Source organism: Phocoena phocoena, chromosome 6 (assembly GCF_963924675.1).
Source record: "Phocoena phocoena chromosome 6, mPhoPho1.1, whole genome shotgun sequence".
Taxonomy (NCBI): domain Eukaryota; kingdom Metazoa; phylum Chordata; class Mammalia; order Artiodactyla; family Phocoenidae; genus Phocoena; species Phocoena phocoena.
Genome location: NC_089224.1, coordinates 34,152,208 through 34,296,386, shown reverse-complemented (window position 1 = coordinate 34,296,386; position 144,179 = coordinate 34,152,208). Strand labels below are relative to the sequence as shown.

General features: G+C 42.4%; 2 protein-coding genes and 1 pseudogene across 2 annotated transcripts; all 3 read right to left on the bottom strand.

The window, feature by feature from the left end:
- Positions 1–2,981: 2,981 nt before the first annotated feature.
- Positions 2,982–4,239, bottom strand: LOC136125025 (small ribosomal subunit protein eS12 pseudogene; annotated as a pseudogene).
- A 25,641-nt stretch (positions 4,240–29,880) lies between these two features.
- On the bottom strand, positions 29,881–36,044 carry LOC136125024 (protein SPATA31F1-like). Its single transcript, XM_065879875.1, is given in 6 exon segments — positions 29,881–31,474; positions 31,476–32,806; positions 32,808–33,642; positions 34,670–34,730; positions 35,278–35,323; positions 35,901–36,044. Coding segments are annotated over 6 exon segments (4,011 nt in total).
- A 35,039-nt stretch (positions 36,045–71,083) lies between these two features.
- Positions 71,084–141,396, bottom strand: RASEF (RAS and EF-hand domain containing). The gene is made up of 17 exons (XM_065879406.1): positions 140,966–141,396; positions 111,691–111,837; positions 108,076–108,166; positions 104,249–104,344; positions 100,518–100,595; positions 98,059–98,174; positions 95,952–96,020; positions 94,296–94,380; positions 93,301–93,389; positions 86,508–86,742; positions 86,071–86,208; positions 85,808–85,955; positions 84,422–84,503; positions 83,107–83,221; positions 81,269–81,388; positions 78,780–78,856; positions 71,084–71,189 (listed from the first exon to the last, which is right to left on the bottom strand). The coding sequence occupies exons 1-17, from the start codon at positions 141,394–141,396 to the stop codon at positions 71,084–71,086; spliced, it is 2,223 nt and encodes a 740-aa protein (XP_065735478.1).
- Between the last annotated feature and the right edge of the window lie 2,783 nt (positions 141,397–144,179).

The window sequence follows — 144,179 nt, the reverse complement described above, 5'->3', positions numbered from 1 at the left end:
GTGTGGGCTGGGACTGGTGTGCCGCCTATTTATGCAGGCAGACACTTTCACTTCCCCCATCCCCAGCTACTCTGTCCAGGCAAGTATAGGGATCTCCCTCCTTTTCCTTCCTGAAAGACAGATCCTGTCCTGGCAACCAGCCTCACTGGTATGAGGAAATGAAAACTTCACACAGCCATTCAGTCCCCCAAGCCGCCTGAGTCTACCTCCTCAATATTAGTTGAATCTGAGAGGCTCTCCTTTTTTTAAAAAATTAAAATTTTTTTTTAATTTTAATTTTTTTTGGCTGTGCCAGGTGGCATACGGGATCTTAGTTTCCTGACCAGCGATCGAACCTGCGCCCCCTGCAGTGGAAGCGTGGATTCTTATTAACCACTGGACCACCAGGGAAGTCCCTGAAAGGCCCTCCTTCTATCCCCAGCCACTGTCTTGGTGCAGGCCTTACCACCTCTCCTCTGGAACACTGTGATTGCCTCCTTGTTTCACTCCAGGCTCCACACTCTCCTGTTCCTTCAAGCAGGCTGAGGACTGTTCCTAAAATACAAATCTGACTAATGAATTGTAAGAGTTCTTTGTACATTCTGGATAACAGACCCTTATCAAATATATGAGTTGCAAATATTTCCTCCCATTCTGTGGGTTGTCTTTTCACTCTCTTTTAAAATTTTCATTGGAGTACAGTTGCTTTACAATATTGTGTTATTTGCTACTGTACAGCAAAATGAATCAGCTATACATATACATATATCCCCTCTTTTTTGGATTTCCTTCCCATTTAGGTCACCACAGTGCATTAAGTAGAGTTCCCTGTGCTATATAGTACATTCTCATTAGTTGTCTATTTTGTACATAGTATCAATAGTGAGTATGTGTCAATCCCAATCTCCCAATTCCTCCCACCCACCTCCCTTTGCACCTTGGTATCCATACATTTGTTCTCTACGTTTCTGTCTCTATTTCTGCTTTGCAAGTGAGATCGTCTATACCATTTTTCTAGATTCCACATATATGTGTTAATATATGATATTTGTTTTTCTCTTTCTGACTTACTTTACTCCGTATGACACTCTCTGGGTACATCCACGTCTCTACAAATGACCCAATTTTGATCCTTTTTGGGGCTGAGTAATATTCCATTGTATATATGTACCACCTCTTCTTTATTCATTCCTCCGTTGATGGACATTTAGGTTGCTTCCATATCCTGGCTATTGTAAATAGTGCAATGAACATTTAGGTGCATGTGTCTTTTTGAATTACGGTTTTCTCAGGGTATATGCCCAGTAGTGGGATTGCTGGGTCATACGGTAGTTCTATTTTTAGTTTTTTAAGGAACCTCCATACTGTTTTCCATAGTGGTTGTATCAGTTTACATTCCCACCAACAGTACATGAGGATTCCCTTTCCTCCACACCCTCTCCAGCATTTATCGTTTGTAGATTTTTTGATGATGGCCATTCTGACTCGTGTGAGGTGATACCTCATTGTAGTTTTGATTTGCATTTCCCTAATAATTAGTGATGTTGAGCATCTTTTCATGTGTTTGTTGGCCATCTATGGCCATCTATGGTTTGTATGCCTTCTTTGGAGAAATGTCTGTTTAGGTCTTCTGCCCATTTTTGGATTGGGTTGCTTGTTCTTTTGATATTGAGCTGCATGAGCTGCTTGTATATTTTGGAGATTAATCCTTTGTCGGTTGCTTCATTTGCAAATATTTTCTCCCATTCTGAGGGTTGTCTTTTCGTCTTGTTTATGGTTCCCTTTGCTGTGCAAAAGCTTTTAAGTTTCATTAGATCCCATTTGTTTATTTTTGTTTTTATTTTCATTACTCTGGGAGGTGAGTCAAAAAAAATCTTGCTGTGATTTATGTCAGAGTGTTCTGCCTATGTTTTCCTCTAAGAGTTTTTTAGTGTCTGGCCTTACATTTAGGTCTTGAATCCATTTTGAGTTTATTTTTGTGTGTGGTGTTAGGGAGTGTTCTAATTTCATTCTTTTACATGTAGCTGTCCAATTTCCCCAGCACCACTTAATTGAAGAGTCTGTCTTTTCTACATTGTATATTTTTGCCTCCCTTGTCATAGACTAGGTGACTATAGGTGTGTGGGTTTATCTCTGGACTTTCTATCCTGTTCCATTGATCTGTATTTCTGATTTTGTGCCAGTACCATACTATCTTGATTACTATAGCTTTGTAGTATAGTCTGAAGTCAGGGAGCCTGATTCCTCCAGTTCCATCTTTTTACTCTCTTGATAGTGTCCTGTGATGCACAAAATTTTAAAATTCAGTTTATATATTTTTCTTCGGTTGCCTGTGTTTTTAGTGTCATATTTAAGAAACCATTGCCAAATCCAAGGCCATGAAGATTTCCCCTTATGTTTTTTCCCCAAGCTTTACTGAGGTATAATTGACAAAATTGTATATATTTAAAATATACAACGTGATGATTTGATATATGTATACATTGTGAAATAATTACCACAATCAAGTTAATTAACACCTCCATCACTTCACATAGCTATACCTTTTCCTTTTTTTTTGTAGTGAGAATGCTTGATATCTACTTTCTTAGCAAATTTCAAGTACACAATACAGTATTATTAACTACAATCACCATGCTGTACGTTCGATCCTCAGAACTTAATCATTTTATAACTGAAAGTTTGTACCCTTTGATAGACATCTCCCCATTTTCCCCACCCCCAGCCCCTGGCAACCACCATTCTATTCTCTATTTCTATGTGTTTGGACCTTTTTTTAAATTCCACATGTAAGTGATACCATACAGTATTTGTGTTTCTCTGACTTATTTCACTTAGCATAATGCCCTCCATGTTCATCCATGTTGTCACAAATGGCAGGGTTTCCTTCTTTTTCTTATGGCTGCATAATATTCTATTGTGTGTATATATATATATATATATATATATATATATATATCTCACATCTTCTTTATCCATTCATCTATTATATTAACAGACACCTAGGTTGTTTCCATATCTTGGCTCTTGTGAATAATGCTGCAAGGAACAAGGGAGTATAGATATCACTTTGAGGTAGTGATTTCATTTCCTTTGGATATATGCCCAGAAGTGGGATTGCTGGATCATATGGTATTTCTTTTTTAATTTTTTGAGGAACTTCCATACTGTTTTCCATTATGGCTGTACAAATATACATTCTCACCAACAATGCAAAAGTGTTCCCATTTTCTCCACACCTTTTCCAGCATTTCTTATCCCTTATCTTTTTGATAATAGCTATCCTAACAGGTGTGATGTGATATCTCTGTGGTATTGATTTGCATTTCCCTGATGATTATTGATGTTGAGCATCTTTTCATATACCCATTTGCTGTTTGAATGTCTTCTTTGGAAAACTATCTATTCAGGTCATTTTCCCAGTTTTTAGTCAGATTTTTTTGTTCGTTTTGCTATTGAGTTGTAGGAGTTCCTTATATATTTTAGGTATTAACCCCTTATCAGATATATGGTTTGTAAATATTTTCTCCTATTTCCTCTGTCCCTAGGTTGCCTTTTCTTTTTGTTGATTGTTTCTTTTGCTGTGTAGAAACTTGCTTATTTATTTATTTTAAAGAGCCAAGTCTTTAATTTGTTCATTTCTTGCATTTGAAGTACTTTTTTTTTTTTTTTTTTTTTTTTTTTACGGTATGCGGGCCTCTCACTGTTGTGACCTCTCCCGTTGCGGAGCACAGGCTCGGGACGCGCAGGCTCAGCGGCCATGGCTCACGGGCCCAGCCGCTCCGCGGCATGTGGGATCTTCCCGGACCGGGGCACGAACCCGCGTCCCCTGCATCCGCAGGCGGACTCTCAACCACTGCGCCACCAGGGAAGCCCTGAAGTACTTCTTGATGACATCCTTGACCTGAGAATCTTTGCCATAGTCCTTAACCACCACACAACTGCAACCAGCTGCTTTACAGGGTTTTCCCTCTCTGTCAGTTTTACAGAGTCCTACCCACTCCCCTAGTTCCTTGCTGTCATCAACCTTAATTAGGTTGATTTGATGTTTAGCATGGAGGGCCTCCACCAACTTGACTTATACAGGCTCATCACAGTTGGATGCAGGCACCCAAAGATGGGCTTGGCACTGGTCTAACACTTTGCAGCTTTGCAAATTCCATGTGCTAGGCCATTGCGGATGAGGGTGGTCTTCAGCACCTCTTGCAAAACAGTATTAACGTCCATTGCACCTCCAGCACCAGTGCCTTCCTCGGCCATGGTGGTGGGTAATGGGTGGAACTGAATCTTGAATGTACCCCAACCTCCACCTCTGAGTTACTCAGCGGAGGCAGGGAAAGAGTATACAGAAGCTTTTTAGTTTGATGTACTCCTACTTGTTTATTTCTGCCTTTGTTATATCCAAAAATATCATTGCCAAGACTGATGCCAAGGAAATTTTCTTCTGTGTTTTCTTCTAGGAGTTTTATGGTTTCAGGTCTTACATTTAAGTTTTTAATTTGAATTTTTGTGAGTGGTGTACAGTAGGGGTCCAGTATCATTCTTGTACATGTAGCTATCCATTTTTTTCAACACCATTTTTTTTCTTAATTTATTTTATTTTTGGCTGAGTTGGGTCTTCATTGCTGTGCATGGGCTTTGTCTAGTTGCAGTGAACGGGGGCTACTCTTTGTTGCAGTGCACAGGCTTCTCATTGCAGTGGCTTCTCTTGTTGCAGAGCATGGGCTCTAGGCATGTGGGCTTTAGTAGGTGTGGCACGCAGGCTCAGTAGTTGTGGCTCACGGGCTTAGTTGCTCCGCAGCATGTAGAATCTTCCTGGACCAGGGATTGAACCCGTGTCCCCTGCATTGGCAGGCGGATTCCTAACCACTGTGCCACCAGGGAAGCCCCAACACCATTTTTTGAAAAGACTATCCTTTCCCCATTTTGTGCTCTTGATCCCCTTTCAAAGATTGGTTGACCGTATATGCATGGGTTTATTTCTGGGCTCTGTAATCTATTCCACTGGTCTATGTGTCTGTTTTCATGCCAGTACCATACTGTTTTGATTACTGTAGCTTAGTAATATAGTTTGAAATCAGGAAGCATGATGCCTCCAGCTTGGTTGTTCTTTTTTTTTTTTTTTAACTAATTAATTAATTAATGTTTATTTTTGGCTGCATTGGGTCTTTGTTGCTGTGTTTGGGCTTTCTCTGGTTGTGGTGAGTGGGGGCTACTCTTTGTTGCAGTGTGTGGGCTTCTCATTGCAGTGGCTTCTCTTGTTGCAGAGCATGGGCTCTAGGCGTGTGGACTTCAGTAGTGTGGCATGTGGGCTCTGTAGTTGTGGCACGCGAGCTTTAGAGCACAGGCTCAGTAGTTGTGGCGCATGGGCTTGGTTGCTCCGCGGCATGTGGGATCTTCCTGGGCCAGGGCTTGAACCCATGTCCCCTGCATTGGCCGGCTGATTCTTAACCACTGCGCCACCAGGGAAGCCCCTTGGCTTTTCTTTCTCAAAATTACTCTGGCTATTTGGGGTCTTTTGTGGTTTTACATGAATTTTAGGATTTTTTCTGTTTCTGTGAAAAAATGCAATTGGAATTTTGATAGTGATTGCATTGAATTTGTAGATCACTTTGGGTAGTTATGGACATTTTAGCAATATTAATATGCCAATCCAAGAGCACAGGATATCCTTCCATTTATTTGTGTCTTCAATTTCTTTCATCAGTGTCTTATAGTTTTCAGTGTATAGGTCTTTCACCTCCTTGGTTAAATTTATTCCTAAGTATTTTACTGTTATTGATGCTGTTGTAAATGGGATTGTTTCTTAATTTTTTTCCAGATAGTTTGCTGTTAGTGTATAGAAATGCAACTGGTTTTTGTATGTTGATTTTGTATTCTGCAAATTTACTGAATTTGTTTTTTAGTTCTAACAGTTTTTTGGTGAAGTGTTTGGGATTTTATGTACATATATAAGTTTTCTTGCCTAATTGCTCTGGCTAAGACTTCTAGTCCTAAGTCGAATAGAAGTGGTGATAATAAACACTCGTGTTTTGTTCTTAATCATATGAGAAAAGCTTTCAGCTTTTCACATTTGAGTATGATGTTAGCTGAAGGCTTGTCATACATGGCTTTTATTATGTTGAAGTGCGTTCCTTCTATACCCACTTTATTGAGAGTTTTTATCATAAATGGGTGTTAAAACTTGTCAAATGCTTTTTCTTCATCTATTGAGATGATCATATGATTTTTATTCTTCAATTTGTTAATGTGGTGTATCACATTGATTGATTTGTGGATGTTGAACCATCCTCATATCCCTGGAATAAATCTCACTTGATCGCCATGTATGACTCTTTTAATCTGCTGTTGACTTTGGGTTTTTAGTATTTTGTTGAGACTGTTTACATCTATGTTCATCAGGGATATTGACCTGTACTTTTATTTTCTTGTAGTGTCCTTGTCTGGCTTTGGTATCAGGGTAATGCTGCCCTCATAAAATGAGTTAGGGAATGTTTCCTCCTCTTCAATTTTTTGGAAGAGTTTGAGAAGGATTGATGCTAATTCTTCTTTAAATGTTTGGAAGAAAAAAAATATTTGGTAGAATTCACTAGTGAAGTCATCTGGTCCTGGGTTTTTCTTTTTTGGGATGTTTTCATTACTGATTGAATCTCCTTACTTGTTATAGATCTATTTAGATTTTCTATTTATTCTTGAGTAAGTTTTGATAATTTTTGTGTTTCTGGACTTTATCCATTTCATCTAGATTACCCAATTTGTTGATGTACAATTGTTCATAGTATCCTCTCATAACACTTTTCATGTCTATGAATGTCTATGAATGCTCCCAGTTTCATTTCTGATTTTACTAATTTGAATCTTCTTTCTTTTTCCTTAGTCAGTCTAACCTCAATTGTGTCAGTTTTGTCGATCTTGTCAAAGAACCATCTTTTTGTTTTATTTTTCTCTATTTTTTGTATTCTCTATTTCATTTGTCTCTGCTTTAATCTGTATTAGTTCCTTCTTTCTGCTATTTTTGGGTTTGGTTTTATTGACTTTTTCTAATCTCTTAAAGTGTACAGTTAGGTTATTGATTTGAAATCTTTTTATTTATTTATTTATTTGGCTGCATTGGGTCTTAGTCGTGGCACACAGTGTCTTAGCTGAGGCGTGCGGGATCTATTTGTTGCGGCTTGGGCTCTTCATTGCAGTGCGCAGGCTTCTCTCTAGTTGTGGTGTGTGGGTTTTCTCTCTCTGGTTGTGGTGTGCAGGGCACGTGGGCTCTGTAGTTATGGCACTCGGGGTCCAGAGCATGTGGGCTCTGTGGTTTGTGGCACGTGGACTCTCTCATTGAGGTGCACAAGCTCAGTAGTTGTGGCGCATGGGCTTAGTTGCCCTGCGGCATGTGGGATCTTAGTTCCCTGACCAGGGAATTGAACCCACGTCCCCTGCACTGGAAGGTGGATTCTTTACCACTGGACCACCAGGGAAGTACCTGAAATCTTCTTTTTAAAGGTAGACATTTACAGCTATAAATTTTCCTCGTAGCACTGCTTCCACTGAATCTCAAAAGTTTCGGTATATTATGTTTTTGTTTTCATTTGTCTCAAAGTATTTTCTTTCTTTTTTAAAAAGATTTATTTATTATTTATTTATCCATTTTATTTATTTTTTGGCTGCATTGGGTCTTAGTTGTGGCATTCAGGATCTTAATTGTGGTACGGAGGCTTCTCTCTAATTGTGGTGTGTGGGTTTTTCTCTCTCTAGTTGTGGCTCACAGGCTCCACGGTGAGTGGGCTCTATAATTGTGGTGTGCGGGCTCTAGTTGAGGTGCGCAAGCTCAGTAGCCCTGTGGCATGTGGGATCTTAGTTCCCTGACCAGGGATTGAACCCGTGTCCCCTGCATTGTAAGGTGGATTCTTTACCACTGGACCACCAGGGAAGTCCCTGAAATCTTTTTAAAATGTAAACATTTACAGCTATAAATTTTCCTGTTAGCACTGCTTTCACTGGATCTCAAAAGTTTTGGTATATTATGTTTTTGTTTTCATTTGTCTCAGAGTATTTTCTAATTTGCCTTGTGATTTCTTCTTTGATGCATCGTTTGAGTGTGTTGTTCAATTTCCATATATTTCTGAATTTTTCACTTTTCCTTTTGTTACTGATATCTAGTTTTATTCTATTGTGATCAGAAAAGATACTCTGTATGATTTCAGTCTTAAAATTTTATTTAGACTTGTTTTGTGGCCTATCATATCGTCTATCCTAGAGAACGTTCCATGGGAACTTCAGAAGAATACGTATTCTCCTGTTGTTGGGCAGAGAGTTTTTGGTGTGTATATCTATTAGGTCTAATTCATTTATAGTGTTGCTCAAGTTCTCCTTTTCCTTCTTGATCTTCTGTCTGGTTATTCTATCCATTATTGAAAGTGAGATATTAAATTCTAAAACTATTATTGTAGAACTGTCAACTCTCCTCTTTGATTCTGTCAATTTTTGCTTTATATATTATGAGGCTTGGCTGTCAGTTGTTTATAATTTTTGTATCTTGCTGTATCAAACATTTTATCAATATATAATGTCCTTTTGGTCTCTTATAACCTGTTTTGACAAAAAGTGTGTTTTGTCTGACAGTAATATAGCTACCACAGCTCTCTTTTGATCACTAGTTGCATGGGATATTGTTTTCCATCCTTTTACTTTAAAGTTCTGTATTTGTATCTCAAGTTAGTCTCTTGTAGATAGCATATAGATGGATCATGCTTTATTTTTTTATCCATTCTGATAATCTCTGCCTTTTAATTAGAGAGTTGAACTCATTTACTTTATTTTTTCATGTTGTTTATTTTTTCTTCCAGTTTCATTGAGATATAATTGACATACAGCACTGTGTAACTTTAAGGTGTACAGCATAATGATTTGACTTACATACATCATGAAACGATTACCACAAATAGTTTACTGGATACCCATCATCTGATATAGATACAAAATTAAAGAAATAGAAAAAAATTTTTTTCTTTGTGATGAGAACTCTTAGGATTTACTCTTAACAACTTTCATATACAACATATAGTAGTGTTATGCAGTTATGTGATGTACAACATAATTAATATAACTGAAACTTTGTACCTTTTGAATACCCTCATCCAATCCCCCCTTCCCACACCCCTACCTCTGGTAACCACAAATCCAGTCTCTTTTTCTATGAGTTTGTTTTTGAATTACAACTGACCTACAACACTATGTTAGTTCCTGGTGCAGGAACTATTTCTATACATTTCAAAATGATCACCACAATAAGTCTAGTTACCATCTGTCACCATACAAAATATTACATAATTATTGATTATATTGACACTGTACATTTCATACTTGTGACTCTTTTATTTAAATCACTTATAAGGAAGGATTTATTTCTGTCAATTAGCTATTTGTTTTCTGTATGTCTTATATGATTTTGTTCCTCATTTCCTCCATTACTGCCTTTCTTTGTATTCAGTTGATTTTTTTTAGTGTACCATTTTGATTCCCTTCTTTTTCCTTTTCTGTATATTTTTAAGTTATTTTCTTAGTAGTTACTTTGGAGATTGAAATTAACATCTTAAACTTATAATAATCTAGTTTGAATAATACCAACTTTGTTCCAATAGTACAAACAAATAGTACTCTGCTCCTATACATCTTAGTTCTACCTCCTTTATATAGTTATTGTCACAGATTACATCTTTATATATTGTGTACCCATTAACATCAATTTATAATTATTATTTATGCCTTTTAATTCTCAAAGGAAAAAAAGAGAAGTTATAAACCGAAAATATAATATGCTATCTTTTATATTTACCTATGTGGTTATCTTTGCCAGAGGTCTTTATTTTTTGGTATTGCTTCAAGTTACCATTTATTGTCCTGTCCTTTCATCCTGAAGGATTCCCTTTAGCATTTCTCATAGGCAAGTCTACTGGTAATGAACTTCCTGTACTTTTGTTTATCTGGAAATGTCTTAATTTTTCCTTAATTCTTGAAGGATGGTTTTTCCAGATACAGAATTCTTGTTTGATAGTTTTTTCTTTCAAGATTTTAAATATATCATCCCACTGCTTTCTGGCCTCCATAGTTTCAGAGAAGAAATCAACTGTTAATATTACTGAGAATACCTTGTATGTAGTGAGTCACTTCTCTCCTCTGCTTTCAAAATTTCAAGATTATCTTTGGGTTTCAACAAATTGACTATAATGTGTTTTGGTATGGATCTCTTTGAGTTTATTCTGCTTAGAATTTTTTGAACTTCGTGGATATGAATATTCATGCCTTCATCAGATTTGGGATGTTTTCAGCCATTATTTCTTCAAAAACTTTTTTATGCTCTGTTCTCTCTCTCATGGGACTCCTGTGGTGAGTATGTTAGATGATATCCCATAGGTCTCTCAGACTTTGTTCGTTTTTCTTTATCTTTTTATCCTGCTCCTCAGACTCAATAACTTTAATTGCCTTATCTTCAAGTATGCTGATTCTTTCTTCTGCCTTCTCAAATTTGTTGTTGAACTCCCTCTGAATTTTTTCACTTTGGTTATTGTATTTTTGGCTCTAGAATTTAGTTGTTTGCCCATGGTTTCCTTCAGCTCTTTGAGCATATTTAAGACAGTTAATTTAAAGTCTTCAGCTAATATGTCCAATGTGTGGGCTTCCTTAGGGATGGTTTTTGTCAAATTCTTTTTTTTCCTGTGAATGGGTCATACTTCCCTGTTTCTTTGTATGCTTTGTTAATTTTTTGTTGAGAACTATACATTCTGAGTATTAAAATGTAGTGACTTTGGAAATCTGATTCTTCCACTCCTTAGGGGTTTCAGATATTTACTTGTTGAGGGCTGTAGCTGTCCATTTTGACTTTTCCAAATAAGTTTTGCCAAGTGTATTCTTTGTTGTGTGTGGTCCCTGAGGTTTCTGTTCTCTTACTTCTGTGGTCAGCCAATGACCGGATAAAGATTTCTCTCCCCCTCTCCCACAAAAGAGTTATGTCCCCTTAAATATTCTGATATATGCCACTGTGGAAGTTACTGCAGCCCAAAAGGGCTAAAACCAAGGCAAGCATCTGCAGCTATCTCTCCGGGAACCCCCAGACCAACCAAAATGTAAAACCCCCAATATTTGGAGGACAAGGTTCTCTGCCACCAGCCAGCCACTCCGGGAATGTGGGCTACCGTCCCTACAGCATTGACTAGTAGCTAGTTCATGCATGATGTTCTCTTATGAAAGATCAACATCCTCTGCCTTCATCAAGCACTCCCCTGATTGTTATGTGCCCAGTTAGGTTCCAGAATTCTGAAATAGGTGATTCCAATTGCTCTTTTCAGCTCAGTGGTTGCTTCGGTGGAGGGACTGACCCTAGAGCTTTGTAGTCTGACATTTTTCATGCTGTCATTCCTGTATTTAATTTCTAACATTTTAAATCTTTTATCCATTTGGAATTTTTAAACATTTATTTATTTATTTATTTTTGGCTTCATTGGGTCTTTGTTGCTGTGCAGGCTTTCTTTAGTTGCAGCGAGCGGGGGCTACTCTTTGTTGTGGTGCATGGGCTTCTCATTGTGGTGGCTTCTTTTGTTGCAGAGCATGGGCTCTAGGTACGCAGGCTTCAATAGTTGTGGCACGCAGGCTCAGTAGTTGTGGCTTGTGGGCTTTAGAGCGCAGGCTCAGTTGTTGTGGCGCACAGGCTTAGTTGCTCTGCAGCATGTGGGATCTTCCTGGACCAGGGCTTGAACCTGTGTCACCTGCATTAGCAGGCAGATTCTTAACCACTGTGCCGCCAGGAAAGCCCTCCATTTGGAATTTATGCTGGAGTGTAGTGTATGAGGATTATCAGGTCCTGACTTAGAATCTATGTTTAAAACCAGTGTAGAACCTCAGAGTTGTGATCACCAGGTTAGGACTGGAAAATCCATCTGGTTCCCAGAGTGCTAAACCCAGCGTGCCCCTCACCACCAGGCTCACCCCAGCTTTATGGAAATGTGAGACCATAGGGAGATATAGAGAGGACAGATTGGGAGGGATGCAGTCAGGACAGCATGGGCCATGTACAAGATAGTGATAGAAAGATTGTGCCCATAATAGGGGTGTTGCTGTTGGGGAAGGTTGGGATGCAGAGGGGATGGGGATTGGAGGTGGGGATATTGCTGGGATGGGGATGAGGATGTGGTATGGGCCTTCCCAAGGCCCACAGAACAAAGGGACTGGAACCTGAGTGAATTAGAAGAGAGATAATTGAGATCTTGAGTCTGTGGTTTTACAACAGGCTGAGACCTTAAGCAGGGCAGGGAGTGCCCCAGTTGGCAAGTTGGCTGGCATTCCTGGAAAAGGACCGGGAAAAAACAAGGAGATAAGATTTCTTGCTTCTTTTACATGGTCTTATGGCAAATCCTGGCATGAGAAAGCTTTTAATTCCCATCTCTAAAATCTCCCCTTCCACACCTGCCCTACCTTTTGTGGAAGTGGCTAAGTAAGTAGTGAGCAGCCTATCTCTGAAGAGTTCCCAGAGAGGTGGGATAGCATGGACTTGGGGGGACATGTATATGATTCCAGAGTCATATCATATTAGATTGTTTACACTGTTTCCAAACTTGGCTGCACTTCAGAATCACTCAAGGAGCTTATTAAAAATACAGAATTAGAGGCACCACCCCAGACCATCTTAAAAGAATCTCAGAATAGGGCCAAAGGATCTGTATTTTTATTTACCAAGTTGTATATATTTATCTGTATTTTTATCAAGCTGTCCAGGTACTTCCAAGAATTTGGTAGGGTGGGGCTGGGAGAGCCACCTGGGCCTATTTGGCTCCCCATCCCAAATTCCGGATGGGTTCAGAGCCAGTGGAAGGGAACAAAGGTGGTCTGGGGGAAGAGGAAGCTGGGATGATGTACCCGCAATCTTCCTGAGGGGAGGACTTTCTGCCCTGGCACAGCCTGTGGAATGAGCGAGAACATGACAGGGAAGAGCTGGGGACTATGAAGTTTCCTCTTTTAAAATCTTAGGTTCCCTCTCTCTCCCAGGACATACTGCCCCATTCCCCTTGTTTATGCCATCATGAGGGCCTCTTGTTAGTTAGATGGTATCCACAGCCGCTTTAGGTCCCATCCTCAACTACCTTTCCTCAATTTGGGAAGCTCTTCCTAGGATCTACCCTAAGTCCCTACCTCTGAACTTGACCCTGTAGTGGTAGACCGGCCTCAGGGAGATATTCCATACTGGAGGCATTGGGACCTCCTTACTTGCTCCTGGGGCTTAGAACCTAAGTTAGGGGCCCTAAAGGAAGGAAAGGAAAGGGGGGGGACTTTGCCGGAGGTAGATACCTGGCTGGACATGAAGTCAGGGCTGGAAATAGCTACTCTCAGAGCAGGAAGATGACAGGAAATCCCTGTCATACACTAGGGTGCAGGTGTCTGAGCCTATGGGGTGGAGGCGGGGGCATGAGAGGGAGGCACCAAGAGAACCTGGAAGGAAGTGGAGCTTAGATGTAGATGCAGTCCCCAGGAAAGGACCTGAGATGGTGAGAGGAGTTGTTATCCTTATCCTTCTCTGGGGCCCCAGGTCTGTCATCCAGCCATTCCTCTGCCCTCAGTTGCTGGCTTGGGCTCATCTCACCTCACAGTCCCACCCGAACCTTAAGTTTGCTGTAAGGGTCTGGAGCTTGCAGCCCTGAACCAAGCCCCTCTCTTGTCCTCAGGCCAGCCTGGATGTAGACGGTAAGGAAGGGGACGCAGAGACTCGGATGGCTACACATCTGACCTGTGAGTATCCACCTAAGTGTTCCAGTGTGTTGGGTGAAGGCTTTGGCTTGGTGTGAACTCTCGAGAGAGCCTAGGTAGTGTTTGACAGTACCTGCGGGGGCCGAGGTACAGAGGACTGCTACACCGGAGGTCCTGGTGCCGAGGGTGAGAGGTGAGGGAGGTGCACGTGGCTCACTTCAGCTTTACCTCTGCTGATGAGCGCAGAGTGAACACACCCTAACGCCAGATTGAGACCCTGGAGCCTGGGAGAGGAGGTGTGCTAATCCACCCCTACTCACCCCCAGTGTTGGCAGACCCACTACCTCTTTAGGACGGGCACCTGGGCCTGGCTCCGGGGTGGAGGTCCTAGGTGCGGGTGTTGCAGGAGTCTGGAATTGCCCACATTGGGAAGAGGCCACTTTCCCTTCAGCTCCAGGCCTCAGGCCCATTTGTGCCTGCCTGGTGGGGCTTTCAGGGCAACAGATGCTCCCAGGTTGGCAGGCAGGAGCCGGGGAGGGGTATGGCAGGAATTTCAGCTCGGAAGCTGGGCTAGAACAGGGCTTGGGGTGAGCTGGGCCCCTGTACGCTTGTATGTGTAACAAGGGTCAAAGGACCTGGGTGCCTTGGTGCTCCTGGGTTCCCAGCTGAGCACTGAGCCCACCAGGGACAAGCTGCCCTGATGACTGTGCAGCTGTTACTGAGGGAGCTACTGCTTCCTGGACTGCAGATGACCCATTACCTTCAGAAGTGTGTGATATTTGTGTGCCCAGCGTAGTTGCAGACATTACTCATTGTGTGGCTACCTAGGGACAGGGTTAGAGTTAGGACTATGCTTGGAACAGCACTGACATAGTGGTTACGGATTGGAGGTAGGTAGTGGTAAGCATAGGGCTGGAATCACGGTGATGTTAAAGTAGGATTTGGAATTGCGTTTATGGTTCCTGTTGAAAAGAACTTGTGCATCTTGTAGATCTCACCTATAGTAGCTGGAGAATCTGCGTATCTACATGGTGAGAATTGAAAGGGTCTATAAAAGTCTGCTTTCTTCTCCAGAACTCTGAAGTGTGGGTGGAGTAGGGGTGTCCTATCTGAGTTGATCTGGCACCATTTCCCTGTTAAAAAAGAAGTGACAGGCCCCAAACGGAGCCACTTATGCTAAAAGGAAGACTTAATACCTGACCTTATTGAAGTTACAGCCTTCTCCAAGAATGTAATCCAAACTGATCAGTGTGGAAATTTCTGCTCCGCACCAGTGAGGTAATCCTTTCCATCCCCAAAGGAAGATGAGGTAACCTGGCACATAGATCTCCTTCATCCCCTATAGATAGATTACCTAACCCTGAAATAATCTTTTTTTGTTTTTGACTTCCTTGTCATACTCTTAAAAACCTCTCTTTTTCTATAGCCTTTTAGAGCTCCCCTCTACTTGCTAAACGGGATGCTGCCCAATTCATGAACTGTTCAGTAAAGCTAACTCGATGTTTAAAAAAAAAAAGAGCTAGTGCATCTTAGATTAGGATTGTGTTAGGGTTGGAGTAGGGTACTGTTTGAGTTTAAAATTGGGATCAAAATGGGTCAAGGAGATAAATTTTGTGTTGGGGGTCAGTTTTAAGCTTCTGAGATGTCTGGAGAGGGACCTAACCTTATGCGTATTGTGTGATATTGATCTGGTTTAGATGAGAGCTTTTGGACATTTCCTGGCCTTCTGCACTTGAGAGTTATAAATGGCCATATGATCCCTGAAGCTGCGATCGACTAGAGGGAAGTAGGCATGGGGAGAGGGAATATCGCAGTTTTCTATCCTGAACTTACCTGGCCATGTAAACATCTTTTGGGTAATACCCAGCAGCATTACCTTTATGAGGTACAGTTATTCTGAGGGTCTCACTTGAAGGACTGGTTTTAGAGTTGTTTGTGAATGGGGCTGGAGTTGAGGTTAGGGTTAGGGTTGAAAGGCATGGACTGCAGTTGAAGTTTGGGGTAGAGCGACACATGTGGTCATGCCCTGTATCAAGGGCTCCTTCCTGACGAGTCAGGAGCTGGTTCTTCACAGTTTCCTGAGGGGGATTTTGACAGAGTAGGTCTGTCTGGTTTACTCTTCCTTTAGATTCTGTTTCTGCTGCATCGGAGACACTGAGAGTCAGGAGCCTGCGGTAAACTGGGGACGCTCCCGGGGGTAGGGATGGGAGTGTAGGTGAAGGACGGGGCTGCTGAAGAGGGCAGGGGACTGACTTGCTGACGGTGGCGTTCCTTTAAAAGCACGCAGCCAAGTTGTTGAGAGCAGGGGTGTGTGCGTGGATCCAAGACTGTCCTTATTAAAGGACAGGCAATGGGACAGAAATTACAAACCAGAGTTTAGAGGTGAATAAACAGACCTGGCCTGAGGTGGCCTAGAAGTTTTATCGGGGAGAAAGGCTGGGAAGGATGGATTGGGAATGCATTTGTGTTTGTGGGCCTGCAAGATGGGCTGTGTCTATCTGCATGTGTGTGGTGCCAGAGTCTGCTGGGGCATGTCTGACTCAGGGTATTCATGAGTCTATGTAGGTGTGTTTCCTGAACATGTCTCTGGGTACTCTGAGTTAGCTTCTGAGTGGCATTGTTGACTTTATGTCCTCCTGTGTATGTGTCTGCGTGGCTAGGTGTCTGTACGCATGTGTCTTTGACTGTGTGTGAGACTCTGCTCTGGCCTCTCACTTTCCCCTGACCCTCTCCCCTGATGCGCCCCAGCTGCCAGCCGTATTTACTGCAAGAGATTGGCTTTCTTTCCCTTCCCACTGTCTGGATTCCCATGTGTCCGGCTGCCTGCCCAGGGCCCTGCCCCTGAGGCCTCTGTGTGGGGCTTGACCTTGGGAATGTTACACTCTGGAAAGCCCCCGATATGCTCTTTGCCCGGCTGTGGACCCAGAGAAGTTACAGTGGAGGAGGGGGACAAGGCGGGAAAGGGGGGCAGTTGGCAGCATGCACCCCTCCTTCTGGAAACAGAGATCTCCTTCAGGCCCCCTCTTTCCTCCCCACGCTCTCATCCAGATCAAGTATTCAGGGTCCTGGCCTCACAGTCTGTGCGCATGGGAACGGACAGTCCTCCACAAGCCCCGTTAGCCATCTGGTCCTCTGCGTCCCCCAGCACCTTACAGGCCTGCCTTGTGCTCATTCCTCACATCCCCACCCACCCTCACGGCTGTCCTCCCTTATTTCCTGTCCCTGCCGTAGACACAGGAACCACTCTTGTCCTTCATTCTGTGACAGCCCAGGCCTGTGCCGTGGAGCAGGTGGAGCAGCAGGCTTTGGATGAATGGTGAGGAGCAGAGGCTCAGCCCCTCTCACAGGTGCAGGAAGCAGCAGCGCCTTGGGGTTTACTCCTGTGTGCATCCTGTGTTTGTTGCCTTCCCTGCGTGGGCTGCAGTGAGGAGGTACAGTAACAAAGCAGCCACGGTCCCTATTTGCTGGGACTTGGTGTTTAACAAGAGAAATGATTTTGTGGAGAAGCCATTCTTCTGCACTGCAGGTACTCGGTTGACTGAAATGCTCTCTGTAGAATTCTGAAATGCTCTCTGCCGAGCCCTGAAATGCTCTCTGCCGAGCCCAGGAGAAGGGCTCCAGAAGGTCAGAGCCATTCGCCACCACAGTATGGTATCTCAGAGGGCAGAGGCGAACTCCAAAGTTCCCAAGCAAGCATTGCTATATCCCTAGCATCTACCAGCAATTCTGGAGCAGTGAATACCTGATTTTGTGCCCTGCCGTGAGAGTTTTCATTCTGATTTTACTTCTTGAGCCGAGGGGGAGCTGGAAGGTGGGGCTTGTGCTAGGGTTATAGGATGGGATGAGCAAGGCTTCATCCTTCTACAACATCCTGCATGAATCATAGGCTCTGACCCTGTCTTCTCTCAGCTCTTGATTTTGCTGAGAACTGAGAATCCTGAAGGTCTTGGTTCCAGCTCATCTCTGTGCCCCTAGCCCTTTGTTGCAAAACTTGGTCAGCAGCATAAGCCAATGCTGGCACGCGGCAGGTGGGATACATGGGAAGGACCCGCTCCACCTAAGCCAGGATGTGTGCACATTAACCTCAGCTTCCCACGTGATGCTGCCGTGACCCTTCTGAGTCAATTCCCTTCATTCCGGGCCTCCCTCTCCTCTCCTTGCCCTGTGGCTCTCTGCCCAGCTCCCACCAGGCACGGAGGATGTGCCTGCCACAGGACCCCCTATGATCTTTGGGGATGCTTTAGGAAAACACTGGAGGGTGTGGCTCAGCAGGCCTGGGCCTTGTGCCTCCTCACCTTGGGGGGCCACAGCAGGGCCTGAACTCCCATCTGTTAGGCACAGAACCACCCTCCAGAGGAGGGACACAGTCATGCTTCTTCGCATCCTGGCTTTTCTGCATCCTGCTAGCAGGACACATTGTGCTAAGTGCTGGGTCCTATCAGAGGAAGAGTCCTGCCCCACCTCCTGGTTTGATGGTATGTTGAGCCATCCTGGATTTCCTTAGGAATCAGTGAGGCAGGGGCATCCCACAGTCCCCCATACCACACCACGAGGAAGCTACAGCACTTCCTGCCCTTCCTGCAGCTTTTGGCTCCTCTGTGGTAGGTCAGAAGGTGGAAATGCAGACGTGCCACCTTCTGAGAGAAATGAGGTGTCCAAAACAGAGGTCCCTTCCATCCACTCAGGGCAGCCTCTTTGTCTTTCTGCTTCCCAGTTCTCTCCTCCTACCCTCAGACATCCGCAGTCTCTGGATGGACACTAGGATGCCACACCTGTCCTTTTTCTCTGTCTCAAGCCCCATCCTCTTCATGCTCTGTGCATCTAGAGCTTTTTCTTTTTTTTTTTTTTTAACATCTTTATTGGGGTATAATTGCTTTACAATGGTGTGTTAGTTTCTGCTTTATAACAAAGTGAATCAGCTATACATATACATATACATATGCTCCCATGTGTCTTCCCTCTTGCGTCTCCCTCCCTCCCACTCTCCCCATCCCCCCCCCCCTCCAGGCTGTCCCAAAGCCCCGAGCTAAAATCCCTGTGCCTTGCGGCTGCTTCCCCCTAGCTATCTACCTTACTACGTTTGTTAGTGTGTATATGTCCATGACTCTCTCTCGCCCTGTCAAAACTCACCCTTCCCCCTCCCCATATCCTCAAGTCCGTTCTCCAGTAGGTCTGCGCCTCTATTCCTGTCTTATCCCTAGGTTCTTCATGACATTTTTTCCCCTTAAATTCCATATATATGTGTTAGCATACGGTATTTGTCTTTTTCTTTCTGACTTACTTCACTCTGTATGACAGACTCTAGGTCTATCCATCTCATTACAAATAACTCAATTTCATTTCTTTTTAAGGCTGAGTAATATTCCATTGTGTATATGTGCCACATCTTCTTTATCCATTCGTCCGATGATGGGCGCTTAGGTTCTTTCCATCTCCGGGCTATTGTAAATAGAGCTGCAATGAACATTTTGGTACATGACTCTTTTTGAATTTTGGTTTTCTCAGGGTATATGCCCAGTAGTGGGATTGCTGGGTCATATGGTAATTCTATTTGTAGTTTTTTAAGGAACCTCCATACTGTTCTCCATAGTGGCTGAACCAATGAACATTCCCACCAGCAGTGCAAGAGTGTCCCCTTTTCTCCACACCCTCTCCAGCATTTATTGTTTCTAGATTTTTTGATGATGGCCATTCTGACTGGTGTGAGATGATATCTCATTGTAGTTTTGATTTGCATTTCTCTAATGATTAATGATGTTGAGCATTCTTTCATGTGTTTGTTGGCATTCTTTATATCTTCTTTGGAGAAATGTCTGTTTAGGTCTTCTGCCCATTTTTGGATGGGGTTGTTTGTTTTTTTGTTATTGAGCTGCATGAGCTGCTTGTAAATTTTGGAGATTAATCCTTTGTCAGTTGCTTCATTTGCAAATGTTTTCTCCCATTCTGAGGGTTGTCTTTTGGTCTTGATTATGGTTTCCTTTGCTGTGCAAAAGCTTTGAAGTTTCATTAGGTCCCATTTGTTTATTTTTGTTTTTATTTCCATTACTCTAGGAGGTGGGTCAGAAAGGATCTTGCTGTGATTTATGTCATAGAGTGTTCTTCCTATGTTTTCCTCTAAGAGTTTGATAGTTTCTGGCCTTACATTTAGGTCTTTAATCCATTTTGAGCTTATTTTTGTGTATGGTGTTAGGGAGTGATCTAATCTCATACTTTTACATGTACCTGTCCAGTTTTCCCAGCACCATTTATTGAAGAGGCTGTCCTTTCTCCACTGTACATTCCTGCCTCCTTTATCAAAGATAAGGTGTCCATATGTGCGTGGGTTTATCTCTGGGCTTTCTATCCTGTTCCACTGATCTATCTTTCTGTTTTTGTGCCAGTACCATACTGTCTTGATTACTGTTGCTTTGTAGTATAGTCTGAAGTCAGGGAGCCTGATTCCTCCAGCTCCTTTTTTCGTTCTCAAGATTGCTTTGGCTATTCGGGGTCTTTTGTGTTTCCATACAAATTGTGAAATTTTTTGTTCTAGTTCTGTGAAAAATGCCAGTGGTAGTTTGATAGGGATTGCATTGAATCTGTAGATTGCTTTGGGTAGTAGAGTCATTTTCACAATGTTGATTCTTCCCATCCAAGAACATGGTATATCTCTCCATCTATTTGTATCATCTTTAATTTCTTTCATCAGTGTCTTATAATTTTCTGTATACAGGTCTTTCGTATCCTTAGGTAGGTTTATTCCTAGATATTTTATTCTTTTTGTTGCAATGGTAAATGGGAGTGTTTTCTTGATTTCACTTTCAGATTTTTCATCATTAGTATATAGGAATGCCAGAGATTTCTGTGCATTAATTTTGTATCCTGCTACTTTACCAAATTCATTGATTAGCTCTAGTAGTTTTCTGGTAGCATCTTTAGGATTCTCTATGTATAGTATCATGTCATCTGCAAACAGTGACAGCTTTACTTCTTCTTGTCCGATTTGGATTCCTTTTATTTCCTTTTCTTCTCTGATTGCTGTGGCTAAAACTTCCAAAACTATGTTGAATAAGAGTGGTGAGAGTGGGCAACCTTGTCTTGTTCCTGATCTTAGTGGAAATGCTTTCAGTTTTTCACCATTGAGGATGATGTTTGCTGTGGGCTTGTCATATATGGCTTTTATTATGTTGAGGAAAGTTCCCTCTATGCCTACTTTCTGGAGGGTTTTTATCATAAATGGGTGTTGAATTTTGTCGAAAGCTTTCTCTGCATCTATTGAGATGATCATATGGTTTTTCTCCTTCAATTTGTTAATATGGTTTATCACATTGATAGATTTGCGTATATTGAAGAATCCTTGCATTCCTGGAATAAACCCCACTTGATCATGGTGTATGATCCTTTTAATGTGCTGTTGGATTCTGTTTGCTAGTATTTTGTTGAGGATTTTTGCATCTATGTTCATCAGTGATATTGGCCTGTAGTTTTCTTTCTTTGTGACATCCTTGTCTGGTTTTGGTATCAAGGTGATGGTGGCCTCGTAGAAGGAATTTGGGAGTGTTCCTCCCTCTGCTATATTTTGGAAGAGTTCGAGAAGGATAGGTGTTAGCTCTTCTCTAAACGTTTGATAGAATTCACCTGTGAAGCCATCTGGTCCTGGGCTTTTGTTTGTTGGAAGATTTTTAATCACAGTTTCAATTTCAGTGCTTGTGATTGGTCTGTTCATATTTTCTATTTCTTCCTGATTAAGTCTTGGCAGGTTGTGCATTTCTAAGAATTTGTCCATTTCTTCCAGATTGTCCATTTTATTGGCATAGAGTTGCTTGTAGTAATCTCTCATTATTATTTTTATTTCTGCAGTGTCAGTTGTTATTTCTCCTTTCTCATTTCTAATTCTATTGATTTGAGTCTTCTCCCTTTTTTTCTTGATGAGTCTGGCTAGTGGTTTATCTATTTTGTTTATCTTCTCAAAGAACCAGCTTTTAGTTTTATTGATCTTTGCTATCGTTTCCTTCATTTCTTTTTCATTTATTTCTGATCTGATTTTTATGATTTCTTTCCTTCTGCTAGCTTTGGGGCTTTTTTGTTCTTCTTTCTCTAATTGCTTGAGGTGCAAGGTGAGGTTGTTTATTCGAGATGTTTCCTGCTTCTTTTTTTTTTTTTTTTTTTTTTAAACATCTTTATTGGGGTACAATTGCTTCACAATGGTGTGTCAGCCTCTGCTCCACAACAAAGTGAATCAGCCATACACATACATATGCTCCCATATGTCCTCCCTCCTGCGCCTCCCCTCCTCCCACTCTCCCCATCCCACCCTTCCAGGCTGTTCCAAAGCACCGAGCTAATATCCCTGTGCCTTGCGGCTGCTTCCCCCCAGCTATCTACCTTACTACGTTTGTTAGTGTGTATATGTCCATGACTCTCTCTCGCCCTGTCAAAACTCACCCTTCCCCCTCCCCATATCCTTAAGTCCGTTCTCCAGTAGGTCTGCGTCTTTATTCCTATCTTACCCCTAGGTTCTTCATGACATTTTTTTCCCTTAAATTCCATATATATGTGTTAGCATACGGTATTTGTCTTTTTCTTTCTGACTTACTTCACTCTGTATGACAGATTCTAGGTCTATCCATCTCATTACAAATAGCTCAATTTCATTTCTTTTTAAGGCTGAGTAATATTCCATTGTGTATATGTGCCACATCTTCTTTATCCATTCATCCGATGATGGGCGCTTAGGTTGTTTCCATGTCCTGGCTATTGTAAATAGAGCTGCAATGAACATTTTGGTACATGACTCTCTTTGAATTTTGGTTTTCTCAGGGTATATGCCCAGTAGTGGGATTGCTGGGTCATATGGTAATTCTATTTGTAGTTTTTTAAGGAACCTCCATACTGTTCTCCACAGTGGCTGAACCAATTCACATTCCCACCAGCAGTGCAAGAGTGTCCCCTTTTCTCCACACCCTCTCCAGCATTTATTGTTTCTAGATTTTTTGATGATGGCCATTCTGACTGGTGTGAGATGATATCTCATTGTAGTTTTGATTTGCATTTCTCTAATGATTAATGATGTTGAGCATTCTTTCATGTGTTTGTTGGCATTCTGTATATCTTCTTTGGAGAAATGTCTGTTTAGGTCTTCTGCCCATTTTTGGATGGGGTTGTTTGTTTTTTTGTTATTGAGCTGCATGAGCTGCTTGTAAATTTTGGAGATTAATCCTTTGTCAGTTGCTTCATTTGCAAATGTTTTCTCCCATTCTGAGGGTTGTCTTTTGGTCTTGGTTATCGTTTCCTTTGCTGTGCAAAAGCTTTGAAGTTTCATTAGGTCCCATTTGTTTATTTTTGTTTTTATTTCCATTACTCTAGGAGGTGGGTCAGAAAGGATCTTGCTGTGATTTATGTCATAGAGTGTTCTTCCTATGTTTTCTTCTAAGAGTTTGATAGTTTCTGGCCTTACATTTAGGTCTTTAATCCATTTTGAGCTTATTTTTGTGTATGGTGTTAGGGAGTGATCTAATCTCATACTTTTACATGTACCTGTCCAGTTTTCCCAGCACCATTTATTGAAGAGGCTGTCCTTTCTCCACTGTACATTCCTGCCTCCTTTATCAAAGATGAGGTGTCCATATGTGCGTGGGTTTATCTCTGGGCTTTCTATCCTGTTCCACTGATCTATCTTTCTGTTTTTGTGCCAGTACCATACTGTCTTGATTACTGTTGCTTTGTAATATAGTCGGAAGTCAGGGAGCCTTATTCCTCCAGCTCCTTTTTTCGTTCTAAAGATTGCTTTGGCTATTCGGGGTCTTTTGTGTTTCCATACAAATTGCGAAATTTTTTGTTCTAGTTCTGTGAAAAATGCCAGTGGTAGTTTGATAGGGATTGCATTGAATCTGTAGATTGCTTTGGGTAGTAGAGTCATTTTCACAATGTTGATTCTTCCCATCCAAGAACATGGTATATCTCTCCATCTATTTGTATCATCTTTAATTTCTTTCATCAGTGTCTTATAATTTTCTGCATACAGGTCTTTCGTATCCTTAGGTAGGTTTATTCCTAGATATTTTATTCTTTTTGTTGCAATGGTAAATGGGAGTGTTTTCTTGATTTCACTTTCAGATTTTTCATCATTAGTATATAGGAATGCCAGAGATTTCTGTGCATTAATTTTGTATCCTGCTACTTTACCAAATTCATTGATTAGCTCTAGTAGTTTTCTGGTAGCATCTTTAGGATTCTCTATGTATAGTATCATGTCATCTGCAAACAGTGACAGCTTTACTTCTTCTTGTCCGATTTGGATTCCTTTTATTTCCTTTACTTCTCTGATTGCTGTGGCTAAAACTTCCAAAACTATGTTGAATAAGAGTGGTGAGAGTGGGCAACCTTGTCTTGTTCCTGATCTTAGTGGAAATGCTTTCAGTTTTTCACCATTGAGGATGATGTTTGCTGTGGGCTTGTCATATATGGCTTTTATTATGTTGAGGAAAGTTCCCTCTATGCCTACTTTCTGGAGGGTTTTTATCATAAATGGGTGTTGAATTTTGTCGAAAGCTTTCTCTGCATCTATTGAGATGATCATATGGTTTTTCTCCTTCAATTTGTTAATATGGTTTATCACATTGATAGATTTGCGTATATTGAAGAATCCTTGCATTCCTGGAATAAACCCCACTTGATCATGGTGTATGATCCTTTTAATGTGCTGTTGGATTCTGTTTGCTAGTATTTTGTTGAGGATTTTTGCATCTATGTTCATCAGTGATATTGGCCTGTAGTTTTCTTTCTTTGTGACATCCTTGTCTGGTTTTGGTATCAAGGTGATGGTGGCTTCGTAGAAGGAATTTGGGAGTGTTCCTCCCTCTGCTATATTTTGGAAGAGTTTGAGAGGGATAGGTGTTAGCTCTTCTCTAAACGTTTGATAGAATTCACCTGTGAAGCTATCTGGTCCTGGGCTTTTGTTTGTTGGAAGGTTTTTAATCACAGTTTCAATTTCAGTGCTTGTGATTGGTCTGTTCATATTTTCTATTTCTTCCTGATTCAGTCTTGGCAGGTTGTGCATTTCTAAGAATTTGTCCATTTCTTCCAGATTGTCCATTTTATTGGCATAGAGTTGCTTGTAGTAATCTCTCATGATTTTTTTTATTTCTGCAGTGTCAGTTGTTACTTCTCCTTTTTCATTTCTAATTCTATTGATTTGAGTCTTCTCCCTTTTTTTCTTGATGAGTCTGGCTAGTGGTTTATCTATTTTGTTTATCTTCTCAAAGAACCAGCTTTTAGTTTTATTGATCTTTGCTATTGTTTCCTTCATTTCTTTTTCATTTATTTCTGATCTGATTTTTATGATTTCTTTCCTTCTGCTAGCTTTGGGGTTTTTTTGTTCTTCTTTCTCTAATTGCTTGAGGTGCAAGGTTAGGTTGTTTATTCGAGATGTTTCCTGCTTCTTAAGGTGGGCTTGTATTGCTATAAACTTCCCCCTTAGGACTGCTTTTGCTGCATCCCATAGGTTTTGGGTCGTTGTGTCTCCATTGTCATTTGTTTCTAGGTATTTTTTTATTTCCTCTTTGATTTCTTCAGTGATCACTTCATTATTAAGTAGTGTATTGTTTAGCCTCCATGTGTTTGTATATTTTACAGATCTTTTCCTGTAATTGATATCTAGTCTCATGGCGTTGTGGTCAGAAAAGATACTTGATACAATTTCAATTTTCTTAAATTTACCAAGGCTTGATTTGTGACCCAAGATATGATCTATCCTGGAGAATGTTCCATGAGCACTTGAGAAAAATGTGTATTCTGTTGTTTTTGGATGGAGTGTCCTATAAATATCAATTAAGTCCATCTTGTTTAATGTATCATTTAAAGCTTGTGTTTCCTTATTTATTTTCATTTTGGATGATCTGTCCATGGGTGAAAGTGGGGTGTTAAAGTCCCCTACTATGAATGTGTTACTGTCAATTTCCCCTTTTATGGCTGTTAGTATTTGCCTTATGTATTGAGGTGTAGAGCTTTTTCTGACATCTCTCCCCATATATTCCAAGACCACCCTCTTCACACATGTGATCACCAACTTCAACTATTTTTTTTTTTGCCCACCTGGGCTCACATGCTGCTACTGACTTCTTAGGCCCTAAAAAACCTCTTGCCATGGTAACTTCCAGCATTCCTCTTCATCTCTGGCTTTGGCTTTCTGTATCAGCCCTCCCCCCAGCCACGATCCTTCCCAGTTCCTCATTCACCCCTTTAGGTATTTGCCCTGTTCTCTTTTTTTTTGGCACTACACGGGCCTCTCACTGCTGTGGCCTCTCCCGTTGCAGAGCACAGGCTCTGGACGCGCAGGCTCAGTGGCCATGGCTCACAGGCCCAGCCGCTCCGCGGCATGTGGTATCCTCCTGGACCGGGACACAAACCCGTGTCCCCTGCGTCGGCAGGTGGACTCTCAACCACTGCGCCACCAGGGAAGCCCCTGCCCTGTTCTCTTAATTGTAGGGAAACCGTTCTTTTCATGATACACAAAGTCCCTCCTCATTACTGATTACTGATTTTAGCCAAGGCCAACCCCTGAACCTGGGGACTCACTCCTATTCTGTTACTTCTGCACCATGACATTGCTCTAGCAGTTCCCCCTTTCTCTCTTGCATCATCAGTTTATTCCTCTTGACTGGTTCTTTTCCATCAACATCCAACAAGCTATATCTCCTACCTTTAAAAAGCCCTCTTGGGGCTTCCCTGGTGGCACAGTGGTTGAGAGTCTGCCTGCCGATGCGGGGGACGCGGGTTCGTACCCTGGTCCGGGAGGATCCCGCATGCCGCGGAGCGGCTGGGCCCATGAGCCATGGCCGCTGGGCCTGCGCGTCCGGAGCCTGGGCTCCGCGACGGGGGAGGCCACAGCTGTGAGAGGCCTGCGTACCGCAAAAAAAAAAAAAAAAAAAAAAAAAAAAGCCATCTTGATGCTATCTCCTCATTTTTCTGCACCTCTGTGGAACAAAACTCCCTAAAGCAGTTGATTACACTTGCTATCACCAGTTGCTCTTCCTCTCTGACTTGGATCCACTCCAGTTATGCCTTTACCTCCATCTCTGACCTTAGTCTAGTCTTCTCAAGGCTATGAATGATCTCTGTGTCGTTAAATCTAATAATCAACTCTGAGTCCTCATCTTACTTGGCGGATTGGCAACTTTTCATGCAGTTGATCACTTTCTTCTTGAAACACCTTCCTCTCTTGGCTTCTAGTATGCCACACTCTCCTGGTTCTCCTCCTACCTCACTGGCTACTACTTCTCAGTCTCTGCTTATTGGTTCCCACTTTTTTCTCCAATTTCTTAATGTTGGGGTGTCCCAAAGCCTGGTCCTAGATCTGTTCTTCATTTGCAGTCATTGCCTTGGTGATCTTATCCAGTCTCATGGTTTTACATCTCCATTTATCTATCTATCTATCTATCTATTTATCTATCTATCTTACTCTTATTCTCCTAATTCTTCTCCTCCCCCTCCCCTCCCCCTCATTTTTCCCCTCCCCTCCCTCACCCCTTCCTCCATTTCTTCATCATCATTATCATCATCATGTAATCTATCTTTCTATCTAATCATCTACAGCCAGGACCTTCCCTGAGGACCATCAAGCTTCTTTGTTGAGAAAAGACTGTTGGAAGTAGGGTCTCAGGCAGAAGCTGGGAGATTAGTCATGATACTACTGCAGTAATCATGGCAGCAGAGAGAGTGAGAAGTGGTCATGTTCTGAATTCATTTCATAAGGTAGAGACAACAGGATGGATTGGATGTGGATGGTTAGAAAAAAAATGTGAAGGATGACACCAACTCCTGGAAAGATGGAGTTGCTATTAACTGATGTTGTGAATACTGTGACTGGAGCATGTATGTGTAATTAGATGATGGTTGGAATAGGGAATCAGGAGTTCACTGTTCTATAGAGGTGAATTTTGGACATTCAAGTATTTATGTTGATTAGACAATTTGGGCAGGTGAGACTGTCTATCACATCAAATCATGAGCTCTGTGGTGTAAGTCCTGTGTCTTTGTTGTGTTTACTGTAGTACCTTGCATATAGTAAGTAAGCAAATATTTTAATTGACTATAAGACACATCTCAAGTTTTTTTTTTTTTTTTTTGCGGTACGCGGGCCTCTCACTGTTGTGGCCTCTCCCGTTGCGGAGCACAGGCTCTGGATGCGCAGGCGCAGCGGCCATGGCTCACGGGCCCAGCCGCTCTGCGGCATGTGGGATCCTCCCGGACCGGGGCATGAACCCGCGTTCCCTGCATCGGCAGGCGGACTCTCAACCACTGCACCACCAGGGAAGCCCTCAAGGTTTTTTTTTTTTAAAGTTTTTTTCTTCCAGTTTTTTTTGGCCATGCCGAGCGGCTTGTGGGATCTTAGTTCCCTGACCAAGGATTGAACCTGTGCCCTCTGCAGTGCAAGTGTGGAGTCCTAACCCCTGGACCGCCAGGGAATTCCCCTTTCTTCCAGTTTTGAGATATAATTGACATTCGGCACTGTATAAGTTTAAGGTGTACAGCATAATCAAGGTTCTTTTTATTGTGACCCTTCTGGGGTCCTCATCAGCTGAGTACCCCAGTAATCCTGTGGCAGTATTCCCTATTCCATAGCACTCATCATACGAATGTAATGATTTGTCTGCCTCCCCAGCCCCGACTTTGGATTCAAGTACTATTAAGGTATTATTATGCACCAGCCACTATCCTAAGTCCTGGATATATAATACACTATTGTATTACTCAGGCAAGAATGAGATACCTTTGGATGAGAAACCTAACAAGCAGAGGCAGTAAACACAGGAGAAAGGGGGCAAAATTGAGATATATTGAGATTAGAACACAGTGACTGACTTCATGTTTGGGCTGAGCAAAAACATGGATTTATAGTTACACCAATCCCTGACATTGGGAAACTGATTTGTTGGGTGGAGGGTGAGTATTCAGAAATTTTGAATTAATTTGCATTTCCTTTGGACAATAAGGCTCAACTCACTGCTTTTCATCACATGATGGACAACAGACTAAAACTCAGTTTATTCCTCTCCATCCTCTAAAAGCGCTTGGGTATCGGGTGGCTTCCTGGCTCAACTTCTTTTGAGTACATAGCAAACCAGCCTTTTCTCTTATCATACCTTCTTCAGGAACATGTCAGCTTCTTTTTTAAAAAATATTTATTTATTTATTTTGGCTGTGCTGGATCTTAGCCGCGGCACACGGGATCTTCGTGGCAGCATGCGGGTTTCTTAGTTGTGGCATGCGGACGTCTTAGTTGCGGCATGCAGACTCTTACTTGCAGCATGCAGGATCTAATTCCCCGACCAGGGATTGAACCTGGGCCCCCTGCATTGGAAGTGCGGAGTCTTACCCACTGGACCACCAGGGAAGTCCCAGGAACATGTCAACTTCTATCTCAGGGACTCAGACCCCCATCTACATGGTCTTCCTCTCTGCTTCTGTCCCTGCCTACCCTTGGGTGTGGGGGACAAGCCCCTCTCCATGTCCTACTGTGATCTTCATTCCAGGTGTCATTCATTCCATGCAGCTGTTAGGCAGTGGAAGTGGGATATAGGCAAGAGAGCTACAGCAGCCTCCTAGGTGAGTTCTTCAGAAAGCTCTAACCAATAACCAAAAGGGAGCAGAAAGGGGAGATTCTACCATTTGCTTTTGATGTTAGTCATATTAGCTATATGCTGTTGGTAAACAAAGCGCCTCCTCAAGGTTGGAAAACTGGCACTCCCCTCCAGATTGTGGGCATATATAGAAGTCATCAGTGAATTTTGCCTGTGGGATTCCTGGCCTCTCCTTCTTGACAGTACTATCCTCATGTCCACATTGCTCCTCTGGGCCCAAGGACACCATAATAGAAGTCAAGCCTGACCTTTACCTTCAGTGTACCTTAGACAAGGGCCTTCCTTCTCTGCTCCAGTTCCTTTATCCACAGTCCGGGGAGGGGGTGTTGTTGTGTGGAGTGCGACCCAGCTTAAGTGTGAGTTAAAACTCCTTCCCTAGATAAGAAGGACATTTACCTCCCTTATGCCTTCCCTGAACACACCACAGTAGAGAGGAGGAGCAGACAGACACCTCTCTGCTTAGAGATATAGAATATATTTTGGGTGGCATTCTGCCCTCCTGTACATTAATGAAAATGGCAGTAGCAGTCCTCTTCAAGGGATGCAGACGTTGAGGAGACTACAGAGTCTTTCGAATGCGCTGGGTCTTCTTGAGCAGACCAATGTTTCCATCTGAGGTGAGAGGTGAGAGTGAGGGTGGGTCCCCTGGTTGGATGGCACAAGCCACTTGAGGACAGTGCCGAGGGCAGCGGCGGGGGATGCCCAGGACTGAGGCAGAGTGGAGTTGATGGGAGTGGGAGCGGTGCCGGAGCTTACTGTCTGGGGAATGGGGACCATCCAAGAAGGTCAGGCCCACCTGCTTCTCAGTAGGCAGAAATTGGGCCTTTGGGTCCCCTCTTGTCTTCTCTGTCTTAGTTCGCCCCTTGGGACTTTTGGCTGGAGCCAGGCTCTTTGTTACATTTTCTTTTCTTGTGTTAGCCACTTTCTCACATGTAGAGGACATGGATTCCTCATGCCCTTTGCCTTTGGTTTTGGGGTTAATACAGTGTAGAAAAGATTTCATCTTATTTCTCAAGCCAGATTCTGGAAGGCTGGGCCTCTTGCGAGTATAGCCTGGCATCACCTGCCCCTGCAAAACCTGACCTTGTAAAGTTTGGCCCTGCAATGGCTTACCCGGAGTGAGTTGGCCCAGGAAAGGCTGGCCCTATGATGCCTGGGGCACCACAGGCTGGACATTCTCAGGAACCCTTGCTGGTTTGAGGATGACATTGAGCTTGGCTTGACTGTCTTGCAGGTCATTCTTCTCAGAGTCTTTCCCCCCAGGGACTCCAGGAGGTATCTCTGGGAATTTAAGCTGAGGGTGATGCTGGGGACTGTGCTGACAGGGAGCACCAAGGTGATAGCGATGTCTCTGTTGCCAGGGGCTGCAGGGTGTCTTGTTCAGAAGCATCCCTTCTGGTCTCTGGGCTTCAGCAGAGTGGCTTTTTTCTCTTGTGGAGGAGACTGCAAACCCGGCATCTCCTTCTCCGTGGTCCCCTGCCATTTTGGGTTTGCCTGGCTCCTCTCTCTTTTCTGCCAGTGTGGGGTCTTGGGCTGAGTCCTTGCTCTTGTCAGGGCTTTGGGGCTCCTCTAGGCTGGGGTTGTTCACACTGGCCTCCAGCTGAACACAAAGCACCTGGGTCTCTGTCATGTCCCCACTGGGTTATGAGATCTTGGAGGCCCAGTTGTGTTGCTTCTGTTTCTGATGCACTGCCTTTAACTCAGTGGCCAGTTGTTGTTTGAGGTGGAGCCATTCTGGATCCAGGGCACGTGGCATATCTGGTGGGATGGGGAGTTCCTGGAGCAGTGTTTATCCGTGGTTGTTTAGACTCCCAAGAGACTCCTGTGTCCATATGTTCTCTGGCATTGCTACAGTTTGTTCCCTGGACTCCCTTGCCTTTAGGGGAATTCCCAATTGTGTCTCTAGGATCTTCTTTCTCAGATGGAAATTTAGTCTGGCCAAGATGGGTTCCCCGAGTGAGTAGGGCTTCGCAGGCTCTGTCTGGCTTTTTAGAGGCACCATCTTGATTATTCCTTCCATCTGCACTTCAGCCTGGAATTCACCTGCAATGTCTGCACAAGTCTCGTTGGCATCTTGAAAGCCTGGCCCAGGACTTAGACCCTGCTCTTCAGGTAAGGTCATCTGAGTCAGAGGTTCTACTGGAATTCGACAGGCCAGGCACCATCTCTGTTTTCATAGCTTGGGAAGTTATTGCTGGGGCCATGGCCATGGAGAGAGCCACATAATAAAGAACAGGCATCCCTGACAAGAAGGCCAGATACTTGTGCCGTAAAGTTGTCTCCAGTTTTTCAATGGCTCCCTCGGACAGGGCTTGGGGCAGCTTAGGATGTTCAGTGTTAGCATCTGGTGAGGCTTGCTGCTGCTGGTCAAGGGCTGTTGGCATCCAGGGTGTAATTTTCTGTTGTTCTAGGGGCTTGCTTTCTGGGGTGCAGGTAAAGGGAGCCAATTCCAGGACCCCAGGAATTCTGCACTCCCAGGAGACACATACACAGACAGGAACCTTGCCCTGGTGAATCTGCCCACATTTGGAGTCGATGTGGCTCTGCAATATTGCCTTGGCCTGGTCAGACAAGTGCGGCATAGGGACTGACACTGGGTCCTTGATGGCTGGGAATGGGTTGCCAACGCCAATGCCCTCTAGAGCTGTAGGGTGGGGGACGTTCACATTGTCTAGGGCTGTGCTGCTCCAGGAGAGAGTCTGCTCGTCAGCAGGGGACCGGAGCAAATGGATGGACTGCTGGATCTTCTGGGGCAGGCCCCAGCGATGGTGAATCAACTGTCACTGGAGGTGGAATTCCAGCAGCCTCCTGGCATGCTCTGGGAACAAGAGTAGTTCTCTTGTGAGGACTGAGATGGGCTGCCCTGGCCAGGAAGTTGTCACAGTCTCAGAAGATTGGGCTTTGTCACAGGGCTTATACTGCATGGGGCTCTGGGTGTGCTGATTTCTCTGGAAAACATCTGGCAAGCCCCACTGAAGCTGGAGCTGCCTCTGCAGCAGGTGCCACTCCAAGGCTTCACACTCATCCAGGGTCAGAAACGGGATATTGATCTGAGCTTGTTGGTGCTCAGGTGGAGCAATCCAATTTGGGGAAGATGGAGAAGAGGGTGGAGCTGACTGGAGTGGAGTTTTAGGCATCAGAGGGAGGAAGCAGAGCTCCTTGAAGAGAAAAGGATGCTTCAAGGGGGGCTTGGACATGCTCCCATTCATGGAGAGGCCTTGAGAACCCAAGAAAGTGTCAACCTGGGACTCACTGTGCAGAGAAGGGAGGCCACAGAATAGCTGGCTATATTTCGGCTGCATATGGCCCACTGAGTCGTTAGCCTGTTGCCCAGGCATTAGATAAAGGCCACTTAATTCTTTAAGGGCTGGAGAGGGCAAGGCTAGAGCCACATTGTCTGGGATTTGCTGGTAGTAGTGTCTTTGTTCTGGGTCCATAATGGACCACTTAGAAACCCAGAAGGCCTGGCTGGGCTGGCCGGCCGGCCATACGTGAACCCCAGTTCTGGTATGAAACGGTCCCAAATTTCTCAATAGAGAACTGAGAAGTATCATTCTGGATGAAAGAGACTGGTTGGTTATGTACAGGGTGGTAAAATAATGGCGGATCTGGTATAAGCTGCCTCAGGGACTCTTCCACACGTCTGGGGAGCCCCCACCTCTGGAAGTGCATCAGTCCTTTTACATGTACCTCAAGAAGCCTCCGGACTTCAGTACTGAGGAATAACAGGTGGGCAGAGAGGACAGTGACCATATGTAAGGCCATAGCATGTGTCAGGGCTGTGATTTCTCGGTTCAGGGTCCGCAGAGAGACTTGAGAATTCAAGGGCTGCTGGCCTTGGTTCCCATAGAGAAGGTTGGGGTTGCTTTGCATCATCTCCTGCAGGTTCACTGAAACCTTAGGTTCCTCAAACCTTGAAGAAAACATAGTCTCTGGGCCCCTGGGCACCTCTGGTACTTGAAATCCCTGCCTTAGCTTGAGGTGTTCAGCCCAGTAATCACGGATGCTAGCTGCGCCTGTTGACCGGGCAGATGACTGGGTTAAGGATTTCTCCGACACTGTGAGGATTGCAGATGGAAGTGAAAGGTCTTTGGAGTGTGGGGAACGATGCTCCAGACTCTGCTCAGAAGACACTTTAGACGCAGACAAAATCTCTAGGTAAGAGCAGCCCTGTGACGGCCTCCTTGAAGTGGGGGAGATCAGGGTGTTCTCACCCACCACCACCTGCTGAATCTCCAGAGCCATGACATCGCAGGTTTGGCAGCAGGAATCTGCACACAGGAGCTGCCGCATGCTCCCCTCCTGAGGAAGCCAGCCCCGGCTGGGAGGGAAACATTGCAACTGTTTGTTACTGATGGAGTGACATCTGCCTCTTCGCAAGTGTGTGGCCTGGAGATTGTGCCTGCCCTCCCCTAGTCCTGTAAACCCTGAGGCCTGCATCCGCTGGGTGTTTACTCATGTACTTTTTTTTTTTTTTTTTCCTAGGGAAATGCCATTTGGCAAGTTATGGTGGGCTGGGCTGAGGGCCTGGGGCTTATTGGCCGAGGTCTCAGACAACAGCTGGGAACACAGGGCCTTGAGAGACTGGGAGGTGGGTGAGTTCCCTGCTGACCTGTGTTGAGAAGCTGAACTAGGAGAAGGAACCAGGTAGATGGGGGAGCCAATGGTTAGCCGATGGGGCGGCACCAGGAACATCACCAGGTAGAACCTGGAGTCATTCTCTTTTGGGGCTTAGGCCGCAGCCTGACATTCAGTATTTCTAAACTGTAGAAAAGGAGATCCTTTTGGGAATTCTGTGTTCTGGGAATTAAAGGGTGTACACAACATCTCTTGAGAGTCCATCCCCATTCTCTAGAGATCTAGAGAAGAAGGGTATAATATATGACAAGCTCCTGTCTGAGGGCTGTCCCAGGAACTGGCCCCGCTGAAGACAGAACCAGAGGAGGTAATGTCAGCAGGGTCCAGGGGGCTGCCCTTGAAAGGGTGTAGTTGTAAAGAGAATATGAAAATGATGACAGTTATTCACTCAATTATCCATCCTCCTGACTGTAAAACTTGTCTTGTGGCTGAGTGCAAACCCATGTAGAGTCTTTTATGAACTATGCACTAGTGAAATTCTGAATTCCAGGGCCACTGTGAGCCTAGCACAGAGCAGAACTAGGAAACTCCTCTCTCCTGAAATATCTGATCCCCCTCTGCCCTGGCAACGCTCTCAACCAGTGCTCCAGGCTCCACTGTCTGGCTCCCTCTCAGCCACTATCCTTCTCCCCAACCCTGCCCCAGGCCAAGCAGAGAAATGATCACAGACCAGGCTGGGAGTTGGGAGACTGCAAAGAGCAGGAGATCACCTTCTTATGACAGAGAGCAGCTCCCACGGCTTTCCAGCTTCTTCCCGGGAAAGTCTCCTAGCTGAGAAACCAGGAGACAGTGTTACATGGAGCAGGAGTGGACCCAGGGACATCCTATAGGAAGCTGAAGGCCTCTGAATGAGAGGAGACCGCAAACCCCAACAGTTAGTGCTGTGAGGCACGTCTGTGTACCACTCAACCAGGTATGGTGTGCTCTCCTGGACCTGCTGTCATTTGATCTTCACAACTACACTGTGAGTGAGGCAGGATCATCAGATGCCCATTTCATGGTAACAAGACTGAAAGATGAAGTGACTTCCACAGGGAAGTGGAAACTAGTAAACATAAAACTAGTAAATGACACAATTAAGGACTTCTTCCCTGCTTCCTCACTCTTCATTCCCAGGGGTAAGGTAGAGAATTTTGGAACATTCCCAACTCTGATTTCCCACCCAAAACAGTTTTCTGGCAGATTTTGTCAACTTGGAGAACTGAAGCCTTCAGTGGTTAGAGCACCTGGCTCCTGGCACCGGGGGTCATCGAGGGACAGGGTTAATGGGAATCTCACCCACAGTGGAGGGGAGTCAGAGCAGAGACTGGGACTTTACCTCTTGATGCTGCATCTCTCGCCCTTTGTCAGACTTTTCGGTGACGCTTAAAGGTCAAAGAGAATGTGAAGCTGGGACACGATTTTCTTTTTCATGTCTAAAGTGAAACAAAGGAAATATACATTTCCCAGTCTGTTTCTGTGTATCTGTCTGTATGTTATACACTGTCCTATATTGCCTTCCTGTACTCCACCCTTTCACCTGAATATTTCATTTTTCTATTTATTGTGTGCTTACTTCAGGGCTCTCCACATTCCATACCTCCTGTCCCCTTTCCCAGGACAATATTTTCAGGGGATTTAGTGTGACACAGGAGGAATAATGGAACTGATTAAATGGTTAGTGGTTCTCAGCCAAGGGCTTTTGCTTACTAAGTCCACCAATCAGAAAAATCCCCCATTTTGGGAGGTCAGAAGAGATCCAGTGAGGTAGATTCCATTTTACCTAGGACTCAACCCAAGCCAGATAGAGAGGTTCTTGATTTTTCAATTAGAGTACACTGCAGGGATGGCCTGGCAAAGAATTATTTCTAGGCTCTGAGAAAGAGAATTACTATAAAGAGTAATTGAATGTATCTTATCTGAGGCTTGATTAGTTCAGCCATGGTCATAGTGTTTCCCTACCAGGCAGCAGCTCCTTTTAGGTTCCAGTGTTAATCCATGGTAACTCTTTTTCACTTGCCAGATAATTAGGATAATAACGAAGATGGAGCCATAGGTATATAAGGGATACCCCAAATCCCACAGAACAGAAGTCAGGCTCAGCATGGTCTAAACCTCATTAGCATAAGGAGACCAACCATCCCTATATGTAGGCATTCAGGGTCCTGGTGCCTGATGACTCCCAGTGCTATGCCTTGTGGCCTCCGCCTCACAGATGACAGAACCAGGCCACCAGACTGTATTACAAAGCCCTCCTGTTTCACAAGGCAGGTGTGGTGTCAAAGACCTTTACCTGTCTAGGGAAGCTCACTGGTGATTCAGCCTGTAGATGAGGGTGTCTGGTTGTCTGTAAGGACTGAAGGCGCTGCTCACAGGCAGTGTCTGTGCTCCCACTTTGTCTTCATTCTCCACACCCTCCACCAGCCTGACAGCTCGGCTCTTCCTTCGCAACAGTTGTCTGGTCACCCATCCCCCGAAAACTGAGGAAGAGTGGCTGGGACAGAGGAAGCTCTATAAACTCCTCCACCTGTACTGGAAATATATGTGCGAAGCACACATGAGTTTAGGGACAGCAGAGTCTGGTATGGCTCGGGAATGGAGAACTTTGATGTTACAGCAGTGGGTGATGGGAAACCAGAGGTGCATGAAGGGGACCATAGTTGATGTGGCAGGGAAAGGCCAAGGTGGCAGCATCTTTAAATTTAAATATGTGGCGGAAGGGAAGCCTCTATTCTGTGTGGTGGGAAGAGAATGTAAACACTGCCTTCAATGGAGGCACATGAATCTGGGTCACTTCTGGAGGACTATCCAAAGTTTTGTGTTCCAAAGCACCTCTACCCATGTGACAGCATTCCACTTGCTCAGGAAGATGACTTCCTACAGAGATAAGTGGCCACTTCCAACTAAGGATATATGCTCTGTATCTACTCTGGATATATGCTGTTTACCTGAGGAGTTTGTTTTTTTTTAAACCTGGATTTTGCTAACTTTTAGGAATGACAGGTGTTTTCCAACCAGCCCCAGGATCCATCACTCCTACACCTCGACTATTGATTTAGACATTATGTTACCTGCTTGGCTGTCTGTGGATATCGTGATATGACTCCAATATCTCAAAATTTCTGAATTTCCTTGAGAGTCTTTCCCTGGTAAAAGTGGTCTCCTAGCCAAAAAATTCTTGGCCTCAGTATCTCTGAAGTTACTACTTGGTCCTTCCTCCAGCATCCAGTCCTTCACCCATCTGGCATGGTGAGCCATCAATCTGTGCTTAGTCCTAAGCTGGGCAGTGTCAAGGGTACAAAGATATTTTAGTCATGTTGCCTTCCTACTTTCAAGAGGCTTCACTATCTGGTTTCCAAAAGAAGACTAATCCACACAAACTAAGAGCCAGCAATGGAATTATTTATTCAGTTGTGAGGCCCAGGTCACAAACATCCCATTCTTTTTTTTTTTGCGGTACGTGGGCCTCTCACTGTTGTGGCCTCTCCCATTGCGGAGCACAGGCTCCGGACGCGCAGGCTCAGCGGCCATGGCTCACGGGCCCAGCCGCTCTGCGGCATGTGGGATCTTCTGGGACCGGGACACGAACCCGTGTCCCCTGCATCGGCAGGCGGACTCTCAACCACTGCGCCACCAGGGAAGCCCAACATCCCATTCTTGAGGGGAAAAAGCATCGATGGATGGTCAGAGAAGGCTCCTGGGTGGAGAGACATTGGAGTTGAATGTCTAAGGGCAGGCTGTGGGTGAAAGGAGTGTGTGTAGGAGAGAAACTTACCAGTAGATGCATGGGCCATGGAGTTCATTTGTCAGTAAGAAATGCAATCTACCTCTAGCAGAGGTGCAGGTGGGTGGACTGGATTGGATTGAGGGGAAAGGTTGGAGGAGCAGGGATGAGGTCTTTTGATGGAGGCATTTATTTCAATAACTAAAAGTAATTGCTTTTTTTAAAAGTAGGCACACATATACATGGTACAAAATTCCAAAGGCAGAAGAAGGTATGTAGTATGTCTCTTTCTTACCCTTGTCTGCCGTTTTCCTTCCCTGTGTATCTTTCAGAATTGATTCGGCATAGGAGGCATAAATAAAGTGATATATTTTTCTTCACAAATGGAAACATATTACAGACACTTCTTATCCTGTTTTATTTAATAATATGAATATATCTTGTGTATATAATTTTCTTTGATGGCTGTACAGTCTTCTTTGATAGAGCTACAACACAATTTATCTTCAATGTCACATTCGGTTATTTAGTTATATGTAAATTTAGTTAATTACAGTTTTTTTTGCTGTGAATAATAATGCTGACACGAACCTCATATATATGTCATTGTACACAAGTATGAATATATATATGTAGGAGAAATTCCTAAGAGTTGAATTGATGGATAAAGAGGTTTGAGTATTTTAAATATTGATATTGCCTAATTGCCCCACCAGTTGTATGGATTTGTACCCTCACCAAAACTGCCTAAGGGTGCCTCTATTCCCATACATGTCACATTTTTTATCCTTGTCAACCTGAGAAGTGATAAATGTATCTTGTATATTTACAAATTTATTTTAAGGTAGGCTAGGCACCTTTTTTTTTTTTTTTTTTTGCGGTACGCGGGCCTCTCACTGTCGCGGCCCCTCCCGTTGCGGAGCACAGGCTCCGGACGCGCAGGCCCAGAGGCCACGGCTCACGGGCCCAGCCACTCCGCGGCATGTGGGATCTTCCCGGACCGGGGCATGAACCCGTGTCCCCTGCATCGGCAGGCGGACTCTCAACCACTGCGCCACCAGGGAATCCCTAGGCACCTTTTTGTATGTTTATTTCCTTTTTTGTTAATTATCTGTTACTATTTTTTGCCAATAGATTATTTATCTTTACTTATTGATTTACAACTACTTTTTAATATTATGAAAATTAGCTCTTTGCATATGCATTGCAAATATTTTTTTTATTTTTGAATTATTAAAATTTATTTTTTATACAGCAGGTTCTTATTAGTTATCTATTTTATACATATTAGTGTATATAGGTCAATCCCAATCTCCCAATTCATCTCACCACCACTGACCCCCGCCCTGCCCCGCCTTCCCTGCTTGGTGTCCATACATTTGTTCTCTACATCTGTGTCTCTATTTCTGCCTTGCAAACTGGTTCATCGGTACCATTTTTCTAGTGCACATATATGCATTAATATACAATATTTGTTTTTCTCTTTCTGACTTACTTCACTCTGTATGACAGTCTCTAGGTCCATCCACACCTCTACATATGACCCAATTTTCGTTCTTTTTTTATCTCTGAGTAATATTCCATTGTATATACGTACCACAACTTCTTTGTCCTTTCATCTGTCAATGGGCATTTAGGTTACTTCCATGACATAGCTACTGTGAATAGTGCTGCAATGAACATTGGGGTGCATGTGTCTTTTTGAATTATGGTTTTCTCTGGGTATATGCCCAGTAGTGGGATTGCTGGGTCATATGGTAATTCTATTTTTATTATTTAAGGAACCTCCAATACTGTTCTCCATAGTGGCTGTATCAGTTTACATTCCCACCAGCAGTGCAAGAGGGTTCCCTTTCCTCACACCCTCTCCAGCATTCGTTGTTTGTAGAGTTTCTGATGATGCCCATTCTAACCGGTGTGAGGTGATACCTAATTGTAGTTTTGTTTTGCATTTCTTTAATAATTAGTGATGTTGAGCAGCTTTTCATGTGCCTCTTGGCCATCTGTATGTCTTTTTTGGAGAAATGTCTATTTAGGTCTTCTGCCCATTTTTGGATTGGGTTGTTTGTTTTCTTAATATTGAGCTGCATGAGCTGTTAATATATTTTGGAGATTAATCCTTTGTCGGTTGCTTCATTTGCAAATATTTTCTCCCATTCTGAGGGTTGTCTTTTCGTCTTGTTTATGGTTTCCTTTGCTGTGCAAAAGCTTTGAAGTTTCATTAGGTCCCATTTGTTTATTTTTGTTTTTATTTCCATTACTCTAGGAAGTGGATCAAAAAAGATCTTGCTGTGATTTATGTCAAAGAGTGTTCTTCCTATGTTTTCCTCTAAGAGTTTTATAGTGTCCGATCTTACATTTAGGTCTCAAATCCATTTTGAGTTTATTTTTGTGTATGGTGTTAGAGAGTGTTCTAATTTCATTCTTTTACATGTAGCTGTCTGCTTTTCCCAGAACCACTTATTGAAGAGGCTATATTTTCTCTATTGTATATCCTTGCCTCCTTTGGCATAGATTAGTTGACCATAGGTGCGTGGGTTTATCTCTGGGCTTTCTATCTTGTTCCATTGATCTGTATTTCTGTTTTTGTGCCAGTACCATATTGTCTTGATTACTGTAGCTTTATAGTATAGTCTGAAGTCAGGTAGTCTGATTCCTCCAGCTCTGTTTTTTTCCATCAAGACTGCTTTAGCTATTTGGAGTCTTTTGTGTCTTCATACAAATTTTAAGATTTTTTGTTCTAGTTCCGTAAAAACTGCCATTGGTAATTTGATAGGGATTGCATTGAATCTGTAGATTGCTTTGGGTAGTATAGTCATTTTCACAGTATTGATTCTTCCAATCCAAGAACATGGTATATCTCTCCGTTGGTATCATCTTTAATTTCTTTCATCAGTGTCTTATAGTTTTCTGCATACAGGTCTTTTGTCTCCCTAGGTAGCTTTATTCCTAGGTATTTTATTTGTTTTGTTGCAGTGGTAAATGGGAGTGTTTCCTTAATTTCTCTTTCAGATTTTTCATCATTAGTGTATAGGAATGCAAGAGATTTCTGTGCATTAATTTTGTATCCTGCAACTTTACCAAATTCACTGATTAGCTCTAGTAGTTTTCTGGTGACATCTTTAGGATTCTCTATGTATAGTATCATGTCATCTGCAAACAGTGACAGTTTTACTTCTTCTTTTCCAATTTGTATTCCTTTTATTTCTTTTTCTTCTTTGATTGCCATGGCTAGGACTTCCAAAACTATGTTGAATAATAGTGGTGAGAGTGGACATCCTTGTCTTGTTCCTGATCTTAGAGGAAATGCTTTCAGTTTTTCACCATTGACAATGATGTTTGCTGTGGGTTTGTCGTATATGGGCTTTATTACGTTGAGGTAGGTTCCCTCTATGCCCACTTTCTGGAGAGTTTTTATCATAAATGGGTGTTGAATTTTGTCAAAAGCTTTTCATGCATCTATTGAGATGATCATATGGTTTTTTTTTTTTTTTTTTTGATCATATGGTTTTTATTCTTCAATTTGTTAATATGGTGTATCATATAGATTGATTTGCATATACTGAAGAATCCTTGCATCCCTGGGGTAAATCCCACTTGATCATGGTGTATGATCCTTTTAATGTGCTGTTGCATTTTGTTTGCTAGTATTTTGTTGAGGATTTCTTCAATGATCTCTTGGTTATTTAGTAACGTATTGTTTAGCCTCCATGTGTTTGTGTTTTTTACGTTTTTTTCCCTGTAATTGATTTCTAATCTCATAGCATTGTGGTCAGAAAAGATGCTTGATATGATTTCAATTTTCTGAAATTTACTGAGGCTTGATTTGTGACCCAAGATGTGATCTATCCTAGAGAATGTTCCATGTGCACTTGAGAAGAAAGTGTAATCTGCTGTTTTGGATGGAATGTCCTATAAATATTAATTAAATCTATCTGGTCTATTGTGTCATTTAAAGCTTCTGTTTCCTTATTTCTTTTCATTTTGGATGATCTGTCCATTGGCATAAGTGAGATGTTAAAGTCCCCCACGATTATTTTGTTACTGTCGATTTCCTCTTTTATGGCTGTTAGCAGTTGCCTTATGTATTGAGGTGCTCCTGTGTTAGGTGCATATATATTTATAATTGTTATATCTTCTTCTTGGATTGATCCCCTGATCATTATGTAGTGTCCTTCCTTGTCTCTTGTAACATTCTTTATTTTAAAGTCTATTTTATGTGATATGAGTATTGCTACTCCAGCTTTCTTTTACTTCCATTTGCATGGAATATCTTTTTCCATCCTCTCACTTTCAGTCTGAACGTGTCCCGAGGTCTGAAGTGGGTCTCTTGTAGACAGCATATATATGGGTTTTGTTTTTGTATCCATTCAGTGAGCCTGTGTCTTTTGGTTGGATCATTTAATCCATTCACATTTAAGGTAAGTATTGATATGTATGTTCCTATTACCATTTTTTAATTGTTTTGGGTTTTTTTTTTAAGGTCCTTTTCTTCTCTTGTGTTTCCCACTTAGAGAAGTTCCTTTAGCATTTGTTGTAGAGTTGGTTTGGTGGTGCTGAGTTCTCTTAGCTTTTGCTTGTCTGTAAAGCTTTTGATTTCTCCATCGAATCTGAATGAGATACTTGCTGGGTAGAGTAATCTTGTTGTAGGTTCTTCCCTTTCATCACTTTAAGTATATCATGCCACTCCCTTCTGGCTTGTAGAGTTTCTGCTGAGAAATCAGCTGTTAACCTTATGGGAGTTCCCTTGTATTTATTTGTCATTTTTCCCTTGCTGCTTTTAAAAATTTTTCTTTGTCTTTGATTTTTGCCAATTTGACTACTATGTGTCTCGGTGTGTGTTTCTCCTTGGGTTTATCCTGTATGGGACTCTCTGTGCTTCCTGGACTTGGGTAGCTATTTCCTTTCCCATGTTAGGGAAGTTTTCGACTATAATCTCTTCAGATATTTTCTCTGGTTCTTTCTCTCTCTCTTCTCCTTCTGGGACCCCTATAATGTGAATGTTGTTGTGTTTAATGTTGTCCCAGAGGTCTCTTAGGCTGTCTTCATTTCTTTTCATTCTTTTTTCTTTATTCTGTTCTGCAGCAGTGAATTCCACCATTCTGTCTTCCGGGTCACTTATCCGTTCTTCTGACTCAGTTATTCTGCTATTGATTTCTTCTAGTGTATTTTTCATTTCAGTTATTGTATTGTTCATCTGTTTCTTTGTTCTTTAATTCTTCTAGGTCTTTGTTAAACATGTCTGCATCTTCTCAATCTTTGCCTCCATTCTTTTTCCGAGGTCCTGGATCATCTTCACTATCGTTATTCTGAAGTCTTTTTCTGGAAAGTTGCCTATCTGCACTTCATTTAGTTGTTTATCTGGGGTTTTATCTTGTTCCTTCATCTGGTACATAGCCCTCTGCCTTTTCATCTTGTCTATCTTTCTGTGAATTTGGTTTTTGTTCCACAGGCTGCAGGATTGTAATTCTTGCTTCTGCTGCCTGCCGTCTGGTGGATGAGGCTATCTACGAGGCCTGTGCAAGTTTCCTGATGGGAGGGACTGGTGGTGGGTAGAGCTGACTGTTGCTCTGGTGCACTGGAGCTCAGTAAAACTTTAATCCGCTTGACTACTGATGGGTGGGGCTGGGTTCCCTCCCTGTTGGTTGTTTGGCCTGAGGCAACGCAACACTGGAGCCTACCTGGGCTCTTTGGTGGGGCTAATGGCGGACTCTGGGAGGGCTCATGCCAAGGAGTACTTCCCAGAACTTCTGCTGCCAGTGTCCTTGTCCCCACAGCGAGCCACAGCCACCCCCTGCCTCTGCAGGAGACCCTCCAACACTAGCAGGTAGGTCTGGTTCACTCTCCCCTGGGGTCACTGCTCCTTCCCCTGGGTCCCGATGTGCACACTACTTTGTGTGTGCCCTCCAAGAGTGGAGTCTCTGTTTCCCCCAGTTCTGTCAAAGTCCTGCAATCAAATCCCAGTAGCCTTCAAAGTCTGATTCTCTAGGAATTCCTCCTCCCGTTGCCGGACCCCCAGGTTGGGAAGCCTGACGTGGGGCTCAGAACTTTCACTCCAGTGGGTGGACTTCTGTGAGTCACCCACCCAGCAGTTTTGGGGTTTGATTTTACTGTGATTGCGCCCCTCCTACAGTCTCATTGTGGCTTCTCCTTTGTCTTTGGATGTGGGGTATCTTTTTTGGTGAGTTCCAGTGTCTACCTATTGATGATTGTCCAGCAGCTAGTTGTGATTCTGGTGTTCTCGCAAGAGGGAATGAGAGCACATTCTTCTACTCCACCATCTTGGTTCCAAAACTACCACATCTTCTTTATCCATTCATCTGTTGAAGGACATTTAGTTTGCTTCCATGTCTTGGCTATTGTAAACAGTACTGCTATGAACATTGGGGTGCATGCGTCTTTTTGAATAAGAGATTTCCGGATATATGCCCAGGAGTGGGATTGCTTGATCATATGGTATCTCTACTTTTAGTTTTTTAAGGAACCTCCATAATGTTCTCCATAGTGGCTGCACCAATTTACATTCCCACCAACAGTGTGGAAGGGTTCCCTCTTACACACCCTCTCCAGCATTTATTATTTGTAGACTTTTTGATGATGGCCAATTCTGACTGGTGTGAGATGATACCTTATTGTAGTTTTGATTTGTATTTCTCTAATAATTAGCGATGTTGAGCATATGCCTGCTGGCCATCTGTATGTCCTCTTTGGAGAAATGTCTATTTAGGTCTTCTGCCCATTTTTTGATAGGTTGTTTGTTTTTTGGTATTCAGCTGTATGGGCTATTTGTATATTTTGGAGATTAAGCCCTTGGCAGTCGCATTGTTAGCAAACATATCCTCCCAGTCTGTAGGTTGTCTTTTTGTTTTGTTTATGGTTTCCTTGCTGTGCAAAAGCTTATAAGTTTGCTTAGGTCCCATTTGTTTATTTTTGCTTTTATTTCTTTTGCCTTGGGAGACTGACTTAAGAAAACTTTGCTATATGTCAGAGAATGTTTTGCCTATGTTCTCTTCTAGAAGTTTTATGGTGTCATGTCTTATATTTAAGTTTTTAAGCCATTTTGAGTTTTTTTGTGTGTGTATTGTGTGAAGGAGTGTTCTAACTTCATTGATTTACATGCTGCTGTCCAGGTTTCCCAATACTACTTGCTGAAGAGACTATCTTTTCCCTATTGTATATTCTTGCCTCCTTTGTTGAAGATTAATTGACCATAGGTGTGTGGGTTCATTTCTGGGCTCTCTGTTCTGTTCCATTGATCCATATATGTTTTTGTGCCAATACCAAGCTGTTTTGATTACTCTAGCTTTGTAGTATTGTCTGAAGTCTGGGAGGGTTATATCTCCAGATTTGTTCTTTTTGCTCAGAATTGCTTTGGCAGTTCTGGGTCTTTTGTGGTTCCATATAAATTTTAGGATTATTTGTTCTAGTTCTGTGAAAAATGTCATGGGTAACTTGATAAGGATCACATTAAATCTGTAGATTGCTTTGGGTAGTATGGCCACTTTAACAATATTAATTCTTCCAATCCAAGAGCATGGGCTATCTTTCCATTTCTTTGAATCATCTTCAGTTTCCTTTATCAATGTTTTATAGTTCTCAGCATATAAGTCTTTCACGTCCTTTGTCAAGTTTATTCCTAAGTATTTTATTTTTTTGATGCAATTTTATTTTATTTTTATTTATTTATTTATTTGGCGGCTTGTGGGATCTCAGTTCTCTGACCAGGGATTGAACCTGGGCCATGGTAGTGCAAGCCTGGAATCCCAACCACTAGGCCATCAGGGAACTCCCTGATGTGATTTTAAAAAGGATTGTTTTTTATTTTCCCTTTCTGATATTTCATTGTTAGTGTAAAGAAATGCAGATTTCTGTATGTTAATCTTGTATCCTGCTACCTTGCTGAATTTATTTATCAGTTCTGGTAGTTTTCGTGTGGAGTCTTTAGGGTTTCCTATATATAGTATCATCGTTTTATTATTTATTTTTATTGGAGTATAGTTGCTTTCCAATATTGTGTTAGTTTATACTGTACAGCAAAGTGAATCAATACAAAGAAACAATTACTACATGTTATTTTAAAAACCTCTTCTTATTATCTATTCAAAACCAAAATAGATCCTTACGTTTAAGATAATTTAGGAATAGTCCCACCTGAACCTGGGATGGATTTTAACCTTCAACAACTTCCTTGAACTTGAAAATTCCATAATACAAGAACAAGAAGACTTTCTACCAAACAGCACTGAATGATTGGTTAATAAAAATCAAATAAGGTGAATATACAAGTAAAAAGCAGCTTGTATTAGCTTTTAAATAGCAGGTCAGGAAACCTACAAAATAGCTTTTTTTCCTTCCCTATGTGTATTGTAAGGCCTAAAGTTTCATGTGCTGCCTTGACATCTTTGAGCCTTACAGGGTCCCAGAGGCCTAACCATGAGTTCTACTCTCACCAGATATGCCCCTCGCCCAGTGGGAAAAGTCCCCTACTCACTAGTTTCCTTGTCAGCTGGACTAGCTGAACGTGACCCGTCCTCAACTTAATGGGCTTCACCTCCCCACAGCATGTGGATTATTCAAACAAACCAATCACATCCTCCCATGGGAACCAAGGGTCACCTCACCCTCTTGTTACTACAAAGCCTGCCTCTTGTAGCCCCTGTTTGTTCAGTCTATTTCTGAGAGCAGCGCAGTGTGGCACTACATGGTGTTTTGTGTCCTCCTCCCCTGGGCTGTGAATATATGCGATTAATAAATTGCTGTCAATCTCATAGGCCCAGTGTCAGGTGTTGTGTGTTTGGCCATTCCCAGAACCCTAGGGTGGGACTCTCCCACACCAGTGGGATGAAGAGAAGGTGAACAGAATACTTTATCTCCTACCCAATCAGCTCCTGCTTCCTGCAGCTACTGCCACCTTTTTGTTGCTGCAACATTTCTCAGTTTCCCATTAGCCTGACCTCTTGCCCCAGACAAAATCATCAGATCCAGCAAACTTGGCACCAGCTCCAACTGGTGCACTGTTTACCTTACAGATAACCCACAATCACTGTCATCCCACTAAGCCATTAAAACCATCTGCTGCAAACTCCTCTACGGCAACTTACCCAGCCCTTGCTCCTCTGTCTCAGAGCTGAGGAGTCAGAGCCAAAGCCAATCTTATGCCTTTTTGTAGACTAGGCATTTAGTACAGGTTTACTTATTGATTTGGTACCTACTGACAGAGGGTGCTTGTGTGGATAGGACAGTGGGATCAGTGTCTTTCTAAACAAGGGCAGACTCATGTAATGAACACACTGGCAGAGCACAGGCTCCGGACGCGCAGGCCCAGCAGCCATGGCTCACGGGCCTGGCCGCTCTGCGGCATGTGGAATCCTCCTGGATCGGGGCACGAACCTGTGTCCCCTGCATCGGCAGGTGGACTCTCAACCACTGCGCCACCAGGGAAGCCCCCAGCACCATTTATTGAAGAGACTGTTCTTCCTCATTGAATGGTCTTGGCACTCTTGTCAAAAATCAGTTGGCCATCAGTTGGCCATAGATAGTTTATCCCTGGACTCTTAATTCTATTTCATTGATGTATATGTCTCTCCTTGTGCCAGTAACACACTGACTTAGTTACTGTTGCTTTGTAATAAGTTTTGAAATTGGGAAATGTGAGTCCTCCTACTTTATTCTTTTTTAGAATTGTTTTGGTTATTCAAGGTCCCTTGAAGTTCCACGTGTGTTTTGGAATCAGCTTGTCAATTTTTACAAAGAAGTCACCTGAGATTCTGGTAGGTGTTGTGTTGAATCTGTAGATCAATCTAGGGAGTATTGCCATCTTGATAATGTTGTCTTCCAATCCATGAACCTGAGATTTAAAAAAAAATCTTTTTTCCTTAAATTTATTTAAAAATATAGTAGTTGATTTACAGTGCTGTTAGTTTTGGTATATAGTGAAGTGATTCATAAAAAAAATCCTTACTTAGATCTTTTTAAATTTCTTTCAATAATTTTTCAGTTTTCAGAGTGTACATTTCTCACTCCTTTTGTAAATTTATTCCTAAGTATCATTTTTTCCTGATGCTATTAAGAATGGAAGTTTTAAAATATTTCATTTTCAGGTTATTCATTAAAAGTATGTAAAAATACAACTGATGTTTGTATACTGAGCTTGTAATCTGCAACCTTGCTGAACTCATTTATTAATTCTAGTAGTTTTAAGTGCATTTCTTACGACTTTTCTATGTATAAGATCATGTGTTCTGTGAATAGATATAGTTTTACTTTTTCCTTTCCAATCTGGATGCCTTTTACTTCTTTTTCTTGCCTAATAGACCTGGCTAGAACCTCCAGTACAATGTGAATATAAGTAGTGAGAATGAACATTCTTTTCTTTTTCAAGATCTTAGGGGGGAAAGTATTCAGTCTTTTACCACTAAGTGATGTTAGTGGTGGTTTTTTTGTAGATGCTCTTTATCAGGCTGGGGAAATTCCCTTTTACTCCTAGTTTTTTGAGTGTGTTTATCACGAAGGGTTGTTCCCTGGTTGCTCTTATGTCATGCTGGAAGACAGATGCACACACTAAACATGGGATTGCTCTTCTTGACCAGCCAATGGCCTCTCACCTATTCTCCTTGCTGGTAGCAGTGTGAGTAAGCTAGGGGTTCAGTCAGCACTAAAAGATTATTCTAGGAATGTTGTGCTTACGGCCTAAAGAATTCAAGAAAAGACATGGTTGGAGGTACATTGTTCTACATTTACATCATAAAATTCCAAAGGGTAAATTTAACAATCTAGAAAACAAATTACCATTCAAACTTGACTATATACTCTGGGTAAGATTTGCATTTGTGCTCATCATTAATGAAACACTGTAGCAACCAATGAAAGAGTCTTTAGAAGCCTGTATTCACAGGTGGCAAGATGGATGATGTGGTGGCATAAGTAATGATGTAGCTAGCGTTAAATAAATGGTATTAGGAAACTAGAGAGGCAAGAAGATCTATATTGTTTCAAAACAAAAAGGTTCTGAACTTATGACCTTGTGAGTAATAATACCATCATTACCTTTTTCTCGTGTGTGAGATATGTAATTAGCTAGGAATGATGCATCTGAAATAAAGACAAAAAGAGATGGTTCTTAGTACCAAGAATTTTATGTGCACTGATATGACAGCAAGCAAATATGTAAGTCCCACTTCTTTACCCATTACCCCAAATCTTCATTAATAAAATATTATACTTCACATGGGGTCATGAATTTCATAATACATATTTTAATCAAATTGTTTACATAATCAGGGTCCTTGCAAAAACATTTACTTGGGATCCTGCATATTGTAAACATGGTCCTGGAGGCTGTACAGTAAAACCAACGGTTAGGAGTATGGGCTTTGGAGTCAGAATACCCAGATTCTACTTATTAGCTAGGTGACCTTGGACAGGTTGTTTAATCTCTCTGTGCCTCACTTTCTACATCTGTATAATGTAAACAATGAAAGTATGGTACTTCATGGTGATGTTGTGAAGTTTAAATTACTTAATATGTACACTGTTTAGTGTGTGGCATTTCACTTAAAAGTGAGAGCAATATATAGCACTGTACTTTAAGACCTTGTACTGTCTTCCCTACTGGTAAGTTTCATGGTAGTAAGGACAAAATGAGTTCCTCTTTGTATTCCCCACACGATGAAGTGAATTGTATTTGTGACATAGAAACTGAATTCATCTGGAAACTTGGGGTATATTAAAATGTAAATAAAATATTAAAAAAATTAAAAAATAATTTAAATAAAAAGAGCCTCAGCATATCGTTTGTATTTCTTTAGTTATTGCTTTATAATTAGTTGTTGGGGGGCTTCCTGACTTTTAACTTTTTTTGTTACCCCCACTTTCTTCAAAGTACCTAGTTCGGTAAAAATGCACATTACAGCCCTCAGAACGGCTAACTGGATAGTCTGAAGGACAAGGGTGCTGCAGCAAAAAGTGGGCCACATCAGGGTACAGCTTTGCTGATGGCGACAGAAGACCAATCATCTCAGAAAGCGGCGCACAGAAAGAGTTGGGCCAGTCAAGCACTTTGTGAGGCTCATTTGGACCCTCCGTTGTGCGGTACTGCTGAAGTCTATGCCCTGATGCCAGGGGTCGTGGGGCCGGAGGCCTGAGTGGGCAGCTGGCCTCGGTAGGAGAGGCTGGCTTCAGCCGAGGCCGCCGGGTGAGTCATTCTCACCTCCCCAGGCAGAAGCGGGCGGCCGGACGCTTCGCCCCGGCGCGGGCGGTACTGGGAGGTGCCGCAGCCCCCGAGGAGCCCCCTCCCGGGCCGCCTCCTCCGGGCGGGCACTAACCCTGCCGCGGCACTGGTGGGGAGCGCCCACTGGCACCTGGACCCACAGCTCTTCGGGGCGGGCCGCCGCTCCTCAGCCGTCCTCTAGCGCCTCATCCCGCTTGCTGCAGCCGACTGAAGCGCGCGAGAGGAGCGTGGAAGAGCAGGAGGGCGGGGCGGGGCGGAGCGCACGTCTCCAGGCCCGCGGATTTCGTCTAGCGCGTGCGCACGCGCCATACCCGCGTGGGGCGCGGAGGGTGGGTGTGTTCTAGACGCGCGGGCTGACGCCATCTCACCGTGCTGCTCCACGCGCGCCGCTTGCTCCCAGCGCTCGGGTAATTCGGGTAACCCGGGTAGGCCAGGGTCAGCCAGCGCCGGACCAGCGTCCAGCATCGTGGCCGTCCCGGTAAGCGGGGGCGGGGTCGGCGGGGACCTGGCAGGCACCGTGAGGGGCGGGTCTGCGGGCAGCGGACTCTGAGGTGTTGTATTGGAGCCGCCCCCGAGGGGGGTCCCTGTGCATATGAGCCACGGGTGTCCCTGCCTCTACCCCTTGGGAGCGTCCCGGAAGCGGTGTGCGGAGCCGCCCCCATGGAAGACCCACGTGCGAATGGAGACTCTCAGGGCTCTCTCTGCATTTGCTGCCACGGGGAGTCCCTGTGTGCAGGACACCACCCCAGAGAGACCAGCTGTGTACATACGGGACGGTAAGGGTGGTCTCTGGTGTTGTCTCAGTGGAAGAGCATTTGGGAACATGGGGAGCCTCGGGAGCCTGCACTCCCCACAGAGGACTGCTGTATATATACAGGAGGACCTGAGACTGTTCCTCAGAGCTGCCTGGAAGGAATCTCTAACTGGAAGGAGAGGTTCAGGGGTAACTTCCCTTATGCCCAAAGGTCTTTGGCCTTGACCTCCTTGAGGTTTCAGTGTGCCTTAAGTTGTGATCCCTCCAACGTGGTCGAGAGGCAGGAGCCCTGTAGGACTGCGCCTTTGTCCATTCCTCCCCGAACCCTGTTAGAATGTGTATTCTCCGTGGTAGCCCAGTTGGCTTCAAGCTGGATTTTAGTGGAGGCAGGAACTTACGTAGGAGAACAAGGTGTAAGAGAGGAGAGGACCAGAGAGACCTCTGAAGCAAAGAAAGGAGATTTGAGGCTCTGGGCTTGACTCTCAGGAAGAAAACAGTAAAATCGGGTAGAATAACTGACTCTGGCAGGTCCTGTAAAGAAAGTACTTTGAAGGAAAAAAGAAAGGATACGTAGGATTATTGAGCACCAGTGTGTGAGGCACTATACTAGCAATGTTTAATCGTATAACTCTTAAAATAACGTTGTGAAATTATCCCTTGAGGGATAATTAAACTGAGACTTAGATTAAGCAGCTTGATAAAGGTCATAAAGGTTGGAATCATGAAATCTGTTTTTCAGATTTTATTTGGGAAGAAATATTAAGAGGCAGAAGCAAGAGTATATGTTTGCCTAAATTTAAGAGCTAGAACTATAAAACTCTTAGAAGTAAGCAGGTGAAAATCTCCGTGACCTTGGATTTGGGAATGGTTTCTTAAGTATGACATTAAAAGCACAACAAAAGAAAAAAATAGATAAATTGGACTTCATCAAAATTTAAATCTTTTGCGTTTCAAAGGGCACTATCATTTGATAGTGAGAAGACAACCCATGGAATGGGAGGAAATATTTGCAAATCATATAGCTGATAAGGGATTAATAATCCAGTTAAAAAAAGAACTCCTACAACTCAACAACAGCAAAAAATCCAGCCCAATTCAAAAATGGGAAAAGGACATGAATAGACATTTCTTCAAACAAGATATACAAATGGCCAAGCAGCACATGAAAAGATGCTCAACATCATTAGTCATTAGGGAAATGCAAATGAAAACCACAGTGAGATATTACTTCGCATCCACAGCAGGCTATTCTCAAAAAGAAAAAGGAAAATAACATGTTTGCAAGGTTGTGGAAAAATTAGAATTCTGCTGCATTGCTGGTGGAAATGTAAAGGGTGCAGCTGCTGTAGAAAATGTTTCATGGTTCCTCAAAATGTTAAAAAGAACTTCCATATAACCTAGCAATTCTACTCTGGGGTAAATATACAAAAGAAATGTGATGTGTTATGGAAACTGACTAAATTCCAAAATTTAGTAGCTTTCTCCTGTGATTAGAGAAATCCCTACTTCCCTTTTCAAAGGTTTCTTTTGCTTCATTACTGCCTGGGGTTTACCCCTCCCGATGTTCTAAAGATCACAGTTAGTTACATTTTTGAGCCTTTTACAAATGTCTGCCAGTCCCACATCAAGAATCAAATGAAGGCACAAAAGGATAATTTACATTTAATATGCAGGATGAGATGGTTACAGCCTATTAGGAGGGCTGCAGGCTCTCCATAGCTACATGTCTTTATAGAATGAGCTGAAGGAGAGGAGTTCCCTAGATGCCTTCTCCTTCCCTATTTCTTCACTAGCTCATACTGTGGAATTAGGGTGTGCCTTGCATACACGCAAATTCCATGCTGCCCATGTATGCCTTACTGCCTTACAGATGCTTCTCTTACTCTCATGGTTACAGCAGTGTATTAGTTTTCTATTACTGTGTAACAAATTACCACAAATGTGGTTTAAAACAACCCACAGTTTATTATCTCATAGTCTCTGTGGGTCAGTTGTCCAGCTTGGTCCTCTGCTTATGGTCTTACAAGTCTGCAGTCAAGGTGTTAGCTGGGCTGTGTTCTCATCTGGAGGCTTGACTGGGGAAGAGTCTTCCAAGCTCACTCTGGTTGTTGGCAGAATTCATTTTTTTGCAGTTGTGGGACTGAGAGCCCTAGCTTCTTGCTGGCTGTCAGCTGGAGGCCACTGTCAACATCTAAAGGCCACCACAGTTCCTAGAGGCCACCTGCAGTTCTTTTCCATGTGGGGTTTCCCAACGTGGCCACTTCATCAAGCCAGAAAGTAGTCTCTAGAGTATGCTAGAAGACAGTCTTATATTATGTAATGTAATATAATCATATGTATGACATCCCATCACCTTTGCTGTGTGCTGTTGATTAGAATCAAATCACATGTCCACCCACACTCTCGAGGATGGGATTACACAAAGCATGAATACCAGGAGGTGGGAATCATGAGGGGAAGCCACCTTGGAGACTGTCTCTGCAAACAAGGAAAGGTTTAGGTTGTTATCTGCTCTCATTTCTTCCATTTCATTCAGCCACATGGGCCTATTCTACTTTCTTGTTTCACTGCTATTTACCACCACCTGCCCCTGACCTTTGAAGTTTTTTCCAAACCCTTCTCAGGTTACCACAAATTTTTCAGCATTCACATTGTCCCTATGATAATGTCTTCTCTCTTTTCTTCCTTGATAAGGACAAAGAAATCCCCAGTTCCACCTATCAGCTAAAGAAGTAATGAATAAGCATAATTTGTAGGGTCTTTGTTAATTGACTTCTTTTTTAACCAGAGTGTCTCTCCTGGGACTTCTTCCAGCATAGGGAAAGCTGTTTTGTTTTGTTTTGTTTTTGTTTCACGAACCATTTGTTCTTACCCATTGCTAATCACTGTTGAGAAAGGCAAACCATCATGGACCTTTAGTATTCCTGAATGTTTTTCTTACTGGGTATGCCAAGAATACAAGGCCCTGATTGTTTTCCATGCCATTTCTCAGGATTGTATTTGCAACAATCAACCTTGACAGATAAGGCAACATTTCCCCCTGGAAAAAGATCAGGCTTGTTTCTTACTATAAAATAAGCTGTGAATCACGGAACCTCAGTGCTGCACACATATGCCTTAATGCCTTACAGATGTTCCTCTCTTGTAACACAGCCCACTGTATGTGCAGGCATCTATCATAGATCCTGTGCCACCCCCGTGGCACTTGGTAGACATGGGAAACTGATGCAAAAAACCATGCTAAAGCTCTTGCTATGGCTGTGCTATGAGTAATAAAATCCTTTATATCTGATCTAGGAGTCTTCTGTCTTCTGCCAGCATTCATGGAACAGTAACAGGATAGCTAGTTAAGTTACAAATAGAGTAAAATCTCACACCCTGCACCCTTGACAGTCCTTATCACTTGTTTTTCTAGAAGTTAAAGCTGATTTTGTTAATTTATCAAGCACCTCATGTGCGTATCTTGGAGCTTGCAGCCCTGAACCAAGCCCCTCTCTTGTCCTCAGGCCAGCCTGGATGTAGACGGTAAGGAAGGGGACGCAGAGACTCGGATGGCTACACATCTGACCTGTGAGTATCCACCTAAGTGTTCCAGTGTGTTGGGTGAAGGCTTTGGCTTGGTGTGAACTCTCGAGAGAGCCTAGGTAGTGTTTGACAGTACCTGCGGTGGCCGAGGTACAGAGGACTGCTACACCGGAGGTCCTGGTGCCGAGGGTGAGAGGTAAGGGAGGTGCACGTGGCTCACTTCAGCTTTACCTCTGCTGATGAGCGCAGAGTGAACACACCCTAACGCCAGATTGAGACCCTGGAGCCTGGGAGAGGAGGTGTGCTAATCCACCCCTACTCACCCCCAGTGTTGGCAGACCCACTACCTCTTTAGGACGGGCACCTGGGCCTGGCTCCGGGGTGGAGGTCCTAGGTGCGGGTGTTGCAGGAGTCTGGAATTGCCCACATTGGGAAGAGGCCACTTTCCCTTCAGCTCCAGGCCTCAGGCCCATTTGTGCCTGCCTGGTGGGGCTTTCAGGGCAACAGATGCTCCCAGCTTGGCAGGCAGGAGCCGGGGAGGGGTATGGCAGGAATTTCAGCTCGGAAGCTGGGCTAGAACAGGGCTTGGGGTGAGCTGGGCCCCTGTACGCTTGTATGTGTAACAAGGGTCAAAGGACCTGGGTGCCTTGGTGCTCCTGGGTTCCCAGCTGAGCACTGAGCCCACCAGGGACAAGCTGCTCTGATGACTGTGCAGCTGTTACTGAGGGAGCTACTGCTTCCTGGACTGCAGATGACCCATTACCTTCAGAAGTGTGTGATATTTGTGTGCCCAGCGTAGTTGCAGACATTACTCATTGTGTGGCTACCTAGGGACAGGGTTAGAGTTAGGACTATGCTTGGAACAGCACTGACATAGTGGTTACGGATTGGAGGTAGGTAGTGGTAAGCATAGGGCTGGAATCACGGTGATGTTAAAGTAGGATTTGGAATTGCGTTTATGGTTCCTGTTGATAAGAGCTAGTGCATCTTGTAGATCTCACCTATAGTAGCTGGAGAATCTGCGTATCTACATGGTGAGAATTGAAAGGGTCTATAAAAGTCTGCTTTCTTCTCCAGAACTCTGAAGTGTGGGTGGAGTAGGGGTGTCCTATCTGAGTTGATCTGGCACCATTTCCCTGTTAAAAAAGAAGTGACAGGCCCCAAACGGAGCCACTTATGCTAAAAGGAAGACTTAATACCTGACCTTATTGAAGTTACAGCCTTCTCCAAGAATGTAATCCAAACTGATCAGTGTGGAAATTTCTGCTCCGCACCAGTGAGGTAATCCTTTCCATCCCCAAAGGAAGATGAGGTAACCTGGCACATAGATCTCCTTCATCCCCTATAGATAGATTACCTAACCCTGAAATAATCTTTTTTTGTTTTTGACTTCCTTGTCATACTCTTAAAAACCTCTCTTTTTCTATAGCCTTTTAGAGCTCCCCTCTACTTGCTAAACGGGATGCTGCCCAATTCATGAACTGTTCAGTAAAGCTAACTCGATGTTTAAAAAAAAAAAGAGCTAGTGCATCTTAGATTAGGATTGTGTTAGGGTTGGAGTAGGGTACTGTTTGAGTTTAAAATTGGGATCAAAATGGGTCAAGGAGATAAATTTTGTGTTGGGGGTCAGTTTTAAGCTTCTGAGATAGTCTGGAGAGGGACTTAACCTTATGTGTATTGTGTGATATTGATCTGGTTTAGATGAGAGCTTTTGGACATTTTCTGGCCTTCTGCACTTGAGAGTTATAAATGGCCATATGATCCCTGAAGCTGCGATCGACTAGAGGGAAGTAGGCATGGGGAGAGGGAATATCGCAGTTTTCTATCCTGAACTTACCTGGCCATGTAAACATCTTTTGGGTAATACCCAGCAGCATTACCTTTATGAGGTACAGTTATTCTGAGGGTCTCACTTGAAGGACTGGTTTTAGAGTTGTTTGTGAATGGGGCTGGAGTTGAGGTTAGGGTTAGGGTTGAAAGGCATGGACTGCAGTTGAAGTTTGGGGTAGAGCGATACATGTGGTCATGCCCTGTATCAAGGGCTCCTTCCTGACGAGTCAGGAGCTGGTTCTTCACAGTTTCCTGAGGGGGATTTTGACAGAGTAGGTCTGTCTGGTTTACTCTTCCTTTAGATTCTGTTTCTGCTGCATCGGAGAGACTGAGGGTCAGGAGCCTGCGGTAAACTGGGGACGCTCCCGGGGGTAGAGGTGGGAGTGTAGGTGAAGGACGGGGCTGCTGAAGAGGGCAGGGGACTGACTTGCTGACGGTGGCGTTCCTTTAAAAGCACACAGCCAAGTTGTTGAGAGCAGGGGTGTGTGCGTGGATCCAAGACTGTCCTTATTAAAGGACAGGCAATGGGACAGAAATTACAAACCAGAGTTTAGAGGTGAATAAACAGACCTGGCCTGAGGTGGCCTAGAAGTTTTATCGGGGAGAAAGGCTGGGAAGGATGGATTGGGAATGCATTTGTGTTTGTGGGCCTGCAAGATGGGCTGTGTCTGTCTGCATGTGTGTGGTGCCAGAGTCTGCTGGGGCATGTCTGACTCAGGGTATTCATGAGTCTATGTAGGTGTGTTTCCTGAACATGTCTCTGGGTACTCTGAGTTAGCTTCTGAGTGGCATTGTTGACTTTATGTCCTCCTGTGTATGTGTCTGCGTGGCTAGGTGTCTGTACGCATGTGTCTTTGACTGTGTGTGAGACTCTGCTCTGGCCTCTCACTTTCCCCTGACCCTCTCCCCTGATGCGCCCCAGCTGCCAGCCGTATTTACTGCAAGAGATTGGCTTTCTTTCCCTTCCCACTGTCTGGATTCCCATGTGTCCGGCTGCCTGCCCAGGGCCCTGCCCCTGAGGCCTCTGTGTGGGGCTTGACCTTGGGAATGATACACTCTGGAAAGCCCCCGATATGCTCTTTGCCCGGCTGTGGACCCAGAGAAGTTACAGTGGAGGAGGGGGACAAGGCGGGAAAGGGGGGCAGTTGGCAGCATGCACCCCTCCTTCTGGAAACAGAGATCTCCTTCAGGCCCCCTCTTTCCTCCCCACACTCTCATCCAGATCAAGTATTCAGGGTCCTGGCCTCACTGTCTGTGCGCGTGGGAATGGACAGTCCTCCACAAGCCCCGTTAGACATCTGGTCCTCTGCGTCCCCCAGCACCTTACAGGCCTGCCTTGTGCTCATTCCTCACATCCCCACCCACCCTCACGGCTGTCCTCCCTTATTTCCTGTCCCTGCCGTAGACACAGGAACCACTCTTGTCCTTCATTCTGTGACAGCCCAGGCCTGTGCCGTGGAGCAGGTGGAGCAGCAGGCTTTGGATGAATGGTGAGGAGCAGAGGCTCAGCCCCTCTCACAGGTGCAGGAAGCAGCAGCGCCTTGGGGTTTACTCCTGTGTGCATCCTGTGTTTGTTGCCTTCCCTGCGTGGGCTGCAGTGAGGAGGTACAGTAACAAAGCAGCCACGGTCCCTATTTGCTGGGACTTGGTGTTTAACAAGAGAAATGATTTTGTGGAGAAGCCATTCTTCTGCACTGCAGGTACTCGGTTGACTGAAATGCTCTCTGTAGAATTCTGAAATGCTCTCTGCCGAGCCCTGAAATGCTCTCTGCCGAGCCCAGGAGAAGGGCTCCAGAAGGTCAGAGCCATTCGCCACCACAGTATGGTATCTCAGAGGGCAGAGGCGAACTCCAAAGTTCCCAAGCAAGCATTGCTATATCCCTAGCATCTACCAGCAATTCTGGAGCAGTGAATACCTGATTTTGTGCCCTGCCGTGAGAGTTTTCATTCTGATTTTACTTCTTGAGCCGAGGGGGAGCTGGAAGGTGGGGCTTGTGCTAGGGTTATAGGATGGGATGAGCAAGGCTTCATCCTTCTACAACATCCTGCATGAATCATAGGCTCTGACCCTGTCTTCTCTCAGCTCTTGATTTTGCTGAGAACTGAGAATCCTGAAGGTCTTGGTTCCAGCTCATCTCTGTGCCCCTAGCCCTTTGTTGCAAAACTTGGTCAGCAGCATAAGCCAATGCTGGCACGCGGCAGGTGGGATACATGGGAAGGACCCGCTCCACCTAAGCCAGGATGTGTGCACATTAACCTCAGCTTCCCACGTGATGCTGCCGTGACCCTTCTGAGTCAATTCCCTTCATTCCGGGCCTCCCTCTCCTCTCCTTGCTCTGTGGCTCTCTGCCCAGCTCCCACCAGGCACGGAGGATGTGCCTGCCACAGGACCCCCTATGATCTTTGGGGATGCTTTAGGAAAACACTGGAGGGTGTGGCTCAGCAGGCCTGGGCCTTGTGCCTCCTCACCTTGGGGGGCCACAGCAGGGCCTGAACTCCCATCTGTTAGGCACAGAACCACCCTCCAGAGGAGGGACACAGTCATGCTTCTTCGCATCCTGGCTTTTCTGCATCCTGCTAGCAGGACACATTGTGCTAAGTGCTGGGTCCTATCAGAGGAAGAGTCCTGCCCCACCTCCTGGTTTGATGGTATGTTGAGCCATCCTGGATTTCCTTAGGAATCAGTGAGGCAGGGGCATCCCACAGTCCCCCATACCACACCACGAGGAAGCTACAGCACTTCCTGCCCTTCCTGCAGCTTTTGGCTCCTCTGTGGTAGGTCAGAAGGTGGAAATGCAGACGTGCCACCTTCTGAGAGAAATGAGGTGTCCAAAACAGAGGTCCCTTCCATCCACTCAGGGCAGCCTCTTTGTCTTTCTGCTTCCCAGTTCTCTCCTCCTACCCTCAGACATCCGCAGTCTCTGGATGGACACTAGGATGCCACACCTGCACTGTGCCTCTAGCCTCACGTGCAAGGCTGCCTGCATCTAGAACCTCTCTGCAATCTTTCTTGCTGCTTGTCTTCCAAGAGCACCTTCTTCACACACATGATCAGCAACTCAGCCACCTTGGACACCCACTGCGTACGCTGTAATAGTAGTTTGCCCTCGTAACTTCCAAAATCCGTCTCTACCTGTGGCTTTCAGCTTTGGTTCTTCATACCCCTCCATCCACCCCCAGTCATGGTCCCTTCCCAGCTCCTCACTTACCCTTTTGAGTTTTTGCCCACACTGTCGTACATGGGGGAGCAATCTTTCTTCTAATACTCAAAGTCTTACCTCATTAATGCTTCCTTCTCTCTATTAACCACCAGCAAAGTTTCTGTGCTTTTTCCAAGGCCATCTCCTGGACTTGGACATTTGCTCTCATCCCCTCACCTGTAACCACCACAGGGCTCCAGCATTCTCCCTTTGCTCTCCTGCATCATCAGTTTATCACTCCTCAAGTGCATCATTTATGTCAACATCAAATACTTTGTCTCTCACCTTCAAAAAAACCCCTCTCTGCGCCCTTCTTCCTCTTACAGCTGTATCCTTGTTTTTCTGCACCTCTGTGGAACAAACCTCCTTGAATTGATTACACTTGCTATCAGCAACTGTTCTTCTTTCATTCTCCCTTGAATCCACCCCAGTCATGCCTTCACCTCCATCACATGTGAGTCTGTTTTCAAAGCCATGAGTGAGCTCTGTGTTGCTAAATCTAGTGTTCAACTCTGGATTCTCATCTTACTTGGCCAATTCAGAATTTTTCATGCAGGTGATCACTTTCTCCTTGCCATATTTTCCCCTCTTGGCTTCCAGTATGTCACACTCTTCTGGATTTCCTCCTTCCTCCCTGCTACTGTTTCTCAGTCTCCTCTGCTTACTGGTTCCTCTTTTCCCTTCCAGTTTCTTTCTTTTTTCTGCTTTTTTGGCTGCACCTCACAGCATGTGGGATCTTAGTTCCCGGACCAGGGATAGAACCTGTGCTCCCTGCAGTAGAAAAGTGGAGTCTTAACCACTGGACTGGCAGGGAAGTCCCTCCCTTTCAATTTCTTAATGTTGGAATGTCCCAGAGCCCAGTCTTTAGATCTCTCCTTCATTTGTACTCATTCCTTTGGTGACCTTACCTGGTCTCTTGGTTTTATATACCTCTATCTATCCATCCATCCATCGTCTGTAGCCAGTACCCTCCCTGAGCACTATAAGGCTTCTATGTTGAGGATAGACATGGCCTATCCTCAACACAGACCACATTCTCATGGTCTCAGGAAGCAGCAGAGTGATTATAGTTATGAAACTACTGCAGTAATCATAGTAGCAGAGGAGGCAAGAAGAGGTTATATTCTGGATTCATTCTGAAGGTAGGGATAATAGGATTTACGGATGGATCAGAAGCAGATTGTTAGAAATAAAATCAAGGATGACACCAATATTTTTGGCCTGAAAAACTGGCAAGAGAAAGGTGCCATTAACTGATGTGGGAAATACTGTGATTGGAGCAGGTTTGGTATGTGTGATTGGGTGGTGGCAGTGGTGGCACAGGGAATTAGTTCACTTTTGAGATAAACTTTGGACATCCAAGTGTATATTTTGATTAGACAATCTGAGCATGTGCGACTTTCTACTACACAAGATAATGATCTCTGTGGAGGCAAGGCCTGTGTCTTGGTGACTGCTAATGTCTGGCATAGTTCCTGGCACATAGTAAGTACTCAGATATTTTAATTGTTAAATGCAAGATGCCTCTCAAGGTCATTTTCATTGTGACCCCTTTATGTGATCCTACAGTCCTCCTCATCAGCTGACTATTTCCTCCTGTGGCAGGACCTCACATACCATAGCACTCATCACACTGATGTAGTAATTTATCTGCCCCCTCAGTCCAGACTTTGGATCGATTCAAGTACTATTAAGGTATTGCTGTACACTAGCCACTATTCTAAGCCCTGGGGATATGAGACTCTATTGTAATTATTCAGGAAAGAAAGAGTGAGAAACTGAACTATAAGCAGAGGCAGTAAAACATAGAGGAAAAGGGGCAACCTGATACCAAAATTAGAACCCAGTGACTGACTCGGTGTATGGTCTGAGTAGGTGTATAGTGACATCCATTCCCTGACATTAGAAAACAGTTTGGTGGGGTGGTGGACGTTTGGAAAATTTGAATTAATTTGCATTGTCTTTGGAGCAAGATGGAGCTTCCCCTGCTTGTTGGCTGTACAATTGGAGCTCAGAGGAAAGGATAGTGCAGAGAAGTGGCTTTGGGAATTACCAGCACATTAAAGTGGCTTTGGGAATTACCAGCACATTAATAGTGAATGATGTTTTGGGTATGGATGTACAGTTATTCTCCCTTTCTCAGATGAAGAAACTGGGGCTCAGAAATGTTAAGTAACTTGTCAAATGTCAGAGTTAGGATTCTAACTCTGATGATTTTTTCCACATTCCATCCTTGTGACTTTGACCTTAAAATTTGCATCCTTTCCAAGGGTCACACATTTGGCCTGAAAATTGTAAAAACCACATGCTCAAGGATTTTGTAATGTTTTGCTTGTGTTGTAGTTTTGCTGCCCTTTGTTCATGTTTATCATCTTTCTCTGAAATCATTCTTTGGCCACTTCAGCCAGAAGTTTCCTTCCAAAGGGAAAGGGGTGAGCCGAATCTTTTACTTATACTTAACCTACATCGAGTGGAACAAGCACAGCCCTGAGCTATGCTGTTCTACCATGGCCTTCTGAAGGGTCTGGGGTTCCAGCCTTCCTTCCAGGGAGACAAGTTCCTGCTCCAACCCAGTTAACAGAAGAAGCTAGGACAGGGTCCGCTTATGCCTTCTCAGGAGGTCAAGGGAATATGACTGCCACCATTCAAAGATCCATTCTGCGGCCAGGCTGCCGGTGGTGGTGGATCACCCATCCGGTGGTGGTGCTGGGGGTGGGGGTGGGATGCAGGCTGACTGAACAGGAAGCAGGAAGGAGCTCTAGGAATGTCTCAGAATGACCTCCTAAAACAGTCTGTAGGAGGAACTTCATTCAGTCTGTGAGTGAGGGAGCGTGGAGACAACATGTAGTTTGGAGGGGCTTACATTTCTTAGTAGATGCTTACAGATCTCAGCTTGCCTCTCAGCCACCTCCCTCCCCAGCTTTCTCCATTTCAATCCAAGGGTTTTAGAGAATTTCACATATTTACATGAATGATAAACAGATATTTCTCTGAAATAGACAATTATCGGACATCTTCAGAAAGAGGTGCAGGGGCCACAGACCCTCTTCAGTTCTGAGCCTTTTATCTGATTGTTAAAGACTTACATGTGGCATTAAATTCTAGATTCCTGGCCACTTTCTGGTCTGGTTAATGGGACAGGACAGTTTCTAAAGCCTTAAAGTTTTCTTTTGACAGTCAAGGTGAGTAGTTCTGGTGCTTTCTGAAATGCAGTGGGACATAATGAAGAAATGGGGAAGGATGACAGGAATGAAGGGCTGGAGCTGGCAAGCTTATATGATGCAGTCTTTGGTTGGGGAAAGGACAGGAGTCATCCTCTAAGGGGAAGGCACCAGGCAAATCCTGGGAGGGGATACAGCTGACTGAGTTTAGCACCATATAATATACATGAAATACATATAAATATACATATATAAAAATAAGTATATATAAAAGGATACATGAATATTCAGGGAGGCAAGGCTGGTGGAAAGGAGGAAAGTGGTGACGGATCCCAGGTATAGGTGGTGTAGAAATGAGACACTGCTCAGGGCTGAGTACAGGCTGCTGGCAGGAACTCGACCAGCTCAGGTATTTTCCATAACATTTTATGGAAAAAACCCGAATGAACTTTTTGGCCAACCCATTATGTTTAGAAAACCTCTTGTGTTTGTGGTTCTTTTCCAGAAGCTTCAATGCTAAACCCACTGCTCTTTTATGGGCAAACAGATTGCAGCTGAGATTTACTCAGCTCCTTCCTCCAAAAGTATTGGACCTTGAGTTGGCTTCCTGGCTCTAAGCTCCTTTGAGTGCAAAGCAGATTGGCTTTTCTCCCTTACATGCCCTGGTTAGGAACATCCCAGCTTCTGTCCCAGGTACTCAGACCCCCATCTACATGGTCTTCCTCTCTGCTTCTGTCCCTGCCTACCCTTGGGGGTGGGGGACAAGCCCCTCTCCATGTCCTGCTGTGATCTTCATTCCAGGTGTCATTCATTCCATGCAGCTGTTAGGCAGTGAAGTGGGATATAGGCAAGAGAGCTACAGCAGCCTCCCAGGTGAGTTCTCCAGAAAGATCTAACGAATAACCAACAGGGAGCAGAGAGGGGAGATTCTATCAATTGCTTTTGACATTTGATTGTGTTATCCTGCTTTCTCTGTTGTCTCCTTCTGTAACAGCTATTTTTGGATATTGGACTTCCTTCCTCTCCTGGTTTCTCTTTCTTTGCACTTTTCTTTCTGTAAGACTCCTCAAATCTGTCTTTCAAACTCTATATTGTTTACTTTTTTGTAAACTTATGCTGTCATGTTTTGAATTTCTAAGATCTTATTTTTGATTTATGAATGTTCCTTATTGATAGTATCTTGTTCTTGTTTCATGGCTGCAGTAGTTTTGTCTATCTCTCTAAATATATTAATGATAGATTTTTTTCTCTGCATAAGCTCTGTTTCCCTAAGTTGATATTTTTTCTGTTTTATTTGGTCTCTGTTTTCCATGTTAGAACCTTTCCACAAAAATCCAGTGATCCTTCAGGTGTTCAGGGGAGCTAACATCCTGATTGAAAGTTCTGAATGATGGGAGCAACTTGCCAACTTTGAACTTTACTGTAGGGTGATGGAGGCAGGGTGCATTTCTTAGAAAAGATCTTTCGTCTTATCTGGTCAGTACTCCAGGGAAAAGTCTTTCAATCTCTGTAAGATAAAAGCATCAGTGTTCTGAAAGCTGAGTGGGTAGTATTAGCTTTTAGCACTGAGCTCTCAGATTACATATTGTCATTTAACTCCCCTGCTTTTCGAACAGTACCAACACACTCAACCGTGCCTTATATAGCTCCCAATCTAGCATCCCTCTGTTTTACTCCAGAAAATACATCTCCAGACTTTGGTCAGAGTAGTAGTGGCGTAGCATGAGAGAACAATATTTAAGGATAAAACTGCTTCTCAAACTACTTTCACCCCACCTTCCCTTATACTCCCAGTTCCAGAGGTGCGTGCTTCTGCCTTTGGGAAATTGGCAATGTAAACCTAGATTGCTCTCAGCTTTCCCCCATTAGCTTAGAATTCAGCTTTCTTAGGTTGTTAACTCGGTTCCAAGTTTTCCATCTACTCTCCAGCTTCATTATTTTGTTCCTATTGTCTTCTGCCTTTGTGGCTCTGTATCTTTAAAAGAAAAACCCATTTGATTCTAGTTTCAGTGGGGTTTTAGAGAGGAGAAAAATGCTATGCCATCTCACCCCAGAAAACATTCACTATTTCTGCTTCTTAACCCAATTATCCTCAATCTTTAACCTTTCTTACTTCCTCAGCCCATGTTCATGGCTATAAGAGGGATGATAAAATCAGACTAGTTTCAGAGCTGCAGTTATAAAGGCAGGAGGTGGATTACTACACATTCCTGCAAGGACCACATTTTATCCTTAAACTTCAGCACACTTGATGGTCAAGAACAACTGGCCACATGCATTCTTTTTCTTCTGTGAGATTTGGCTTGCTAACATATAAAACAGCATCTGTAATGTTAACATCATGCTCCCCTTGCTTGGAACCTGGAGGGGAGTGTATCACCAGTAAGTGGTAGTCAGGGATGTAGGACAGAGCAGGGGGACCAATCCCTGCTTCCCACAGCGAGCTTCCAGGCTGAAGCAGAACTGAACTGGATCAGGGAGAGGACTAATACCACTAAGTCAAGCTTGGAGTTTTGATTACTATGTGGGAATTCTCTTCTGAATATACTATGTTTGCAGCTTCTCACCCAGGGCAGGGGTTCTTACTTAGGGCCATGGACCCATTGGGTCTATGGGTAAAAATCTATATTTCTACCTTGAATGGGAAAAAATTACATGTTTATTTTTTACTAAACTCTGATTGGAATTTAGCATTTCATTTAATATAAAATGCTAGCAACAAACCCCAATAGGATTATTGGTATCTGTGACTGGGAACAGTCTTTCAGTATCATTGGTTTCCTTAATAATCCTGTGTATTTCATTTTATTCATTTAAAAACATTATTCCAAGGGGCTCCTCAGCTTCAGAGGAGTCTGTGACATTAAAAAAACCCTTGAGACCCTGATCTAGAGGAATCTTAAGTCATGAGGCTGCTGAAGTGTGCACTGAAAGTGGGGAAAGGTTACCCCCACTCAGTAAAGTCTAAAGGGCTGCAGGAGACAAATCATCCAGCATGCCAGGCACACAAGTAACCTCATCTTGGTGAGACATGCAGTCTCACCAAGTCTACGATGGGCACTGGGGGTAGAAATCATGGGGGAGAGGCTGTAGCTCAGACCCCAGGATTGGGTAGAGCTGCTGGGAGGAAGCAGTCTCTGAAATGAGATGTGCAGGACAGACAGGAGTTGGGCAAGCAGATGACGAGAGTAGACAGAGTGGTGTTCCAGGCAGAGAGTGGAGCTGAGTAAAGGGCTGGAGGTGGGAGAGAGCAAGGCTTGACGGAGGGACAGTTTCCTGTGCCCGACTGGGGACTTTGGGGTGGAGAAAGAGGGGGAGGAGGCAGAATGTGGATCTTCTTTATTTGTTTACAAGTTTGTTGTCAGCCTCCACCAGGACGCAGTCAGCTTCAGATCTGTCTTACTCACTCTGCATTCCCTGGGTCTAGAATTGCACCCATGACACAGTCAGGCTCAATAAACATAACTGAATTAGCGAAGGAACAGTTAGGAGTCAGATCACAGAGGGCCTGAGGGGTCATGTTAAGAAATTTTTGGATATTATCTAAGAGTAAATATATCTGTTTCTGAAATGACTGATCAAGAAAAGAAGATATTTGTGGCGAATTAAAGAGCATTAATTTTACTCCTAAAAGTACACTGGAACTCATAGAACTTCCTCTGAAGAGATCTTTATCCAGCTCTTGAGTTCTACCCTGCTGCACAGCAATGGGAAGATGTGCCAGAAAACCGGGATTGAGAAATTTTCAGAAAGCCCAAATCCTAAGGACAGTCAGGGACTCTATAACAGTGTATGTCAAATACCACGAAACATGGTTCCTGAACTGCCAGCCTGAGAGGTCACGAGTTAAAGGGCCTTACAACTAAATTCCCATTCTACAGAAATTTAAAGAAATATAAATTCACAAATAAACCTGATATGCAGAAAAAAAATTTAAAACTGGGTAATTATTCTTAGAATTTTGCACTTGAAAATTTATCTTAACCTGTAATTCACGTTGAAGCATTTGTGCCTATTTTCCATTTTCAGCTATGAAAACATCTTAATGTCTAGATCTGGAAAGAAAACATGTTATTTTTTATTTTAAGTCTTGCAAAACAATATGCTTTGCTGGAGATTCATTCCCATCCTGTGGACTTTTGGATATATACACAGGAAATCCTTGTCAACAGGCTATTGGTCATAGTATAAAGGTTAGTTTCCATTTAAATAACCCCAATACCCACCACCATTTTTACTGTCATTTAGATTTGAAAGCCCAGTCAGAGCTCTGTGTACATTCTTCGTCCTTTCAACTACTTCATCCAGTCACCCCTTAATAAATGGAGAGCATACACTTATAAGGACTCCATTCACAACTTTCCATTCTGTCAGGCCCTCGTTTTTCTCTCAATGATTTCCTTCTCTTTTAATCTACTCTTTACAGAATATTCTATCCTATATGATACCCCAACTTTGTGTCTAATGAAATACCAAGAATATATGTGGGAGGTAAATGAACTTATGTCCAAGTGAATCCTCTACAATGCCCCATTCCCCCAAGTAATCTGGTAAATTTCGGGAGTTCTGTCTTATTTATGGTAGTACCCAGGGCCCTGAGCAAGACCAATGTGATCAGTGGTGCTTCAAAAGTTTTTCTTTTTTCACTGAGGGTGATCAAAGTGCCAGGTACTATTCTAAGCCCTTTCCATACATACACTCATTTAGTCCTCACAACCACTCCATGGGAAAGGTACTGTTGTCACCCCTATTTTACCAATGAAGAAGCTGGGGTACACAAAGATTAAGCCCCTTATTCACAGTTACCGACTAGTAGGTACATGAGGCCAGGTTTAAACCCAGGCAGGCTGGCTGCAGAGCTCAGACCTGTGGCCACCAAAATATGTTGCCTCTTATTTATTACTGTCCTTGTGTATTGCGTATGTATGTCTCTGTGTATGTGTGTCTGCAGAAACTCTGCAAAGCCTGCCTTTAAACAGTTAATTCTTTGATTTCCCATTCAAGCACTGTGTATAGCAGAGGGGAGGCAGCAGGAGACAAGAGGGATAAAGCTCAGAGGATATGTCTAGTTAAACAAGTATGAGGGCAATAAGGATGCTGACCAGTTAGGAAGGGGGCTCTACAGGTGAAAGCAGGCAGCCTCATCCTGGTTTGGGGTTGAGAAGGGAAACTTCCTGAAGGAAGTAACGTTTAAACTAAAGCAGAAGGATGAGCGGAGTTAGCTAGGCAGGGTGGGGGGCCATGCAGGGGTGTCAGAGGAGGGGCCTAACCCCTGAGGTCATGAGAACTGCTAGAGCATGTCCTGAAATTTTTCTACAAAAGCCTTACTGTTGCTGGCTGTCATACCCCAAGCTGGTCGACCTGTAGCCCTGCTGGCCGAGATGACATGATGTGCCACAGTACCACACACCATGTGTTCATCCTTTTCTCTCCCACCCAGCTGCCCGGGCCAGTGTTTTAGAGGCAGGGTTTCACGTAGGCACATCGTAGGACTAAAATTACTTCAGCGATGCCTGCAGCAAAGCTGAAGGAAACACCAGAAGGCCAAAGCAAGCATGCTTTATTGAATTTATGATGTAGAACATATTTGTAGTTCCTCAGACATTTGCATTGCTATAAAAATTACACTTTATGGGATAATTATTAATGGTTTGAAGAGAAATAAACAGTATAAACGAAATATAGCTGATACCATGAAAATGTAAACCATGTAAATCAAAATCATAAAATAATTATTCAGTACTCAGAGGCCGCCTTAATATATACATATGAAATTTCTCATACACATATACAATAAAAGTCCACAAAAAACGTGACTCTGAAGCTGATCATTGTACAAATATGAAAATAAATATCTTTAAACTCAATTTTATCTTCAGCAAGAGGGTTGTACGGTTTGGCTTCATGCAAATCACATTTAGTATTAAATAATCAAATGTCACATATGTCATATAAAGCAGCAAGTGGAAAAAATAAATTATGAAAATGCATGAGGCTAAAAGTTAACAGTGAAAAATGTCTCCACAGCCAATGTTCTTTTCCATGACAAAATTAAAATATTATCCATTGTGTCAGGATACATAAAAAAGAGTGTAGTTTAATTGTGATTTTAAAAGCACTCCAAGGAAAAATTGAGACAAGTGAGTCACTTGCATAGAACTATGCAAGTGTAGCAAATTAAGTTCAAGTTAAAAACACTAGCTATTTTTGTTCTTACCAAATATATACTCTAAATTTGAGAACACCTTCATGAAGTCAAATGTTAGTAATCATCTTGGTTTCCTAGCAAGGCAACTGAAAGAGCTATAAGTAGCTTTTCTTTAAACAAGATTGCTAACCAGAGCTATAAGTCTCTAATGGAGCTATAAGTCTCTAATTTGGATTTTGTTGCAAAAATATCTATTCAGGTTCAATTAGTTAAAGATGATTGCTTTGTTTATCACAGGCACCTATGTAATCTAATCAATTTGGGTGCACTGGCTGTACAACCCAGAAGCAAAGACCAAGATAATACTTCTGTATCAAAGGTATACTATTATATACAGATTGTAAGACAAATATAGACACTTTGTGGGAAAATAAATAAAGACAACACAATAACATGTATACTAACACAGTTTTGTGCAATTGCACCAAACACCTAAACTTGAGTACCATATATCAACACATAGGTGTCAGGTCTATTCTAACCTAGGCTTCATAGATGCCACCTAGGCAAACAGCAGTGGCAAAACTTTCATCACACCATGGCACAAAAATAACCATCCCTCCCTGGTTCAGTTTGACAATTCCCCACCAGCAAGGCATTCTTTTTGGTAAAAAATGTAAACTTTTTTTTTCTCCTGGGACCAAAAAAACAGAAAACAGGAATCCATGGTAGAGTTGTTGAGGACAGAACCAACTTTCCAGTAAAAAAAAAACCAAAAAACAAACCCAACTAGATCTCACCAGTAGAGAGAAGGCACGCTTTGAAAAGCTAAACGGACGTTGTAGCTAATTATAATCTCTGTGTGCTAACATGATCATAAAAATCATAAATAGAATTGTTTTAATTCTACAAGAGGGATGTTTTTAGCTTATGTATTACAATAAATAAGAGCTATTATTTAAGTTTTTTCAGCAGGTTACTTGGGGCCTGGACCTATGAACAAAGGTAAGTTCAAGACTCTAGTTGGGAATAACTTAGCTGGTTCAGGCCACTGAAAACCAAAACCAAAAACCAAAAAGCATGCCTTGCTGACCCACCCTGGGGTCAGGTACTGACTCCTTTGGCTTTTGGAGACATTTCAGTGGGGAAGTCTGGGAGGCAGTACAGCTTCTAGGAGGGCAAAACCTATCAGGCTGTTGGTGAGGATGAGTCCCTAATCACCTGAAACCAAGGACTCTGAGTTACCTGTACCCTAACCACAATCCCTCTTCAAAAGAGGTGACTTTCCAAAACTACACATAACATTTCTTTCACTGTTCATTATTTAAGGAGGAGAATGCTGGCAACCAGGGAGTTAGGGGATTTGCGTTTTTCTGGAGATTATACTCTTAAACCATGGGTAAACCATGGGGAGGTTTGAGCATGCATATTTTCATTCGGCAAAATGTTAAATCAATACTAGTGTATTTTTTGAATGAGATATGATTCACATACCGTAAAATTCACCATTTAAAGTATACAGTTTAGTGGGGTTTAGTATATTCACCAAGTTGTGCAACATTATCACAATGTAATTCCAGAACATTCTCATCATCCCGCAGAGCAACCATATAGACCCATTAGTAGTCACTCTCAATTCCTCCCTTTTACCAGCCCCTGGCAGTCTCTTGCTGGTGTTTTTTTTTTTTTTAAGTGAAGTGTGACAACTTTCCTGGGCATTGTATTTTCAGTTGCATGTAGCTTTATATTTTTTCATTAGAATTTTTAACAGTGAACTCAAACCATTGACTTTATAAGTATTCTGAGATTAAAAACTACCCTCTTGTATATACAAACTATTTTTGTCCCCCAAAACAACTATTTTGTTTTCTTTCTTTATACATAAAAGAGTTTTCTGTCTCCACTGGAGCTTAAAACATTACCATTTTTTCTCAAATTCTGTTCTTGTACAAGAAGTGAGAAAAATTAATACCCCAATATTTAAAAAGTACAGACAAGCAGAGTCCTTATTAACTGTGGGCCATCATGCTCTCCTTCTCACTCCTTAAACAGCTACGAGTTGAGAGGGCTGAGGCCTGAAAGGCTAAGCTGCTTGTTTACAGATGAGGAAATGGATCTAATGTGGGTTGGCAGCATGTCTGAGACCACAAGGCTAGTTTACAGCAAAGCTAGGATGGTAACCCCCTATTATTAGTTTTCTAGTATTGAATATTGGAAGTAAATGTCATAGGTTATTTATACCACATGAACCTAATTACGTGAATTTCTTCTATAGCTTTGATCTGAGCATGTGCTTTTTTTTTAACCGCTTTAAAAACATTTACACATTATCTGTTAAGACTTTGTAAGGATAAGACAGGTATATTTAACCAGGGGGCCCAAATCACTCATTGAAACATAGCAAAAAAGAGCCGAGGTTCTGGAGGGACCTGAGAACACAGTTCAGATTTCCCACACTGTAACTCTCCATACGACAGGGCCTGTAGGACGTACCACTCCATGTAGGAAGCAGAGAAGTCACGTACATTCAGTACTCTGGGAATGAAGGCTTCGTGGGCCAAGGATCTTTTGGATTTAACCATTGCAACAATTCTTCATCTGGGTTGACTTTTTGGAACTGGTCCCACTCAGATTGGTAATGGATTTGCTGTCATCCTCATCAGTTCTTTTTTTCACTTCCCTGGAGGGAGAGAGAGAGAGACACAGAGAGAAAGGAGATTACTGAGGTATTAAACTGAACCATAAACAACTCTGTAGAAATAAAAGAGCACTGCTGAGCACTTGCTGTGTGCCATCCAGACAGTGTTCTAAGTGCTTTGTAGGTGTTGACCTATTTAATCCTCACAACAACTATATGATTTTGTTGTGCCCCATTTTATGTGAGGAAACAAAGGCAAAAAAAAAAGTTAAGAAATTTCCCTTAGGTTACACAGCTGGAGAAGTGGCCACGCAGGTGGGCTCCAGTGCTCACATTCTCAGTATCAGGCCACACACTCATGCATGCACACACACACACACACACACGCCCAGGTGCGTATACACATGTGCACACACTCACATGCACACACACAGACTACTCTTGCTCTCTCCTGTGGTTTTGCATGGCTTATAGTCTGCACACGCACAGGTCACTCCTTAGGACTCTGGAACCTGGCTCCCACCCCCAGCTAATGCTTAACATTAACAAAAGCAATGATGACTTTATAACCATTCTGTAATTATACAAGATCGTGGAGATAACAACAGATGGTTAAAATCCAGAAAAAATGTCTTCCTTTTGCCTCTTCCTAAATTTCTTTTAGAAATAACTGCTAGAGGCAACACTGGACCAAAGATCTCCATGATCTTATGAAAGCCCCCTAGGCAAGTCTCCTATCCCTGGGGATGCTTGTGAAATACACACATCCTGAAGTCCCACCTTAGACAAGCTGAATGGCAAACTCTGGGGGTAAGGAGAGTGTGACAGCTTGTCCCCAAGACAACCCCCAAGAGTTCTGCCTCCGCTGTCAGTGTCTGGTGCCCCCCATTAAGTGGTGAAGCTTGTGTCACTCCCCCATGGTCAGCACTGGCTCTGACTGCTCAGACCAATAGAATGGCGAGGAAATGGTGTGCTAAAACTTCCAAGCCAGGCATTAATAAGGCCTGACCATTTTGAGCTGCCATTTACGAAGCCCAGTGTTCCTCACTGGAGAGAGGGCAGCAGAGAGGTCCAGGGGGCTGAGATGCCACAGGGAGGAGCCCCCTGGCCGCAGACATCAGACCGAGCCACAGCGGTGTCCACGACCGCAAATGCATGAGACGCCCAAGGGAGAGCAGTCACGGACCCTCCAGTGAGATCCAGTCACTTCTGGTAATTTCAAAAAATAAAAAGTGGTCTTGTTCTAGGCGACTACATTTTGGGTGGCTTGTTACAAAGCAGTAGATCCTGGGAGTTGGCATATTCCCAGCACAGCAACGCTGTTCAATAGAAATAGAATGTAATTCACGTGTGTAATTTAAAATTCTTTAGCAGCCACAGTAAAAAATGTAAAGAGAAATAGGTGAAATAAATTTTATTAACATATATTGTTTAACTCAGTACTACAAAAATATCATTTTAGCATGTTACCAATAAAAAAATGAGATATTTTACAATTTTTTAAAACATCTTTATTGGAGTATAATTGCTTTACAATGGTGTGTTAGTTTCTGCTTTACAACAAAATGAATCAGTTATATATATACATATGTTCCCATATCTCTTCCCTCTTGCGTCTCCCTCCCTCCCACTCTCCCTATCCCACCCCTCCAGGCGGTCACAAAGCACCGAGCTGATCCCCCTGTGCCATGCGGCTGCTTCCCACTAGCTATCTACCTTACGTTTGGTAGTGTATATATATCCATGCCTCTCTCTCGCTTTGTCACAGCTCACCCTTCCCCCTCCCCATATCCTCAAGTCCATTCTCTAGTAGGTCTGTGTCTTTATTCCTGTCTTACCCCTAGGTTCTTCATGACATTTTTTTTCTTAAATTCCATATATATGTGTTAGCATATGGTATTTGTCTCTCTCTTTCTGACTTACTTCACTCTGTATGACAGACTCTAGGTCTATCCACCTCATTACAAATAGCTCAATTTCGTTTCTTTTTATGGCTGAGTAATATTCCATTGTATATATGTGCCACATCTTCGTTATCCATTCATCCGATGATGGACACTTAGGTCGTTTCCATCTCCGGGCTATTGTAAATAGAGCTGCAATGAACATTGTGACTCTTTTTGAGTTATGGTTTTCTCAGGGTATATGCCCAGTAGTGGGATTGCTGGGTCATATGGTAGTTCTATTTGTAGTTTTTTAAGGAACCTCCATACTGTTCTCCACAGTGGCTGTACCAATGAACATTCCCACCAACAGTGCAAGAGGGTTCCCTTTTCTCCACACCCTCTCCAGCGTTTATTGTTTATAGATTTTTTGATGATGGCCATTCTGACTGGTGTGAGATGATATCTAATTGTAGTTTTGATTTGCATTTCTCTAATGATTAGTGATGTTGAGCATTCTTTCATGTGTTTGTTGGCAGTCTGTATATCTTCTTTGGAGAAATGTCTATTTAGGTCTTCTGCCCATTTTTGGATTGGGTTGTTTGCTTTTTTGTTATTAAGCTGCATGAGCTGCTTATAAATTTTGGAGGTTAATCCTTTGTCAGTTGCTTTATTTGCAAATATTTTCTCCCATTCTGAGGGTTGTCTTTTGGTCTTGTTTATAGCTTCCTTTGCTGTGCAAAAGCTTTGAAGTTTCATTAGGTCCCATTTGTTTATTTTTGTTTTTATTTCCATTTCTCTAGGAGGTGGGTCAAAAAGGATCTTGCTGTGATTTATGTCATAGAGTGTCCTGCCTATGTTTTCCTCTAAGAGTTTGATAGTTTCTGGCCTTACATTTAGGTCTTTAATCCATTTTGAGCTTATTTTTGTGTATGGTGTTAGGGAGTGATCTAATCTCATAGTTTTAGATGTACCTGTCCAGTTTTCCCAGCACCACTTATTGAAGAGGCTGTCCTTTCTCCACTGTACACTCCTGCCTCCTTTATCAAAGATAAGGTGACCATATGTGCATGGGTTTATCTCTGAGCTTTCTATCCTGTTCCATTGATCTATATTTCTGTTTTTGTGCCAGTACCGTACTGTCTTGATTACTGTAGCTTTGTAGTATAGTCTGAATACAATTTTTATACTGTCTTCAAAACCCAGTATTTATTTAATACATCCAGCACATCTCAGCTTGGATTAGTCACACTTCAGGTGGCTAGTGGCTACTAAACTGGTCAGCACAGCCCCAAAAGGAGCTGATATGTGTTAACCTTTGAAAACCACTGCACTGTGAGTAGGAAACAAAAGGGAAACTGATTCTTGCTGGAGACCAGTTAATAAATGCTATGTTACATGTTTTCACATAGTCCTTATTTAATACACACACACATGCTGACAGGTAACAGGTGAGCATCAATGTCTTCCCTTCAAAGATAAGAAATAAAGACTCAGGAAAAGAAGGAGGGTACACAGTTCAACCCCATAACACCCTGTAAGACTTGGTTCAGACTTCTGACCTCCAGAACTATTATTTTTATTGCTTAAAGCACTAGGCTAGTAGGAATCTGTTACAGTGACAATAGAAAACTAATACAACTTCCAAATGCAAAATCTTGACCATTTGGTCATTCAACAAATGTCCAATTTATGTCAAACTCTGGGATCCTCAACTAGTGAGCTTTTTTTTTAATTGTAAATTTTTTTTTTAAATTAAATTTGGCTGTGCCGGGTCTTAGTTGTGGCACATGGGATCTTCCTTGTGGCGTAGGGTATCTTTAGTTGCAGCATGCGGGATGTTTTTAGTTGCAGCATGCAGGATCTTTAGTTGTGGCATGCGGGATCTAGTTCCCTGACCAGGGATCGAACCTGGGCCCCCTGCATTGGGAGTATGGAGCATTAACCACTGGACTACCAGGGAAGTCGCTCTCAACTAGTGACCTTTGAGAGAAAGCCAGATATCTTCTCAATAAATCATTACCAGGTCCCCGAGAGCCGCTAACACACAAGCACAGTGGAGCCGACCTCTTGGTGGGATAGGAATTCACTGTCATTTAATGAGGAAGAGAGATTCCAGGTGCAGGGAATAGCATGTATAGAGGCAAAGAGGCATAAAAGAACTTGGTTTTGACCGGAAGCAAAGTTTGCTGTGTCTATAGATTATCATTCATTTGGGAAGCAAGATAAGAGATGCAAATAGAAAGGTAGGTGAACTGGGCTCTGGGGGACCATTAGCCACTTCCTAAGGAGGCTGGACTCTATGCTGTAGGTAGGGCACCAATGTGGGGTGCAAGCAAGAAGGTCTTAATTGGATTTTTATTTACAGAGATTACCCTGATTACAGGGTGGAGGATGAACTGATGCTGGAGAAACTCTGAGGCAGAAACTTAGGTCCCTCCTGCACTAAACGGGGTAGGAAATTTTGAAGCCTGAAGCAGAACAGGGTGCGGCGGGGGAGGGATTGAAGGAAGATTGCAGAGAGGCCACTGAATCAGTAGGGCCCCAGAACCCACTAGAGGCAGATGATGAAGAAAGAGGAAGGAGTCAAGACTGACTCTAGGTTACTCTTTTTGAATTATAATAGTAGTTTCCTGAGAACCGGAGTATAGAATAAGGAACAATTTTAAAGAAAAATGAGCACATTAGGGTTTAGATATGTTGGATCAGTCATGCCTATGGAATTTTCATTTGTTGGTGGGTGGGAATATAGTTGTGGAATTTTAAAAAAAGATGGGAGTTAAAAATACAGAAATTAGAAGTCACCTTCTAGACATAGTTCTAGAAACCATGGTGGTGGAAGACATTAGACAGAGAGAGAAAGAGTAAGAGGAAGAGAGTGCAGAATAGAATCCTGAGATTACCAACATTTAAAAGGCAAGCCAGAGATTCAGAGTAAAGTCCCAATTTTGCCATTTAGTACTGTGTCACTTTGAGCAAGCTGATGAAGCATTCTAATTTTCAATTTTCTTATCTGTACAATGGGTTTAGTAAACATAGCATCTTCACAAGACAACTCACATCTCTCCCTTCTGGAAAGTCTAAAAGGCCTCTGTAAGTTACATATCATATGGCTGCCTGGTCATGTATTTTGTTTTCTTTTTTTTCTCTAATGTTAAATTGCACAGCCTATCTTACATAACCTGATATCTCTACAGGGCTTTCATACTGAGCAGAAATGATAATGCAGACATTACTGAACACTGAAAACAAATATTAAGGGAGAAAAAATAGGTACCCATATTGTTCACCTGGCCTTCAGTTTCTTTAATCTACCGAAGATGCAAGCATCTCCCACTTTAAGGAAATCAGGAAGGTATAATTCCAAACATCTAAAACAGGTTTAAGGCTGGGAAAATTAAATTACCTCACCCCAAACTGCCATATACTTAACAACTGCATTTTAAATGACTCAATCTTATGGACAGATTTATCCCCAATGGGCTCAGCAATGGCGCTGAACTGATACATCAGCCCGAGCTTTTCGTGTTTTTCTCAAATTTTAGGCCATTGACCAGTTTAATGCCTGTTGTACTTGAATCTATTGAAAAATGTTTAAAGCCTGTGGCTCTAGTGATGGCAGATTTACTTACCAGTGGACAATGGTTGGAATGAATGTCTATCAGCCCTACAGGGAAATTGCATTTCTAGGAGAAACTTTTCCTGGGATAGACAGGGTTTTCCAAGAAAAAGCAGAGGATTTCAGGTTGTTAACCAAACATTTATGGCCTTCCTTCAAAAACAAGTACTGTTTCAGACAGTGCAAACCCATAAACTGTTCTAGTTCAAGTTTTATGACATAACATGGTTTGAAGGGGAGTTACTATTACACATAACATTCTGAAAGCTGTAAAACTTTTTAAAGTGGTAATTTCACTTGTGGAAATGATACCATTTTCATTTAAGACTTGGGTATTTTGATAAGCAATCTGATGACACAGTATAAAGCAAATTAAAGTCTTTACATGTTTGGTTTATTTTTAATTTTCCTGTTTAACACACTGTTAACATAACTAACCTAGAGGCCTCAAACCAGCCCATAATGCAATAGCAACAATTTAAAAAGCTCCTTGATAAGTGATTCACAAGAAGTGACCTTGTTATCAGAATGCTCCTGCACACAGGTTTTTTTTTTTTTTTGCGGTACGCGGGCCTCTCACTGTTGTGGCCTCTCCCATTGCGGAGCACAGCCTCCAGAGGCGCAGGCTCAGCGGCCATGGCTCACGGGCCCAGCTGCTCCGCGGCATGTGGGATCTTCCCAGACCGGGGCACAAACCCGTGTCCCCTGCATCGGCAGGCATACTCTTAACCACTGCGCCACCAGGGAAGCCCCACACAGGTGTTTTAAGTAAAGAAGCTACACTGTAAACAGGGAGGCTGCTGGGCTGACCCAACATGCCAGCAGGAGCACCAGGGGAAAAGGCTGTCGTCGGCTCTCCTATCTTTATGATATAATAAAGAGGATCAATTCTGCACTCTGGGTGTGACCGGGGCAATTTGGAGTCATTTAACTGTAATATGACCCCACAAGACAATTCCGCGTTAAATAGTGATTATGTTATTCAGTAGAGTCCAGGCTATTATTATATATGGAATCATAGACTGTCAGAACTAGAAGGGGCCTTAGGGATCATTTTCTTTAGCCCCTTCCCTCATTGTACAGATTAGAGATGCCTAAAGGAAGACAGGGACTTAGTCAAGACTCCACAGCTGTTCGGGGTAGATTTAAGGTTGGACTTTGAGCCTCCTGACACTACAGTCCTCCAACGTGCTGGGCAGAAGCCAGCAGCCATGCAGAGGGCCTGGCCTGCAGCATCCTTTCCTGCTCAGCCCAGGCAGCAATTCAGCACTCCCTGCCTGAAGCTAAGGTAGCATGGAGCCCCTTACTGTACTAAAGTTAGGATTCTTATAAAATCAGAATCTCACAAATGATCTCACAAATCTCTACATGCCTAAAATTATGTTTTTGCTTTGTCAGCAATTAAGGATCATTGGCTGGATTTTGTTAATGTGCATTTTTATATTTTTTCTTTCTTTTTTGGGGGCGTATTGAATCCCTTTAGATCAGCAAAGAATCATTTTTTCATCTGTGGCAGAAAACTAGGCAGAAGAAGTAAATCCAGCAGAAAACATTGTTATTTCCTAAGAATACTGCAAGGATTAAAATACAGTTAAAACCAAGTTCCTCAATGATGCAATTTTCATTCTAATCCACATCCCAAAATGTTATTTATTATTAACACCATTGCCTTAGCTTAATAATTACCTGGGTAATAATGTAAACAAAGTGCTTCCAACTGGCATGATATACAATTTGTTTTGTTGAGTTCTTTTTCCTTTACCTTGGAAAATGTCATAATATAATAGATAGTTATATTCATAATAGTCTCTTGTGTTTAAAATCTGGTTCCTAGAAGTGATTCACACACGTCAACTATTAGCTTTGTGGGGACACTTTGCAGAAATATCAGTGACACCTCAGATGCACCTGCTTTGTTTGGCAGTAGAGGTATTTTGCCAATGTTCACAGTGAACAAGCAGCATACCAGTTTTTTATAAAAACTATGTTTGTTTCTCCAACCACTACTGAAAGACAAGACAGTGTTTTCCCATGTAGATTCACATTATGGTCAAGAAATTTGACACATACAACAGCTAAGTGAAAATTCAATCCTACATCCAGTTTTCCAAATATAAGGCAAAACTTTACCGAGTAAGGTGGAGAACAGCTTCCACTATATTGGAACCATCTTTGGCGCTTGTTTCACAAAATAATGCCCCATAGGTCTGTAAAAAACATATATATACCATTAAATGAAGGCTTTGATTAGGTTTCCTGGAATGTTTGCTTTTAAAACCAATAAAATAAAATAAAAATATTGCCCTGTTGAGTATGCTAAAACAAGTAGTTAAGAAATTGGATTGAGTTTCAAGACTTTAAAAAAAAAATAGGTTTGAGTCTACTTACTCCAGGAACAGTTCCTAGTCAGAGGATTTTTATTTTGCATCCAAAAAAAAAAAAAATCCCACAATACAAAATTTCATGGTTTAAGGCTCTTATATCCAAGTGTCACACATACTACCAAATGTTCTCTATCAAATAATTTGAGAGAGGGAAAAATGATAGCTTAAGGTAACCACTTAGGAATTAAATGTCCATCAAGTATATGTCTCCTTTTGGCTGGCAGCTAACACACATCCCGCCCCCCCTTCAATCTATCATCTTTTCCTATCAAGATTCAGCAGCCTCTGTGTTGCTAAAACCAATGGACATTTTCTAGTCTATTACTTAACCTCCCAGTGGTTATACATACAATCACTGATCATATCACTCTCCTGCTTCAGACCTTTCGATGCTTCCCATCCCTCTCAAGCAATGTTGGAATGCTTACCTGGCCGACAAGGCCTAGCGTGTACGTGGCCCCAGCCAACCTCCCAGTTTTACCTGCCACCACTCTCCCTCACTCACAGTGCTCATGTTACCCTGGCCATCCCTCTATTTCCCCAACACTCCAAATTCCCTCCCACCTCAGGACCTTTTCACCTGCTGTTACCACTACCTAGGTTATCCTATATCCCTAGTAACCCTTTCCCCAGGCTGACTTTTACCTACCTTCTAGATTTTTAGGTAATCCTCCCTTGAAGTTAAGATTGTTTTCTAACTCTGAAAAGTTGGTATTAGGTCTTCCTACTGTAAAACCTCTTGAGGCATGTTATTTTTCCAGCATAGCACTTGCCGCAGATGTAAATGATGAGGTTATTTTTGGGTGTCTTTGTCTAACAGCTGGAGACAGTTTCCTTTAGGAAAGGAGAATTATGTGCGCTGTGGGGCTGGGTGTGGGCAACACAGTCCTGTGTGGGATACGGGCAAGATGTGATGGGTGCTCCAGAGCAGGGAGAGAATGAAGAACCAAACAATGGGGAAAGACTACTGTGAAACCTTTACCCATGAGCCCCCAAATCCATAGAAAATCTAAAAAATACCCCAAATGAATGTATTTCTAGTAGAAATGGGTAGTGCTGCTGCTGAATTTCATAGCCAGGATGTTATAGGGTGAAATAGAGATGGCCTTTGAGGATGCAGGAGGGTGGAGGACATGAGATGCATAATAAGTAAGCAAACCTTGGGAGATCTGAGAAACTGTGGGGGAGGGAATAAAATTGGCATGTGGCCAGGAATTATGAGCTCTCTAGGGGAATATGTGGATTTCGTGGGTTTGACATCTGTCTCCCCCAGACAGTAAACTACCTGAGGACAAGGACGGTTTCCTTTGTTCTCTACCCTTTGCTCAGCTCACAATGAAGTGCTTTTTCACATGGTGGATACAATTAAATATGTGTTCAATGGATCTCTTCTGTATTTCACTGCCTAGTTTTGATGTTTATCGTATTTGGCTCACAGCTCTAAAATTTAAAAAAAGAAACAATTCCAACTTAGAATAGTGGAATGGAAACTTTAAAGTTCACATGTATATGTTATAGAGCAGTCCTTTCATGCTGATGACAGACAACAATGATAGCAATGTCAGATCGGACTGTTATGATAAGAACTTCATATTTGACCTAAGGAGCATCTGGTTCCTTATTTGGGTAAGACAAGTCATAAGAGGGCCACATAACATTCTGACACAATGATAATAATGAGAGAATAAACACTGCCCACAATAATAATCTGGACAGAAATGAGGTCCATCCTTTGTACAAATGCATAGCCAAAAATAATTTTATACTATTCCAACTGACTACAAATCTTAGAGGAAAGAATGAGTCTTCCAATTCTCTTCACCTCTTTACCCAGGTGACACACTGCACCATCTGCTGCCCCTTGGCACAGTGACCCTCTGGAACCAAACCCATCTTTTCAAAACAGGACACCCATTCTTCTTCCTCTACCTAGGTTCCAGGACTAGAGAAGGATTCCAGGAACTGGGGAAGAGTGAGGAGGAAGACACGATAATTTTGCATCCTCTTTGTCACTGGTACTCAGTGGGGGAAAATGATCATGTGATTGTTTTACCTCCACAAGGGATTTTAACTCTTGGTGTAATTATTTACATTCATGGGACGGATAGGGGCCACTGGGAGTTCTGCCTGTATAGGGACAGAAGACTTATCAAACAGAGTGGAGTTTGTCAAACAGCCTCTTCAGCAAATGTAGACAGAAGTGAAAGGTCCCTCCCAATTTGGACCCACTCTTACCATGGCCAGTTTTTCTCCAAAGTACCCTGGGACACATTTTTGTCCTTCCGCTTCAGCAGCATCACGAAGATCAGCCTTGTTTCCTACCAACATGATAGGAATGCTGTTATGGGCTGCGTCCTACCATGAAGAAAAGAAAGAAATTGTGCATATGTGTAACATTGGACAAGTTATGAGGTTGCTGATGACAACAGCTACCCTTTCTGAATGCCCCTTATATGCCACATGATGTACAGACAATATCTTTAAACCTCAAAATATCTCTAAAAGGAGCCAAACCTTCCCATTTCCAGATCAGAACACTGAAATTCAGAGAGGTTAAATAAGACGTTGTAAGGGCCAGGGGTGGTCCAAACTGACTCTATCACCCTTGCCACTATACAAACTAATACCAAACTCAAGAGGCGTGACCCCAGAATTACATTTGGCTGTAGTGCCCACATAATTTTCTATAATTTTCACTCCAAACAGTGGTGATTACAAGTCAACTTCATTATCACAGGTACAAAACACACAAATATTCCCTCAGCTATAATGGGACAAAAATGGAGTCTCAGAGTTCCACACTCGCTGCTATCTGGCTTACAACAAAAGCAAAATCAGAAGGCCCTAAATGTCAACATTTTTCCTGTGAAGAGTCAAGGAGCAGGCATTCAAATTAACAGATTCTCAGGATAATGCTCCCCAAATCAGCATATGCATACTGTTGCACTGTCTGTCCCGGCATTCACAGAGGAGCTGGCTGGCAGAATGTAAGATGTGAGAGGCAGAGTTAAGTTTGAGACTCTGTCCCTCCCACCAACTGGCCACTCGCCGGCTGCATGAAATCAGGCAGTCTCTTCCTGTTTCTGCCTCCATTTCCCTATCTGTAAAACGAAGGGGTCAGTAAGGACACATCCCCCTGAGCAGGCTATGAGAATAGAAGACAACCTGACTAGAAAAACAGGTTTATAGCTCCTAAACAAGCGAAGCAGCAGCCCTCACTGAGAAATGACTCTTTGTGGTGCCTAAAAACATCCAGGTGCTCATCCACTTTGGTACCACACCTGATACAGCATCAAGAAATGAGCCTCAAAACCAATGAAATGATGCCACTTCACTGCCTTTTGGACTCGTTTCTGATGTCATTATTGTATTGTGGTTCCTCTGTACACAATGAGTGATTTTTCTCTTGCTTTCAACATTTTCTCTTTGTTTTGACTTTTAGCAATTCAACCATGATATGTTTAGGTATGGATTCTTTTTTTTTTTTTAACATCTTTATTGGAGTATAATTGCTTTACAATGTTGTGTTAGTTTCTGCTGTATAACAAAGTCAGCAAATAATTATAGAGTCAGAAAAACCATCCTTTAAAAATGAAGACAGGGCTTCCCTGGTGGCGCAGTGGTTGAGAGTCCGCCTGCCAATGCAGGGGACACGGTCCGGTCTGGGAAGATCCCACGTGCCGCGGAGCGGCTGGGCCCGTGAGCCATGGCCGCTGAGCCTGCGCGTCCGGAGCCTGTGCTCCACAGCAGGAGAGGCCACAGCAGTGAGAGGCCCGCTTACCGCCAAAAAAAAAAAGAAAAAAAGAAAACCCAGGAGTTTCCCCCGCTTCCCCACCCCAGAAGCTCACTTTAGTAGTGTCCTTAGCTCTGTGGGAACTTGCCCAGCTACTGAGGAGGAGACCGGTACTGCCAAGTGCCATTGGGAACCCCACTTCTCACATCCAGTTCTTCCTGAGAGCCTGGATCAGTGGATTGTAATTGAGTTCGTTTTGACAAAGAAGAGAAACAGCATTTCCCGAGACAGCCTGTAGCTCTCCTATGTAATTTTTTGGTTCTCTGTTTTGAATTCTTACCTCAATCATATCTACCCATTCTCGTACATTAAGAAAGCTTTTCTCACACGTAACGTCATACAGCAGCAAAACACCATCTGCTCTTCTGAAATAAGACTTGGCAATACTTCTGAATCTGGAAAAGAGAATAGCACGTCATGGTTCTAATCAGCCAGTCAGTTTGGTGCTGCCTCATACTTCATCTCCTTTATGCTCACTTTTTCCCCTCACCTTTTAAAACAAGCCCCAATTGAGAAGAATCTAATGGCAACCTATTACTGTGAAACAGTCATCCCCGAGGCCTAGAATGACCTGGTGAAAGGTAACAGGATAAGAATCTGGGCTAGTGATTTAGAAAAGCCAATTACTTTCTCCACCAAATAATCCCAAGAAGTCTACATACCCCAGAGCATAGCCAGGACAAGGTTGAGATCATAATTTCTAAAAATTTCAGCCTCAGCAACACGCTACCAGAACCCAGCTGTGGGACATAGAAGGGTGTGTGTGAAGGATGGAAGGAGAGGCACGTCAGAGAAAAATTATTTTTTGGCTGGTGGGTAGGGAATATTGTGGGTGGGTGGTAGAAGAACTAACCATGTGGAACACCACAGGGCACACACAGGGTGTTGGGGGCTTACCAGGGGAAGGGCAACACCTCACCCTATCTGTCCTAAACCGAGTGCAGTATTTTACAGGATCTTAAATAGCTATGTTAACCACACATATTTTTCAAATGCTACTAGAAAATACCATGTGGGCAGGTGTCTGTGTTCACCGTTGAATCTGAACACCCTGAATGGTGCCTGGTTACAGAGGTCAGCAGGTACCCCCATGCTTGTTTGGTGCACAATCGGATACAGTCTGTTCCCTAAGAGTTAGATATGATTAAAACATATGCTTGATGCTCTGGCCATCAGCAGTGAAAGAAAGACAGGGTACTGTCTGTGGCCAGATGCGAGTCTGCTATTTATCAATGGTCTGTGTCCCTGCCCTTGAACCGGGGATCTGACAGGTCCTCCTCTCCATCTTATGTGGTGCCCCAGCTATGCAGCTCCTCACACTGTTGCCACATTCAGGAATGCCGCCTCACCGAAAATTTCTCCTTAGGATAGGGCATTCTCTTTTTATCAGTGGCTCACCAATCCAAAGGAAGCTTAAAGATCCTCTTCACACGACTGATGGATCAGCAAAGGAGGAAAGGATGTGGAAAAAAACAAGCATTCTTGAAATTCTAACGTGCTCTATCAGAATTACATGAGTACAAAACCCACCAAGTATCCTACAAAGCTTGTCTGTGCAACTCAGCAGAATCCAAAGTATTATGGAAAGCACTTGCCTCTCCTGGCCAGCGGTATCCCAGAGCTGCAGTACTGTTCGCTCTCCGTCTACAATGAGAGTTTTCATTTGAAAATCAACTCCTGAAAAGGAACATAAGAGAACATGGAGAACACGATGTAAATAATTCCATTGGTTTTTACTTTCAAGCCCTCTTTAGGATGAGACAAAAGCCAATAAGCCAAAGTTCAGCAAGACAGAGAGGAATGAACCTGGCCTTCAAGGACAGTGACCTTTACGTACTAATTATAAGTCAGACCACACAAGTGCGTGCAGATGCTTATTGCAGGTTGGCTGACTTGGGGAAGGATTTAATCTGTGGACAAAAGGAAAATCTCTGTTTTATGTGTCCACATAATTAGATGGACTCAGTTATATCTGTGTGTGTGCATGCACATAAATGTGCCTGTGTATATGTATATATACAGGTATGTACATGTGTGATGGATATATATATAAGTACATGTATACGATGTATATATATGCCAGGCTCTCTAGGAACCGAACCAAATATTGTAGGCTTTTCATGAGTCAAATTGAAGTGAACCTTCAGCTTTGTCGTCTTGAAAGGTGTAACAGAGAACCATAAATTTAGAAAGACATCCATTGTGAAGAAGGTAATCTGTTCTAAGGTTTCTGGTTATCAAAATAAGAACTCTTTAGATAAGGAAGAAAAGTAAATGATAATTTGCATATCTTCTTTCAATTCCTTTTACTGATTACTATGCAAATTTGGGAAATGAGGACACTATTTTTTCCTTGTTCTGAGAGGTATTACTCATGTTTTCCGTTGTGAAGGAGGGGAGGGAACATACACCCGGCTATGATTTTGACCTTAATGACAAACTGGCTATCGGTAAGCTCACTTTATCAACATCAAACGACACCTGATCAAAAAGGCTTTCCCTGGGCACCCTGTGTAAAAGTGTACCTCTCCCAAACCTCATTTTTTACAATGTGTTTTTCATCCATTTCCCTCATTGTGGGCTGGGATTTAGTCAACTTTGTTTATTGTGTATCTGTAGTGCCTACAACAGTATGTGGCTCACAGCAGGATGCAGGATATGCTTGCTGAATAAATGAATCTGTCATCTCTGGCTCTAAACTTTGTTTGGTTGATCTCACTGGGTAAGCAGATACCTCAGTCCTTTGCTAGTCTTCCTCTCCCAAATTTAGGCCTTAGCCAAAACAGAGGGCTAGTCTATAGAGAAGGACACGTGTGCGTGCAAGTGTGTGCGCACACACACACACACCTCTACCTATATACATATTACACAGAGAGAGAGAAAGAGAGAGATCTGTGTGTCTGTATATATAATCCCTAACGAAAATAGAATCAGCCTAAAGAAGGTCATTTTCCCATGATCCACTGAAAAAGGAACCGTACCCAGAGTGGCACTTGTGTTTCCTCGAAATTCATTCTTGCAAAGTCTCATGAGCAAACTTGACTTTCCTACTGCAGCGTCCCCAGCCAGCACAATCTTGTAAGCCTTCTCTGAGCTGGAAGATTTATGGTTATCATCCACCATGTCTGTCTAGGGGAAGGAAGCCACAGTGAGTGACAAAGGTAGCGCCAGCTTTCTCCTAGTAAGTTATATGGCATGAAGATGAACAGTGTTCGTGAATGAAAGTGTCTCTGAAACCGCCTACCTGTGGTGCAAGTGCTGAGATGGGCTTTCTCAAGGAGCTGATGACACTTCCTTCACTAGCAGACTCCTGCGGCTTCCAGTCCAGGATGGAAGCCACACCTTCTGAGCCATACGTCTCTTCATCCCTTATATCAGGAACCTGTTTTTTTTAAAGTCAGCCGTTAAAAACCAAAGTCTTTCATTACACATATACATCATGAAATAAAAAGAAGAAACATATGCTGCTGAATCAACAGTCAATGCTATTATGAAACAGAGTGGCTGCGAAAGGAAATCTGTGAGAGTTTTCCCTAACTTGATAGGGAGAAACATTCTCCCAACTATGTTTCACGTGTATAACCTTTAAAACAATGCCCATGACAGATAAAGGTCAAACAGGGTGAGATACGTATTTCTATGGAAGATCAGGCCTAGGAGAGCAATGACTTTGGGGCTTACGTCTGTGTCTGAAGCATCACCCCCAGAGCTCTCCTGTGTGCCGTGTGACCTCTGGAATCCCCTCTGGTGCTTGTACTCCACCTCCGAGTCATACTCATTGGAATCTCTCAGGGTAGACAAGCCGCTGTCGAAGCAGCTCTCAGGCAGGCTGTCAATGTCACAGTTTATCCTCTGCATGGGATCACAGAGGGCCAGAGAGTCACAGTCCTCATCCATGTAGGAAGAGCGGGATGACCTGGTGACAAAGGAGAGGACTGCTATACCTGAGGGCTGGCGATGCTCAAGATGACACAGCAATGGAATCAGACAGCAACAGAATCAAGAAGACCGATATTCTCATTCTTGCCAAGAGCCGCAGTGAATTCCATGATTAAGCAACAGGGGACATAAAATGCTCAGAGCAATAGTTCATTGTATGCAACAATCAATTAAGATAAAGACATTTAAATCAAACATTTAATAAAGAAAGCTATTTAAAAAAAAATCACCTTCTTTATTTCCTGATACAAAAAGAATTAGAATGCCCAGGATGTAAGTGCAATCTCAAGTTGTGTTAAGAAAAATGTACACAGAACATGTGAACCTTTTTATTCTAATGTGGTCAGACCATATTTTGAACAGCATGTCCATTTCTGGATAATACCTCTATTATGACCTGAGACTTTAAACCCTCCAGTCTGAGAAATGTTTCAGTGCACTTGGCTTAAGTTGTAATGGTTTCTCTCCTCAAATATTTGAAGAGCTGACACAGGAAGACTATATTCTCTCAGGGCCAACTGATAAACTTTTCTGGGAATCACGTCTCTAATCAACATGGTGAAAAATGCCAGGCAATCAGAAATGTGTGGCCCTGGAATGGTCATACGAGATGAATTTTCTGCCACTAAGTGTGGACATGTCTGGAAAGACTCCTATGGGAGAGGTTTCATAGGGAGATGCCCCATACAAAGGCTAGAACTCCTGACTTCTATGGATCTTTCCACTTGGGAAACTCCAACATTTTATAAATGTTAATTACCTCATTTACTTTTGCTTTTCCATTTGATTCCCGTAAGTATCTAAGTTTATACTGAAATAAAACAAGGGTTACAACTTACTTAGTTCCTACTACACATTGAACATCATCCTAGCCACTTGGCCTACATGATGTCATCAGAAAGAGGAAATGGGCAGGGTATATAGGTCTCCAGATATGAGAAATAATAAGAGATGAATGTTCTTAGAAAAGAGAGGATAATCTTTTTTTTTTTTTTTTAGCGGTACGCGGGCCTCTCACTGTTGTGGCCTCTCCCGTTGCGGAGCACAGGCTCCGGACGCGCAGGCTTAGCGGCCATGGCTCACGGGCCCAGCCGCTCCGCGGCACGTGGGATCTTCCCAGACCAGGGCACGAACCCGTGTCCCCTGCATCGGCAGGCAGACTCTCAACCACTGCGCCACCAGGGAAGCCCTAACCTATTCATATTTTTGATAAGGAATGAAGGAGAAAAAAATCCTGATTGAAAAATCACCTCCATGAAAATACAGATCTAAATGAAAAATATAGGTATAGATCAGACTTTCTCAAACTCAACTTATATACATACCCTTTTAAAAGTAAACTATTCTTATCTGCCTGAAGAATATTTTAATTACAATTAAATATGTAAAAATACAAAACAAGTTATATTTTTGTTAGAGTTCTTAGAAAAAACTCAAAACTAAAACAAATATACAACTTAAAATCCAATAAGTCCACAAAAGCAATAAAATTAAATTTACAAGATGCTTTTAATTAAAAAAAATTTTAAGTATAGTTGATGTACACTATTATATAAATTATAGGTATACAATATAGTGATTCACAATTTTTAAAGGTTATACTCCATTTACAGTTATTAAAAAATATTGGTTATATTCCCCACATTGTACAATATATCCTTGTAGCTTATTTTATACCTAATAGTTTGTACCTCTTACTGCTCTACCCCTATATTGCCCCTTCCTCCCTCCCCACTAGTAAATACTAGTTTGTTCTCTGTATCTGTGAGTCTGCTTCTTTTTTGTTATATTCACTAGTTTGTTGTATTTTTTAGAGTCCACATATAAGAGATATCATACAGTATTTGTCTTTCTCTGTCTCACTTATTTCATTTAGCCTAATGCCCTTCAAGTCCATCCATGTTGCTGCAAATGGCAAAATTTCATTATTTTTTATGGCTGAGTTGTATTTCATTGTATATATATACTACATCTTCTTTATCCATTCATCTGTTGATGGACTTAGGTTGCTTCCATATCTTGGCTGTTGTAATGCTGCTATGAACACTGGGCTGCATGCATCTTTTAGAATTAGTGTTTTTGTTTTTTTCAGATATATATCCAGAAGTGGAATTGCTGGGTCATATGGTAATTCCATTTTTAGTTTTTTGAGAAAACTTCATACTGTTTTCCACAGTGGCTGCACCAATTTACATTCCCACTAACAGTGTATGAGGGTTCCCTTTTTTCCACATCCTTGCCAACATTCGTTATTTGTGTTCTTTGTGATGATATCATCTTTTTGATATAGCACCTGACAGGTGTGAGGTGACATCTTACTGTGGTTTTGATTGGCATTTCCCTGATGATTAGCGATGTTGAGCATCTTCTCAAGTGCCTGTTGGCCATCAGCAACCTCTTTAGAGAAATGTCTATTCAGTTCTTCTGTCCATTTTTTAATTCGGCTGTTTGTTTTTTTGATGTTGGGTTATATAAGCTGTTTATATATATGTTGGATATTAACCCCTTGTTGGTCATACATTTCCAAATATTTTCTGCCATTCAGTGGGCTGTCTTTTTGATCTGTTGATAATTTCCTTTGCTGTGCAAAAGCTCATAGTTTAATTAGGTCCCATTTGTTAATTTTTGCTTTTATTTCCTTTGTTTTAGGAGATGGATCCAAGAAATATTCCTATGATTTATATTAAAGAGTGTTCGGCCTACATTTTCCTCTACGTGTTTTATGGTATCTGATCTTACACTTAGATTTTTAATCCATTTTGAGTTTATTTTTGCATACAGTGTTAGAGAATGTTCTAATTTCATTCTTTTACATGTAGCTGTCTAGTTTTCCCAGGACTGGCTACTGAAGAGATTGTCTTTTCTCCATTGTATATTCTTGCCTCCTTGTAATAGATTTATTGACCATAAGTGTGTGGGTTTATTTCTGGACTCTCTATCCTGTTCCAGTGATCTATGTGTCTGTTTTTGTGTCAGCACCACACTATTTTGATGACTGTAGCTTTGTAACATAGTCTGAAGTCAGGGAGCATGATTCCTCCAGCCCTGTTCTTTCTCAACATGATTTTGGCTATTTAGGGTCCTTTGTGTTTCCATACAAATTTTAAAATTATTTGTTCTAGAAAAATGCCTTTGGTATTTTGTTAGTGATTACATTGTTAGGGATTGCATTGACTCTGTAGATTGCCTTGGGCAGTATGGTCATTTTAACAATATTGATTCTTCCAATCCAAGAACACAGTATATCTTTCCATATGTTTGTGTCATATTCAGTTTCTTTCTTCAGCGTCTTATAGTTTTCTAAGAACAGGTCTTTTACCTCCTTAGGTAGGTTTATTCCTAGGTATTTTATTCTTTTTGATGAGGTGGTAAATGGGACTGTTTCCTTAATTTCTCTTTCTGGTAGTTCACTCTTAGTGTATAAAAATGCAACAGAATCTTGTATCCTGCAACTTTACCAAATTCATTGATGAGCTCTAGTAGTCTTCTGGTGGCATCTTTAGGATTTTCTATGTATAGTATCATGCCATCTGCAAATAGTGACAGTTTCACTTCTTCCTTTCCAATTTGGATTTTTTCTGTTTCTTTCTCTTCTCTGATTGCTGTGGCTAGGACTTCCAAAACTATGCTGAATAAAAGTGGCAAGAGTGGGCATCCTTGTCTCGTTCCTGATCTTAGAGGAAATGCTTTCAGTTTTTCACCTTTGAGTAAATGATGTTAGCTGTGGGTGTGTCATATATGGCCTTTATTATGTTGAGGTATGTTCCCTCTATGCCCACTTTCTGGAGAGTTTTTAAAATCATTAGTGGATGTTGAATTTTGTCAAAAGCTTTTTCTGCATCTACTGAGCTGATCATATGGTTTTTATTCTTCAGTTTGTTAATGTGGTGCATCACATTGATATTGAAAAATCCTTGCATCCCTGGGATAAATTCCACTTGATCATGACATATGATCCTTTTAATGTATTGCTGGATTTGGCTTGCTAATATTTTGTTGAGGATTTTTGCATCTATATTCATAAGTGATACATAGGTTTTTAAGGAACCTGTGGGGGTTCCTTAAAAAACTAAAAATAGAATTACCATATGATCCAGCAATCCCACTACTGGGCATATACCCTGAGAAAACCATAATTCAAAAAGACACATGCACCCCAATGTTCATTGCGGCACTATTTACAACAGCCAGGTCATGGAGGCAACTTAAATGCCCATCGACAGACGAATGGATAAAGAAGTTGTGGTACATATATACAATGGAATATTACTCAGCCATAAGAAGGAACGAAATTGAGTCATTTGTTGAGATGTGGATGGATCTAAAGACTGTCATACAGAGTGAAGTAAGTCAGAAAGAGAAAAACAAATATCGTATATTAACGCATGTATGTGGAACCTAGAAAAATGGTACAGGTGAACCGGTTTGCAGGGCAGAAGTTGAGACACAGATGTAGAGAACAAACGTATGGACACCATGGGGGGAAAACCACGGTGGGGTGGGGATGGTGGTGTGCTGAATTGGGCGATTGGGATTGACATGTATACACTGATGTGTATAAAATTGATGACTAATAAGAACCTGCAGTATAAAAAAACAAAAAAACAACTAATGCTAAACTCTCTTTGGGTTATTTGTATGGAAATATGTTAATATAAATGTTTCAGACATTACATGAAATTTCTAAAACTCTTATACGTTCTGGTATAATGTTATAAGTCATAATTCTAGTTATTACCTTAAAATGTATATCTCAGAAATAACTAAATTTCCTTGTCAATTGCATTATTATCAACTTTCATCAGATCTTGAACCGTGGTCATTTTTAAGTCTTTTGTCATTTACAGACAGTTCTGGGTGTACCCTGATGCTTTTGCAAAAATGTTCCTATAGAAGGGTTTCATCTTCAAGGAATTCACGGAAAAGACTCTGACAAGTACAGGTCTCTGGTAACTGACTATACTGCTGAACTGAATGAAGAAGCATTTTCAGAACTCTAATGGAAAACTGATGAATTCATAAAAGTGCTAACAAAAGGTCAAGATGAAAAAAAAAATTAATTACATGGGACTGAGTGAACTGATGAGGATGATTATAATTTTTGTGACTTTCTGTTTGAATTAAAAAAAAAATCCCACAAGGACCCAGAGGCAAAAAATATACAAATCAATTTTCATTGCTAAGTAAAGGAGCTGTTACAGTGGAGGATTACTGGACTGAATGTCAATATTATGACACAGTATGAGTGTGTTTCAGAAGTGCAATCATTGTTGCTTTTGTTGTGGTCATCCATGTACAATGCCTGGTATCAGTTTATTTATCTATTGTAAAAATAAAATACAGTGTGTGTGTGTGGAAAAAGAAAAGAAAAAAGAAAAACGTTCTGGAGGTGGGTGGTGGTGACGGTTGCAAAACAATGTGAATGTACTTAATGCCACTGAACTGTACACTTAAATATAGTGAAGATGGTAAGTTTTACGTTATGTATATTTTATCACAATTTTAAAAAATAAAGGATAATACTGTTTTAAACTTAAAAAAAGTAATATCTATTTCTCAAAAACAGAGAAGCCAGTTTCCTACAAATAGATAAACCATTCAAATTTTTTATTAAACATATCAGTGAATAATAAAAACATCTGATACTTGGATAGAATTTTATTAAAAGTGATTACCAGTAAGCCTTGGAAACAGACCTTCCTGAAAGGGGATATGGCCATTTTGCTAATGCCAAGATACTAAGTCCATTATTCTTTAGACCAAAAGTCCTCAAATGAAAAGGGAAGGAACATAAATTATGAAAGTGGCATCAGAAATGGAGAGCCAGAGACCTGCAGTTTATGCACTCACGTCTACCATCAAACTTTGACATACTCCAAGTTAGCCTTTTAAGTAGCAACACTGGACACGTATATGTATACACATGTGTACACAAATGTAATCTTTCAGTTTTTACTGCTAGATCTCAAGTTATAGCAGGGCTAATATTTCACTTCATTTGATTAAAAATAGAGCTAAATCCTCACTTCTGGGAAGCCTCTGTGACTCCTTTAATACATTAGCGCATAAACATCTACTTGCCACATTTCTGTTTGTTTTGAAAGTTTGCCTTTCCTTGAACATAGCTTGCATAGTATTATACTGAGCTATTAAACATTTACAGATTGTGCCAAGAGTCTCAACATCATATACTGCGTATATCACAACATCACATATGGTAGTTCCACTGGCTTCCCCGAAACACCTCTTACTGAGGGCACTTCTAAGAAACAAGACTTAATAGGCATGAGGTAAGGGTAAGCATACATAAAACCAAGTCACGATAACATCTTAAAGGAATCACTTTACTCTCTCTAAAACATCTTTACTTTAATCTTTACATGTTTCATGTTTCATAAATTTAAAGTAAGATAGTAGAAAACAGATATCAGTGCCCCAAATATATTCTGTTATTCTAATTTACCTGTAAGGAAATGTACTTTCCTTTTAACTCTGTTCCAGAATTTAAACAAAAAGTAAGTAGGTGTTAACATACCTGTCATAGCCCAGAGGTTGAGGAGAATGAGCATTAAATTTAGGACTGCTTCTGGAAATTGTATTCCCTGGCGATATATTATTTATGCGCTGTAATACATAAAATACATACGTAATATTTTGTTATTCAATGTAAAAATTTTATGTACATTTTTAAAAACTGTAGCACACTAGTTTACTAATGTAATGAAAAGTTTGGTATCCTACATGAGAAAACGAAAGCACAGAAATCAAGGGAAAAACTGCAACAACTGCCCACAGTACTCTCTCCTCATCATGTCTTAAGTCCAAACCCTACCATATAAGCCATAAAGGGGAATCCTGGTTCCCCAGATTTGCCAGGACCCTGCAATACTGACTGAGGATTTATCTCTTCTTAAACCATCATTTGGCTTAGTAGCTGACTCATCCATACCCAAAGCTGTGGCACTGGAACCCCAACCTTGAAGCTGACCCCCAAAAGTGGGGGAAGAGGCTTTCTGGCACATGTAGTCTAGGGAAAGGTCCTCAAAATTCCAAACGGGCCTTAGCTTGTTTCTGTAGGAGGATTTAAAGCCCAAGGCCTCCACTCTGATGATCTCACTACCAGAAAGAACAAACCAGTGGGTCTAAATAAACTCCTCAGCCAGAAGCACCCTCTCTCTCCTCTCAACTGGGCAATATATATTTTAACCTCCATGAGACATCATTTTCTTCTATTATTGCTATCTGTGCACATCTTAACTCCCTACTATACTATAAACTCTTCCAGGACCCAGGTCACACCTTATATATCTTTCTCTGGTTTTCTGGAACATTGAACAAAGAGTTGGCTGACACCTAGACATTTATTTATGCAGAGCAGTGGCATATTTTTTAAGTTGGGAAAATGTCTCCTTTTATTATATGAAATAGTTTCTCATTATTATAAGTTCTCTTCTAAGAAAATACATGATTTTTATCAAAATACTCTACCACGAGAAAGAATGAAATGCATTATAAAATTCTGTCACATACCAAGGATCTGTTGAACTTGCTGTAACTGTTTTCAAGGGCACTCCTTAGGCCATCGTTACTGTCATGCAGTTTCCTGTTAGCTGTTCTACAAAGTAAATAGATAGATAAGGAAAGTATTAGTGGGGGTGAAAGTCACCACTTCTTTTCAGGCTGTGATATTCAGAACGTGGCATTACCACCGCTTGTATCTTTCTACCACTTCCCTTCAAACCTCATAAACTGAGATCATAATTCACTACTAGAAGTGCAACTTAACAACGTGTCACCTCTCTTTAGAGGTCTCAAGGCATTTTAGGAGTGAGTCAGCTATGCTGTGGAACCCACTGCTCCTTCATGTAGCTCCATTATTTGGATAGGTTTGGTGCAGGTCTCTGTTCCCTAAAGGCCTGAAGCCAGCCGGCCCTACCTACTCTCTATCCCCCCTGCATGGATGTGCTGTGTCATGTCACACTTCTTTCTCCTGGCTACTCCTGCATCCTTCTTGTGGCATGGTGCTGTACCGCCAGGCACTGTTTTATACCAGTTAAAGGCTCCAATGTTGACTCAGGGTTCAAACCCCAACTCAGGTACTTACTTTCTATATGCCTTACAGCAGCCATTTAAGCTATCAGAGACTGAGCAACCTCTTCTATCAAATGAAGTCTCCGCCTTGGAGGCTGGCTACTATCTCCCTGCTTCAGGCTTATTCGTCCTTCAGAAGTCAGACGCTTCCTAGACCTTTCTGGTTAGGAGGATGCCCTTACGAGACACTCGGCTCCCCTTGGGCCCTGCCGCTCCTCTGGCGTCTAACATCTGTAAGTACTGATCAGGTTCCATCCTCTTCCCCTGGACTAGCCCCGTAAGGAGAGAGGCCTTTTTCTCCTACTTGCTACTGTATCCTCAGCTCCTGGCATACCTGAACCATGAAAGGTGCTGAGTGAAAACCGGCTGAATGAATGAATAAATGAATTAACAGGATTCTTGTAATATATCAACTCTGCCATTGCCACAGGTGAGACGTAATAAGCATTCATAATGATGAAAAAAAATTGTCAAATCTGACCTGACATCGTTTGGGGGGAACTAAAACCAGAAGCAAATACTGCCTAGGTGAAAAAGAGAGAAAGGGGCAGTGGGGAAGGGGGAGGTTTTGTGGGGAAGGTCTCAGAGGATGGAATTCCTAAAACTTAGCTGCGAATTTGACAAAGCAGGTGTAATATTTCCAAGAGGTTAAAAAAAAGAAGAAAAGAAAAATAAACTGCTAACCAGACACAATAAATTGCCAGAGAATGATCGTGTATGCCTAGTGATGTGACATGCACTATGTGAGACGCCTGACACCTCTTGGCATGCTGAGCTGCAGAGAAAGCTGATGAGGTCAGGGCCATTGTCCTTTACAGTAAAATAAAGGTATCACAAAGACGTGCCAGACATACCACCTGACTTGCGAGCACTTTTAGAGAATTATACTCTAGTCCCTGGATTTGAATAGTTTATGTAGGATTAGAAGCATCAGAAAGCCAAGCTGACGTGAACACACCGTGTTGAGAAGGGACACGCGTGGAGCCGCGAACCCAGCCTTTGATATATGGCAACTCGTGTTACATGTGGCACCTGTTTTACTAACAAAACATAAGTTAAATGTAAATGTGATGAGGACTTTATATGAGAACTTACTGGAGTATTTCAATTTGCCTCTCAAGACTATTTCGATCTTCTGTGTACTCTCGGATTATTTCCAGATCCCTGTAAAATTATATTTTATGTTTGAATGCGGATTAGGTGTTCAGTCCTGCCTTACCGACACCTACCCTCCCAGACCTCTTTCCGCCTTTTCCGAAGGCCGTGGTCTTCTGTCTCTCTGTGCTGCTGCCCAGTTCCTCTGAGACATCAGCAGCCTCCTCTCCTCCTGTGACCCACAAGCACATCCACACCTCTGCTTCCTCTCGCAAGGCTCTGCTCCCTCCGTCCCCCTCCCCGCACCCACCAGCTCCTCCACCCCAGCCCACTGACCTGGTTCTGTTCTTCACTGGGACTGAACCCCCTGATGTTCTGCTGAGTCCCCTCTCCCCAGCTACTCACATTACCAATCCCTTCCGCCCAATCCATTCTCTCACCTCTGACTCTTCTCTGCTCATTCCAAGCCGTATGCAACTTCAGCCCCAGCTGTACTCTCCCTTCTTGTGATTCCTTCTCGTCTCTGTGCTCCCAGCCCTGCCTGCCCTCCCCGCCTTACCCTAAGCCACAGTGGAATCCACAGGACCAGGCTTTCTCTGTTCACTGTAAACTCACGCTCAGCGATTCCTCTGTTGCTTTATTATGAAGAAGCCCTGGCCTCCTCCTTAAAATGTCCACTCAGAACATCAGCCACTTACCTCCAGCCCCTACCTCACACCTGCCCCATTTCTAAGCAGATAAAACCCCATCACTAGCTTCCAAAAACCCTCAGGCTGTCAAATTTTGTCTGTAATAAGCTGTCCATTTGCTCTCTTGATAAGGCTAAAAGTTTCCCAATTGTCTGTAGGAATTTAAGTTCCTTAGCCAAAAATTCTGGGGCCTTACATTATAGCCTTAAACTAGCTTTTAAACTTTTTAATCATTTTAAACATTTGCCTTTCCATTCCAAATATCTTTTTCTGTCCACCAGGCTGACCACTGTTCCCCAAACCAGTCTTATCCTTCCCCATGTCCTTGCCCCCGCTTTGGGTTCTGCCTCACCTGGAACATCTCTGAGACTCTTCTCCCATCTGTGAAATGGGGATAAGGAAAGTCCCTATCTCATAGGAAACCATGAATGCGTTAATGCTAGTAAAGTACTAAAGACAGTGCCGGGCAATTGTCAGTGTGACCTCTGTTGCTTGCTGACAAACTCATCTCAAGTATCTCTTCTTTAATAAAGTCTCCACCTTTCTGAACTAAAGGAACACTCTGTCTACCATCTCATGGCAATGAACCCAACCTGTGACACTGCAGTGGTATTGTTTCTGACATGGCTGAGTTCTTATGCTGTTTAACTCCATAACGCTTTTAACTTTTAATTTTTCCCAACTAAATGTGAAGTTCTCAAAGAGCAGAGGCCACGTCTTTTCTTTTTTTATATATTCCACACTCATAACTCCTTATCTAGCTCAGGGACCTGTATATAGTAAGTACTTAATAAATGTTTCACTGCTTTCCATTACAGGACCTTAATTCTGATTAAAGTCTGCAAACCAACAAAACACAAGATGTTTTTCTCAAGTATACATGTACTAGGGGATACACACATAATACTAATGCATATAGATGAATTTTATATTTAAATACCCTTATATAAATATACATGTGTATCTTCCTTATATATAATTACATGCCTCTGTGGGTACATGTGTGTTAGGTCATATGTTATTAACACCATACTGCAAAACTAAAGCAGAGCAAAATAAAATGACTTGCCTAAGATGTCTCATTTTCCATTATTTTATGTTGTAGGGCCAGGATTCCTACCTTCAAAGCACTTCAGTTAGCGCTGCCTCTTGACACTTTAGATATATTCTTCTGCTGCCAGTTAATTCAAACATTACTAAGACCTGCACTTTCCTGAGCAGCCGATAATTTAAAAAATTGAAAACACAAAAATCACTAGGAAATCTGACACCTAAAGTAAAATCTTTAGAAAGCAAAGAACACATTAGTAAAGTTAATAAAGAACCCTTTATTACTACATAGCTGAGCTTCATTGACATGGATGGTTACCTAAATAAACATTCCACTCAAACTGGAAAGTAAATGTGAAGTTTCATACCTTTCAGAATTCAGACTCTGATCAGCATAATCACTTTTCAAAGAATCTAATTCACTCTGAAGAAAGGCTATGTTTGTCTGTGCTTCTAAAAGATCTTTCTTAACTTTCTGATTTTCCTAGAGGAAAGGCACAGTGCAGGTCGTTAGACTCAGAGTTTCTACCCGGGAGAAGTGAAGTCAAGTGTAGTGTAACCTTCCCACACATCACTCTCACCCCTCCACAAGTCTTCAAGTCTTGGTGTTCAAAGAACTAATTATCAATTCAAGGTAATTTGATATTTTCATAAAGTATTAAAGAAAGTATCAAAAATTAAATCCTCAAAGCTCTTTTTTTTAAAATACTTGACATTTGGTGTGAAACTACAACAGTCAAGAGTTTACCATGATGTACTTTAACATGTTATTGGCAAATTAACGGAGACCAAACATTTAAACATCTGTTTTACTTAATGAGAGCTGTGGAACTACTGATAGATATTCTGTGGAATTAACAATACCTGTTACCAGGTAGACTGGCTACTTTTCACAATAAATCCTATCACCTAAAATTTTAAATTTTGCACTTGAAAATAAGCCAGTGTGGTTAGGAGATTTCTATATTTTTCTTAAAAACAGAAAAACAAACACAAAAACAAAAAAGAGAAAGAAGAAAAAAAATCATTGGAGGCTTCCAGTTCAATATGGTGGACTGGGCACATGAATTTGTCTTCTTTCCCTTTTGAGACCCCATTAACATGAAATGCCAAAGGAAATAAACCAATAAAAATTAAAAGAATGGAAGAGGGGCCCATCAGCAGTCAAGTGATTTAAACGTATTGCTGGAAAAAGGAAACTGGATGGCAATGTGCTGACAAAGGGAAGACAGTAGGGGAAAAGGAGGTCCAGAAGATGTGTGTTGAAGGTTCTGCTGTAGAACAAAGAAGAGACAACTGGTCAGGCAGAACCCCAGAGAGTGAGAAAGGGGGTCTGGAAATAGAGATTCAAACTGTACATTAAGACATGCTGCCTCTCAAGCCTTTACCTGCTCTTACCCTAGGAAAGAAGAGCAGATAAGCCAGAGTTGATTCCAAAGGCAACAAGACGGGGCTCTTCTTTTTAAAAATAACTGAATGATTCCCAAAAGGAAAGCTAAGGCTTCTCTCTGAACATCCAGGCCCCATGCATCTGGTAATTGGGTTCCTATGTCTGACAGCCAGCTTCACACACAGAGCTCTGAGGAAGGCCATCTTTCAGGGGAGAGGCCTTGAGCTAAATAGATGTTTGCCTAGCTGTACAGGAATCCTACCACAGCTACCTAAAATGATCAGAAATTCCAAGATGACATCTGGGTAGCAAGTTTAAAAAGCAGCCAGTCCGGGGCTTCCCTGGTGGCGCAGTGGTTGAGAGTCCGCCTGCTGATGCAGGGGACACGGGTTCGTGCCCCAGTCTGGGAGGATCCCACATGCCGCGGAGCGGCTGGGCCTGTGAGCCATGGCTGCTGAACCTGCGCGTCCGGAGCCTGTGCTCCACAACAGGAGAGGCCACAACAGTGAAAGGCCCGCGTACCACAAAAAAAAAAAAAAAAAAAAAGCAGCCAGTCCAATAAAAACTGAAATTTCCTGGACTCCAAAATTAATATTTTCAAGGAGAAAAAAACAAATTCCATGTACTGGAAAGAATAAATAAGAAGTTGCAAGGTATAGGTAATATCATGAAGATGGCAGGTTCTTTTTACAAGAAACCAAAAACTCCACCAGAGAATCCAAGAGAAGTAAGCAACTCTACGAGAACATTGTGATCCAAGCACAAAACCAACTAGGAGGTAGCAAAATCTGAAACTGGTAATGCATAAAGGGGATTTATCTGACCACAAAGCTGGGGGACCTTCTCTTTTGAGTGGCACAGGGATAATGACTGGAGAGAAAGAACTGCAATTTTAGCTCACTTCTTGGCTCTGCAGGGAGAATATTTAGAGTCACGATAAAGGAAATGTTCATTATTGGTTTTCAACTTTTAGAGTCAACCTGAAAACAAAATAAAGAAAATGACGATAATATAACGATGTAGATGTTATCATTTATGGCAACAGAAATACTAAAGATATGGTCAGCAGAAGATGGAAAAGGGACAGACAAAACTTGGAGGAAGGGCAGGGCAATAATACCTCATCTTACAAAGTCAGGGAAACAGATAAAAGTTGATGTTATAAGAATGCAGGGGTTAACTATTTAAAATTTAAAGGCCATGCCATTATTGCTTTGAATAAAAAAAAAAAGCATTTACAATAGGTATCACTGAGGGAAAAAGCCTGCATAAATATAATACCTTTAGTCAGAGGTATTTCAAAGACTTTCTCTAACTGTAGTATTAATTTCTCTTTAAGCTTTTATTCCTGGAATATTGAAATCATAGCATGATTTTATTTAGGAAACAGTAGTCTAACAGGAAATATATTACTGTAAGTGAAAAGTTAATTCTTACCATTGATAAGTCATAAATTTGTTTTTTTAATGCAGCTACATCTTCCTTTTGACTTATGTGTTTTGATTGTTCTTCTAGCTGAAAAAGCAAATAAAAGTTGGGAGTTTACAAACTCACTTTGAATTGATTTGGTTAAGTTTAGGAATATATGTGCATATAGATATGGGAATTCTAGAAGTCTCCAACTGTCAACATTATATGACCTTATAAATCATTAAACTACATATAATCCAGAAGGATTTGAAAATTTGCTTTAAATAATTTAAACATTTAAAAAAGGGGTTTTCTTATTTCATGAATTTTCTTTTTTTTGCCAAGGTACATTTTTTTTCTTTTTTTTTTAATTGAAATATAGTTGATTTACAGTGTGTTAGTTTCAGGTGTAAAGTACATATTATACATATGTACTTATGTACAATTACACACATATATATATATTCTTTTTTTACATTCTCTTCCATTATAGGTTATTATAAGATACTGAGTATAGTTTCCTGTGCTATACAGTAGGTCTGTGTTGGTTATCTATTTTATATATAGTAGTGTGTATATTTTTCTTTGAAACAATTGAAAAGCCGTTTTGGGGAAACCATTCAACTATCAAACAACTCAGTCCTCCCTTTTTCAGTTATGTTGCGTATGAGTCTGGACCTTTATATTCTCTTAAACTTTATCTGCATTTAACACTTGCTATTCTATATCATAATTACTTATGAGTGTTTTAACTCTCTTACTAGAGTCCAAGATTTTTAAGAGCAGAATTGGTGTCAAAAATCAACTATGTTTTCTTCATGGTGATGTCAAAAAATGCTTATTTAATGATTTAAGTCAATAAAATTTAAGTATGGTATGAAGTTAGAGACACACACACAAAATTATATAAATACACAAATGAGCTTTACTTCCTGGTTGATTACTGAATATTACCAGACTAAACTGGCTCAGAAGCATCCCTAACATGGACAACAAAAATGTCTTTCTTACACATAGCTTACATCCCTTGGGAAATGTGGGGATTTGTGGGTGTCCATTAATAGAATATGCATGCATTGATCAAAATGAATGCGATATTTCATCAGAATCTAAGTACTTTGATGATAGACTTTCTTCATCTTGCCAGATGGCATCAGTGGAAGGTTTTCAAGTGGCTGAAGCCGAAAGAGCCACTGATTTTAAGATCATGCCAATTTCAGAGAAAAAAATTGTGGGGAAAAAAATGAGTTTCTCAGAACCACTGGCATAAGGTAACGTCTGGCGATTATACTAAATCTGTAGACTTCTGTATATTCCTTTACAGCTTTTAACATGTTCTCCCATAAATTATCTCTTACTCTCTCGCAGAACAACCCTATCAGGCAGGCAGGAAGGCTGGTGTAAGTGAGAAAGCACCAACTGTGGAAAGACAGAAAGACAACCCATTGCTTATTAGCTGAGTGACTTTGTGCAAGTTATTTAACCTGGAACTCAGTGTTCTCGTCTGTAAAAGTGCGAAGTTTGCACTTTCCTCAGAGAAAGTTTAAGAATTTGATTTTTTTAAATTATGAAGAAGGGCTTAATAAGCTACAAAGTCAATAAAATGTCAGTCACTGTGGTTAGACAGGATAGTTTATTATTAATCCCATCTTACAGATGAGAAGCTGACGATCAGAATGATGAAGCCGGACTTCCCTGGTGGTGCAGTGGTTAAGAGTCTGCCTGCCAAGGCAGGGGATACGAGTTCGATCCCTGCTCCAGGAGGATCCCACATGCCACGGAGCAACCAAGCCCGTGAGCCACAACTGCTGAGCCCGTGTGCCACAACTACTGAAGCCTGTGCACCTAGAGCCCATGTTCTGCAACAAGAGAAGCCACCGCAGTGAGAAGCCTGTGCACCGCAATGAAGAGCCCCCGCTCGCCACAACTAGAGAAAGCCCCCCGCGTGCAGCAATGAAGACCCAACGCAGCCAAAAATAAATGAATAACTAACTAAATAAATTTATTAAAAAAAAAGAACAATGAAGCCAATTGTCCTGGGTGTTACAGAAGAAATTGGCACAGTCTTTTTTAAATTAAAATTTTTTTTAAATTTTTGGCTGCGTTGGGTCTTTGTTGCTACACATGGGCTTTCCCTCTAGTTGCGGCGAGCGGGGGCTACTCTTCGTTGAGGTGCGTGGGCTTCTCATTGCGGTGACTTCTCTTGTTGCGGAGCACAGGCTCTAGGTGCATGGGCTTCAGTAGTTGCGGCACGCGGGCTCAGTGGTTGTGGCTCGCTGGCTCTAGAGCGCAGGCTCAGTAGTTGTGGCGCATGGGTTTAGTTATTAGCTCTGCGGCATGTGGGATCTTCCTGGACCAGGGCTCAAACCCGTGTCCCCTGCCTTGTCAGGCAGATTCTTAACCACTGCACCACCAGGGGAGTCTGAAATTGGCACAGTCTTGATAAGGACTTGGGTCTCGTCGCTCCTGACTCTTACTGTTCAGGGCCTATTTGGTCTTCATCATATGCTATATGAAAAAACAACTCTGTGTCTCCTCTTGCAAACATTCTCTTAGTTTAAAGATTTGGATGACACAGAAATAATTGAGGACAGTGACTAGGAGAATCTGTGACTCTAGCATTAAGCAAAGGATTGGTCCATTCAATTTCTGTAATACAAGAAGAATATTATGGTCTAATGACCTTTGGAAATCAGATATAAGGTTGACGTTGATAATACTTTTCCAAGAAGGATACTGGGGAGAATTCTTAATAATTCCAGAGGTTTAAATTGCAGTAACCCACAAATGCAGTTAATTGTCACTTAACCTCGTTCAGTATAAACACTGGAAGGAGCATTAAAGGTTATCACATGAACAACCAGAGAAGCAGAGTGATGTGCCTCTATTCACAAGGCCACTTTCGGGGACAATTATTTTTTAAGTACCATTTTCATTTTAGCTAAGGTATTTCCATTAGTTATGGAGACCATCCACATGCAGGAAGTGAATCCAATATTATGCTGGAGCCAATGTGTACCAGCAGGCAAGAGCCTATTTATCTTAAGCATTTCTTCCCAAACTCTGCATTCAGTGATGTCAACTTGGTAGCTTGAAATCGGTAATGGTGGGAATATTTATACCATGAAGATCGGCAAATGCTACAAATGCCTCCTCCCTTCCTCCCCTCTCCAGAGCCTGTTGTTAAACATCTACCAGCATACCACTGAGTGAAATGGACCCTAATCATTAGAAACCAAATAGAGCAGAGGCCAGAACCAATCACACCTCTGCTTTCATGTCAACAGGTTCTCTCCCACTTCTTGCTGATCAGTGGTCCTCTAGATCTGGAACTTTCCACAGAGAAGAGAAGTATTCATTTCATTTAATAAATATTCACTGAATACATATACCTTGCAGTAAGCTGACTGTAGGGCTACATGACCAGGAAAGACAGTGTCCAGGCTGTCGTGAGCAGACAGTCCACTGGACACGTGGGACTTGAGGGCACTTGGTAAAGACCAAGGAAAGAAAACTGAGGTTTGATGGACAACTGTTCAAGGGACCAGAAATATTTATTAGATCTATGCAGAAGATAGGCTGCCCTTAGAAATAGAAATTACAGGCCTTTAAAAAATTCTTGCCAAGGAGTCCAATTTGATTCTGAAATCTGATCTATCCACTGCTTCAATATGATTCTGCAGGTTTTTAGTTGCTAAAAATGTAGACACATTGAGATACTGAAAGTATCCCTCAAAGTCCAGCTGCCACAAACCTACCTTTTTGAGTTTCTTTATTGTCACCTGTAGATCTCCGACTTCTGTTTCATACTGACGCCTGAGGTCACTGAGGGCTTCTTCAGCTTTGCGTTTTTCCTGAAAGAAAAAAAAAATGATTTTGTTGATTTAAATAGGTTCTTCAAAATCCTGTAGGTGAGAAACCTTTTGTGTCAAACTAAGGCTGACCCCAAGTCTCCTACACAGAGACAGTGAGAAGGTAAAACAGAAGTAACCAAACTTTAGATGCCCAGCACTTCTGGAATGGAAACGTACAAGACTGAAAGAACTGCGGAATCCCACAACCTACATACACACGTAACCTGGGGTGACACCTGAGTAGACCACTACTCAACTGTGATAGAGGGCTGCAGCACATCAATTAACTATCTAATTAAATACTGCTGTGTTTAATTAAAAGCTATGGCACAATCAAGGGCCCCAGTGCTTGCCTGAATCCTATCATGTCATCAGGACTCAGGAAGGCCTGATGGGTTTACTGTTTTTCCAAGAGTTTACACCTTATCTAAATTCAAACCATATCACCTGCAAATTTCTATGCAAAGTGCTGCCCCATAGGCTGGTACTTCTCATGTGTGTCACCCCTGGTACAGAAAATGGTAAAAGGGCACTCCAGGAGGTCAGGGGCTGCAGCTCCCATGAGCCCAAATATCTTTCAGTTTCCTTTTTCTCTTAACACATTATGGAATTTAATATCCTATGTTCTGTATTCAAATAAAGTTTTAAGTTTATAACCAGTGGAGTTGAGTGTAATAAGACCTAAATAAATGGAGAATATAACAGGTTTGTGGATTATTCATTATTAATAAGATGCCAAATCTCCCCCAGTTGATCTATAGATGCAATGAAGTCCAGTCAAACCCCCAACAGGTTTTGGGTTTTTGTTGTTGTTGTTTTTCAAAATTGACAAGCTGACAAGGAAATTGAGGACCTAAAATAGCCAATACAACTTTGAAAAAGAACAAAGCTGAAGAACTAATACTAGACTCATTATGGAACTAATTCAAGACATTATAAAGCAATAATCATCAAGACAATGTAATACCAGCATAAAGATAGACAAATCAATCAATAGAACAGAATGGAGAGCCCAGATATAAACCCAACACAAATACAGAAAACTGATTTTGGACCAAGTGCAAAGGCAATTAGCAGAGAACAGATAGTATTTTCAACAAATGGGCTGGAACAATTAGATATGCGTATGCAAAAAATATGAACTTTGATCCATACCTTACAAACTAGATCCTAAATGTGAAATCTAAAACAATAAAACTTATAGAAAAAACACAGGAGAAAATCTTTGCAACCTTGGGTTATGCGAAGATTTCTTAAATATCAAAAACATATCTGTGAAAGAAAAAACATATCCATGCTGCCCACATCCACCACTACTTTAAATCTATGATGCATTGGACTTCATAAAAATAAAAAATTTCTGCTCTTCAGAAGACACTGTTAGGAGAATGAAAAGATAAGTCAGGAAATATTTATAGATCAGAATATATAAAGGACTCCCCAAACTCAATAATAAGAAAACAAACAACCTAGTTTTAAAAGTGAGCAAAAGATTTTAATAGACGCTTCACCAAAGAAGACGTAAAATGGTTGCCTGACAAGGAGGGGCAAAGAAGGATGGCATGACACAGGGGCGTGGAAACCAACAGTATGTGAACATACCTTTATCTTGATTGTGGTGATGGTTTCTCGGTATATACACATATCCAATCTTATCATAGTCTACACTTTGAGTAGGTACAGTTTATTGCATGCCCATTATACCTCAATAAAGCTGTTACAACATATTTTTAAAACCCTAACTGAAACAATGGGATAAACACTCTATGTGCAAGAGGAGTCAAGGTCAGGAAGAGGTGAAGAACGTGGCTAGAGGACTAGGGGAGGGCACTGGGGAGCAGGGGAGACTTTCTCTGATCTTTGCAAAATTTAGGAAAGTGGAGAGGAGTTATCAAGGCAAAAAAACCCAGCTGGAGTGAAAGCAGAGCAATGAGCCAGGCCAGAGCTGTGGCGTGAAGAACTGTGTGTGGGGAGCCAAGGTAAGCCACGCTTAGTGGAGGTGAGTTAGGGAAAACCTTCAGTCAGCGTGGATGTGTTATTCCAGAGAGACTAGGAGACTGGGGCAGACTGGCAAATAGGTGTCATCCCAGGGCCAGAGCTGCTCCATTGGCAGCAGTGTGCTGAGATTTCAGAGACCACATCTGTGCAGTGACTCACCAGCCACTTACGCCATCGCTGTGGAACAGAGAAAGATGCCATGTATTCACCACCCCTGTACCAGAGCCAAGGAAAATGAGGAAGATGGTATAATTAACAAAACATGAAGTGATAAGGGGTACGGCCATGGTCAGGTATCCATCACCAACAACCAGTCTGGGAAGTGCTTAGCTGGAAGAGGCGGAGATTTGATGACAGAATAACGCATATGCTTGATAAGTGTGTGATGAATGAATGAATGCACAGATTAAAAGGATGGAAAGGGAAAAAGGCAGAAAAAAATAGGATGTTACTGTTTCTAGACTAGAAGTAAAGCGCTAACAAAAGAATGGGATAATCATTGTAATAAAGCTGGACCATGGACTCTGAGCTATTCACTCTGTGAACATGACTTCCAAACAGTTATTAAATGTGTTATTAAGAGATAAGACAATCAAGAGAGCCGAAGGCATACATGTGGTAAAGCAATTTAAGGTGAAGAATCTGAAAGGACACAAGGTACGCAGAGCACCGGAAAAGAGCAGAACTGCAATGGCCACGGTGCCCCTACCATACCTCAGGCACTGCGCTAGGCACGCATACAGACCCTCCTTAAAGCACGTAGGTGGCATTATCCCATCTAAAGTTGGAACAACAAAGGCTCAGGGGTTATGTTATTTTTCCAGTGCCACTTAACGGAGACGGGGCAGAGCCAGGAGGCAAACTAAGGTCTATTGGATGCCAATACCCAGGCCCTTCTCACTCAATTTTCTGCCTCTCAGAGTTAATGGGGAAAATGAATAGAAAAAAAGGGAATGTTCAACCTGAAATTAGCTACTCAAAGAAATATGTCTATTTTCTGTTTTCAGTAAACATCAATCACCCAAATATATTTCATAAAGGAAAAAGATAATTATTTCTCCTATGGAAATCACTGAAGGTAGCACCCAACTTTCAACTATGAGAGTTCCTGTATTGATGAGTAAAAGTATATCCCATTGTAAAACAACACCAAAATTAGGAGAGAGCATTTTAACTTCATTGTAATCTAGATTTAAAGTAGCGGTGGACGTGGGCAGCAAGACAGTGGTATTAAGGGTGGAGCCACCATCCTTTACGAAGGCGGGCTCTGCCTTCTCCTTCAGGCCTCAGCTCTCCTGTCCCCTCTTCACAGAGGCCCCTGACCTCCTAACCCGAAGCAGCCTATCACACATGCCATTTCTTTACTGTGCTTGTTGCCATCTGAAATTAGCCACTTTATTTGATTACTTTCTCTCTCTCTGTCTCTCTCTGTCTCTCTGTCTCTCCCTCCCTCCCTCCCTCCCTCCCTCCCTCCCTCCCTCTCTCGCTCTCTCTCTCTCTCTCTCTCCCCCCCTCCCTCTTCCTCTCCCCCCCCCTCCCTCTCCCACTCCCTCTCCCTCTCTCCTTACTCTACTCCCCACTCCCGCCCTGATAAAACCACCAGCACTAACAATGCCCTTGTTGAGAGCACCTGTGGCAGTCTGGACTTGCTGCACCCAGAGGATGCCCGGTGCCCTGTCCATAAAAGGTGTTCTGAGGATTCGTCGCATGAAGGGGCCATCCCACAAACTCACGTCTTTCCGTGTCTTGTGTTCTGCAGCCTGAATCCTCTGATCCATTTCCTCTTCCAATTCACTCAACTGCATGGCTGCCTTGTCCTGGGCTCTGAAATTTAAGAGGATGCACACCTTTTCATTATACTCTTGGCCTTGTAACATGAAGAGAAAACTCTGACCTCATCTTTTTCAAGCTCTCTATTTTACAGATGAGGAGAAACATACCATTTAAAATAATATTCCCTGTTCCTTCCACATAATAAAATGATGTTGGCAATTCGATCAGTTGGGTGTAAAGGGACACTGAAACTAGATATTAAATAAATGGAATAGATTAAATGGTATTAAACTAGATTGATAGCAAAGAACAGATAAAGATACCGAATTGCTGGGAGGCTCTCAATAAATTCTGAAAACCTTTTTTGCTGCGATGACTGAGCTACAATCCCAGACAAGAAAAGAACTCCAAGGCAAAGAGATGGTTAGATAAAATTTTGAAATTTTATCATATGAAAAACACAATGCTAAATGCTATAGTTAGAAGGGAAAAAAAGAAGAGATCTCAAAAATTATTTCTGATTGGTTCCCTAAAGTTCTAGAATGTAGATATAGTTGCCCTTTAGAAAATTCCTGTTTCTTGTATTAATACAATCAATAAATCATATTTCTCTGGAGGCAGAGAATACTGATCTGCCAAAAAGTTAGAAATGAGAAAATTTCGTTGAGAAGATACCCAGATAGTTTTATTTAGCAGTTGTCTAGTATGGAGACACCTGTCACTTTACAATGATTGAAGCTTCAGATTAAGCCCTAAAAAATTTATTTTTTGTTCTCTCTCAGCTCTGTGTCCAATTATCTAAATTTTCACATGTGTGTGTCTTGCCTACTCAACTAGATTGGAAATGACCTGAAAGCAGCCACCATGAGATTTAGAGTCAATGTACTTGGCCCAATGACATGGTGTTAATAAAAGTAGAAACAGGACCTCAGTAGAAGGCCTCTCTGTCTTCCAGTCTGATAGCTTCTGCTATACCATCCTACCTGCTTTCAACTTATTTACTCCCTCCCAACACAATTTGTTCATGCATTAATTTAATTTCTACATGAGCTTCCAAACAAGCATTGATGGGTGGAGGGAAGACCCGGAAGTAAAATTCGGAGTGACTTATCACTATTTTCTGCTCCTGTTAACTTCCTCTTCACCTTACAGCCTGCCCGAGGTTATGTTAACCAAGTTTGGACAGTCAGCTAGTTCTGGTTTGTTTACAAACACTTGATGTTTGAAATCTAGGCATTATGTATCTCCACAGCAACTTTCAGGGTTTTTTGGTCAACTCTGGGACTGGGAATAGCTAAGCCACACATCCATTTCTCCCTTTGTTATGACTATTTTTTTCCAGCCATTCCCTCTAGACATCCAGTCCCAAACATCTGGGCATCTGGGACACCTCCCCAATGTGTTCCTTCTGCCTTTTTCACTTCTGAACAACTCTTTTTTCTTTCTTTCTTATTTTTTGGGGGAGGGGGAGTAAATCAGGGTAGTCTATAATGACACACTGTTTGCCCCAGCAATTCCCAATTCCCAGTAAAGCATCTACCATGTTGGGAATGTCCACTTTAACCTTAGTCCAGGGCTCCTACCAGGACACTGGGAACCCCTTCTTCAGGTGCAAGTGCTGAGCGAAAAGACTGAGGCCCTCCCCTAACCAAAAACAGAGGTGGGGACGCATGGTCCTTAGTTAAGGATGTAAGGGAATATTTACAGTAGTCAGTTAAACACCTCGGCAAGGTCTCTGCCAGCTCAGAGAGCGGCCTTTAGGAGGCCTTGGGCTTAGGACAGAGCCCAACTTCGGATCCCACCCACAGAGCACAGAAGCTGGGAGGAGAGAAGCACCATCAGCTCCACATCACGTGACGCACTCCGTGCACAGCAGAGAGCGGCCCGGCTGGGAATGAGAGCAGAGGGAAGAGAATGCCATTCTTCTTTCCCTTATGGGTTTACACAGGACTATACTTAGAGGTTATGTGTGAATGAATGTGTGTGTGTCCCATGTATCTTTGTGGGGGTCTGTGTATATCCATCTGTGTGTGTACAGGGGAGTTAGTGTGTTTTCACAGATATTCACTGGACTCTTTAAAAACTCAGTATGTGTGTCTGCTAGTCACCCCTCAAAGGAGGCCAAATCTGGGGCTCTGATCCACACCCCAGAATGCTCTACAGAAACTGATGGTCTGAGGACCGCCCTATGATCTCACTGAAAGCCTCTAGCAGGCAAACTTGCGGGAAAAGATTGGAGTCAGGAACTGAAAATGTTCACTTAAAAACCCCCTGTGTGGACTTCCCTGGTGGCGCAGTGGTTGAGAGTCCACCTGCCTATGCAGGGGACACGGGTTCGTGCCCCGGTCCGGGAAGATCTCACATGCCGCGGAGCGGCTGGGCCCGTGAGCCATGGCCGCTGAGCCTGCGCGTACGGAGCCTGTGCTCCACAACGGGAGAGGCCACAACAGTGAGAGGCCCGCGTACCGCAAAAAAAAATCCCTGTGGATAGTTCAACTCTTGTATGATTCTAGGACTATAAAAACAGTCCTATTTAGCATCAGTGTTTTAAAACATTTTCTCTTCTATATTTCAGTTACTTCACAGGGTCAGCTAGATAGTTTTATCATCAGGTGGAGGGAAAGAATAAAGAGAGAGGAACAGCCTTCACCTGCCCCCATGCAAATGGGGGGCATCCTATGAAAGGGGCCGTTTACAAGTTCTGGGCAGAGACCAGTGCGGTGCACAGCACACTGGGAGCTGCTGGCGGCAGAGCACATGGAGGTGAGAAGCATCTGTGGGGCAGAACACCCGGGAATTGTGACAAACAACATGCCCTCTCTCCCAATGTATGCCAAAGGAGTGTGGTCTTCCAGGGAACAAAGAGGCTGATGTTTGGATTGCAACACATATAAATTCTTTTTTGGCACTGGGTTGCTGTTAAAACCAATAAGATATCCTATGTAAGCCAGCTGTGGCTCATATAAACTGTATGAGAATAAGGGTTCAACAGTTTTTAGGCTTTCAGGTCAAGCTGGTGAAGAGGGTTAGAGACAAGGAAAGAAACACTGCTGAGTACCCACCATGTGGTAGGCCCAGTGCCAAGTGCTTCACCCAAGCCTCACTATGAGGTCTCCACACCCCGAGGATGTGAATATTTACAGCCTGGTTTTGCAGATGCAGAAGCTGAGACTCAGGAAGATTAAGTAACCCGCCCAAAGTCACTCTTCTGTCAGTGACAAGGCCAGGCTTCAAATGGAGTCTGCCTGCCCCTCTGGATGAAAAGTATCCTGTATGTTTCAAGTGGCTGGATATAAGATAACGAATCTCTTTGAACTGTTCTATATGGCATCACAGGCCTTGAAGGGTTTATATGATAGGATCATGGGGACCTGCTGATGGATTGCTGGCTGACCCTACAAAGTACTGTCTGACTCAGCTTCCCTCATGCTGGCTTAGTTTAGAAAGCTCCAGATTCCCCAGGTTCGGGTCGTCCCCCCATACCATATGATAATGCAGTTCCGTCTTTGTGCCACTTGGTCAGAAAGCCAGTTAAAGGACCCCTTCTGCCACGTAGACAGGAAAGACTACAATACCTCTTCACTGCAACGGCCAGGTTTTCCATTTCTGTGCTTTGAAGTTTGATCTCACGGATGAAGTTCTTTATAACATGTTCATATGGCTGAATCAGTCTTGGCTCCACGAGGTTGATGTTTTGATACAAGGTACTAACTTGCTCTTTTCTGCCAAAAGAATTAGATTAAAAATTAAATAAAACCGAGTAAAAAAAGTCAAAATTTCAGAATATTTTTTAGGAAAGAGACACATAAGAACCAAGGAAGAAAAATGTAACAACAGAATGACCAGAACGGAGGGAAGACAGCAGTCAGAGATGCTACTGCACTATTCTTCATATTATTATTATATTTTTAACAGTGGAAAAGCAAATTCACTTTTTTCCCCAGCTTTATTGAGATATGACTGACAAATAAATATTGTACATATTTAGGTTGTACAGCGTGATTTTTTAAGGTGTACAGTGTGATGATTTAATATTAGAAGATGGAGGCCAGTGAGGGCAGTGGACATGCACAGGGAAGGATTGATAGGGAAGGATTTTTCTGTCACTGCTGGTTATTTTTTCTTTCATAGAAAGTTAAATAGATTTACAGAAAAAAAGTTAGGTAGCAAACTAATTACTTAATAATACGTTCCACCAATCCCTATAAGACATACTTCAGACTTTATGATCATAAAAGTACATATACCTATTGTTTTATAGTCAGTTAAAAATTTCATATATATTATATTTATATGTGAGAATCCTCATACTTGTTATTATTAACATTTGTAAAAGACAAATATTTCAGAGTCATTTCAAAAGAAAACCTGGTAAGACTGGGCAGCTCTTCTGCTAGGGGATAAAGGAGTGAGTCAGTGAGGCTAGTGGTGTCCTTGACTCAAGTTTGGGAGCCAATGTTCTGAGTGATACAGAGATAAGGCCACGTGAAGACACAGTCAGACCGTCATTGACAAGCCAGGAAGAGAGGCTCTCACCTCCAACCCTGCCAATACCTTGATCTCAAACTTCCAGTCTCCAGAATTGTGAGAAAATAAATCTCTGTTGTTTAAGCCACCCAGTCTGATATTTGTTATCAGAAATACCTAGGCAACCATAGCAAACAGTGAAAATTTCCAAGGTCACATAGTGACTGAGTGGCAGAATTGGGATTCAAACTCAGTCTGATACTGCAGACCACACGGTCAACCATTACATTATATTGCGGTGGTAAACATCTGAACCTTGGCAGAAGAAATGGGATTCAAAATCATTACACAGAACTAGGAAACACTTCAAAATGTAAGGTATATATTAACCCAAAGCTTATTTAGGCATGGCCCTGAGGTGTGTCCACGTGGCTATAAACTCTCCCAGCTTTTCTCTTAGAAATGAACTGCTCGGGGCTTCCCTGGTGGCGCAGTGGTTGAGAGTCCGCCTGCCGATGCAGGGGACACGGGTTCGTGCCCCGGTCCGGGAAGATCCCACATGCCGCAGAGTGGCTGGGCCCGTGAGCCAGGGCCGCTGAGCCTGCGCGTCCGGAGCCTGTGCTCCGCAACGGGAGAGGCCACAACGGTGAGAGGCCCGTGTACCGCAAAAGAATAAATAAATAAGAATAAAAAATAAACTGCTTGATGTGTGCAGAGGCCAATTATGATTGAAAAGAACTGCTCAACTGAAATATTATTAATAAACCTGCAGGAATAAGTCACTTTATTTGGTGATATAAGACACAGAAGGTTGCCATCATCCTTCCTGTCAGAGCTGAGTACAAATATTGGCTACAGTAGTGAGCCATATTTATTAAGGAGCAGCAAAAAAAAAAAAATTTCTACTCTTACATTATCCCATGTAATTTCAATGTACAACAGGATCATTAACTTCCTTGCCTTTTGTCTTTTACTGACCATCAGCGGTTTACAAAGCATACAAATTTTCTCGTTAATAGGGACCTGCCTGTCAAGGATTGCCATTAAGATACTGTCACCAAGAGTCCTTGTTTCTTGGCTAACTGCACAGCAATAAAATGTTCAGAAGTAGATGTCTCCGAAAATTCCCTGAATTTCTGAAAATTTCTAAAATAAGAACATAACGATTGTAACTTCTCTTGAGTCCTTTGCTGGTCCCGGTATTACACAGAATTTCAGGAATAGTTTACAGTGAAGTGTACAAACAGATTAATTATAGAAAATGTCTGCCACTAGCAGGAAATAAATTACATGGTTAACTGCTGTGTCAGAGACTAGCTGGATACTCATCTATGCTGCTTCTTTTTATAGGGCACACAGGGGAGAACTGACTCCTCAGAACCCTGGGCAGGCAGGTTGGAGCCATGTGACTAGTTGTGGCCAATGGAAGGGGAGCAGAAATGATGTGTTTGCCACTTCCATGTTTGGCCCCTAAAATCCTTTGTAAGATCCTCAGCTCTTATGCATTCTCATTATCCCTCTCTCATATCTATTTCTCTCTCTCTCTGTTTCTCCCCTCTCCCCCCTGCCCTCTCCTTCTCTGCCTCCCTCCTCATTTCCTCATCCTCATGGCCAAAGTGAAAAACTCCAATATGGTGAAACCATGTGATGAAATATGTTTGGATCACCACACGGAGGGAAACTGCTTGGGAAGGATGCCTGACCACATCAATCTTCCCGATATGAGAGAAAGAAATGTTTGTATTTTGTAGAGCCTAAGGCTTGGAAGTTCTTTGTAAAACTCAACTTGCACTTAAAAAGTTGGCGTCATACTTTCCTAACTCGTTTTTTTAATCATCACCTTCCAGATTAAATTACTTTCTTAACTCCTTCCTTGATAGAGTCATATTAAATAAATATTAAAACTTCTATGACCAGGGTGAGTCTTTACTGCCACCATCCATTCTCTTTCAAGGGAATAAAAGCCTATTCTGAAGCATTCATATAGTGAAGCAGACATTTATTAAGCACCTTACATAGGCAGTCCCAGCAGTGATCTCAGCTTTTAAATGTACTATTCACTTAATCCTGACAACAGCCTTATGAAGAAGTTATCACTAGTATCCTATTTACCACAGAGGAAACTGAGGTCAAGAGAGGTAAGTATCATTCTGGTACCAGAGCTAGGATTCCAATTCAGCCCATCTGGCTCCAGAGGAACTAGCTCTTCATACCAAAAGTAAGTGCTAATCTGCTTTTCAGGGGTCCCAAGGGCATGTCTCCATTTCAAAAACATTGATGTACCAAGATTTTTTGAAAATTATTTTAGAGGATAGGTATTATTGCTACAAGCACCATCTACATTACAAAGGGACTCCTTTAACGAATGAAGGCACAACTAAGATTAAGATGAGATAATCTGATCAATTCTTATTTACCTAAAGCTATCTGGGGAAAGCACTACTGTACACAGTGAGGCACACTCCCTTCTCCCCCTCCTTTTGTCTGCTTGGTTCATTCGGTCCTTATCTGTGAAACTAGAGAAGCATCTGGATTATGCCTAGAGACTGCAATGCAGTGCACATGGCGATTTTCACACGTGATGCAAAAAACAAAACAAAAACAAAAACTACTTTACCTTAACAAGATAATACGTGGTCCCTCTATGTAAGATTTAAATGCTGTGCCCTGTACAGGCAGCTCAACACCTATGGATTCTTCAGCTCAACAGACTGGGTGCCATTACCTGGTACCAAGACAGTCTTTTTGTTCTGCTCCCGAGATTACAGGAGTCACCAGTCTCTCCCAGTGTCCTTGCTCCTGACGTCAAACGTTAAACAAGCAGACCACACAATGCTGCACACACAGCTCTGTTTACTCCTGACCCTCACCCAGGGTGGTGCCTCTGGGTGCGGAAAAGGGTGCCCAGTAGTGACAAGACTTAAGTCCAGGGCCTCATATAAGACAACTATGCTTGGATTCACAAATACCATGCAAACCTGTTTACAGGTGTACCAGACAAATACTGGGTAAAGATTAAGGGTCAGGTCATGCACGTTAGTCAAGATGAAAAACAGTCTCTGCTTCTGTTCGGAGAGAGCCACTCACACTAAAAATAATCTAATTTATATCTTAAGGAAAGAGATCAAATGAAATGAGAAAGACACACCCTGGATTACCAACTGGTTTTAGATCTGAGCCTTTTCATCATTTTGTTCAATAAATTACAAGACGATTTGTTTGAAAGACAGTGATAATGGCAAACTGCTGATGAAAGATTCACAACTTAAAAATTTTAAACGATCCCTGGGAAATAAGCATTGTAAATTGCAAATATTCCCACTGAAGCTGAGAGATAAATTACCTGAATTTAGGAGGAAAAAAATAGGTATAATTAAGATTGGTAAAAAATTTAAATGTCACACACTTCCACAGGATTTACATTTTACTTAGAAGAGCACATATTTATCTATGGTTATGTATTTGTAATGTAGTAAGGCCAGTATTTAGAATGCCTGGACACCTCTGGTCTCAGGACAGCTCTGGGAAATAGTCAAGTGCAGACAACATCATTCCAGGCTAAAGAACACGGTGACCCAGTAAGGTTGGTAGGAAAATTGGACCTTAGATTCAAAGTCTTGCTGCTTTAAGCACTGAAATAGAGAGCTAACCAATTTTTTCAAACTGTAAGTTACATAGATCTAAAACCCTAAATGGTTCTCTGTGGACAAAAGCAAATAGTATTCAATGTCTACATCATCCTACACTAGGGACGGCTGGAAGAAAACTGACACTATGACCCTAACATCTGAGCATGGGAAATTAAATATCCAGGCAATCCAAAGGGCACTATGTTAGATCCTGGAAATAAAATGCTAAGAAACATACCGAGTACCTTCCCTCATTGGGCTCACCTTGAAGATTAAGTACAAGATGCTCTGACAGCATAGAGCAGGTGAACATGACCAAGCCTTGCAGTACGATGACCTGAAAGATGAGTAGATGCCAACTAGGCAGAAGTGGGGTGGGGGTGGCCTGTTCCAGGAACCAATAACCAATCATAGGTTGAGGGGTTTGAGGGCAGGGGAGGGGCCAGCAGCAGTTCCTGTAAATGGAAGAAGCTGGTGAGGCTGAGGAGCTTAGAGTGGGGGAGGGACCAGCAGCATCAGATTGGGGGAGAAGTTAGCAAGAGCCAGATGACTGCACAGAGCCTGAAAGCACGGTAAAGACATGGGAGAGGGGCAATTATTCTGAGAGGGTGGTAAGGTGCTGGAAGGTTTGAAGGAAGAGACCACATGATCAAGTGTACATCTTAACCATTCTCAACTTCTCAAAGTTTTGGCTGCAGCAGAAATTAAGCGAAGGATTTTGAAACAGGTTTGCAGATAGGAAGGTAAATCTAAGTCTACTGTAATTTAATCCAGAAATGTGGGACTTCAGGAGTTTTCACTAGCTTCTACTTTCCTTTATTATAGAATGTGTAAAATTCTAAAATCTTATCATATAGACAGATCAATGAAACAGAGAGCCCAGAAATAGACCTACATAAATATAGTCATTGACAAAGGACCAAGGACAACACAATGAAGCAAAGACAGTCTTTCAACAAATGGTGCTGGTACAACTGGACATCCACATGGCAAAATAATGAACCTAGACACAGATCTTACACCCTTCATAAAAACTAACTCAAAGTGGATCACAGATATGGATGTAAAATGCAAAGTTATTATACTCCTAGAAGATAAGCCTAGGAGAAAACCTAGATGGCCTCAGATAGGGCGATGCCATATTAGATACAACACCAAAGGCATGATCCATGAAAGACATAATTGATAACCTAGTCTTCATTAAAATTAAAAACTGCTCTGCAAAAGACAATGTCAAGAGAATGAGAGGAGAAGCCATAGGCTGGGAGAAAATATTTGCAAAAGACACATCTGATAAAGGACTGTTATCCAAAATATAAAAAGAACTCTTAAAACTTAACGGTAAGAAAAACAACCTGATTACAAAATTGGTCAAAGACCTTAACTGACACCTCACCAAAGAAGATATACAGGTGGCAAGTAAGCATAAAAAGGATACTCTATAAAAGTTAATAAAAAAGCAACTATATTCCAATAAAAATTAATGAAAATATATAGTCTACATCATATGTCATCAGGGAAATACAAATTAAAACAGCAACAAACTATCACTACACGCCTATTACAATGGCAAAAATCCAGATCATTGACAACACTAAATGCTATTGAGGATGTGGAGCAACAGGAACTCTCATTCAGTGCTACTGGGCATGCAAAATAGTACAGCCACTTTGAAGACAGTTTGGCAAATTTTAATAAAACTAAGCATTCTTTTACCATATGATCCAGAAATTGTGTTCCTTGGTATTTGCCCAAGGGAGATGAAAACTTATGTCCACACAGATGTTTATAGCAGATTTATTCATAATTGCCAAAACTTGGAAGTGACCAAGATGTCCCTTAGTAGGTGAATGGATTTTAATAAACTGTGGTACATCCAGACAATGGAATATTATTCAGCATCTAGACAATGGAGTATTTTTCAGCACTAGAAAGAAATACGCTATCAAGCCATGAAAAGGCATGGAGGAACTTTAAATGCATATTACTAAGAAAAAGAAGCCAATCTGAAAAGAGTACATACTTTATGATTCCAACTAGATGACATTCTGGAAAAGGAAACACTTGGAGATAGTAAAAATATCATTGGTTGCTGGTGGTTGGAGGGGAGGGATGAATAGGCGGAGCACAGAGGATTTTTAAGGCAGTGAAATACTTCGCATGATACTATAATGATGGCTACATATCAGTGTACGTTTGTCCAAATCCACAGAATATACAACAGCAAGAGTGAACCCTAACGTAAAGTAAGGAATTGGGGTGATAATGATGTGAAAATGTAGGTTCATCAATTTGAACAAATGTACCACTCTGGTGGGAGTTGTTGATAGTGGGGAGGCCGTGCATGTGTGGGAGCAGGGGGTGTATAGGAAATCTGTGTACCTTCGTCTTAATTTTGCTGTGAACTTAAAACTGCTCTAAAAAAATAAAGTCTTTTTAAAATCTGATAGTTTATTTCTCTTTGGGAATAAGGATAATGAGTATATTCCTATTCAGTGACACCAACTGATCTTTTTAGCTGCCCTGAACAAACCATACTGTCATTTAGTCAGTTGAGGGGGAAAGGCTTAGCCTCTTTCCCCCTTACAAGTTAAGGGAAAATGAATGATTTCAAAATGTACTCTCATTACATAGTACACATACTTTCAGAATAAACCCCAACTGACTGGAAAATAAATTCCAACAGCCAAAATCCAGCTGTGCTGCTAGAACAGGGCAGCATCAGTTCTCTTTTGGAGGTTCAAGCCTTGCTTTCCAGACAGGATGTACCTCTGCGCACTAACAGCCTCACGCTGGCCGCCTGTTTCTCACAACAGGCTTTGCTCTTCATTAACTCAGTTACAGAATGGTGATCTGGCTCTCCCTTCTAGAAAAAACAAACAATGGTTTATTCAACCTGGTCCCACTACCCCACAGACTGGAAACACAGCCAATCCAGTGGCCTGGGCTTTTCTCAGCTGTTTTGCTGCTGCGGAGTCAGAGGATGATCTAGTTCAGGTAACCAACCACTGCTGCCTACTCCAGGACCCCCAGCCCGAAGACATCTCCCGCGGGTAAAATTCCTCCTGGATTCACGTCACCCTGAGAAAATATTTTACTTGCCTAAGTACTTATTTGGGAAACATTTCCCAAAAGGTTTTAAAATGGAAACTTCCTGGAAGGTGAGCATGTTAACTAGATGTATGCAAAGTCTAGAAACATTTCAAATTGCAAATTGCTTCCTATTTAAAATCACTGAAATTTAGTTACTGGGAGTTTGCCAGTGGAGGGAGGAAGGCAGAGCCAGCAAGAGGTACTGTGCTGAAGGTTTAAGGATGGCACACTCGAAACAGCTGAGGGCTCCTGAAGCCAGGAAGGAGGAGTGCACGGGGTAAGTGTAATGGCCTGGCTAAATTCACATGCTTCCTCAGCACATCCTGGGCCTTGTGAGAAACACTTAACCTCTTGAGCTCCAGTTTCCTCAGTTATAAAGTGGGTATAGTACTTGAACCTACCATGAAATGTGAGGATTAACCCAACTGGAGCACAGACAACAGTGCAAGGAATGCTGTAGGTAATTGATAAACATTAGCCATTGTCACGCTTCCTCTCGACTCCTCTACCCCAATGAGATAGAGAGAAGTAGGTGGTTATCTCCTGTCTGCTTCTATGTTGTGTATTGGAAAAGGGCTGAAAGGAAGAAAGCCATGTGGCGTGGAAGCCCCTTGGACTGAAATGTTGTCTTATGGGGCCAGGGCAGGGGAAACTGAAAAGTGAGAGTTGGGTCACGCTCGAGGTCAGTCTGCAAAGCTTATATAGTCCAGGGGTCAGTAAACCTTTTCTTTAAAGCACCAGATATAAAATACTTACCATCTCTGTTGCAACTACTTAACTCTGCCATGGTAGCATGAAAGCAGCCATAGACAACAATCAACAAATGAGCTTGGTTGTGCTCCACTAAAACTATTTACACAAACAGGCAGAGGGCCAAATGGTCCTGACTTTGATCCCTGTTATACAGTCTATTAGCATAAGGCCCTGAGCACAGAAATGGGGCTGGGGCAATGCAGACCTAACCCTTCTGCACCCAGGAACACAGGCCTTTGCTCTCACCCTGTCCCTAGGTCCATATCAAATTTTTTCATTTATGGGCATCACATTATCAATGTGCTTATATTGTAGACAGTGGGCAGGTATATGTGGGAATATGTGTCTTTCTTACCTTATAATGCACATTCACTCTCCCAATATTTCTATCCATTTACCTTGAGTCAAGTTAAATGTAGGCATTTAATCTAGTAATGTTAGTGCAACTATGTGTATTATAGTTATTTTTCACTGAAAAGTTTTATTTGGGCAGGAAAGATAGGGGTTGGGGAGAAAATAAAGAGTGCCATATCAGTTTCTATGCTAAATTTTCCCTTTAGACGACATCTGTCACCTTCCCAGGTTTGCCAGGAATAATTCCAATTTAAGCCTGCTGTCCTTTAGCATTTATCCAGAATTTCCCCTTTTCTGTAATCAAAAAGTTGCATTAACAGGTAGTAACTGTTATTAAACTGTGTACTAACTATACATTAAAGGTTTTCTTAAGCATTAAAGTTATTAACAGCTGCATTAAAATAAGCCAGGGTGAGTTAGTGGATGTGTGCTTTTTACCTTCAGCGTTCACCTGGTAGCGTGATACATTTGTGGAGTGAAAAGACTTCTCACTAATGTGCTGCTAAATCAGAAGACAAGCAGTGATAAACCCATCTCTCCTTTCCTGACTCTCTCTAGACACAATGTAACTAAGACTTTCTTTTCAGGAGCAGGAAACAGGAATACTCACTGATAAAGCAAATTAAGCTTGGACAAGAGAAGCTGGAGACAGATAACTCCTACGGGTCTCGATGGTGATGGAGAAAGATGGAGGGGTCTGACCTGCGGGCCACCTGGAAAACCAGCCAGTTGTGCCGCTACCCGCAGATAGATGCACAGTGCTGCCGGGCAGCCATCTGGCCACATCAATGGGAAATTAGGAAATTACAGGCACAGTGTACAGGAAATAGGTACCAAAAACACAAGTTGGAGAGTCCTGCCACAGAGCAACAGAAAGTAACTAGAATGTTTTCGCTACTGTGATTTAACCATTTTTAGTGTGGTTTAAATGTATAACCAGTTATTTTACTGGATGGTAATGCTTTTACATTTTGCAGTAAATCCTTTTAGCAGCAATGACCCCACAAGACTAACCAAGATGCATGCTTAATAAAAAGTTCAGTACCAAATTTCCTTTCCTCAAGAATGATGGTGATAACCGTGTAACTTGCTTGAAATATTTAACTGTCACAGCCAAGAGGAGCCTCAGGAGGCATGACAACTAAGTATAATGTGGTGTCCTGGTGGAATGATGGAACCAAAAAAAGGGTATTAGGGAAAAACTGAGGAAATCTGAATAAAGTATAGAATTTAATTACTAATAATGTATCAATATCATTTCATTAATTTTAACAAATTACTACACCAATGCAAAATGTCATAAATGAGGGAAAGTGGGTGCAGGTTATACAGGAACTCTCTGTACCATCTTCACAATTTTTCTGTAAACCTGACAACATTCTTTAAAAATAGGCTTATTAAGAAAAAGTTTGTCAGCATTTATCCTCCACTAGAGTGAATCAGAGTGATATCATTAACCACATGAACCAGAAGACACAAATCTCCTGAAGACGCATCAGCATCTACATCTTTTAAATTTATATTCTGTACCAAAATAAAACGAAGTTGAAAAGGCCTACAATTTTGAAGCATCTAAGTATGGGAAAACATTCAAAAGAGTCATAAATGGAGACAATTTATTTGACAAGTCTTGTCTTATAAAAGCTAAGAAACTTGTCAAAGTATTTGTCAAAGAAAGTACTTTGAAGGGAGGCAAAAACAGAACTTGTGACAATCAAGGGCTGAACTATTTACAAAAGTCGATATTCATACATGTCCGTACGAAAAAAAAAATTGAGAATATCCTGTTTAGTAGAATCTGCTCTAAGCTTATCACAGAATTTGCTCTTGAAGTGCTCTTCAGCCCTTGTACACAGAATAATTTTCTTAATTAAAAACATGACCCACAGAGAAAAGTCAATTGCTGATGTCAACAATTTCAAATTTAATAATCATAAAATGTAACTCCAAAGAAGATTACAAGCAATTGTATGGAAGAAAAAAGCATAATAAGACCACATTGGAAAAAATATATATTCTTCAAAAAAGTATCAGAGATAGATGAATAAGCAACAGATTAAAATACTTAAATATTTTCCAAAACTACTCTGCTTTGCAATTTTTAAATGTTCACATATTTATTAAAAGATTTTCTTTGCCCTAATATGCCTAAAAATTTTTATATATTTTAGAAATAACTATTTTTTATTTATTAAAAAGATTTTATATAGAACTGTTTTATAGGACCACATATATAATAAAAGCAATTTTTCAGACAAAATAATATTTCAATAATATTAGATAATTTAAAGTATATTAGTTCTCATTTTATTCATAGGAAAATTCTGGTTTGGAGAACCAATTTTACAGCCACTCTACTTTCCTATCTCATTTCCTTCAAACGTCCGATCTTCTAAACACTCTTAGGTGCTCACTGTTCTCAAATATTTTGCACAGTGCCCAACACACAATACATAAATTTTCAAAAAAGGAGACAAATACGTTATCTTGGTTGATTTCAAATTATACCATTCCTTAACTTTTTTTTCAATTTTCGAGACTGAAAAGAGTTGGGAAACAGCTTTATTTCTCCCTAGTCAAAGAATATTTTAATCTTACTCTCTGATCAAAACCAAAACTTTCTGTAACTCCTATCTAGAAATCAAACTCTGCACATCAGTCAAGGCTCTCTCAAAAGTTGCCTCTTCCATGAAGCCTGCTCTGAATGATTCAACCACAAGAAATCCTTCCCATGCCACATTTCATCTGAAGCTCTATGTACTGAGTTTTTTGTGGATGTTTTATCTTCCCAGTTACCCTGTCAGTTTCCACATCCCTTGCAGCACCCAGAGATCTGACCAGCAACAGATCCTGCATTATGAATGAATGAGGCCGGAGCCTAGGGAAGGCGGACACAGTGCAGGGTGGAGTGGAGAAGGTGGAGCTTTGTACTGGATCTGAGGCAGGCTAAGGACTCGGCCTCACGGAGGGTAAAGAAGACAGTGGTGAGGAGGGAGCAGATGAGCCTTGCTGGGCACAGGGTCAGGAAGGAGACAAGCTGGTATATCTGACTGCCAAGCTGAAAAGGGTCAATTCCCTTCACAACACAGTGAGAAAGGAGAGATTCTAGAAGCACACCGGGTTGCATCTAAAATCTACATGCAAGGGCATACACTCCTCTTCAACCTGCTGGCTGCCTTTTGCCTTGATTTAATTTTCCCCTTTCTCCTTTCACACTGTTTCCAACAGGGAAGCAGCCAATATTTGCTATATAACATACACTAAGAAAGCTGAAGAGAGTCAAAAATCGTCAACTGGAGAAAATGTCCTGTGGGGATTTCTAACTAATATTTCTGATACACAGAGACCCCTTCCTTTTCTTCCACTTCAGATTTGTGTGTTTGTGGGTTGAGGATGCTGAAATCAGAACTCCATCCAAGCTAAATGGCTAAAACAATATGGTGAATCCTAAATATATTTCAATAATAAATTAGGATGCATTTTAAACAAAATAATGTTTAAGTTTATAGATATTATTACATATGTGAGTTCTAAAAACAAATTAAATCACATGATTTTATGAAGATCAACATGGACTTATTAAAATATTGCATTATATAGATAACCCATCACAAGCTTCTACAGAAGATGAGGATTTGCTTGTCTTTCTAAAATCTCCCAAAGACTTCTTACTATATACCACAGAAACATGAGTACCAGCAAAGAACTCATTTTCTCTCCTAAAATGAGCATATTCTGGGATATAAGTAAATTCTATCTGTTCACTCAGCAGTAAACTTTTTTTTAATTTAACTTCTTTATTGGAGTCTAATTGCTTTACAATGTTATGTTAGTTTCTGCTGTATAACAAACTGAATCAGCTATACGTATACATATATCCCCATATCTCCTCCCTTTTGTGTCTCCCTCCCACCCCTCTAGGTGGTCACAAAGCATCGAGCTGATCTCCCTGTGCTATGCAGCTGCTTCCTACTAGCTAGCTATTTTACATATGGTAGTGTATGTATGTCCATGTCACTCTCTCACTTTGTCCCAGCTTACCCTTCCCCCTCCCCATGTCCTCAAGTCCATTCTCTACATCTGCGTCTTTATTCCTGTCCTGCCCCTAGGTTTATCAGAACCATTTTTTTTTTAGATTCCATATATATGTGTTAGCATATGGTATTTGTTTTTCTCTTTCTGACTTATTTCACTCTGTATGACAGACTTTAGGTCCATCCACCTCACTACAACTAATTCAATTTCGTTTCTTTTTATGGCTGAGTAATATTCCACTGTATACGTGTGCCACATCTTCTTTATCCATTCATCTGTCGATGGATATTTAGGTTGCTTCCATGTCCTGGCTATTGTAAACAGTGCTGCAGTGAACATTGTGGTACATGACTCTTTTTGAATTATGGTTTTCTCAGGGTATATGCTCAGTAGTGGGATTGCTGGGTCATATGGTAGCTCTATTTTTAGTTTTTTAAGTAAACTTACTTCTTGAATTCGTATTTAATATATATTGAATAACTGCTACTAACTATTGAATGACTGGCATTTAACTCTAAATGATTATTGATATCATGAAAGGATAACTGTTAGGTACATAAGCTACAGTCACATTGTCTTCAACAGTTAAATCTCGACCTTATGCTTGAATATACATGATACTGGCAAGGAAATCTGTTGGAGATTGTACACAACCTGCTCTGGCCTTCTTAAAAGTCTTTCTGAAAGGTTATAAGAGTTAGCCCTGATAATCATGTAGTTAAATGAGAATTTCTTTTCTATGACATCTTTGAACTATCTTAAAACTATTTGTATACATGTAGTGTTTGTTTAGTTACAGTACAAAAATATCACAGAAAAAATTTTAATCTACTTTTAAGAATCATTGACTTTTACCTACCTACCTTGCTACCTAACCATTGACTTTTACCTACCTACCTTGCTACCTAACCATCAAAAACCAATAATGGTTTTCCAGTCTCTCTGTTTATGCAGAGATGGACGAAAAAATATCAAAATAACGCAAAATTAGTTGTGGAGATTTTCTTACAAATTTTCTTGAACACACTTCCCCTGTAAAATAAAATGTTGTTGACATCTTTAATTTTGACATTTCAACAGTTAAAACCCTTTGAGAGGTTCTTGGTCTCATTCAACGATGCCTAGGGTATATTTTCCACAAGATAGAAGTTTCCTGAGATACACCCCACTGCTCATCAACTTTGCACTTCATTGCTTCCCTAGCAATCTGCAGGGAAGTTTAATTACTTTTTCATTTGATTTTCTGAAGAACCAAAGGGTGATTTTCTGGAATGTGATTTTAAAAAAAAGGTAGCCAAAAAAAGCTATTAAAATCTGACTTTTCCACATTATACCAGAATCAGCTGCCCTGAAAACTAGTCCACTTCTGTGCTCCCAGAGCCACAGTCCACTGGAAGAGCAACCAACCTGCAGATTTGCAAACACTATCTCCTGAAGGAATCTGACCTCAACCCCTCTGGAGAGCCAAGAAAAGAGAAACCGATCTTTTCTCGAGTCATCATCTTAATTCACTGGTTCATCAGATAATGAAAAAGCAATTTCAGTCAACTGTGCATTTACATTTATTTCAGTTTACATTTTTCATCTGAAACCTTTATTTTGCCCTTGTTTCCAGTTCTGCTTCCCTGGGGTATGAGCTGCCCTCTCTCGCCTGGTGTGGATAACATCCCTTCTGGAGTGTACAACTGGCCTAAAACCTACTAAACAAAATGGAAATAAAAGCTGAATGGTTGCTTTAAATCCTATACTTGCATTAAAACATTTACAGTTTTTCTGTACTGGTACCCTGGACTGTCGTATGTTTCTATTAAACATCTACTGTGATGTTTTTTGTGTTAATATCTTATTCAGATTGTTGTATAAGTGGTACTAAAGAAGGAGCTGTAATAGGTGATTACAATAATCGGCCTGAGTGGACAAGGAGAACCTCACAAAGCAGCAGTATCTGTTTACCTCCATGTACAGTTTTTGTAGCATTTCTTTTCAAAGAAAAGAGCATTAAAAATAATTTCAATAAGCAACTATTGGTCTGGGGCCCAAGACCCAGGTGCGAGACTTGCCAGACTCCTGTGGATTCATCTCAGCATAACACCATGCCTACTCTTGGCTAGGTGCGTACTTCTCACATGTATTCATGATAATATAAATCCACGTTCTGTGCTTACTTTTTCTTTTTCTTGGAGTATAATTGCTTTACAATGTTGTGTTAGTTTCTGCTGTACAATGACGTGAATCAGCTATGTGTATACCTATATCCCCTCCCTCTTGGACCTCTTCTGCATGGGATAATTTTCTACAAAGACAATTAGAACTACAGTGTCTACCTTGGGGAACTTTCAAAATGGACGAAAGGGGGCAAGGAGTTAAAATATAAATAAAAATGGAAAAGGAATAAAACTGCCAAAAAAAAATTAAGTTCAAAACGACGGCAGCACTCCAGCCCTTTGAAGCTCAGGCATCTGGCCCTGAGAAGAATACAAAAGCAGACAAAGTCAGGAGAGAACGAACAGCGGCCTGTGAGCCCCCTCCTTGGCACAGGAGTAACATGCATTCAAAGGGGTTCTGAACACAGTTCTAATACATCTGATCAGTTTGCTTTCTGCGTCTTCAGTAAACGAAGGTACCCAGGAAGGAAGGAAGAACTGACAACAGTAAACCGTCACCTGGCAGCCTGACAGCCAGAAGAGAAAATGCACACAGGAACTCGAAAAGCCAAACTGAACTGCCATCCCCACAAATCCTGGGGACACGCTACACCACAGCCCGGGATGAAACTCAGCTTCATAATGATGACCCTGAGTTAGCAAGGAAAGCTGAAGTTATTTTGAAAACAGTTATTAAAAGCAAGGCACTGTGTGAGTCCATATGCTTGCCAAAAGATGGACTGCCCATCGCGGCACGCTATGTAATAGCCACAAAGCAGAAATGACCCAAATGGCCGTGAAAAGTAAAATGGATAAACTGCGGTATCTTCACACAATGAAGAGAGAAAATGACAGATCTACAACTACAGGCTCACAAGCATAATGGTGAGTGCAAGAAGCCAGACCTATGTAGTAAGGAAGAAAACACCCAAGAAATCATGCCGGGGGGGTCAGGGAGGGGCTACGGTGACGGGAAGGGAGCACAGGGCTTCTAGGTGCATGCTGTTTCTAGATCTGGATGCCAAATATGAGAGTGTTCCATCTGTGAGGAGTCAGCAAGCCGTATACCAAGCTCCTTGCACTCTTCTGCAGGTGTATTTGTCTCTGAGGAACACGTTCACAAAATATTACACGATATATTCGAGGAAGTATATATGTTTTATCTTCATGGGAAATTCAATCACGAACACTTCACAATTTGGAATTCATTTCAGAGGCAACCCAAGGCAAAATTTGAAGCACGTGATGTTTATCTTTTCTACCTCAGTTCCACATTCTCTTCCTGGGGCTTTTCTACCTTTTGAATAGCAGCTCCCAACCCAACGTGGCTGCATTCCACACCCTCAATTCTCATTTCCTCAGCAGAGTTGAAGACATGCGCGAGTCTCCCAGGGATCTTGTTAAAACGCAGATGCTTCAGTAGGCCTGTGGTGGGGGCTACAGTCTGCGCTGCTGGAAGAGCTCCCAGGTGTGGCCAGTGTTGCTGGTCTGAGGCCCTGAGCTGCAGAGCCTGAGAAAAGACGTGATTTAAAACCAGCTCCTGGGAGCTGAATAATGCCTGTCCTGGGAAACTGAGCACGGAACTCACGGCTTCCTCACGGCTGAGTTTTAGGACCTGTATCTGGTGGAACATTTTGGGCTTCCCTGTGCCTCTCAATTTGCATCCCTGTTAGCTCTACCAACTCAGGGACAAAAACTAGCAGCTGGGGACAGTAAAGTAAGAACCTGTTCCTACTCTGGGGATTTTTGTACAATTTCTCATTAAAACTTCACCTTTGGACTTCTTAGCATAGTGCTTTTCCCACAGCAGTTGCAGAAGGGAGGGAGGGAGGGAAAGAGGAAGAGGAGGTAAAGGAAGAAAGGAGATGAACAAGCAAGCAGTTAGACTGCCTGGGAAAGTGCAGCAATGTGAAGTGCTGGCTTGACTTGCCGGATGGATGAGGCTTAAATCCGAGATGTCTCTTCCGTGAGGGGCTCAGTGTGGAGTTATGGATATTTTGAGGATGAGTGAGGGTGTAGGGTGAGAATGGAGGGGTAGACACCAGGGTGAAGAAGCCCTCTTCTCCCAGGGGGCATCTCAGAGCCATGAACACAGGGAGGGTAAGCCTCTTCTTGGCAGATAGAAAAATATTAATAACGTTAAACCACCCCTGAAATTTGATATGTGGTTTTGAAGTGTTTGGGCATTTGGAAGGGGAATATAATATATGTATAGGGATTTTTGCAGATTCAAATAAATATTTGAAAAATTTCTGGTGCATATTTTATAAGCTGGAAGCAATAAAAAAATGCTCTCTGATCTCACCAGAACCAATTCGCATAGCATAGGGAATCTCAAAAACAGAGTATCTGGAAAACTTTTTTTAGTAGCTGCGACGGTTAATGTCATGTGTCAGCTTGGCTAGGCTGCAGTGCTCAAATATTTGGTCATACATGTCTGGACATTGCTGTGAAGGTCTTTTGTACATGAGATTAACATTTCAATCAGTTAGATTTTGAGTAAAGCAGATTACCCTCCAGAACGTGGGCAGGCCTCATCCAGTGAGTTGAAGACCTTTAAATGAAGACTGAGCCCCCCTAAGGAAGAGGGAATTCTACCAGCCCACAGCCTTGGGGCTCAAACTGCTATATCAGCATTTCCCTGGGTCTCCGGCCTGCTGGCCCACCCTGCATATTACAGACTTGCCAGCCTCCACAATCGTGTGAGCCTATTCCTTAAAATAAATCCACGCCCCCTCACCTACACACACACACACACACACACGCTCACATCTTATTGGCTCTATTTCTCTAACTAACTCAGTGGCTTATATCACTGTACTTTTCCTGGGGTTAATCGCATAAACAAATGTACCAGCTTCACCATGAATATATGCTAGCACTGCTTAAAACAGATGAATAAGGTTATTCAGCTTACTTGGTTGAATAAATTGAATTCAATAAGAACTGAATTCTTATTCAGTTGCTAAATAAGAACTTTAATTTAAAATATTATTCAACAGAATAGGTCACTTTTTAATGGCCCAAATGCTCACCTACAACATAACATTATAATTCTCACCAGGGTTCATTAGGATTGTAACAGCCTATCCAACAGATCTGTGGACTTTTGTGGACAGATATTTATTAGCCTGAAGACAGCTTATTCACTGTCATCTTTTAGAGAGAGGCAATGCACTATCCCTTTTTGACCAATATAAAACCTCCAGACCTGTACACACAGAACCAATCTAACCCTCATTTCTGGCTTTGTGCCTTGCTTTAGCCTCCCATGCATTTTCACTCAACACTAGGACTGCTCGGACACAGTGCATGTTCCTATAGCATCAATTAGCTCATCCCTTAGGTCAATAGGTGAATGACGCAGAAGTGGAAGTTGCATTTCCCAGCATGTCGATGCTCTGCGCCCAAGTAACAGTCACCAAGTGCAAGCCCATTACCACAGCTGAAGGCAGCCGGCTGCAGGTGAACTCAGTCTGGACACAATGCCCGTTCCCTGGGGGCTTCCTCCCAGCACAGGCGGTACACATGCGTTGTCTTTGTGCATTCTGTCCTTGTTCCTGTAACCCAGCAGCCACAACCCAGGTACCTCCATCCACCAAGTTACCTTCACCTTAAAAAACAAAGTGCAAAATCCTATACTTGCATTAAAACATTTACAGTTTTTCTGTACTGGTACCCTGGACTGTCGTATGTTTCTATTAAGCATCTAATGTGACTTTAATTGCGCTAATATCTTATTCAGATTGTTACTGGTTTTTTGAGTATGCTGGTTGCAAAGCTATACAGATATGGAGAGATCAGCCTCATCCCTACTTTTTTTTTCCATATGTCCTTTGTGTGTTTGCAGAACATTAGGTTTGTCTGGAATACATGTGCTGTGTTAGAGTAGAAATGCATGCACTGTAATTCATTCACTGACACCCCCAGGCTAACCATCTCTGCCAGACTGAAGTACATGCTATGCCAACAGATCCCCAAGGAGGAAAAGAAAACATATTTGCATCACAAACACAAACACTAGTTTATGGCATGTCCATCAGAAAACATGACATAGGAACGTCCTAAAACATGGATTTTCTAAGCAAATATTGGTTGACTCCTCAGGAATTCGTCCACCTCAGCCAGAGCAGACTGTAACTGTTCTACAGGAGCAAGAATTACGGGGTTAGTGGGTCACGCCAGGGGATGCACTGTGCAACCCCCACGCCTAAGGAGATGGGCAACAAGCAAGCGCCGGCTGCCTCAACCTCCCACCGCCTCTCCACCTCTGGACCAGGCAGCCACAAGAGGCTCACAGCAGTTGAAACTTCCACTGCTGCACCCAGATTTCAGAATGAATAATTCATCTGCACTTGTTTGTTTTCTTTTTTTTTTTTTTGCGGTACGCAGGTCTCTCACTGTTGCAGCCTTTCCCGTTGAGGAGCACAGGCTTCGGACGCGCAGGCTCAGCGGCCATGGCTCATGGGCCTAGCTGCTCCGCGGCATGTGGGATCTTCCCGGACCGGGGCACGAACCTGTGTCCCCTGCATTGGCAGGCGGACTCTCAACCACTGCGCCACCAGGGAAGCCCCACTTGTTTGTTTTCTATCCAGACATTAAAAAGAAAACCACTCTAGGTCAGAGATACCATTATAACAAAATGGTCACTTTGAGCATGCTCCATAATTGTAATGATCGCGAGGGGGTATCATGGCTGAACATGCCCATAAAATGCCCCCCAAAAATTGAAATTGAAGAGAGCGGTTGCCCTCAGTGAGAGCGTGGTGGGAGGGAGCTCTCAGAATGTGCCATTATTTCGAGTGTTTCTGCTTGGTCACCTGAAAATGACAGATGTGAGTATATTTAAAGGGCAAACCTTGACGGAGCCTGTATTTGGGACTGATCCAAAAAGATATGAGACACAGAGCTTTTGTAGCTATCCCAATTTCTCATCTCTGTAAAAAAGAAATTTTGTATTCCATATGTTTGCTTTTCTTGTGGTTAAGAAGCATATAACATGAAATCTCTGTTCTTAACAAACTCTTAAGTGTACGGTATTGTTGCCTACATGCACCTTACTGTGCAGATCTCTAGAGCTTTTTCATGTTGAACGACTGAAGCTCTATAATCCACTGAACTGCAACTCTTCATTTCCCAATCCCTGAGCCCCTGGCAACCACCATTCAACTTTCTAAGAGTTGACTACCTTAGATACCTCATATAAGTGGAATTATACATTATTTGTCCTTCTGTGACTAATGTCCTCAGGTCCACCTGTGTTGTCACATACTACAGAAATTCCTCCTTTTTGTATAGTTCAGTAATATTCCATTGTATGTATATACCACATTTTCTTTATTCATTCTTCTATCAATGGACACTTGAGCTGTTTCCACCTCTTGGCTATTGTGACTAGTGCTGCAATGATCACAGGAGTGCAGATATCTCTTCTAGATCTTGATTTCATTTTTTTGGATACACATGCAGAAGTGGGATTGCTGGATCTATGATAGTTCTATTTTTAATTTTTTGAGGAGCCTCCATACCGTTTTCCATAGGCTGCACCAATTTACATTCCCACCAACAATGTACAAGGGTCCCAATTTCTCCACATTCTAACTAGCAATTGTTACTTTCTGTGTTTTTGATAACAGCCATCCTAACAGGTAGGAGGCAATATTCCATTATGGTTTTGACCTGCATTTCTCTGATGATTAGTGATGAGCATCTTTTCATCCCCATAAAATTTTTTTTGACTGAAGGACAAAATATTCCAATAATGAAAGGAAATACCACTGTGGTACCGGAAAATACAACCTCTCATCACTAAATTCCCTTATTTTTATTTCATTCCTTTTTTTTTTTTTTTAACATATCTTAAAACAGTGACAAATACTTTCAGCTTCAAATGAAGAGAAAGAAAGACATCAGGGTAAAAGGTGTTCTGGACATCTCAATACTTTCAGAGCTCAGCCCTCCTCCTCCAAGGACACACCATCAGGGCAGCAAATCTGGAGGCAGAAAATACTGTACAGCAACATCTGTTAAGCCTGAACAAGGTAACTCAGGAAACTACAAGAACACCCAAGAGCAGAAAAGAGAGTACAGACAGACTATCTTTGGGTCAAAATACTATCCCACAAACTTGGAAGGGGAAGAAGTAGCATGATTAAAATTCTAAGTTAGGGTACCATGGAACCACATGTTCACATCAACACGAATCTTCAAAGCAAGATCACGCCTGACACTTGAATTTACTAGGGCACATTCTCAGGTTAGGAAACAGGGGTTGCAAACTGGAAAAAGTATCTTTCCCGCCTCTGTGCTTTGTCCTTCATGGAATATGCAAAACTGGAGATCCCTACTTAAAATCTGGATCTTTCACCATCCTTTATAAGTTGGCGTCGCTGGCAACACTGGGCCGATGTCCTGCATGGCAGCATCCGTCCGTCCCCCCAGCATATGAAGCAGAGGCTGCTACTGGGCCCCAACTCCACTCCACCAGGTCTATGTTACCTGCCTGGCCCCGGAGGCTTCAGAGCCTGTGAGCCCCCCTCCGTTACATCAGTCACAGCCCACGGGGTGGTAAGAGGAGGGAACGTGGAGAAAATTTGACAGGGCCTAGAGTCTCTCTTGCTGGAACTGTGACACCACCACACAAGATAAATGGAGATAACTGCTCTACTGAAGAGGGGAAGAAACTCCCTGAATTTCATTTGTCCGCTTGATTTTTCTTTCTTTTTTTTTTTTAAATTAATGCCTTATTTTTTTTAACATTTTTATTGGAGTATAATTGCTTTACATTGTTGTGTTAGTTTCTGCTGTATAACAAAGTGAATCAGCTATACGTATACTTATATCCCCATATCCCTTTCCTCTTGTGTCTCCCTCCCACCCTCCCTATCCCACCCCTCTAGGTGGTCACAAAGCACCAAGCTGATCTCCCTGTGCTATGCGGCTGCTTCCTACTAGCTATCTGTTTTACATTTGGTAGTGTATACATGTCAATGCCACTCTCTCACTTTGTCCCAGCTTCCCCTTCCCACCCCCATGTCCTTAAGTCCATTCCCTATGTCTGCATCTTTATTCCTGTCCTGCGCCTAGGTTCATCAGAACCATTTTTTTCTTTTTTAGATTCCATATATATGTGTTAGCATACGGTATTTGTTTTTCTTTCTGATTTACTTCACTCTGTATGATAGACTCTAGGTCCATCCACCTCACTACAAATAACTCAATTTCGTTTCTTTTTATGGCTGAGTAATATTCCATTGTATATATGTGCCACATCTTCTTTATCCATTCATCTGTCAATTTGGTCTGCTTGATTTCTGACCCCCAGTGAGAGCTGGACCCAGACCACCCACCTTGTGATTCTTCCCGTTCATTACACTCACTGGTGCCATCACCTTTGGAGAGAGAGAAACTGTCTAAGAAACTTTTGATTTTTGACTGGATATCATTTTAAAGCACCCCATTCCTGGTGCAGTTCCAGGCACACATGGATTAAAAGAAAAGTTTTTTTAAATGAAGGAGTGAATGAATGACATAGGAAAAAGGCAAGAAGAGTTTCCTCTGTGGGCAAATAACAAAAATGATCCTTAAGACTGGGAACAATTTAAGATGAACTTCTTCCACAATATTATGCCCTCGATTTAAATGACAGATGAGATCGATAAGCAATGAGAAATAGAGAAACTAATGTTTTCAATCTTATACAGTTCTTGAGGATTTCAAGTCCTTTTAGAACAGTATTTCTCACACTTGATAAACATGTAGACCTTATTAAAGAAAATATCTCCTATGGATTCCAGGGTTGATGTAAATATTGTTTATATTATGTCACTTAACTATAAACAAACATAAACCAGATATAAACTCCTTATACTTACAGCTCCCAAACATTTATGTGACCAACAGGCATTTGCAAAATCAGTGGAACGAGAATTAGCAACATTCACTTAAACTGACAAGGGATGCACTTCTACTGAAACTACACCCCCATAGCCAATGTCAGTATGGTCCCGGCAGCTTGTGTGCTGTGCTTTCCAGCCACACTTACAGGATCAAAACCCCACTCCCTGATCACTTTTCCATTGAGGACACAGACAACCCAACACTCTGTGTTGTTGGTCACTTTCAATTTACGTGGACACATCACTTGCACCAAGTCCACTGTTGTGCCTTCCTCATCAGCCCATGCATGACAAGGAACAGATGCCGTACAATCCTAAACACAGAGGCAGGTTTTGAAACAGTGTAGCCAAATCTGTCATGTAAGAGTCATCCAGGTGATGCCAAATGTGCTCACATTAATTTGTTTTATATTATCATATAATGATAACATAAAATGAAAGCATAAATGTTTAGTCTTCTAAGATTGCCAAGCATACACATAAAGACCCAAAGGGCCCCCAATTTGAGAAACACTCTTGACGTGAAATGTCCATAGTCTGGAGATGTGCCCTGAGGTCTTTTTCTGCATTTATTATACTGCATCTCAGGTCCTTCAGATGTCAGAAACTCCTAGGTATTTAAAAACGTGAGACAATGAGCTCCTTGAAGGTCAGGTCTACGAAGGAGTCTCTCTAGTGCCTGGGACACTGGCAGGCACATGGATACCGAGGGAATTAGAGAAAGAATGAAAGAAACACGTCTGAGCTACTGCATCTATATGTCTTGTTTTTATAAGACATATAGATAAGGCCTTAAGGGCTAAAATTCACTTTTCTCTTTTTATAATTACTCTGACAAAGGCAATTATAATTTGAAAGACCCCAAATATTTACCAGTTGAAGCAGTGAAACTGTTTTTTTGAGGAATTAATATCAAAGAAATCATACGTGTCATTCCATCATTACAGCTTTCCTCTGGGAAACAGTGTTTACTTTCCATTTTACAACGTGATATGAGACTAACAGAGTCAGATAGGAGCAGCCCAAATACCCACGATAAATACTCTCTTCCCATTTCTTCCCTCCAACGATATACTGCAGTCAGGTGCAACTAAGCTTTCACAAGCTACACACGAAGCAAGAAAGTAGGAGAAAAAAGCAGACATTTGAATCACCTCAGCATCCTAACCTCCCCCATCATCAAAGGCTCTCTTCTCCGCCATCAGCCTCTAAGCCTCCATTCAAGGCAGATCAGCCCGATTCAGCTACTTCCATTTTACAAATGAAATAAAATCATGTAACCTGGGAAGAAATCAAGAAACGGGTTTTACAAGCTCAAAGTGACAGTGTATTTGAACAGTGATTCCGGAGAGAAGTAAATGAAAACTTCAGGCTAAAAGACAAGCTAGAGAAGAGTCTGTGGTCCTTGGAGGGCAGTCTTCCAATGACACCCCATCTTAAGCCTTTTTCTTTTTACCCATACCATAAGGGCTGAGTAAACAATCTCTCACCAAAACCTGCCAGCAGAGCTCTGAACAATCAGTGAGATCTGAGGGTCAGAGCAGGCCACTGTCTGTATGGCCAAAACTGGCAGTCCTCTAAGGATGGGAGCCCAAAATACCTTTCTGGGGCCAGGAGGCCAAAAAGAAATTACTACCTCGAGATGAAATTCAAATATCAGAACCAGAAGGGGCCACCACAAGCAAGCAGAGCTCATAAAAAATAAGCCATACAGAGACTCCTGCTAGGCCCAGGAGCAAGGTTTGGATGGTTCAAGGAAGAGCTGTGCTTTAAATGGGCAGGTTTCTCCCACTCAGCAGTAGCGTAATGACACATAATTGTGATAGAGGATATACTGAAGAGGAAAACCAAAAAGCAACAGACCAGAAACAGAAAATAAAGATATATATAATCTATATATAGAGATAGAGACATATAAAGATATACATATATATATATATATACACACACACACATACATATATATATATATATATATATATATATCCCCAGTTCTGAATGCAGAAATGGCAGGAAATCTCTGGAAAGCTTGTGGCTAGCACACTGATAGGCCTCAAAGCCAGTGCCAAAGGTAAGCATCACACACAGTCAAAAACATCTCTGAACCTCTTCCAGGACTGAAGTCCAACCCACTATGGTGCCTCAAGGCTGGAACCAATCTCTGTCTCCTTGGATGAGTAGCAGATATTACTGGCAATATGGGTGAAAAAAATATACTTATCTTCAAACATTAAAAACACAGTCCAGGGGTTTCCCTGGTGGCGCAGTGGTTGAGAGTCCGCCTGCCGATGGAGGGGACACGGGTTCGTGCCCCGGTCCGGGAAGATCCTACATGCCGCAGAGCGGCTAGGCCCGTGAACCATGGCCGCTGAGCCTGCGCGTCCGGAGCCTGTGCTCCGCAATGGGAGAGGCCACAACAGTGAGAGGCCCGCGTACCGCAAAAAAAAACACAGCCCAAAGCACCCAGATGCTCACATGTGGAAGATACTCAAGAGCTGAGATCAAACAGAGAAGAGCTGATTTAACTCTCGCATCCCAAGCTGTCTCAGGGCCATACCCTCACTGAATGGGAAGAGAGGGGAAACTGAGGCACTAATCAATCAGTGTCTCTCTGTCTGCTTGTCTTCTGCCTCCTATCACCCTGTGTCTCCAGCCCTCTCTGTGTTTACCTCTCTCTTTGCGTCCATCTCTCCTCTCCCTTTCCCATCCTGCCGAGCACCATATCATTAAGGTGAAGCGGGCTTTTGAAGCAACTGCACTATTACAAAAGAAAACGATCAGAGGCAAAAGCCCTAAAGTGGACCCCAAGAAAGGGAAATGTAAAGGAGTCCCTGACCGTGAAACTATGCCTCTGCCTCCTTGTAGCTTCGTGTTTTTTAAAACGTCCTAGTTAAGTGGGATTGGTGTCACCTGTTGCTTTTCCTCTCCATTTTAGACATCATCTTCATAGTTATGTGGACGTGCGGAAGTAAACCTTTCTGACAATCCATATAACAGTTCACACGTGGGTAGTTTTGGTTCTTCTCAATTAAATTTCTTGTTTCTAAGTTATTCAACAGAAGACTCTTCTTCAGCGTTGTGTGTGTAGAAAGGGCACAAATCATGTGAAACAGCTTGACCACACAGGTCTGATTTTGGTGCCTGAACAAGTCCCACCCCAGCCCTGTCTGGCACGTCACCAATCACGCTAACCCCTGTTACACCAGAGGCACCCACCCACCCTGGGTCTAATCTGGCTATTGTGGCAAAACTGGTGCCCATTCACAAGTCCATTGTGGTTCTGGTGCCAGCTGGACCCTCGCATTTCTGTTTGTGAGAACGTGGGGTTCTAAGTTAAAGTGAATCAGTCCACAAATGACACTCAATCGCTACAAATGGAATTGAGAACTCTGAAAAGCTTCGGCTCTGACTAGAGGAGAGAGGTGAATTCCTGTCATGACCCCGCCTCAGTCGAATGCTCAATGCACACACACACACAGACACACACACCCTATATCCTTCTCTCCTTGCCAATCTCGGAAGACACCAGCTCTCACCAGAATGTGAAAATATAGGGAGGGAACCAACAAAAGAAGAGAATGCATGCAGCATGAACGAACTGCATTCTCCGTATATGAAGCAGGGAATCAAAGAACATTCAGCAAATATTTATTGAGTACATTTATTGAGTACCTACTGGATACAAACCTCCCTTTCACCAAGATAATGCCCCTGACACCAGAAACTGGCTTCACTAGGTAATTACAACTCTGCTCTCTGTTTCTCCCCAGACATTCTCTTCCCACTTCATGGATTTTTCTTGGCCTGATACAATCCTCCTTCCGGAATTCTCTTAAGTAACTACATTGCCTTGGCCATTCTGGTTTCACCTGCTGGCTGACCTAGTTCCAGCTTACTGGAACTAGTGGTAACGGCCCATCCTGACCCTCTGGACCATTTACACCTGCCCAGCTCAGGTTAACAGTGTCACATGGCGGGACACTCCCCTCCCCAACCTTTAAGGAAAGGAGTCCCTCAGTTTCTAAGAGAAGACCAACTTGAGAATTTAACACACCACCCAGAGACCATTTTTATTCTTTCGCAGTACAATATTATTTTCTCTCTAATATCACAATTATCGATGACTGAGGACTTTAACCCAAATTTGTTTAATATTTTGATCTAAGAGCTTGAATGATCTTTGAAATGGAAATCACTACCACGGTTTGCCTTTGCAGGAACCAAACATTCCTATATCTGATATCTGTTCTGCTTAAACTATACACAAATACCCCCCTAGGATAGGCGTGGGACAGGGTGCCACCTGGGGGAAGATGGAGTGCCAGGGTGGGAAACTAAGGCACCAGATGAAATGGCACACCTTCCCAGAGAGACAATTTTCCCCCTGGAAGAATAGGTAATATTTTACGTTAAACCAAGCTCCAGTATATTATAAAGTGAACATGACTTCTTTTTTTTAAGGTAAAAACTCAAGAATTCAAAGAAAGCTCCTGCTTGCAGGCAGTTTACTGGGTTATGTCCACAATACATGCAGATAACTCTACAAATAACCCTCCTGCCTTTACATGTTCTCTGAGGAAATGTTTGAGAAATATTTCACCCACACTATGAACTTCCTGAGGGCATGAACCACATCTCCTCCTTCTCTTTGTCTCCAAGTACCTAGGACAGTACCTAAGACAGTGGCACAAAACAGGCACTCAACAATGTTTGCAGAATTAATTTGGCTGAAATAATGGCAATGACATTGTCAATAACGAAAGATTTTTATCACATTTGAATGGGAGGAAGGGAAGATGAACAGCTGTATGAGGAAGTAGACTAGAAGCAACCCAATTTACCCAAACAGCTAACGGCTGCCATAGTAACAATCAGGTGAAGCAATTCAGTTTAGTCCTTTTCCACTTGAACGAGTACAGGAAGGCAAATATTGTCCTTGTTAATCTTGCAGAAGACGGGGGTGGGACTTAGGACACAAGTCTACCAGGTGACGCTGGTGCCATTATATTTAATAACATCTCAAGAGTCGGAAAGGCATCGTGATCATAATAATGTCACCACTAATATTAAGACCTGGTTGTATGCTGATCCTAGGAAGGTCATTTTCATCATTTAAAGGTTAAGTGTCAAATATTGGCTGCTGAGACTTGGCAACTCTGAAAAGCAGTTGTGTGTGTGTGTGTGTGTGTGTGTGTGTGTGTGTGTGTGTGTGTGTGTATAAAATACGGTGTGGTCTTACCTTTTCTTATTCTTAATATTGTTACCTTTTTAAACTAGCTGGACCCAAACCAAGTTACAGATGAAAGATGATTCAAAGTATATGGTTTATAGCAAAGTTAAAATTTTTCCACTTCCCTGGTGGAGACACTGCATTTTCACTCATTTGTAAATAACAGAAAAGATGGGTATCAAGCCCACTTTCTCTACACAATCTCTCTTATACTGCAGTGAGTAACCTTCCATGCCCAGTATTCCTGAACTTTCCAAACAGGAGGGAGAAGCTAGGCGGAGGAGGAAGTGAGGACTCCCAGCCCTGCAGGTCTAAGCAGTGAATGGGTGAGCCAGGCCACTGCTGCCTTCCAGGGCTATTTCCTTTTCTAAGTCTTATGTCTCAGATATGTGAACTGCCAAGCAAAATGTTCAGATCTTCCTAATAATGACAACCAGAGATGCAGAAAATTTCAATGAAAATCCAGAGAGCAGAAAAACATTTTATAGTATTAAGATGTTTGTAGTGCCTGAGGAAGAAGTGAAAATAGCTCGAGACATACCATGACTCTAGGCAGAGACAGATGCAAATTAATCTCAATAAAACCTGAATATCTTTCCCACCATGCCCTGAACCTGCAGCAATATAAATGCGCAACAATGTCTTGTTTTCTACGTAGTAGCAGGAAAACAACAAACACAAAAACCACCATAGAGAATGGCAAATTGGCTAGCAGACCGGGTCACCGAGCGCTGCTGCTCCGGGTGCAGCCTGGAGGCCAGGAGTAGGAGGTGATGTAATCAAGTCTCTGAGGTACGGGGAGCGCTCCTAAACCAGCGTCCCGGAAGAATCTCCGGACGCTGTGGATTTCACTCTGGCTTGTGAAACTGAGAAATGAGCAAGTGAAACTTTCTCCCCGAACTGTGACTCGGAACGCGTTCCTTTTCCTTAACTCTAGGGGATCCCATCTTGGAAGAGTTAAAAGTGCGTCGGTGAAAGGAGGAAAGCGATAGAGAGAGAGAGAGAGACAGAGACAGAGAGAGAGACAGAGAGACAGGGAGAGACAGAGAGAGAGAGAGGGAGAGACAGAGAGAGACAGAGGAGAGAGAGAGAGAGAGAGAGAGAGAGAGAGAGAGAGAGAGAGAGAGAGAGAGAGAGAAAGGGTCCACTGGGTCTGCACACTCCGAGTGTAAGAGGGAGAGATGGCAGCGTCCCAGGGAGGACAGAAACGCCACCACCACCTTCCGCTCTGCAAACCACACACGCACCTGGGGATGAACTTGACCTCGTCTCCGAGTCGCGCCTGGAAGTCCTGCCAAGCCTGGCCCGGGCTCGCCGAGTCCCAGTGGGCGGCCAGTGCCGCCGCCGCGTCCTCGTCGCCCTCGTCCTCCTGGCTGTCCCCGGGGTCGGACCCCACCAGGGCCGCAGTGAACGCGGGCTCCCGCGGCCCCCGGCCCCAGCGCCGTCTCCCGCGGTGGGCCCCGCGGAAGCCGCGCGCGAACTCCTGGAAGGTGATGGCGCCGTCGCGGTCGGCGTCAAGCCGCTGGAACACGGCCTCGGCGTCGACCGGCCGCACGCGCAGCTCCGCGCACAGCGCGCTGAACTCCTCGCGCTCCAGGCGCCCCGAGCGGTTCGCGTCGCAGGCGGCGAAGACGGAGCGCAGCCGGGCCAGCTCCTCCAGGTCCCCGTCCGGCTCCATCCCGCCTGTCGGGGGCGACCGAGAGGGCTCCGGGCCGCGCGGCCCGCTCGGGCAGCGGTGACGGCGGCGAGTCCGAGGCCACCTGCTGCCGCCGGGAGCTGCGGCTAGTTCGGCGAGTCAAGCAGGTTAGGCCACTGGCGGGAACGTCGGGGCGGGGCAAAGCGCCTGGGTGGGTCGGGACGGCGCGCTCCGACGTGGCTCCGCGCGCGGACCCTGGCCGGGCTCAGCCCCAGAGCGGTGCGAGCGCGCCCCTGGCCCCGCGCACCGCGCAGCAGCGCCCGCCGCGACTGAGCGCCCGGCGCGGCCTCACGCACTTGCCCAGCGAGGCCCGGCTCCGCCCAACCTCGGAGGAGGAGCGCCCCGCTCCGGTTCCCACGCCTTCGAGAGTACGGCTGTGCTTTCCGTGCTGGCCTCTGGAACTTGTGTTTAGGGCTCCTGGAGCTGGGGAGGCCGGCCGGAACTGGGGGTGAGGCAGAAGCGTTGACAGGGCCTTCGGTATAAACAGTGTTTGCTCGGGTAAATCGAGAGCTGGTATGAGAAGCTAACTCACTGGATAGAGAGGGGAAAGGAAGGTAGGGGTAGGATTCCAAATTGGTTAACGTTATGTGTATTTTATTATTTTCTGATTCCGGAAAATTGGTAAACTTCCGTGTATACAAGTTTTCTTACAAACCAAAGTATGAGGTTTACCAGAAGACCCCATTCTCTGATTTTACTGGCTTTCTTTAATGCATGTCCCTCCAACGTTAAGGTCCAACTAGTTAATGCACAGTAGGAATCACATAGATCTTCCAGATGCTCAAATCCAAATAATTTTTCTCAGTTCTTGTCTCCTCAACCTGAGAGAAAATTAATAACCAAAATCCTTGGCAGGCAGCAATATTTAAACAAGGCCTGAGGTAGCTTTTTTTTTTCTTTCAACCAATCTTATGGAAATTATGCAGATGTATGTTACCCTTTGATCTTAAACATTTATTTCAACAATCCTATTGTTTCTTTAAGATTGGCTGCTTCATGGGTATAAGATCTTTAAAATTCATCCATTTTTATCCTTTTAAAAAATCTTGTCTTATTTCCAAGAGACCCTCACTCTGTCATGATTTATGTATATGTTCCCTTTGGTGATTCTCATAGCCTGTGAAAGTGCCTTTGGGTTATTTTTACTTTATTCACGTCAATTTCCACCACTTTTTAGATTTTCTTTTATTTATTTCCATTTCTTTTAGTTATGGCTCTGTATTTCACTTATTCTCATTCTGGATTCTCTTTATTGCTTACTATTTTGTTTTCGATATAATAAAAATAGAGGATTTGACTGACACAGTTCCTCAAGCTTGTGTCCTTAAACAGAAAGCTAAGTGCTAAACATCTGAGGAACTGTTTCTTCTTGTGTAGTACAATAAGTAAAGTCAAAACTCACAGCATCTGTCAAGCTGTAAATACCACTGATAATTGCCATCTGTAAATTTAACTGGTAAATTATGAGAGGCGTTCCATTAGAAGCCCTGGACTTAGCAATCTAATCGCTAAGTGAATACAGTACTATACAAATAGATAGCTAATACATTGAAGTGAATTTTATTATCAGTGCAATGTAAATTGTTAGCGATTTTTGAGTTCATGTGCTTTCCTGTTTATTCTAAAGGTTGATTTTTTCCATATAAAGAAGAAATGGGGCTTACCTGGTGGCAGAGTGGTTAAGAATCCACCTGCCAATGCTGGGGACACGGGTTCAAGCCCTGGTCCTGGAAGATCCCACATGCCACGGAGCAACAAAGCCCGTGGGCCACAACTACTGAGCCTGCGCTCTAGAGCCCGTGAGCCACAGCTACTGAAGCCCGCGTGCGTAGAGCCTGTGCTTCGCTACAAGAGAAGCCACCACAATGAGAAGCCTGCGCACCGCAACGAAGACCCAATGCAGCCAAAAATAAATAAATAAAATAAATGAATTTATTAAAAAAATGAAATGGCTAGCTTGGTAATGCCTTTAAAGCTTTACACATTTACGTATTAAACTGAATCTCTGAAATATTATCATTGTTCTTTTAGCAATTAATAAATAGCTGTATCTTTCAAAATAGATGAGTTAATAATATTTTTAACTTCTTAGGCAGAAGTGCTTTTTTTTTTGTTTTTGCGGTACGCGGGCCTCTCACTGTTGTGGCCTCTCCCATTGCGGAGCACAGGCTCCGGACGCGCAGGCTCAGCGGCCATGGCTCACGGGCCCAGCCTCTCTGCAGCATGTGGGATCTTCCCGGACCGGGGCACGAACCCGTGTCCCCTGCATTGGCAGGCGGACTCTCAACCACTGTGCCACCAGGGAAGCCCAGAAATGCTTTTTTTGAAGACTGTTCATGCAACTTCCTTCATTAACTCACTCTGACCTTTGCACTCAATTGTAAATTCTTATATTCTTTCACCTGCTTTGTCCTTTCTGTAAGCCCCTTCATTGAAGAGTCGTCAAGAAACATGGATTATTCCAAATGTCCTGTGTACACATCTCATTTCCACTGATGTGAATCTGCTCCACACCTACTGTAACAGTTATCTATCACTACATAACAACACAACAAACACCTAGTGATTTAAAACATCAACCATTTTATTTGTTCATAATTTCATTGCCATCAACTTGGGCAGGGCCCCAGTAGGTGGTTTTCCTGCTGGCCTGCCTAGGATCATGTAGTCATGATAGCTTTATTGTGGCTGCATGGTCTTAAGTGTCTAACTCATGTCTGAATTTGGTGCTGGCTTGTAGCTGGATATGTCTTTAGGAGGCTAGC

Excerpts from the sequence above, each read along its gene's own strand:
- RASEF (XM_065879406.1), bottom strand. The coding sequence starts at position 141,396 with ATGGAGCCGGACGGGGACCTGGAGGAGCTGGCCCGGCTGCGCTCCGTC. Across the intron at positions 86,743-93,300 it reads CAACCTCTGGGCTATGACAG|GTCATCCCGCTCTTCCTACA; the intron begins GTATGTTAACAC and ends CTTTGTCACCAG. Across the intron at positions 81,389-83,106 it reads AATGGGTAGATATGATTGAG|GACGCAGCCCATAACAGCAT; the intron begins GTAAGAATTCAA and ends TCTTCATGGTAG.